Raw genomic sequence first — 139,558 nt, 5'->3', positions numbered from 1 at the left:
AGCTTTTCTAGTTCCCGCAGCCGAGTCGTCCCTGAGGCTCAGTCTGGTTTTTTTTTTTTTTTTTGTCCTGATGTTGGTTTTGGGGTGATCGCCAGCACGCTCAGGAGTGTTGCAGCAGAGTAGGGCCCGTTTCCAGGATAGAGTTGTGTAGCGAGGTGGGGAAGGGAGGCCCTGGCCTCCCTTCCTTGATTTGGGGGGATTCCTGATCCCACAGTGGCTCACTTTCAAAGTTTAAGATGAAGTGATAAGCCCTTCTCCCGTTAAGGGGAACTCAGAAGCCCAGGTGGTCAGGAGGAGGTGATTTTGCTCTGATCTTCCCTCCCCTGTGTGTGGCCTGACCTAGTAGGGATTAGAGTCTTCCTAACAGATTGGTGGGGAGGGGCAGCCGCCCCGGGGGTGGAGGCCGAGGGTCCGCTCAGTGCACGCATCTCACACAGCTCTCTGTGTCTTCCGCTTTGCAGAAAACCGCCTGATCCCTACCGAACTTCGCCGGGAGGCGCTGGCCCTGCAGGGCTCCCTGGAGTTTGATGATGCCGGTGGTGAAGGTGAGCCCACTGCACAGCCCTCCCTGCTCCCTTACCCTGAGCCACATCCTGCTCCCAACTGGAGCCCTCTGGCCTCTGCCCACACCCGTGTGTGGGACATGCTGGGCTGTTCCTAAACAGTCCACTACAGTCACCCTGGAACTGTCCCCAGTGCCGGCACCTCAGGGACTCTGCCCTGTACTCCCGATCCCTAAGCTGGCCACTGTCAGAGCCGTGTGACTGGCACGACTGAACCACAGATGCCGCAAGGGACCCACGTCCTCGGTTACAGGTGCACCTGCCAGGTGCTGCCTCCTTGGCAGAGCCGGCCGTGCCCCTTGCGGCTTTACACCCCAGGACAGTGTCGTGTCCTTGTTCCTCGTGCTCCCAACAGGGGTGACCAGCCACGTGGATGACGAGTACCGGTGGGCCGGAGTTGAGGACCCCAAAATCATGATCACCACCTCCCGAGACCCCAGTTCCCGCCTTAAGATGTTTGCAAAGGTACCCACAGCCCTGGGTGGGCAGTGAACGGGCATCGCCAGGGACAAGTGAGCACCACCCTCTGGGTCCTGACAGGATGCTGTGGTCCGCACCCCACACAGGAGCTGAAGTTGGTGTTCCCGGGCGCCCAGCGCATGAACCGAGGCCGCCACGAGGTGGGGGCGCTGGTGCGAGCCTGCAAAGCCAACGGAGTCACCGACCTGCTGGTAGTTCATGAGCATCGAGGCACACCCGGTGAGGAAGGCGGCTGATGGGCTGGCGGGCGGGCAGGCTGGTGGGTGGAGGGTGGGCCGAGGGCAGGCAGGCAGGCCAAGGGCAGGCTGGGGCTCTGACTGCCCTCTCCTGCGTCCGTCTGCCCCCCACCAGTGGGGCTCATCGTCAGCCACCTGCCCTTCGGCCCCACGGCCTACTTCACGCTGTGTAATGTGGTCATGCGGCACGACATCCCGGACCTGGGCACAATGTCGGAGGCCAAGCCCCACCTCATCACGCACGGCTTCACCTCCCGCCTGGGCAAGCGCGTGAGTCTGGGGTGTCTCCCAGAGGCCAGCAGGTGAGGGGTGTGGGATTGAGGAGCCGGGCCGGACCTTTGACACCGCCCTTCCCTGTGCCCCCCAGGTGTCTGACATACTGCGCTATCTGTTCCCCGTGCCCAAAGATGACAGTCGCCGTGTCATCACCTTCGCTAACCAGGAGGACTACATTTCCTTCCGGTGGGTCGGGCTCGGGGCTGGCATCCAGAGTTTTGTGTCCCAGCACTGCCATGGCTGACCTGCAACCCCTCCGCCCCCGCCGCCATCCTCTCTCCGCAGGCACCATGTGTACAAGAAGACGGATCACCGCAACATAGAGCTGACCGAGGTCGGGCCCCGCTTTGAGCTGAAGCGTGAGTTGGGGGCTTCGTGCTATGTGCCTGGTGAGGGGAGTGGAGGGGGAGGGGCTTCGCCAGGCTGGTGGTGACGCCCTTGTCCCCCTGCCTCCTGCAGTGTACATGATTCGCCTGGGCACACTGGAGCAGGAGGCCACAGCCGATGTGGAGTGGCGCTGGCACCCCTACACCAACACCGCCCGCAAGAGGGTCTTCCTCAGTGCTGAGTGAACCTACTGCAGGACAGGGTGCCAGCCGGAAGTCCACAAGGCCCCTGAGAAGGGCAGGCGTGCCAGGGTGTCCGGCAGCCTCCAGGTGGTTGGGCCTCGGGCCAGCCCTGTCCTGGTGGTGGTGGTGACTAAACCGCTGGCAGTGTCTGGGGGGTGTTAGCCTCAGCTTGGTGTTCAGGGGACCCTGCACTCTGGGCCCTGCATGTGGGTTCCCTGTATGGGCCCTGGCATGTATGGCACTTGAGGGGATTCCAGAAACAGGAGGTACCCTGCAGCGAGGGCTCTTGGTTCTGGGTGCCTGCACCTTACCCCAGTTTCACTCCACCAAAAGGCTGCCAGCTTGCTGCCCTGGCCAGCACCTCCCCATCCTGCCCCCATCCCCTGTATCCCCCCTCTGTCCCCTTCTCTGAGTGACCAAAGCCGGTGTCTGTGGCCTCCCATCGTGCCCCTCGCTGAGTGTCCCGTCCCCAGGCTCATCCAGGCCGTCCCAAGTGACGGGGTGAACGTGTGCATGTACCCCACTTCCTTCATCCATTCGCCCCTTGGTGGACTCTGTGGCTCTCTGTGTCCGGCTCCTGGAAGTGTGACCAGGAGTTTGGATCACAGGTGCTTCCAGAAAGTGCCTGTTGCGTTTCCCCGGCTGCACGCCCAGGATTGCTGGATCACATGGTGCTGCAGTTTTTAACCTTAGGAGGAACCGAGTCCTGTTTTCCAAGAAGACTGCCCATTTCCATTCCTGCCAGCTGGGCACCAAAGTTCCCCTTTTCCCACACGCCTGGCCGTATTTATCGTTTCTGTGCTCAACACCCCAGTGGACAGGAGGGGCCCCCGAAGGCCTTGGTTTCTGATGATGAAGCTTCTTCCATACAGTTTGTCCATTTATCTGCTGTCTTTTGAAAAATGCTTATTCAGATCCTTTGTCCATTTTTTTAAAAAAAGAAATAAATGCTTTACTCTTGTATTTTTCCTTTTTTTTTTTTTTTTCCCAAGATTAAAAGGCAGAGAGGAACAGAGACATCATTGATCTAATGGTTTCCTGCACAAATGGCCTCAACAGCCAGGACTGGGCCAGCCTGAAGCCAGGAGCCTGGAACTTCATCTGGGTCTCCCACACGGGTGTGCAGGGGCCCAAGCACTTGTGGCCATCTTGTGCCGCTTTCCCAGGTGGACTAGCAGGGAGCTGGAACAAAAGTGGAGCAGCAGGGACTTGGACTGGCTCCCATATGGGAAGCCAGCATGGCAGGCGGTTTTTACCTGCTGAGACATGATGTCAACCCCCTCGACCTTTGAGTGTGCCTGGTTTATAAACTTCACTTTATCCTTGGTAAGTATGCCAAGGACATAGAGCACGTAAGAGGTTTGGTACTACCCATGGCTCCGGGCATGCAACACAGGTCTGGAACTGTAACCACCAAACAGGTGGGGTGATGGGGATGGGAGGCATGACTGTGTACTGTGGGGAAGTCTAGCCAGCTGAGATCTGAAGTTCAGATGCCTGTGCCCCACATCCGTGTACCTGGTCTCAACAGTTCCCAGTATCCTGCCAGCACAGACCAGGGAAGGTCGCCATCATTCATGATTCAAGTGATGGGGAAGGCCTGGATGGTGACGGCCCTAGCCCAGCCCCAGCCCCAGCCACTGTGGACATTTGTTAAACAAACAGGTAGCTGGGAGAGCTGCTCCTTGACTGGTTGTCAGTGATGCCCCTGGGAGGTGAGGCTCACCTGCTGAGGCCAGAGCAGGAAGGAAGAGGATGTTAGTGCCCGGGCCAGCTGCTCACCGCCTGCAGACAGCGTGGTTCATACATGGACACAGGGGCTTGCGCAGTTTGCTCACTGCCAACCTTCCCCGTGCGTGCTGCTTTTTGATGGCTAACTTGAGGACATTCCCAATGGCTGCGTCAGTCAGAAAGTCCTTGCTGACCACATCACCTTATAAAGGGTTACCCTGTCCTCATCCCATGATGGTGATGTGCTGGAAGGTCACGGACCAGCAAGTTCGTTCCCAGCAGCCCTTCTCTGCTCACAAGCTCTGGAGGGAGGCGGCAGTGGATCTGGAATGCGCTGGGCAATGGCCTGGGTGGCAGCCTGCAGCCGTGTCCCTCTGTGATGGAGGGACAAGAGTGCTCTCGGACCATTCAGCAAAGCAGAGCACTCAGGAGCTGATCACTTCCAAATACGACCGGGGTTCATGACCTCTGGGGTCAGTACCAAGAACCTAGGTTGGGAGATAAACCTACACAGCAGCACACTATCCAAAATACAACAGCTGAAAAATCCCAAATACACTTTATCAAGCGAATGTGGGTGCAACGAGTGTGAAGTAGTTTTGTGGTTGTTTAAAGATTACTGATTGATTTGAAAGGCAGAGTTAGAGCGAAAGGGAAAGACAGAGCCTCCCTCTGCTCGTTCACTCCCCGAATGGCCACCACAGCCTGGGCAGGACTGATCAAAAGCCAGGAACGTCTGGGTCCCCCACGGGCATGCAGGGGCCGAAGTACTTGGACCATCCTCCCCTGTTGTCCCAGGCACATCAGCAGGCAGCTGGATCAGAAATGGAGCAGCTGGGACGTGTACCAGTGATGCAGCTTTTTCACCTGCTATGCCACAGCACTGGCCGAAATAAGGACATTTTAAGAAAATATAACAGGAGTTACTACAATGAACACGGTCTCTTTCATATGGAAATCTCTTACTGTTCTATATTTACTCTTTCAAAAATGTGTTTTATTTGAAAGGTAGACTGAGCTCCTGGTCACTCTGGGATGCCTGCCAACAGCAAGGGCTGGGCCAGGGCAAACTCAGGAGCCCCGAGCTCTACTTACGTCTCCCACGTGGGTGGCAATTAGCAGGAAGCTGGATAGGAAGCTGAGCTAGGACATCTGATGAACAGTACATAAGATGGATGTATTTCATTTGAGTTACAAGAAGGGTGAGCGCTTCCACACTGGTTTGTTTCCCAGGCATCTAGGCAACAGAACGAAGGCAGTGTCTTTGACTCCCTCCTTTGATGTAGCTGAAACCACAGGACATAAAGCTGTGGACAGTTAGGTGGCAGGTGCTAGGGGCCCAGTGGACATAGCCTTGTTTGTTTTTTAAAGACTTATTTTTATTAGAAAGTCAGACATACAGAGAGAAGAGACAGGAAGATCTTCCATCTGCTGATTCACTCCTCAAGTGGCTGCAACGGCCGTGCTGCGCCAATCCAAAGCCAGGAGCCAGGAACTGCTTCTGGGTCTCCCACGCAGGCACAAGGTCCCAAGGTTTTTGGGCTGTCCTTGACTGCTTTCCCAGGCCACAGGCAGGGAACTGAATGGAAAGCAGGGCCACCAGGATTAGAACCAGCATCCATATGGGATCCTGGCACGTGCAAGGTGAGGATTCTAGCCACTACGCTACTGCACTGGACCCACACATCGCCTTATTGACAGACGGTTACTCATTTATTTTTTTCCCAATTTTTTATTATAGTTTTGATAATCATTACATAGTTAAAAAGGTTCAAGGGCTACAGGAAAGTGGGTAAGACTATTCTTTCTACATTGTTTCCGTCATGTATCTGGGGTAAAGGGGGATGTTAAGGGAGAACCCCCACCCAGCTTCCCACCCACCCCAGGTCTCTGATGTGGGGGCACGCTCCGAGGGTCCTGCTCAAGTGGTTTGATAGTTCAACAGTCATGAATTGCTGCCAATCTCACCACTCCAAGCATGATGAGGTCATTGAAGAATCCACTGATTGACATAGAGTCCATCTTAAAGTCTCCGTTTGCCCAGTTTTTTTCTGCCAAGTTACTCCTTTTAAAATAATCTTTTAATCAGAAGATAGTCACATCCCGCATACTACTTGAAACTCCCCATTGTGGTGATGACTTTGGGACGGCTCAGGCTGTCAGGCTGAGTGCTACCTGAGGATGAGCCTCCTCCCGGACTGCGTGGCCAGCTGGCGTCCTGTTTCTGTCATGCCTGCTGCCTGTGGATGTGCTTTTAGCTGTGGGGAACTTCAAACGGAGGAAAGCAAAGAGGACAGTCCATGAGCTGGTCTGTCAGCCAGCCCGACTTCCTTGCCAAGTCTCGACCACTTCCTATAGCCGTGTCCTCAATTTTACTTTCAAGCCAATGTCACACAGTGCGTCATTTCATCCTTAAGTGTTTCCTAAGAGATAAAGACTTAAATATGTCAGGATCACACCACGGATTACCAAGTTATTTCTCTGTATCATCAGATACCCTGTAAGTGTTGAGTTCTTGGTTTATGTCATACATCCAAATCGGATCCAGTCATTGCCACTGCTTGGCAAGGCTCCTAATTTTTTGTTTTTAAAGATTGTTATTTTTACTTGAGGTAAGTTACAAGAGAGGGAGAGACACAGAAATCTTCCACCTGCTGGTTCACTCCAAAAGGTCACAACACCAGAGCTGGGATCATCTGAAGCTGGGAGCTAGGAGCTAGGAGCTTCTTCTGGGTCTCTCACTTGAATGTAGGGTTCCCAGGACCTGGACCATCTTCCACTGCTCTCCCAGGCCACTAGCAGGGATTTGGATGGGAAGTGGAACAGCGGGGACTTGAACTGGCACCCATATGAAATGCTAGCCCAGGAGAGGGAGGATTAGCTTGCAATGCCACTGCATAGGTTCCAAGTATCCTAGTTTTTTTTTTTTTAAAGAATTTATTCATTTTGATAGAAAGGCAGATAGAGAGAAAGATCTTCAGTCTGCTGCAATGGCTTGATTTTTGAGCCGATCCAAAACCAGGAGTCAGGAGCCTCCTTCTAGGTCTCCCACGCAGGTGCAGGGTCCAAAGGCCTTGGGCCATCCTTAACTGCTTTTCCAGGCCACAAGCAGGGAGCTGGATGGGAAGTGGAGCTGCTGGGACATGAACTGATGCCCATATGGGATCCCGGCACATACAATGTGAGGATTTAGCCACTAGGCCATTGTGCCGGGCCCCTACTAAATTGTTAAAAGGAGAGGTCTTGCACAGCTCACCCTATTTCAAGTGTAGGATTCAGTGTGGGTTTTATCACACTCATGGGGGTGTGCAGCCTTCACCACAATCTAATTTTGGATCACTTTTTTCCACTCTTAAAGAAACTACCCATGGGCTGTTGCTCCCCAGCCCCTGGCCAGCGGCCAGCCGGCTTCTGGAGAGCATGCTATTGCCTGTTCTGGACACTGCCATAGTGTCTTTTTGGTGAGCTCTGTTCCCTTAGCAGAATGCTTGCAACGCCTACCCAGCTTGCAGTTCGTCTGATACATCTGTTGTTCGCATATACCACATTCTGTCCACTCAGTGGGTTGTTCCCTGCTTTGGGTTTGTTGCAAATAATGCCACTATGAGCCATTACATCTCCACTTTAAAAAGAATTATTTTATTTGGAAGAGTTACAGAGGGAGAGGAAGAGAGAAATCTTCCACCTTCTGGTTCACTCCCCAAGTGACCACAATAATGAGAACCGGGCCGGTTCAAACCTGTGGGAGCTTCTCCATTTTCTTGAGGAGCCAGGTTTATTGAAATTTGTCTTGATTGTCGCTGATGGTGTCAGTGTACGGTGAGATTTAACCTACCCCTGCTCCATCCCTTCTCTGAATTCACATTGACCCGCAGAGCCTGAACCAGGCCCTGGTTCATTTTCTTCCTTACTGATTTGACCTACTTGCTGGGAGTGTTGTGTGCAGTCACCAAAGAACCTCCAATGTCTGGCTGGCGTGCAGAACTTTCTAGCTGATGATGTCACATGCCAGTTAGCATTTCTGACAGAGCCTAGTAATCCTACAGCATGCATCATTTATGCTCACCCAAGCAGGTGCACACTGGATTCTTTCCGGCCCACCCCCCACTGCCCCACAAACACTCGTGTTCCCACTGAGTGCTCTGGGGCCCACACTCAGATCTGACACCAATAGCTCTGCATTCAGGGCCCACAGATAGCTTCCAGCGGTCAAGGTCAAGGTCCCTGGCTGGCCTCAGATGAAAATATGCAGCGAGTGTTGGTCTTTAAATAAAGCACCATGTGCAGATAGGAAGTGTATGCGGCTGGGCTAAAGGTGGGTGTGGAAACTGCAGGTCAAGGACATGGGCAGTGAGGCCGCCTTCATCCCCCAGTGCTGCCGACTAGGGCTGTCAGAACATCTATCTGATAGAGTTTACCTCTTCCAAGGGCAGGTGCCAAGCAAGGCAGTTGCATGGGCTGTGCCCTGAAAAGGTGGCCCAGCTCAGGCAGTGGTCTGAGCATGTTAAGAGCATCAAGGGTTGGGTAGAAGGTCTATTCCCAGGGATCCCCAGGACCTTCATAAAGTAGAATCTGGGGGCAGCTGCCCAGGCCATTCTCCACAAAGAAGCTGCCAGCCTTGGAGCTGGCATGGGGCTGAGAGGAGAGTGTGGTGTCGTTCTTGAACTGGCTTCCTCCTTCAGGGAGGGGTCCTTGCTTCAGAACCCCAATGCCTGAGAAACCCCAGGGAGAGCAGAGGATGCTGTGGCAAGAACTTTCCCCCCAAAGTCTATACCTGCCAATGGGACTGGGGGACAGCTCTCCTACCCCCAGCCTGAAGGTTAACGGAGTGAACCAGTGCGGGAATTTTATTTTTCAAATTTCTTCCACCACTTCTTATCCTGGCAAAGAGGAAGCAGACCTAGAACTGTCCCCCTAGTGCCACTAGCTTCATGGGCCAAGGCAGGGTCATGCCCTTTTCCCTTGGCAGTAGCCAGTAGCTCAGACCGACCTTCTGGCAACATTGCATTGCTCAGTTCTGACAAGTGGGCCGCAAGGTGGCACGCTTCCTGAACGGCCGGGCAGGTGGCTTACTGGCAGGTGGGCTTCAGGATACTTAGCATGGGGTCTTTGCTGGCTGTGCCAGCCATGTGGGCTTCTCACCGCTGCTGGCAGGGAACCTAAGAGCAGGAACTGAGCATGTAGTGCTCTGAGACGAGATAGAAGGGTGGGTGGATGAAGGAGATCTGGCGGGGACGCTATCTGGGGCTTTCCATGTCCCCAAACAGCCCTCGCCATGAGCTCTCAGAGTGCAGATATTTGCTGACATTTGGACCAGGTGGCAGGAAAGCAGGTGGGTTCAATGATCAGAGTGAGGATGGACCCATGGCCAGAAACACAGACTCCCACCCTGCCATGAACAGCAGACCACAGCTGGACCACCTCACTCTCAGGGCACAGGGCAGCATCTAACCAGTTCCGTACACCAGGGGTAGTCAGGTAGAAAGATCTTCAGGCACAACCTCCCCCCTCCTCCCCAAGCATCCAGACACATCTGTGGCACATCAGACAGACACACTTCTGCATGGACAGACAGCACCTGAGGCAGACTCCCAGCGGGACGGACACAGATTATGTAGCGTGGAGTTGGAGACACATGGAGGTGCCCCCCTCCTTGCCCTTTTGCTGTTCAACTGGAGGGTGGGTCCCAAACAGGCAGGAGACAGAATTCCTCCCCCAGGCCAGCACAATGGTTCAACTGAGTAATCTTCCATCTTCAATCACCAGCATATGGGTGCTGTTTTGTGTCCTCTCTGCTCCATTTCCCATCCAGCTCTCTGCTTATGGTCTGGGAAAGCAGTGGAGGATGGCCCAAGTTTTTGGGACCCTGAACTTTGTAGCAAACCCAGAGGAAGCTCCTGGCTCCTGACTTTGGATCAGCTCAGCTCTGGCCATTGCGGAGGCCATTTGCAGAGTGAATCGGCAGATGGAAGATATTTCTCTCTGTTTTTCTTTCTCTCTGTAAATCTGCCTTTCCAGTGAAAATAAAGAAATTCAGAGAGAGAGAGAGAGAGACTGATTTTGTCCTGGTGGACCAAGCATCCCATCCGTTCAGAAAGACTGTCTACTGGACAGACTTGTCCACCCTAGCCTATAGGAAGGACCCTAAGCTACAAACCTAGACTCCACTGACCTCCAATGGGACAGAAGATCCTCGTATGGCAGAGTGGAGCCATCTCAGTCGCAGGGTCAGCTCCCCCAGCCCCCAAACTGTACTACCACAACAAGGCCCAGATGCCCCCAAACCAAAGCCTGCCCTGTGTGGCCCTCAGAGTGTGCGCAGGGGTCTTCCACCAGAGAATTACCTTGACTCCCGTTACCCCTCACCAACTGAGCACACACCTGCGACGATCTGCCCACCCCCACCCAGGGATCCCGGGGCCTCTCCCCGTCCGCGGGTCCCCTGGTCTGCTGCAGTTCTCTCAGAACCGCACCTGGTGGAATTTGGGGCGGAGGGGGGGGGCGAATCCCAGACTCTACGGAATTGCATCAAAAAATTCAAAATTTTTAAAAAAGGCACCTGGTGGGAGGAGTCATAGGGCTTAGGACAGAAGCGTCTGGGGGATTGTGCGGATCCACCTGCGGGCGGGGCGGCTGGAGAAAAAGAAAGCGCTCTCATGGGACTCACTTCTCCTTCCCAGCTCGGAAACACGCCGGGCTCCAGCTGATCCCGGGTCCTGGCGCCGGTACGCGCGACAGTCCCCAGGCACCGGTGACCGTGGGGGTGGCCACTCGCCCCTCCACCCCCGGCCAAGCCGCCGCGCGCTGCCATTGGCTGGCGAGGACCGGGGCGGAGCCGCCTCAGCGGGGCCCCTCCTCCCGCGGCGTCTACACCGCTGGTGAGCGCCCAGCGCAGCCACTGGACGGCACCTCGCGGGCGAACAGCGCGATGAGCCACAGCCTGGACGCGGCCCGGAGCTTCCTGGAGCGGCTGGAGGCGCAGGGCGGCTGGGAGGGGGAGGTCCTCTCCAGCGAGTTCAGCGTGAGTTGAGCGAGTGTGGACGGCCGCGCAGTGCCAGCCCATCGGCTCCTCTCCCTCTCAGTCTCTCTCCTCCTCCCTCTCTCCCTCCCCCCCCCCAACTGTTACCTCAGTCTCTTTCACCATCTACCCAAAGGGCCCCAGCGGGCAAAGTCCAAGGCCGGGTTGGCAGGGACTCACCCGCCCTCGGGTGTGTCCAGTAGTCCTCTTCCCTCTGCGAGGCGGGACGGGCCGCACACCCGGCGCAGGGAGGCAGCCGGCGCGCCTCTCCCGGGGCCCGGGAGGTCGGTGGGGTAAGGGTGAGCCCGGGGTGGGAGCCGGGCGAGAGTAGCAGGAGCAGCAGGGAAGGTGAGCGTGTGCCTTTCTCCTTGGTGACAAGGGGACCCCATGCCTCAGAAAGCCCGAGAAGACGCGGGGTGGGCGCAAGCGCTGAGCACCTCGCGGATGCTGAATCCCTAAGGCGTGCGCATCTCTGTGCGCCAAGAATTCCAACTCGCATTTCGGGGGCCCAGCCCCTGCTACGTCGTCCCCCGGACCAGGGCAAGGCCTCAAGCCGTAGACACGTGCACACTCAGTGTTTGTGGACAGGGCAGTATTAGAGATGCGTATTTGGGTCCAAGTCTTGGAAAATAGTTTTATTTTCACGTGACGATTTATACTATGGCTAGAAACTCCATCAGACAACACGCACAGCCCAACAAAGGTGGGATGGAGAAACTCATCCGAAGTTCCAACGTCAATACAAAATGCGTTAAGAGATGCGAGGGTGTTTCATAAAGTTTCAGGGAGTTCTAGGAAAAATAGCACTAAAAGATAAGGTCGTTCTGGCGTAAAAAAAATGTGCACAGTAGTTTTTTAACAAGCGTTTTTGATCAACATTTTCAAGATCTCTGAGATGATCAATACATATATATTGGCAACACGCATTGTAGTACATAAGGAATATAGGACATGCAGACTAAACGTGAAGTGTAATTTATACGGAATGGAAAGGCAGGTAGCCAACCTATGCCACCCACCTGGGGTATGATATTGCCATTAACGGCCCTCCTGCTGCACCTGCGGGAGCCTCCGGAAGGGTCCCTCCGCCCCGCCTCTGCTCTCCCCGGCTTCTTATAAACTGAAAGGCCCACTGCGTCCCTACGGCGCGACCCCAAGGGCTTCAGCGATCGGAGGGGGCGGGGGACCACAGCAAGCTTTGAGGACGGAGGCTCGCACAGGAGGGTAACTGAGGAGGTGTGATGTAATGACAAATTCCTGGTAACGTCCTGCGCTCTTTACCCGTACGGGAAAACATACCCGCGGTGTCTTGCTGCACATCGTAGTAGTTTGGAAGCGTTGCACGCCAGCGCGCACGAGCACAGGTTTATCCTGGGTCAGGCGCTCCTGTAGCTGTCACCCTCAGTGTAAACTTAAAGCCGTCGAGCCGAGCCGAGCGTGCAGGAGAGGGGGAGCTGCGAAGCTTGAGCTCCACCCGACCGCGCCTCCCCGGCCAAGTCCCCACGGCGCGTCAGGCCTGCTCGCAGGCAACTCGGGAGCGCGACCTCCAGTCGGCTGCTTCAGCGTTCTCGCCCGCTCCAAAAGGCGCCTTTTCTGACCTGGCTGCTCTGTTTTCACCCGCTAGAGCATCCTGGCCCGCTCAGCTGCCTGGAAGAGCAAGGGAGTGTGCTCTGCCAAAGCCGGCAGCCTGCGGGAGAACGTGAAGAAGAACCGCTACAAGGACGTGCTACCCTGTGAGTGGGGGCTTCGGCGGGGAGCAAGGGGCGCGCGCTCCGCCTCGCTGCCCAAGCAGGTGTCAGAGCTCCGCAGCCGCGCAGTTGTTGCCCGCCTGGAGCAGGAGGGGAGCCAGGCAAGTGCACGGACACCCCTCTCACCCGCACATCCCACATTTCTCATCTCGCCCACGGGCAGATGACCACACGCGAGTGATCCTCTCTCTGCTCCACGAGGAAGGACACGGCGACTACATCAACGGCAACTTCATCCGGGTCAGGCCTGGGGCCGGGGAGGGGGCATCTCGGGGAGGTGAGGGGGGTGAGGTAGCCTGCTGTGAGCCTGCAATGACCACGCCTCTCCCTGGTAGGGCGGGGACGGAGGCCCGGCCTACATCGCCACCCAAGGGCCGTTGCCTCACACCTTGCTGGACTTCTGGCGCTTGGTGTGGGAGTTCCGGGTCAAGGTCAGCCCTCTGAGGTGGGAGGGGTCGGCTGCCCCAGGGCTCTCAGGGCCGCGTCCTGGACCCTGTTCACAGCACCTCTGTGTGCCCTCCTCCTCGGTTTAGGTGATTCTGATGGCGTGTCGCGAGACGGAAAATGGGCGGGTAGGTATCCCGTGGGCCCCTGGGGCTCACCGTCTCCTGCAGTTGGGTCGGTTCACACCGCAGATCAGGCGTGGGGGCTCACCCTGACTCTCTGCCACATCTCTCCTTCCTTCCTGCGCTGGGGGACTCTGGCCCCTGCTCCTGGGCAGATGTGCCAAGTGCGACCTTGGGTGTGCCTGTCCCCTCTGCCCCATCCCTGCCTGCCCCTGCCTGGTTCCACAGGTACTTGTTTAGGTGTTAGGCGCTCAGTGAGAGCACCCTGGATGCTGTCACGGCACTATCTTTGTCTTGCATTCTCTGACACACTAGGGAACTCCCAGTATGGAATGCACCTGCCAGCAAGGCTATTGTTTTTGCTCTGCCTTGTGGAGACGCCATCACCCACTTCATGCCCACAATCTAGTGGCTTAACACATGGGTCCAGATTCTGCATTCGTCACCATTATGAGTTGGAGAATTTATACACACACTGCCCTCCTTCCCCCTAAAGAAATCCTGTGTTTTGAACAGTTTTTTTTCCCCATTTCCCACCGGTCTCTGTAGCCCCAGGCTGCCCCAGATATATACAGGTTCGCTGTGGGCTTGCCTATTCTGGACATTGCCATGTGTATGACTGTGCCCAGCACATAATTGAGGCTCCTGGATCAACATTTCGCTCTGTTTTATTGGCAAGTTATATTCCATTGAATGGACCTATCTGTTTGTAGACCTGGAGTCATTTCCATTTTTAAAAAGATTTGTTTATTTTAATTTGAACGTTACAGTGAGGCAGAGGCAGAAACAGAGATCTTCCATCTGTTGGTCCACTCTCCAAATGACTACAATGACTGCAGCTGGGCAAAGCCAAAAGCCAGGGGCTTCTTCATGGTCTCCTATATGGGTGGCAGGGGTCCAAGCACTTGGACCACCCTCTGTTGCTTTCTCAGGCTGTTAGCAGGGAGCTGGATCAGAACTGAAGCAGCTGGGACTTGAACGTGCCTGTCCGGCATGCGAGTGCTGCAGGGGGGAGCTTAACTTCTAATGTCACTGTGTAGGCCCGCCCATGATGGCTTGTTTGGCCATTGTGACTAACACTGTCACAGACGTTCACGTGTGTCTCTGTGTGGAGCTCCGTCTTCACTGCTCTCCACCTAGCAGTGGAATTACCGGGTCACAGGAGAACTCTATTTTAGCATTTTGAGGAACTGGCACACTGCACGCATCTCTCTGCCTCCACACTCAGCCACAGGAGGACCTGGATTTCTTCACAGGCTCACTGACACTCATTTCCGTCCTTTGGACTATCATAGAGGCTGAGAACCGGTGTTGTGTGCCTTTTCGTGGTTGTGATGAAATACGCACTGCATGTAGTTCCTCATTGCAGCCCCTTTCGGTGGCATGAAGGACAGACACAGTGGCATTTCTAGCACTCATGTCGTTATCTCGAACAGAAAATTTGTGCTGGGACCAACGCGATGGCTCAATTGGCTAATACTCCACCTGCAAGTGCCAGCATTCCACATCAGTGCTGATTTTGAGTCCCAGCTGCTCTGCTTCCCACCCAGCTCTCTGCTTGTGACTTGGGAAAGCAGTACAGGATGGTCCAAAGCCTTGGGACCCTGCACCCACCTGGGGCAGACCTGCAGGAAGCTCCTGGCTGCTGGCTTTTGATCGGCTCAGTCCTGGCCATTGCACTGTGATCATTTTCCTTTATGCTTCTGACCTGGCGTCCAAGAGATTGCTACCTAATTAAAGCTCATAAAGATTTACTCCTATGTTTTCTTCCAATTTTTAAAAAGTATTCATTTATTTATTTTGAAAGAGTTATAAAGGGGGAGAGAGATCTTCCAGCAGCTACAACAGCTAAGGCTGGGCCAGGCCAAAGCCACGGAGCTTTTCTCAGGTCTCCCACGTGGGTTGTAGGAGCCCAAGCTCTTGGGCCGTCTTCTGCTTTCCCAGGCACATTAGCAGGGAGCTGAAAGGAAGCGTAGCAGCTGGGACTCAAACCAGTGCCCAGATGGGATGCCGGGCATTATACACAATGGCTTTATGTGCTATGCCACAGCTGCAACCCTGGTGTTTGTTTTTTCTTTGCTTGTTTGTTTTGTAGACCCCAGTGTTTTGTGGTTTAATCTCTTGCATGGATGTCTCAGATTCATGTTAATTTTTGTGTGGATTATGATCTAGAAGGTCCAGATTCCTTCATTTGCATGTGGATATACCAGTGTTCTAGTATTATTTGTGGAAAGAGCAAGGCTTCCTGCATGAAATGAACTTGACCCTCCCAATGGAAACTAGCTGATTGTCAGGGTCAGCATTTATTTCTGAAGACTGTTTTATTCCATTGATCAATATGCCTAGCTTCCTGCCAGTTAAACCCAAGTTTGGATTTTAGCACTTTGACAGTGAGTTTAGAAATCAGGTACTGTGGAGTCCTCCAGATGAGCCTTTTATTTAATTTTTTAAATGTATGGCTCTAGAGCTTGGCACAATGCCTCAATTAGCTAATCCTCCCACTTCAGGTGTAGGGATCCCATATGGGCGCTGGTTCATATCCCAGCTCCTCCACTTCCCATCCAGCTCCTTTGTGGCCTGGGAAAGCAGTCAAGGATGGCCCAAAGCCTTGAGATCTGCACTCCTGGCTCCTGGTTTTGATTTGGTTCAGCTCTGGCCATTGTGACCATTTGGGGAGTGAACCAGCAAATGGAAGATTCTTCTGTCTGTCTCTTCTCTCTGTAAATCACCTCTCAAATAAAACTCAATAAATCTTGAGAAAAACAAGTTGCAGCTCCTGGTGGATCCCTCGCTGTGTGAAGAGGGTTGACGGAGCAGGCATGGCTGCCTTTGTTTTCCGGTACATTTGGCTCTTGCTGGGTCTGGGAGCTTGCCTTGCTGGCTGGAGGGGCTCACTATGCACACAGCTGGTGTGTTTGCCTCGTTTACTCCACTCTGTTGCTTTTGCCAGCTTTATTCCATGCTACCAGTCATGACGGTAGGCATGACTACATGTTAAATGCTGTGCGTCCCGGTGGAACCTGCCGTGGTCTTTTATGGCCACGACATCCTTGAGTTTAGAGATCAGTCTGTGTCATCCACAGTCCTGCTGGGATCTTGCAGGGACTGCATTGGGCGGGGGGCGCGGGCGCAAGTCACTTTGGAGGGCATTGCCATCCTAACCACATTGTCTCCCAGCCTCTCGACACGGGTGTCTTCTCCTAGCTCTAGGTCCTTGTTCATGGCTGTCAGCAGGCTTTAGTAGCGTCCAGATGACCAGCTTTGCTCCTTTAAACACTTATTCCTAAGAATTTAGTCATGTGCCTCGATGGTATTGTAAATAGCCTTGTTTCTTGCTTGGCTCACTGTAAGCCAAATAGAATTGTAGAAATACAGTTGCTCGCTCTGTATTGTCTTGTATCCTGTAACCTTCCTGAAGTTGTTTATTAGCTTTAGTAAATGGGAGTATGCATGCACGCGCGTGTGTGTGTGTGTGTGTGTGCACGCGTGTGTGTGTGGACTCTTTGGAGTTTTCTACATAGAAGATCATGTCAGCTGTAACTCAACAGTTCTATTTCTTCCTTTCCAACCTGGGTGCCCCTTCTTCCTCACATTCTTCCTCTTCTCTCTCCTCTCTCTCTCTCCCCTTCCTTGTCTCTCTTCCTCTATCCATCATCTATCTATCTGGGCTCCTTTTTCCTACTTGCACTGGCTAGAATTTTTGGGACACATAGAAATGCGAACACTCTTGCCTTTTTTCTGATTTTCAGGGCAAAACATTCATTTTTAACCATGAAGTGTGTTGCTATTTGTGGACTTTCAATGGATATTTTCTATCATGTTGAGCAGTTTTCTTTCCAGTCCTGCTTCCTTCCATGTTCCTATTATGAAGGGATGTTGGATGTGTCCAAAAAAAAAAAAATGTCTGTTTCTACTAGATAGTTACATTGTGTTGTTTTTTTAATTTACTTTTAAATTTTAATCAGAAAGTCAGATATACAGAGAGGAGGAGAGACAGAAAGGAAGATCTTCCATCTGCTGATTCACTCCACAAATGGCTGCAATAGCCAGAGCTGAGCCGATACGAAGCCAGAAGCCCGGAGCCTGTTCCAGGTCTCCCACGTGGGTGCAGGAACCCAAGGCTTCGGGCCGTCCTCGACTATTTTCCCAGACTACAAGCAGGGAGCTGGATGGGAAGTGGGGCCACCAGGATTAGAACCAGCACCCATGGAATCCCTGCACGTACAAGGTGAGGACTTAAGCCGTTAGGTTACTGCACTGGGCCCTTGTTTTGTATTTTGTTAACAAGGTGTATAACATTAATTTCTCAAATGTTAAGCTAGTCTTGCGTTCTGAGGATGAATCCCTCTTGGTCATGGTGCACAATATGTGGCTGGTGTTTCGCTGAGAGCGCTGGTTAGTTGTTTTCTTCGATGTCTTTGTCTGATTGGTTCAAATTGGCTGCAGGGTATATACTGGGGAATCTTTGTCCTGTTCCTTTTGTAACAGTTTGGGAGAGAGGGTGTCAATTCATCCGGAATTGTTTGGTCAGATTTACTGGATTATCTTCTCCAAATGCTAAAAATGAGAGCCATAGCTTTCCCATTTTTCTTCATTCTTTAGTATTTTGTGCAAATCCAAATCGGCTTGCATTGGTCTAAAAAAGCCTTTTTTTCCCCCTTTTTAAATTTCAGCGTTTTTAGGAGGTCTCAGGGTTGATTTTTGCCACACAGAGATTCTGAAAAAAATTTGCTGTCCTTCTCTTTGTTCCTTAGTGTCTCTTTTACCAGTCTGTGTGATGTGTTCAAGCTTTTTGTCTTTCTTACTGGTTTTCAGCTGCCCCAGGGTGACTTCATGTGTGTTCTCTCTGCATTTCTTGGCTTCCTCGGAGCTGGGTGTCTTAGCTCCACCAAGTGTGGGCAAGTTCTCAGCTCCTATTTCTTCAAATGTAGTTTCTGTTCTCCGTCCCCTTGACCTTCTCAACCCCAGACACACACATTAGATCCCCTGGTCTAATTCTCTGATTCTGTTTTCTTTTCTTTTCTTTTCTTTTCTTTTCTTCTCTTTTCTTTTCTTTCTCTTTCTTTCTTTCTTTCTTTCTTTCTTTCTTTCTTTCTTTCTTTCTAGTTTTCTAATAGTTTCTCTTTTATCATTTATTTCAGAAAAAAAGTTTATTTCTTTTTCATTTGAAAGGCAGCTGTGCAGAGAGAAGGAGAGAGATCTTGCATCTGCTGATTCACTCACCAAATGGTCGCAGTAGTTGGCATCCAGCCGATCCGAAGCCAGGAGCTTCCTCTGGGTTTCCCACACAGATGTAGAGGCTCAAGGACTTAAGCCATCCTTTACAGCTTTCCCATACCATGAACAGAGATCTGGATCGAAAGTGGAGCAGCCAGGACTCAAACCAGCACCCATATGGGATATCAGCACTGCAGGTGGAGGATTAGCTTGCTGTGCCACCAAGCCAGCCCCTCTCTTTTTTTCATATCGAGTATTTCTCGCAGCTCTGCTTTCACATCCACAGAACTTTCCCTCTGGAGTCTAACACTCTGGAAAACAGGGGATTTTTCCATGTTGTGTGTTTTGTTTCTTCCCGGTGGAAGTTCACTCTTTATCATATGAAGGCTGGACTTTTTTCATCTCGGAATGTATTTACCATGAGCTATTTTCAGTCTCTGGTTTCTTTCTTCATCTGTGTCATTTTGGGGACTGATGGGCTGTCATTTCCTACCTCCTTTTTTTTTTTTAATGTCTAGCAATTTTTTCGTTGGTGCTTGCTAGCGTGAGTGTAGCGCAGGTGAAGGGCTAGGATCTCCTGCCTCCCTTTCAGGGTTGTTGGCCTCTTCCTGGAAGGCAGTTCAGTTGCACACAGAGGCTGACTGGTGACTCTGAAGTCCCCTCCAGGGCGGGTCCAGGGAAGCCTCACCTCTAGCATCAGGTTAGCACCACTGGCAACGAGCAGGCCCTCTGGGTACCCCCAACTCACCCCCAGCCAGGCCTTTCTGCTGTGGCGAGAGAGAACATACTCTACTTCTGCCCCACCTCTGAACACAAGGGGATGTTCACCCGGTGGATCCCTGGTTCTCATGTTCCTCTGGAAGGTTAGTCTTACCTGGCTTCATGGGATTACATGCCAGCCTTTAAAATTTTCAGAAAACCAAGACTGTGTTTTGGCACCGTACGCTAAGCCCACCAATTAGCATCCCATGTCAGAGCCCCAGTTGGAGTCTCAGCTGCTCCACTTCCCATCCAGCTTCCTATGAATGCATCTGGGAAAGCAATGGAGGCTGGTCCATCTGCGTGGGCTCCTGCCGCCTGCATAAGAGACCAGGATGCAGTTCCTGGCACCAAGTGTCAGTCATTGCAGCCATCTGAGGAGTGAGCCAGGAGATGGAAGAACTTTCTCTTTCCCCCTGTCTGTATCATTCTGCCTTTCAATAAATACAACACATCTTTTTAAAAAATTCATGGCAGGTGCTAACATTGTGGAATAGCACATAAATCCACTGCCTGAGACACCAGCATCTTGTATGGGCACTGGTGTGACACTGGCTGCTCTACTTCCCATCCAGCTTCCTGCTGATGTCCTGGCAATACAGTGGAGGGTGCCCCAACATCTGGCCCCTGCCAGCCACATGGGAGACCTGGAGAAGCTCTTGGCTCCTGGCTTGTTGTGGTCTCTGGGGAATAACCAGGGAATAGAACATTGCACTCTCTCTCTCTTTCTACAAATCTTTCAAATAAAAGACAAGTTCACTATTCATTAAAAAAAATCATAGAAAATAACAGTAAAATACAAATTTAAGTACAAAAAAAATCCATGCCTTGTTTTTCATAATGTGTATTTTCCATGAACTTGGTAAAGGTGCCTGATGCTTATTCAGCCAGACTCAAGAAATAGACACCCCTATGCAGATTTTTGGAGGGCTGTTAGGTAATGGTGGGTTTTGTGTTTCTTCTTTTTTGCATAATTCTGCTCTTTCCGAGACTGTATCCTGCCAGTCATGGTGGCCTTGGCTTCCCTGAGCCATGACCTCTGGCCTGCCCGCTCAGCGAAGTCACTAGATTGCTCATATCCCACAGCCTTGTGCCTGTCTGCCAGCCGTGAGCTGGGCAGTTTGTCCAGGCACTGGCTGTCCTCCATGCTGACCTCCAGTGTCATGGTCAGTGATTTGGCTGGGTTCCCATGGTCAGCAGCTTCCTCCAAACCCCGCTTTGTGCCAAGTCTGCATGGGTGTGCGACCTGAGCAGTTTGGCCAGCCCCACCATGGCTGCAGCTGCCTGCCTGTGGTTCCTGCAGCAGCCTGGGCTGACCCAGGAGGGCATGGACTGTGGAGCTGCAGCTCTGAAGGTGACCCCACATCCTCATGCCACCCATTCCCCTCGGCCTTTTCAGAAGAAGTGTGAGCGCTACTGGGCCCAAGAGCAGCAGCCACTGCAAATTGGGTTTTTCTGCATCACCCTGGTGAGCTGGGGCCAGGATGGGGCTGGGGGGCTGCAGCCTGGGATGCTGGATGCTGGGGAGCATCCACTCGAGTAGGTCATCCAGGGGTGAGGGTTGGTGGCTCTTGTCCCCACACCGTGGGAGACACACAGGGCTCCCAGAGATTGACACAGCAAGTACTCACATCTCCAGATATGCATGGCCCCTGCGTTTTGACTGCGCCCATGGTCACAATTCCTTCTCGCATGTACACATGCCTGCTTGGGTTCTGGAAATCCTTCACTCTTAGCATGTTGCAAGAACCCAGGAAAATGCACTTTTTCTTTAGAACCAGAGAAATCCTTTTTTTTTTTTTTTTTTTTTTTTTTTAACCATAAGAAAGGGCATGTTTGGGTTTGTGTCTTAGCCATGGGTCCTCTCTGTGCCAACAGCAAGAGATTTTTCCACGCACGAACTGGGGCGGGGGCGGGGCGGGTGTTTGGGCTAAAGGAAGTTTTGCTGGGCTTTCTGAAGACGTGCCTTTGGGCACCTACGATGTGTGTTCTCCTCTGTCTTTTCACTTGCCCCACGTTCTCAGACCAGAGAGGCACAGCTGAACACAGACGTCACACACAGATCCCTCCAGGTCACATTCCAGAAGGTACTGTTGGCGGGGGGCGGAGAGGGAACGCACGTTCTGTAAAACAGGCATTCACAACAGCACCTTCTCTCTCTCTCTCTCTCTCTTTTTTTTTTTTTTTAATGAGGCAGAGCATCAGAAAGGGACACACACACACACACACAGAATGAGTCTATCGTGCACTGGGCCGTAACAGCTGGGTTGGTCCGGGCTAAAGCCAGGAGCCTAGAACTTCACTGTGGTCTCTCATGTGGACAGCAGGGGCCCAAGCACTCATCTACTGCTTTCCCAAGTGCATTATCAGGGCGTGGGATGGGAAGTAGAGCAGCCGGGACACCAACCGGTACTCCGGCATGGGATATAGGCATCGCCAAGTGGCAGCTTCGCCCACTGGACGTCAAGGTCACTGCTAGTCCCACTTCTCAATTACTATGGGTGGATGATTATCTGTGGGAGATGCTTAAAACTGGGCCTGACATTTAGAAGCTGCTGGAGATTCAGACACTCTCTCTGCTTTCTGTTTCAGGAATCGCGCTGTGTGCACCAGTTGCAGTACTCCTCCTGGCCAGACCGCGGCGTCCCCAGCAGCTCTGACACTGTGCTCACCATGGTGGAGGAAGCCCGGCGCCTTCATGGGACCAGCCCTGGACCACTCTGTGTCCACTGCAGGTTCAGGGACTGGGCTTCAGGGGGTGGAGTGCCAACCTGCCCCTCTGCCCGAGAGTTTTGAGAATTTAGAACTTCTTGCATGGGCTGGAGTTGTTAGCACTGGTCAAATTTGGACTGCCGGAAGCACAAACCGGATGACTCCAGATAAACCAGTGACTATAAAGTTTTCCTTTGAAATTGTAATTGGAGGGTTCTGAGAATCGAGAGGTCTTCTGCAGACCCAAATGCACCGTATTTAAAAAGGTTTATTTAGTTATTTGAAAAGCGAGTTAAACAGAATCTTTCAGCCACTGCTTCCTTCCCCAGACTGCTGCAAGCCAGCACTCTTCCAGGTCTTCCCCATGGGTGCAGGGATCCAAGTACATGCGCCATTTTCCACTGCTTTCCCAGATGCATTAGCAGCGAGTTGGACTGGAAGTGAAGCAGCAGGGATTCCCACTGGCATTCACATGGGATTCCAGTGTGGCAGGTGGTGGGTGGCTTCACCTACTAAGGCCATAACGCGGGTCCCCCAATGTACCATGGCAGCGGGGAGACACCCCTCTCCCCCCACACCAATCTAGCTCTGCTTCTCACTCTGCAGCGCGGGCTGCGGACGAACAGGGGTCCTGTGTGCCTTGGATTACGTGAGGCAGCTGCTGCTGACCGAGGTACCCCTTGGGACTGGGAAGTGCGTGGTGCTCACACGTCCGGCACTCACGGGGCCTGCACTCACGGGGCTCGTCTCTCCGGCTCCAGACCCTCCCAGGGGACTTCAGCCTCTTCCATTTGGTGTTGGAGTTGCGGAGGCAGCGGCAGTCGGTGGTGCAGACAGAGGTGCGCCCTGGGGACACGGGGCCGCCCCCCACCCCCGCATCCCTCCTTGATGGGCGCTCACTCCGACAGGAGCAGTACCGGTTCCTACACCGCACGGTGGCCCAGATGTTCCGCTCAGCGCTGCAGACAGCCAGCACCGTGTATCAGAACGTCAAGGAGGTAGCACGCCGTCTGCCCACTCGCGTCCATGCTCTAGCCCCTCGCCTGGAGCACATCCAGCGGCCCCACAACCCTCCCTGCCTATCTTCCCCAGAACCTTGCACCCGTCTGTGCCACTGAGGCCCTGTCCTCCTTGAGAGAGTCTCCAGCATGGCTTCTAGACGCGTCCCACCAAGCAGGCAGGGTCCTCAGGTACTGACCGTGCCCCTCCCTCCACCCCCAAGCTCTGAAGCCGTGCCAGCCCTCTCCTTCCTCGTCCAGCATGTGCTCGGAGTCTGGATACACCCCCCAAAAATGCCACTGCCACAGCCTCTAGTCCTAAACCCGGACCCCACGTTCCGAGGTGAGCTCTTTCCTTGCTCTCAAACATGACTTTCAGCAAGTATTTCTCAGGCCTTAGCCTGGTTGGCGCAGGTAGTAGGGGACACTGAGTCGGTTGGCGCAGGTAGTAGGGGACACTGAGTCTCCTTCGACGCAAGGGATGTCGCCCTTCACTCCGGGGCTAGCCTCTTTACTTGCCACTTCCTCTCTCTCTCTCTAACTCCATGCCCAAGTTCACAGGCACGACCACCCTCTATTCCGGAGACCTGCGCCTTCGTACACCTGTCATGCTGTCCCTGCCTCGCCCCTCCACTTAACTGGCTGGGCGCGCAGAGGCGCGGGGGTGGGGGGCCCTGTGCAGGCCCCACCCGGTGCCCTCTGAACCCCAGAGCCTTCTCCCTTCTTTCCTGCGTGGGCCGTCGGGGAGGGCAGGAAGCCTGCGGTTTGGGCGAGGGCGGCTCACATTTTCCGTTTCACTTCCTCCGCGCGCTCCTCGTCCGCAGGAGCACCTCCGAGCCCGGGGCGCCGACCCTCACCATGGCCGACACATACGCGGTGGTGCAGAAGCGCGGGACCTCCTCGACTGCGGGCGCAGGTGCGGGTTCGGGCGCGCGGACAGGTGGCCCGGACGCGGAGAGGCTCTACAGCCACGTGACGCCGCGCGCCCTGCGGCCGGGAGCGCAAGCGGAGGACAACGCGCGGGGGGTGCTGCCTGCGCGCGGTGAGTCGAGGCCGGCCCTGGGCGCTGGGGCGTCCGGCCGCCCGGGCTGGGGCTAGGGCGGGCCGCCACCCACCTGCTACTTCTCCGGAACTCGCAGCTTGCTGGACAACTGCCCTCTTCCCTCCTCCCCCAGGCTGCTCTTGGCGTTCTTTAGTTACACCCCCTGTCTATGGGGCACACCCCCAAAACGTCTTCAGACTGAACCAGCTGGGTTCCTGGCTGTGATGTCAGCTTGTTTGTGCGGTGAGGGCCAGGGCGGATATACGGGGCTTGGCCACTCCCACCCCCGCCTGCTGTCCTCCCACCCCCAGTCGGCCACCTCGGAGGGCCTCTGGGCTTCCCCTGAGGTCCCAGGGCCGCCTGCCCAGGCTGAGGTCCCCAGTACCCTGGGGCACCAGCTGAGCTGAGCTAAGCTTTGGGCTGGTCTTCTGCCCACAGCTGCTGCTGACCAAAGCCCTGCAGGACCCGACGCGTATGAAGAGGTGGCTGATCCGGCTCAGACCGGTGGAATGGGTAAGAAGCCGGAGCCTGTATTCCTGTGGCCCCCAGTGAACCCTAGGAGTTTGGAATACAGAGCTGGGGGCCTGTTCGAGCAGGTGGATGTGGTGGCAGAGGCTTGGGGACAACCGCTTGCAAACTGGCCACCTTCCCACACCCCATCTCCTCCGTGTGACCCACTTTTCCTCCCCCAGGCTTCAATCTGCGTGTTGGAAGGCCAAAAGGGCCGCGGGACCCTCCTGCCGAGTGGACCCGAGTGTGAGCGCTGCCCCCGCTCCGTTTGGCTCTGCCTGCTGCTGCTTGCGGGAGTTGAACTCCGCTCTTCCATGCTACGGATTGGAAATGGGGATGCTGGGCTTGGATTACAATAAAAGCCTGGAAGCCTGGGGACTTTAGGGGCTTAGCCCCATTGATGCCGGTGTGCCAAGCTGAAGGCCTGGGCAGGTGCGGCTGCTTCTAGCTGATGCCAGAAAGAACCTGGGGGAGGGCATTGTGCTATTGGGTTGGGCCATCTCCTGCTCAAACCAGCATCTCATATGGGTGCTGGTTGGAGTCCTGGCTGCTGTACTTCTGATCCAGCACCCTGCTAATGTGCCTGGGAAAGCAGCGAAGGATGGCTCAAGTGCTTGGGCCCCTGCACCCACGTGGGAGACCCAAAAGAAGCTCCTGACTCCCAGCTTTGGTCTAGCCCAGCTGTGGCTGTTTCGGCCATTTAGAGAGTGAACAAGAGAATGGAAGATCTCTCCTTCCCATCCTTGCCCTGTAACTCTGCCTTTTAAATAAATAATATTTTTTATAAAAGAAAAGACTACAAGATGGGCATGGTCCCTGGGTTGTGAAGGAAAGCATGCACAGATAGGCCTGCTGAGGCTGTTCCTGCCCCACAGATCAAACTGGTCCATGTTTGGTGTCTGAGCATCCCAGACGACCAAGTGATCCCAGGGGGAAAAAGATAGACCCTCATGCACCTTCCCCAGCCACTCCAATCTTAAAATAGCCTCATCCAGGCAGACTGTCCCAGACAGCTAAAAAGACCTCTCAGATAAACACAGTCAGACCACCAGAGGACCAGTCCGTGGCTGGGCAGGTGGACACTCAGCCAGCAGCCTGATCCACAGAACTGAACAGAGCCACTGAAGGCAGCCCATTGCCAGTTGCACCAACCAGACAGACTGCTTGCTGGACACGCAGATAGATGGACAGACACATGACATCTCAGCTATAGCAGGCCCCCCAACCCTTCACATGGGCAGGCTGACAGGCTTTCTAACCCTAACCGGCCTCCTGACTAGGTTGGCACTGCCAGACAGACACAACCCTGCCTGCCCACACAGCTGGCCTTCCAGACACCCGGCTAGCTGGACAGAAGGGTTCCAGGGGAAGTGGACAGGCCTGGGTAGGCAACATTGAATATGTGACAGCCATATTGAGGCCCATGCTGTTGGGTAGACCAGCTGGCCAGACAGGTAGCCAGCATCTCCTGTAGGCATCTGAAGTTGGAGACATTTTATTCCTACCAGTTCCTCGCTGAGCAAATGCTACAGATGAATTGTGCATATGCCACTTAGCTGAGTTGGGCTCCAGAAACGCCATCAGTGTCGGTTAACTGGGGATTGGAAATAAAGATCCGATGTCTAGTACTGAACAGTGCTGGGGGAGGGAATCTCAGGAATCGGGAGCTGGGGCTAAGCCTGCCTCCCCCAGGACATGCTGTGTGGTTTCCCTATAATATCCTGGGTTACAGAGAGGAAAGAACAGGATGAGATCCCTCCCCAGATAGTCAGCCCTCAAGAAGAGAACATTGGCATTGTTGATGGTGTGCTGCTTTGAGGTCACACACGTGTTTCTCTGTGGCAGGACTCAGGTGAGGACTCCCTGTGAGCCAGCAGCCATTGGGTCGGTGGCAGAGTTGTGTCGAGCGCCACCTACTGGCAGACGCTTCTCTGCCCTGCCCAAACCCACTTTGCAGGTGTTTTTCTAGCCCCTGCAAAGTGGGTTTTCTGTGTTAACAGCTGCATGGAGATGTAAATTGTGGGATGGGAGGGACTGGGGAAAGGGGAAGAGAACTTCAAAAGGCGGGTGGAGGGGCTGGCCTTGGTGTCCCGTGCCTGGGGTGGTAGAGGAAGCTGGCCCAAGCATTTGGCTGCTGCCACCCACGCGGAAGACTGGGATGAAGCTCCTGGCTCCGGCCTAGCCAGGCCCCTGGCTGTTGTGGCTGTACTGGAAGTGAACCAGCTGATATGCATTCTCTATTTCTCCCTCTTTCTGTAACTCTGCCTTCGAAATTAATTAATTAATTAATTAATTAATTTCTGAAAAAAAATGCTAAAAGAAGAACATGGAAAATGAAATAAGGAGCTGGCAAAATGGCTCAATTGCAAGCACTGACATCCCATATGGATACTGGTTTGTGTCCTGGCTGCTCCACTTCCTATCCAGCTCTCTGCTTGTGGCCTGGGAAAGTGGTGGAGGATGGCCCAAAACCTGGGGACCCTACACTTGTGTGGGAGACCTGGAAGAGGCTCCTGGCTTTGGATCAGCTCAGCTCCGGCCGTTGCTGCCACTTGGGGAGTGAGCCCCCAAACAGAGGACCTTTCTCCCTGTATTGCTTTTCTTTGTATATCTGCCTTTCCAATAAAAACAAGTAATTTGAAAAAGCGAAAAGAAGTAATTTTATTTTGGTGCAAAAATGTCATAATAGTGCATGGGAGAGATCTAGAAAGTTCAAGGAAAATATGTGCTATGAAAAACCTGTGGGTGGATCTCAGGCTTTTCGCACCTAATTATAATGTCTTTGTTTCATTTTGAAGTACCCTCATTTGTTTTCACTTACGTATCTATTTGCTTACGATTGATCCTCAAAAGAAGGCCACAAGAGAAAAAACAGTGGTCTGTGGGCATGCAGGAGCAGGGTCCCTGTATCTGGCATGTCCCAGAATACTCCTGTCCAGCAAGGCCACTTTGACGTGTCGGGTCAAGGTGAGATCCAGCCCCTTGGGATGAGTGCCTGAACACAAACACGTTGCCCAGGCCCCATGGGCCCTGGGTGTCTGTGCCCGCGTCTTTGTGAGATGTCTGCTGACTTGTCAGGTGTAGCTGTGGCCTCTCTCCCTTCCGCCTGTTTCCTGCAGCATTGCCCCCTCGCAGGGTTACTTCCTGACTGCTCTGGAACAATGTGTTGTCGCTCAAGAAAGGCCCTTCTCCATCCAGGCAGCGTCAGCTCTAGTAACAGGATGGTTTCCAAACTGAGGTGGCAAATGCAACAACCCAGATGCCCATTCATTCCGCAGATATTGTGACGCACCCTGGGGACTGGGTGAGGGAGTAGGGAAAAAAGCAAACAAACGTGGAAGTCTACCCTTTTTAACTCAATGCCCGCAATAGCTGGAGCCAAAGTCCAGCAGGCTGGAACTCATCACGGGTCTTCCATGCAGATTGACAAGGCTGTGCCGCCGTGCTTGGGCCGTCATCTGCTGCCTCCCGGGGTACACAGTGACCAGGAAGCAGAGCTGCAGCTCCAACCCAGAGGCTCTGGTATGGGATAAGGATCTGATGTCAGCCCTGACACCACATGCTTTTTAATGACCAGGTAGGGGGTAGGCTCACGGCCAAAGGTATTCTCATTCTTTTCTCTGAGATAACACTCATATCCTTCGTCTTTTTTTTCCCCATTGGGGTTCGCAACCTCTTTGCAGAGGTCTATTTTGCATGTTGAGAACAAAGTCCACTGCCATTTTTATGAGGTCTCAAGGCTAGTGGGAGTGGGCCGTCAGGAGGGGCAAACGTTTGTGTGCTTTCCCACTTGGAAGTATAACTTCTTCAAAAATAACGAAGGCAGGAGCGACATGCTCAACAGCATTCCCACACGAAAAGGAGCAAGTAACACCGTCAGCCAAGAACTACTGCAAGACCAGAGTGCGGAAAATGCCTTCGCTCTAATGCAGAGGAAGGACAACGCATGCAAACTAGCTTCGTGATCACAACTGCGGTGAAACAGCCAACAGCCTCGTGCCAATGACCTCTTCCTGTTAGAGCATGTGGAAAAAAAATCGCAAGCAGCAGTGTGGTCCTGTGAGATCTTCCCATTCACAAACATGAAGTTAAACGCATCAGGGGGCTGGCTGAGGGGTTCAGCTGCCTGCATCTCGTACTGGAGCATCTCGGGGGGCCAGCCCAGATCTGGCTCCTGAGTCCAGCTTCCTGCTAATGTGTACTCTCGGAAGCAGTGGCTGTTGGCTCTTTACCACCCAAGTAGGAGATCTGGCCCAGGTTCTCAGCTCCTGCCCAGTCTTAACCCCTGTGGGAATCTAGGGAGGGAGTCGACGGTGGGGAGATCTCTTTGCCTTTGTCTCTCTGCCTCCTGATAAATACGTTTTTTTTTTTTTAATATTTATTTGTTTTTACTTGAAAGGCAAATTTACAGAGAGAAGGAGAGACATAGAAAGATCTTTCCTCTGCTGATTCACTCCCAAAATGGCTGCAGCAGCTGGAGCTGAGCTGATCTGAAGCCAGGAGCCAGGAGCTTCTGCCCGGTCTCCCACATGGGTGCAGGGTCCTAAAGACTTGAGCCTTCCTTGGCTGCTTTCCCAGACCCGTAAGCAAGAAGCAGGATGGGAAGTGGAGCAGCCCACAAACTGGAGCCCATAGGAGATGCTGACAGTGTAAGCAGAGGATTGGAGTGCTGAGCCACAGACCAGGAGATAAAGTGAAGAGAGGCAGAAGCAAGCCAGGCAGGGGTTCCTGCAACTTCAGGGAAGAGGTGCTCACTGCTTGCAGCCCCCAGCACCTAGAAAAGCTGCAAAGGGCCCTCTGCAACCCCACCAGCCACACCCCAGCCTCAGCCTCCAACAGAACGCTGTTTTTCATAGTATTTTCCCTTGGATTGACTTTACATAGGATTGTTTTTAAATGTGTTATTTTTATTTGAAAGGCAGAGTTACACACACACAGAGATCTGCCATCTGCTGGCTCACAAATAGCCACAATGCCTAGAGCTGAGCCAATCCGAAGTCAGGAGCCAGGAGCTTCTTCTGGGTCTCCTATGTGGGTGCAGGGTCCCAAGGCATTGGGCATTCCTCTACCGCTTTCCAAGGCCACAAGCAGGGAGCCAGATGGGAAGTGGAGCAACAGGCAGGGCATGAACTGGTGCCCTTATGGGATGCTGGCCCTTTTGGGTGGAGGATTAGGCAGTTGTGCCATCATGCTGGCCCTGAAGTGATTAACATTCAAAACCTTTTCATTTGAGAATTCCCTGTCACATGTTCACTCCCGGGGTACACAGGCCATGGTCTGGGGAACACAGCAGAGGACCAGAGGATCTATCAACAGGTGCTTCATGTGCTGTTCCGTTTCAACAAACTAAGTTTAGAAAGACTCAAGCCAGGGGAGCTTCCTGGACACAGTCTGCTTGTGTCTTTACCCTGGGCCCCACACATGGAAGCTCTGCCAAACAGAAGCTCAGCCTGTAGCACCATTTGCAGAAGTGAGAGAGATGGTTTCTTTGCCTGGAAAGTCTTTTACCCAACATTTACTAAATGAATAAGAGAAACATCCGTGGGCATTCACTTCCCCTTGGAGCTCTTAGAAGTGACTGGAACACAACATGTGGTTCTGGCTCTAGCTGTGCCAGACTTTCAGGGCATGCCTGCTTTCTACTTGTAACAGCTAATGAGTTGGGGAGCTGGGCAGGTACTTTTACCTAAGAGACTAAGACCCCTGTGTCCTTTATCGGATTGCCCTAGTTCTGGGCCTGCCTGCAGCTTTCTGTTACTGGTTACTGGGGGGTGGTGGGCAGTGCGGATGGCTGAAGTGGTTGGGTCGCTGCCTCCCAGGTGGGAGACCCACTCGGCCGTCGTTTTTAGCTTCTAATTTAGGCCTTGGCCCAGCCCCAGCTGTTCCCAGAGGATGGAAACTGTTTCTCGCTTTCTGCTTCTCACTGGTTTAAAAGATAAGAAGCAGTTACTGCTGGAAGCAGAAATCCCAGCCACCGCTTCATCTTCCCATCTCACCATCATGAAAGGGTTCTGATCTAATCCAATCCAGTTACCACATCGACTTTTACTCATCATCATTCTTTTCTTTTTTTTTTCATTAGCGTGTACTGTTTCATATCAAGTTGTCCTCTCCCCACCCAGTAATACTGAAAATAGCGTGTAGGGGGTCTGGAACGATAGCCTAGTGGCAAAATTCTTGCCTTGCGTATGCCAGGATCCCATATGACCACCGGTTCTAGTCCCAGCTGCTCCACTTCCATTTAGCTTCCTGCTTGTGGCCTGGGAAAGCAGTAGAAGATGGCCCAAAGCCTTAGGACCCTGCACCCACGTGGAAGTTCCTGGCTCCTGGCTTTGGATCAGCTCAGCTCCAGCCATTGCGGCCACTTGGGGAGTGAATCAGCAGACAGAAGATCTTTCTGTCTGCTGCTTCTCTCTGTAAATATGCCTTTCTGATAAAAAAAAAATAGATCTTAAAAAAACATAGGATGCAGGAATGTGACACTATAGGTTGCTGATTGGAGACTTGCATTTCATATCAGAGTTCCTGGTTCAAGACCTAGCTACATCACTTTTAATCCAACTTCCCACTAGGGCACACCCTGGGAGGCAGCAGATAGTGGCTCAAGAATGTGGGTTGACAAGCACAGTAACCAGGGTTGGGGGCGGGCCTGGTGGGGGTTACTGGGAGTCACTCTGGCTAAGCTGCAGTTCCTGCTGGTGTACATGAGGGCCAGATGTGTAGTGGGCTGAGCTGGACTGTGTTGAAGCATCCATTGGCTTGTGTAAGAGATGGGGCTAGAGACAGAAGTGACCCAGCAATTGTAACTACCAGTGTATGCATAGGCTGATGTGAGTGACAGACTGAGCCAGACCCCATACAGGCAAGCACACACAAAAGTCAGGTCTGGGATCACCTCGGGTAAAGTTTCTTTGGGAATTCCCCCAATTGAACTGCTGAACTCGGAACTCCAACCGTGGAGAGAATTGCAGGATCTGTGGACTGAGCATGGAGTGTATGTGTCAGAGCTGGGTCTCCTCAGTGGCTAAGATGAAGCAGTGTGTGGCATGCCTAGATGCACATGGAGGATATGACAGCCCATTGGGGCCTGCAGAGGACATCTGGTACCATATTAGAGGAAGGAAGACAAAATACATTGGTCAACCAGCTCTCTGGGCAAATAGAGATCTAAGGTGAATTATGTCAGCCAATGGGCCTTGCAAAGATTTTCTCATCATTGGATTGGCAAGACTGACAGCATTTCAGAGCTATCAACACCACTTGAGCAGAACCTTTGGAGCATGTTCTACACCGGGGACCCTGGGATGTTATCGGGTGGCCATTCCCCAACCCTGGGTACTGAGATGGTTAGGAGGCTGGGTGTGGCTTCTCCCCTTATCTCCTCCCTTCCTCCAGATACAGGAAGATGAAAAAGAAAAATATGGAACCAATGGTCTTATCCGCTTGCCCCTAATCCTCAACCCTTCCCACCCTGATCAATTATATAAAAAAAAAAAATAATAATAATAATAAAAAAGAGGAATGTGGGTTTGAGCACTGGCATCCCATATGAGCACTGGTTCATGTCCCAGTTGCTCTGCCTCCCATCCAGCTCCCTGCTTGTGGCCTGGGAAAGCAGTAGAGGACAGCCCAAAGCCTTCGGACCCTGCACCCACATGGAAGCTCCTGGCTCCAGCTGTTGTTGGCAAGCACAGGAACCAGGGTTGGGGGCGGGCTCAGCTTCGGCTGTTGTGGCCACTTGGGGAGTGAAGATCTTTCTGTCTCTGCTTCTCTCTGTAAATCTGCCTTTCCAATAAAAATAAATCTTAAAAATAAATGTTTGTTGGATGTGTGGCCAACTGTCATGGAGTTCCATGGAAGGATAGTTTCCCACCTGCTTTGGTGGCTTGTGCCCATGGTAAGATACCCTCGCTGCCTCCCCTCCCCCAAACAGCTTGTGTTGGGCCTGAGGACAATTTCTTCCTGTCTGCTATGACTTGTGCGTCTTAGCCTCATCCTGAGTGTCCAGTGTGGCAGTCTGGAAGACAGCATCCACATGTGAGAGATAGCCTAGCATCTTGAAGTCTTGCACCTGCTCTGTCAGTCAGGTGGCTGACTGGTGGTGATGGGGATGTGTAGGACCCCAAACTTCATTTTGCCTCCTCCCTGGTCCATCAGTCAGCGTGTCTAGGTGTCTTAGGACCCAGAAGGATACAGAGGGCAATGGGGCTGAGAAAGACGCATGGCCCTGTTCCAGCAGGAAGATCTCCATGTGGGTGCACATGCGCTTCAGTAGCACAATTGAGGAGAAGGGAGGAGTTGGGGGGACAACAGGAGATCAAGAGCCTTGCATGAGGGGTTGGTGCTATGGCTAGGTTGCCACTTGAGACACTGGCATCCCCCATGGGGGTACCAGCTTGAGTCCCTACTGCTGTGCTACTGTACCAGCTCCCTGCTTTTGTGCCTGGCAGTGGAGAGTGGCCTAAGCATTTAGATCTCTGCCATCCCTATAGGAGACCCCCTTGGAGTTCCAGTCTCCTGTCTTGGGTCTGCTCCTGACCTCACGTAGTTACTCAGGGAGTGAGCCAGCAGATGGAAGATCTTGCCTGCTTACTCTCTCGCTTTCTGTCCCTCTGCCTTTCAAATAAAAAAAACCAAAATACTTTCTTTATCTAGGAGAAGGCAGGCATGACCTTCTTTCCTCCTTTAGAAACAATTTTTAAACATTTATTAGAGAAGGAAATGGAGGGAGCTCCCACATGCCAGTTCACTCCCTGACTGCCCACAACAGTGGGAGCTGGAGCCAGGCCGGATCCAGGACCAAAACCAGTCCAGGCCTTCCTCATGGGTGGTAGGGACGGAAGCCCTTGCACCATCATCTGCTGCCTCCCAGGGTAAGCAATAGCAGGAAGCTGGGACTGGGAGTGATGCTGGGACTTAAGCCAGGCACTTGTCCAAGATGCTACCTTTCCAAGCAACATCTTAGCTACTCACTTCCCAGACCTGCCCCCCCTTTTTATTTAATTTAATTTTTGATATGATCTTTACACAGTTGATCAGCGTGGGAAGGGTTGAGGATCAGGGGATAATGGATGAGACCATTGTTTACACGTTTTCTTTTTCTTCTTCCTGTATATGGGGGAAGAGGTGGATAGAAAAGAAGAAACCACACCCAGCCTCCCAACTGCTGCATTACACGGTGATGGGGAACTGCCACCCGATGTCACCCCGGGATCCCTGCTGTGGAGCGTTTTTCTGCTTAAGTGGTTTTGATAGTTCTGAGATGCTGCTGATTTAACTGCTCCAAGGATGAGGAAATTTTTCCAAGGTCGATTGGCTATCATGTCCACCTCCTAGTCTCCACTGGGCCAAGCTTCACTGGGGTAGTTGATCAGTTTGTTCTGCCCTCCATCCTCAGCAAACCAATGGGTGCTGCAGCCTAGCCTGGCCCTGCCCAACACACGCTCAGCCCTCGTGTACCACGGAGGGACCTGCAGCCTGGTCAGAGCAACCTACAGTAACCCCACTGGACCGGCCCCCCAGCTCTGGTTCCTGCGCCCGCCAGCATGTGCAGTGGACTGGTCCAGTTTGCCCCACATCCCGTTGAGATCTCGTATACTTCATTGGGCATTGAAGCCTGACTCAATCCAACTGACTCCACTCTGTAGCACACACTCGTACCAGCAGGTACCACTGCCTCTCCAGTCAGGCCCGCCCCCAGTCCTAGTTCTCTTGCTCACCAGTGGGAGTTACAGCTCATCAGAGAGGAGCCCTCAACTTCCCCACTGGACCCATTCCCTACCCCAGATATTGCACTCCTCAGGTAGTTCTGCAGTCTAACTCAACAGGACTTGAATCCAATCCCAGCACTTACCAGCTGGTGTTGTGACAAAGCCTTTATTCTGACTCATGCCTGTACCAGTGGATACAATCAGCTACCCCAGCGTGGCTCTCCCCTTAACCTAATTCACATGTAGGCCAACAGATGTTGAAACCCTGTCCAGCCTGGTCTGCCCCAGTCCCAGCTCTCACTCTCGCCAGCATGAGCAGTGGCCCAGTAGTGGAGTCCCCATTACTTACCTACCAGGCTCACTGCCCCTGCCCGCTGCCCCAGTCTCATGTGTGCTGGTGGGTGCTGCAACCCTGTTGGCCTGTCTCATCTCGGCATTTGCTGGCAGATGCTGTAGCCTGGCTTGGCCTGGTCTGCCCTGTTCTAGCTCTCACTGGCTGGAGCTGCTGCCCAACCCAGCACGGTCAGTCTCAGTCCTGGCCGTGACTGACTGGTGATGTGGCTAGACCCAGCCTGTCCTGCATCCCATCCTCATTCTCAGATATGCCAGTGGTTTTTGTGAGCTGGTCCAGCCTGACCTGCCCCCATACCTGAGCCATATGTATACTGGCAGGTACAGTAACCTGTTCTGCTCTGGGCTATTTCTTGCTTTGGTTCTTGTATTCACCCCAGGGACTACATCCCAACAAAGGAGTTCCCCAAGCTCCTCTATTAGATCTCTCAGTGGCAGATCTCTCACACATTGGTGGGTCCTTGGCCTGGGCTGACTTAGTCTACCTCCTGTCCTGGCAGGAACAGTAGCTTTACCCAGCTGGCTCATATCCAATCCAGTTCTTACTGTTGGGTGTCAGAGCCCTGTTACACCTGGTCTACTCCCTGACACAGCTTTCATGTGGCCCAGTGGGAACAGAAACCTAGTCTAGCTTGTTTTATACCCACTTTGGCTCTCACGAGCACCAGTGGATGCTGGAGTGTAACCCAATTGGATGCCCCCCAGACTCTGTCCACACCTATGCCAAGGGATACTGCAGCCATGTCCAGCCCAGCCCAGCCCACCGTCCCATTCTGGCTCTCACGTTCACCAGTGGGAACCACAAACTAGCTGGGGCATCCCTTTAGCTCTCCAAGCAGGTCTGTTCTCAGCCCCAGATCTTGTGCATGCCATGATTGTTCTGACCCAGCTCTGCATAGCCCATCCTGTCTTGACCTTTGCCATCAAATGCTGCAGCCTGACCTAGCCCAGCCTGTCCCTAGTCCCAGCTCTTGCTGGTAAGTGCTGCAGCCTTGTCCTGCCCACTCTGCTCCCATCTCTGGCTCACGTAAACCAGCAGGTGTGATAGCCTAGCCTGGCAAGCCATGCCATGGCCTGCACACCAGTGGCGAGCCCTGCCACCTGGGAGCCCATCCCTAGAGCTAGGTAGCCCCTCCAACTACGAGCACCAGGCAGGCCATTGGCCTCAAGCCTTCAGACCCAAGCTCTGCCCCTGGGACAAACAGACCCACCTGGCTCTGAGCACAGGGTGGGCTGACAGACTCCAGCCTCCAGACCCGAGCCCTGCCCAGGGACAAAGTGACCCACTTGGCCCACTGGTCGACGGGCCACCTGGCCTGAGCTTTTGCTACTTGGGAGCCCACCTGGCAGGTCTGCTCCCTTCTTTCCTTCTCAGGACATTTGAACAGATGCCCCAGGGAAAAGCTGTAGCCCCATGGCGGATGTCATGTTAGGTTCTGGGCTGCTACCATAACAAACAGCATCAGACTGATAGCTTTGGTGATCAGCAGTCCGTGATGCTCTCCCTAGCCTGGTCAAGGTCAGCTGTGTTTGCTTGGAGGCTCCAGGACAGAATCTGCTCCCTGCCTCTCAGGACTGCTGCATGTCTTGGCTGAGGGCTGGTTCTTCCTTCTTCCTCCTCCCTGTGTGGGATATCCCAATCCCTCAATCCCAGCCGGCTTCTGGCATCACCTCTCCACTGGCTGTGATTTTCTGCACCCTTCGTACACAGTTGAGGACCCTTGCGGTTCCATGGGCACCATCTGAATTATTAGCTACCTTTAAAAATGACTGATCTGTGGCAAAATAGGTTAAGGCTCTGCCTTTGGTGCCAGTATCCTATAGGGGATCCTGCTTGAGTCCCAGCTAAGGTGCCTGGGAAAGCAGTGGAGGATGGTTCAAAGCCTTGGGACCCTGTACCTATGTGGGAGACCTGGAAGAGGCTCCTGGCATGGGATTAGCCCAGCTTAGGCCATTGTGGCCATTTGGGGAGTGAACCAGCAGATGGAAGATCTCTCTCGCTGTCTCTCTTTCTCTCTCTCTCTCTGTAAATCTGCCTTTCTGATAAAAAGCAAAGCAAAACAAAGCAAAACAAAAAAACAGCTGCTTGGCAGCCTGAGTTCCACCTACTACTGTCTTAGATTCCCTTTAGCTCTGTTTCCCTAGCACCCTTACAGGTTCCAAGGAGTGGATGGGGACACGTCTGAAGAACTGTTATCTTGCCAACCACATGCCCAGAGAAAGGATGGGGCTTCCTGGAAAGCAGCTTTATTTTCAAATGCACGCATGCTGCGTTTGGCATCCTGAGACACACTATAGTCTTTCCTCTCAAAGAGAGAAACTCCATGTGGCTGCCTTCAGAACTAACTGCTGGGAGGACACAGCTTTCCTTCCTTCCTCCCTCCCTCCCTCCCTCCCTCCCTCCCTCCCTCCCTCCCTTCCTTCCTTCCTTCCTTCCTTCCTTCCTTCCTTCCTTCCTTCCTTCCTTCTTTCTCCCCCTCCCAAGATTTACTTATATATTTCAAAGGCACAATGAGGGACACACACACACACACACAGAGAGACAGACAGACAGACAGACAGACTTTCCATCTTCTGATTCACTCCCCAAATGGCCACATCAGTCGGCAGCTTCATCTGGGTCTCCCAGGTGGGTGCAGGGGTCCAAGAACTTAGGGGCTATCTTCTGCTGCTTTCTCAGGTACTATAACAGCGATCTGGGTTGAAAGTGGAGCGGCCAGGACTCAAACCGGCACTCCACTATAGGATGTTGGCACAGCAAACTACAGCTTAACCTACTGTACCACAATGCTGACCCCACTCCTCAGGGGTTCAGCAAGCGTTTGGCAAGATCCCTCCTGAAAGTCCTGTGTGTGAAAGAAGTAGGGGGACATGGGTGAGTGATCTGATTCTTTAGTAGGTTTCAAACTAGAAGCCAGTGACCAGCCTGACATCAACACAGATGCCAGGTCATCATTGCACACTGGGCTCCTCCTGTGTGCAATAGTCAAGTGAGGACTTTCTCAAGCACTTACCTAGCTTCTGTGAATGCCACAGCAGGCCAAAGATGCCATGGTAACCAAGACCTCGACGCCTGCAAGGTGGCAAGACTGGCCCAGGACGGCAGCTCCACTCGCAACACTGGCATTCACCTGCAGCCAAGGCCCAGTCCACTTCCATGGACAAGCGACTGTTCCAAGCAGGAGGGCACTTGGCTGTGTCAATCACTTCCTTGGCCAACTTCAGCTTTCAATCCCAGATGAGCTGACACAGACCCTGGAGGGCCTCCTCAGCTGTGCTGGGCTTTGTCTCTAAACTTAGATTTTGGTGTTCTCATTCTCCAGCCCCAGTCAGTATGGGATGACAGGACTCCAGCCCAGGTGACATGCCAAACACATTCAGAAACTCGCTGTCACTTCATCTGTGTGAAGACACATTTTCTACCTGGTGCTGTGCTGGGCACCTAGACTATGGGGAGGAATGCTCAGTCCCCGTCTCCCCAGAACTCCCTGCGTCACTGGGGTCTCTGGGCTTCCTGCTGCTGGAACCCCCCACCTCCTGCCAGCACCCTCTCCCTAACCCCTTGCTTCCTCATCCTGGCCTCCCTTGCTGGCAAAAATGAGATCTCATCAAGGCAACAAACTCAACAGTCCCAGCCCAGCGTGGCTGTCCACTTCTTGCCTTTTGGAGTGGTCAGGTGCTCCAGCTCTGCTCTGTCCTCCCAGGTCAGTGGCTCCTGGAGAAGAGCCGGAAGGACAAGGAGGTACTGGGTTATTTCAAGGGATGCTCAAAAAATTGCTGGAGAAATGGGAAGTTACAGATGCGAAACCATTTAAAGTCCACACGTGGTTTTTTTTTTCACTTCAAAGATTTATGTATTTTTATTGGAAAGGCAGATGAGATTACCGAAAGGAGAGACAGAAGGATCCTCCATCTGCGGGCTCACTCCTCAAATGGCTACAACAGCCAGAGCTATAACTGATCTGAAGCCAGGAGCCTGCTTTCCCAGGCCACAGGTAGGGAGCTGGATGGGACATGGAGCAGTTAGGGACCCCAGTGCTTGTAAGGCAAGGATTCAGCCACTGAGCTATTGTACTGGGCCCATGTTTTTCTTTCATAATGAAGACCTGGTATGGGCATGTAGGCTAAACTTCTATCTGCAGTGCCGGCTCAGTTCCAGCTGTTGCAGCTATTTGGACAGTGAACCAGCGAATGGAAAATCTCCCTCCTCTCTGTCTCTCCCCTCTCTGTATAACTCTTTTCAATAAACTCATTTTAAATGAACTTTTAAAGATTCATTTTTATTGGAAAGGCAGATTTACAGAGAAGAGAGACAAAGATCGTCCATCCACTGGTTCACTCTCCAAGTGGCTGCACCAGTCGGAGCTGAGCCGATCTGAAGCCAGGAGCCAGGATATTCTCCTAGGTCTTCCATGTGGGTATTGGGTCCCAGGGCTTTGGGCCGTCCTCAACCGCTTTCCAAGGCCACAAGCAGGGAGCTGGATGGGAAGTGGAGCAGCCAGGACGCGGAACGACACCAGTGTGGAATCTCGGCGCATGTGAGGTGAAGATTTAGCCACTGAGCCATTGTTCCAGGCCCCAATAAACCCCCTTTTTTTAAAGTGCCAAATGCACATAAATTTGAATCCTGTTTCCCAAGAACTTATTGAAATTTCTTCATAGATAGGAGAGTAGTGACGAGCACGACCAGCTGGCCGGCTTCTGGGGGACCAGGGAGGGATGGGGGGGAGGGGACTGGATTGTCTGTCGGGTCAGAGGCAGCTCCAGTTTTAGCCCAGGTTCTGACCTCCTCCAGGTTCCCCTCATTCATTTCTGGAAGCTCTCCCTCCTCTCTAAACTGTTCCTCCTGTGTCAACTCTGCCCAGTTCCTGTTCTCAGTCATGCAGGGGGATTTGGGAAGGTCTATGGTAGATGGAATTAAGAGGTGAGCCTAGGGTCCCGGTGCAGTAGCCTAGTGGCTGAAGGCCTCATCTTGTGCATGGCATGCCGGGATCCCATATTGATGCTGGTTCTGATCCCAGCAGCCCCGCTTCCCATCCCACATCCTGCTTGTGGCCTGGGAGACCTGGAAGAGGCTTCAGGCACCTGGCTTCAGATCAGTGCAGTTTCAGCTGTTGTGGCTGCTTGGGGAGTGAATCAAAGGATGGAAGCGCTTCCTCTCTGTCTCTCCTCTTCTCAGTATATCTGACTTTCCAATAAAAATAAAATAATCCTTAAAATAAAAGGTGAGCTTGGATGCAAAAGCAAAACAAAACATAAAACCAACCAACAGCCAAATGCAGTAGCCTAGTGGCTAAAGCCCTCTCCTCAGATGCTCTGGAATCCCATATGGGCACCAGTTCTAATCCTGACTGCTCCACTTCCCATCCAGCTCCCTGTTTGTGGCCTGGGAAGGCAATCGACGATGGCCCAAAGCCCTGGGACCCTGCACCCTCATGGGAGCCCAGAAGAAGCTCCTGCCTTCGGGTTGGCTCAGCTCTGGCCATTGAGGCCGCTTGGGGAGTGAACCAGCTGACAGAAAATCTTTCTGTATCTCCTCTCTGTAACTCTGCCTTTCTAATAAAAATAAATAAATCTTTAAAAAAATACCCAACCAAGTAAAAGCACACCTATGAAACTCATGCATATATGTGTTATGAAAAACCTATGCATGGATTTCAAATTTGTTTTTACACCAAAATAAGCTTATCTTTCAATCCCACTTTCTGTGAATATTTTTTATCTTTAAACTTTTTTTTTTTTTTTTAGATTTTTTTTATTATTATTGGAAAGCTGGATATACAGAGAGGAGGAGAGACAGAGAGGAAGATCTTCCATCCGATGTTTCACTCCCCAAGTGAGCCGCAACGGGCCGGTGCGTGCCAATCCGATGCCAGAAGCCAGGAACCTCTTCCAGGTCTCCCACACGGGTGCAGGGTCCCAAAGCCTTGGGCCGTCCTCGACTGCCTTCCCAGGCCACAAGCAGGGAGCTGGATGGGAAGTGGAGCTACTGGGATTAGAACTGGCGCCCATATGGGATCCCGGGGCTTTCAAGGCGAGGACTTTAGCCGCTAGGCCACGCCACCGGGCCCTAAACTGTTTTTTTATTAAGATAGAATCCCCTGACTTTTAAAATCACTGGGCAGCCAAATGTACACACAATCTACAATAAGCTCTTTGGAACAACGCCTCCCTTTCGCTGGAAGGCATTTGCATATTTTCATGATTTTTTTTTTGTCTTTTCTCTTCCCAGCAACCTGGATTCTTCGTCCCTGGAGCGAGCGACTATCTCCCGCAGGGTCACCAGGAGGAGCGCCCCCACGAGGCGCACCAGGGAGCAGGACGCACACCCGCCTCCCCCCACCCCCAGTCCACCTTCCCACAGGTGCAGCCACTGGTCCTCACAGTGGGCGCCCCCCCCCACCTTCTCTTGCTGTGGCTTTTGCCTTTCTCCATCCCATCTTCCTGATTTGAAAGTTGCATCTCAAGCATAGTCACCATCTTCTTCGGACGTGCCATTGCTGGGCGAGAAAGACAACACCCCGTGGGTGATCCAGCATGGATGCGGAGTGGCACTGCGTGTGTTTTTCTGAGATCTGCCATGGAAAAACAACAAGTGGGTTCACTCTGTCATCTCATGTGGATGCTGGTTTGAGTCTCTGCTGTTCCACTTTCGATCCAGCACCCTGCTGGTGGCCTAGAACAGCGGAGGATGGCTCAAGTGCTAGGGCCTCTGGACCCAAGTGGGAAGACCCAAAGAAGCTCCTGGCTTCTGACTGGCCCAGTTTTACCCACAAGGTCATTTGAGGAATGAACCAGAGGATGGCAGATCTCTCTCTCTCTCTTTCCTCTCTTGCTCTGTAACCTTGCCTTTCAATTAAAAGAAACAAAACAAAAACAAATTTAATCAGCTCCTTTCAACCTCGTAGGTGGGTAGCAACAGAGTGCCCAAGCACTTGGGCCATCCTTCACTCTTCTTCCAGGCACATTAGCAGGGAGCTAGACTGGATGTGGAGCAGCCGGGACTTGAATCATGCTTGTGGTAACTGTCCGTAGGTCCCCCTACTCACACACATACTATTACTGGTAGAAAAACACTGAATTATCCTCCTCCTCCTCTTTCTTTGTGAAGATCTATTTCTTTGAAACAGAGTTGCAGAGAGAGAGGGAGAGAAAGGGATCTTCCATTATTGGTTCACTCCCCAACTGGCTGTAATGGCCGGGGTTGAGCCAGACCAAAGCCAGCATCCTGGGACTCCATTCAGGTCTCCTACTGGGTGCAGGGGCCCAAGCACTTGGGCCATTTTCTGCTGCCTTCCCAGGTGCATTAGCAGGGAGCTGGATTAGAAGTAGAGCACCTGGGGTTTGAAGTGGAACCCCAGTGGGATGCCTGTACAGCAGGTGGCTTCTTAACCTGGTCTGCCAGAGTGCCAGTCCCTGAAATTCACCTACAGACAAGAAACAGCTTCATGATTAATTGTAGGGCAATGGAAGAGCTTCCTCTTCCGTTGGGGGGCAGGTTATGTCAGGGATTAAATCAATGTCCTTGTCCAGAAAGGTTTTGGGGAGTTAATGGAGGGTGGGTAACTAAGGCATAACCAGGCAAAACAAAGTGACAAATCATGGCAGGTGCAAGGGAAAAGAGGGGAAAGGTCAGGCTTGGCAGCGTGGCCTAGTGGCTAAGGTCCTCGCCTTGATCCCATATGGCCACTGGTTCTAATCCCGGCAGCTCCACTTCCTCTCTATCTCTCCTCCTCTCAGTATATCTGACTTTGTAATAAAAATAAAATAAATCTTTAAAAAAAGAAAAGAAAAAAAAAAGAGGGGAAAGGTCCTTGGAGTGTGTGCCTTGACACATCGTCCCTTTACACGTTATGATGCCTGCTGAAGTGTCATGGGTGGTGTCACTTGTTGTGACCACAGACCTTCAGAGAACTCTTAAGTTTAGCTATGCCACTGCTAGGAGTCATGTCTGCTCAGGCTCCATGAGAAGATTGTCTATTTCAGGTTCCATCAGTTCAATCCAGTTTTATCAAGGACACTCGAAAGACAACTCAGCAAAGGTTTGTTTTTTTTTCTTTATCATTGGAGACAATTATTATGCTATTATGGGATTGAAGTTACTGTGCAACAGACAGGGACAGGACTGTTTTGGGCTGTGATGTTAGGCAGCTTGGGGAAGTTTGTTGTGAGGCAAGGGGGGAGGAGTCCTTTGCTGTCCATGGTTTTACTGTTACTGAAAATGTTGATACAAGGACCATGAGCAAAAGATGCTCCTTTTATAGGAAGTTCCAGGAAGATACAATCCAAAATTACTAACTTACCTCTGTAACAGTAATGGGGACGAGCTAGTGGTACCGAGGTGCAGCGGGTGAAGCCACTGCTTGGGACACCCTCCCATTTCAGGAGCACTTGAGATTGAGTCTTGCTTTTTGCTTCCCATCTGTTAGTTTTTCTATGCACCTGCAGCCAAGTGCCGTCTTCATGATAAGGTATCTGCAAGCCAAAATGCCAGACACAGCAAGGTGCTGAGGAGGTCCTTTATTCCAGCAGGGTAGGAATGGAAGTGGGGGTGGAGGGGGAGAGAACAAGAAGGGAGACATCTCCTGCCATGGTGGCAGGATGGGGAGGTGGGGAGGCTGCCAGGGCAGGGGGAGGGGCAAGATGGAGGAGGACTGGGGAGAGCCAGGTGAGTGAGGAAGGTGTGAGTGTGGGGAATTGGTTGGGAGGGGCTGCAGGTGGGCCCCAGGGATTGGTGATAGGAGATGATCACAGGTGACTGTCACAGATGATTGGTAAGCCGGCAGGGAGGAAGAGGAGGGTCACAAGAGACTTGGGGGTGGGGTTCTCAGGTAAAACCACGAAGCTACATCTCATTGGTAGACAACTGGAATGGCACGGATTTCGCGAGCTGTGGGAAATCGGGGAAGCAGATACAAAATGGCTGAGGCCTTCAGGGCTTATGTTTGTGTCACTTCTCACACCATCCAGCTGCTTGCTAATGTACCTGGGAGCAGAAGTTGGCCCCAGTACTTGAGTTCCTACATGTGGGGAGACACTGGGCTTCTGGCTCCAGCCTCACCCAGCCCTGGCTCTTCAAGGGATTTCAAGAGTGAGCTGGCAAATGGGAAGCCTCTCTCTCCTTTTCTGTCAATCTTTTTTTTTTTTTTAATATTTATTTATTTTTATTGGAGAGACACATTTACAAAGGGAGGAGATACAGAAAGATCTTCCATCTGCTGGTTCACGCCCCACACGGCCACAATGGCCAGAGCTGAGCAACCAGGAGTCTCTTCCGGGTCTCCAATGTAGGTGCAGGGTCCTAAGGCTTTGGGCTGCCCTGGACTGCTTTCCCAGACCACAAGCAGGGAGCAGGATGGGAAGCGGGGCCGTCGGGATTAGAACTGGTGTCCATGTGAAATCCTGGTGCATGCAAGGTGAGGACTTTAGCCACTAGGCTATCACACCGGGCCCTCTGTCAATCTTTCAAGTAAGGAAATACCTGTTAAGATAATATCAAATAAGACCTTGAGGGATTAGTCAACTCAAGCTGCCTTAACAAAATACATTGTAGCTTAAACCACAGAAATGTGTTTCCTCACAGTCCTGGAGTCTAAAATCCAAGGTCAAGGTGTTGAGGAATTTACTCTCCCCCATGGTCTCTCTCGCATTGGCTTGTAACACGGCTATATTCTCGCTGTGTCCTACAAAAGGTAGAAACTGTCTCATCAACAGATGATGGATCAACAACATGAACTCAATGCCTATGGGGAACTAGCATTCAGTCACAGACAGGAATCACATTGTGAAATACGTGACAACAAGAAAGAAGCTAAGCATGCTGTGCCCAGTGCAACAAACCAGATGCCAGTTCCACTCACAGGGCACATCCAGAAGAGGAGAGTTTGCAGGGACTGGAAGCTGTATAGCCAAAGCACCCGGAAGATGGAGGGAGCCGTTTCTCACTGTCCATGTGGACAAGCCTGGCTTCAACAGGTCATCTGCAGAGGATTCCTTCACACCCACTCTGTTGCAAAGTAGACTTTTTCTTTTTTTCCCCCTTCTTCGGGGCTGTTGGATGTACTGACAACACCAGGGAATGGTTTTCACTTCTGCAATTCCCGTGCACTTTAGAAGCACTGAGGAAGGGATTGGTGGGTCTCTAACGCCTTATCTGTTTGCAGCTGATAACAAGCCAGAGTCCTCTCCCTACCCCCAAGGGGAACTCACCTTCCACTGGCTTCCAGGCAGTCCCTGCAAGCAGCAAGCGGGGAGACTTGTAGCAGGCAAACGGCAGCAGCTCATCTGCAGTGAGACCCAACAAACTCTGTGTCAATGAGCTAAACCTGGACCGCCGAGCCCCTGGTGGAGAGCAAGTGACAGGGTGTGAAAAATAGGTTATTGGTGGTGTTATCATCCTGTCCCTCCTCTGGCTGACTTCAGATCTTAAACAAACAGGCAGAGATAGAGCATGGGGGTGGGGAAGAAGAGCGGAGGGGGCTGGCTCTTGCCTCCTGTCTTGCAAGCAAGATACTGCTTTTCCCTTCTCCCAGAGTTTCCATTTAGAAGGTGCACGTTTTTCAGCAGCTTCATATGTAGGATAAATAAAACAATATCTAGGATTGGCTTTTAAAGCCTCCAAGAGAAAGGAGTGGGAGGTGAACATAACTGAAGTTAGATTGACAAAGGCTGATTGGTTCCTTTTGAGCTCAAGAGTCTTGACACTGTTCTCCCAGCTTTCAAGCAGGTAAGGAAATGTCCATTTGCATATAATTTTAAAACACCAACAATGGGAGAAAAGGGTTGGACATTAGATATTACTTTAAAAAACTTTAGTATTACCAGAAGCTTTGGTCTTAGTGTCCTGGAATGTATCCAGTTGTTCTTTTTAAACAGGGTTGAGGTCTCTTTATTTATTTATTTTTATTTAAAAGGAAAAGTCACAGAGAGAAGGAGAAACAAAGATCTTCCATCCACTGTTTCACTCCTCAAGTGGCTACAATTGCCAGTGCTTAGCCAACCCAAAGCCAGGAGTCAGGAGCTTCTTCTGGGTCTTCCACATGGGTGGGCCATCCTCAACTGCTTTCCCAGGCCACAAGCAAGGAGCTGGATGGGAAGTGGAGCAGCCGAGATACAAATTGGTGCCCAGGGGATCCCAGAGCATGCAAGGGGAGGACTTAAGCCACTAGGTTACCGTGCTGGGCCCCATACCTTAAGTTTAAAGCACATTTCTCATGACTCCTCCTAAAAATATTTGATGAAGCTCTGAGATGTGACCCTTCTGTGTGTCTTAGTCTGCTGGTCCCAATCCTGGCCTGACAGCTCATACCAGACCCACCATCAGATCCCTTCCTTGGCACGGAGCTGGATAGGAATGGAGCAGCCAGGACATGAGCCACCTAACCATAGCAGTGTCACAGGCTGCAGCTTCGCCTGCCACTGTGTACTCACTGAAACTCCTGAATAAATCTCACATTAAAAGGTTAAAGAAATGAAATCGGGGTCTGGTGTGATAGCCTAGTGGCTCAAGTCCTCGCCTTGCATTCACGGAGATCCCATATGGGTGCCGGCTCCACTTCCCATCCAGCTCCCTGTTTGCGGCCTGGGAAGGCAGTGAAGGACGACCTGATGCCTTGGAACCCTGCACCCGTGTGAGTGAACTGAAGAATCTCCTGGCTCCTGGCTTCAGAATGGCTCAGCTTGGATCGTTTGAGACCATTTGGGGAGTGAACCAACGGACAGAAGATCTTCCTTTCTGTCTCTCCTCCTCTCTGTATTGCTACCTTTCTAATAAAAATAAATAAATTAAAAAAAAAACATGAAATCGGTACCAAAGAGAAAATGCTGTATACCTAGAAGTGAAGTTTTCCGCTAAAATCACAGAATGCCATTTGCAGCATTGAGTGTTGAAGCGTGCCCTCCAGTGCAGCCCTCCAGTGCAGGGAGCAGAGCCGGGTCTCACTGCACGCGTCATGAGAGAAAGTGAGACCTTGGGGAGCGCCAGACGAAAACTCCGATCCCTCCGCTCCTGGATTCAGCACCTGCTGCCCAGACAGCTACACGCACAGGTGCGGTTCTGGCTGCGCTTCTCGCTTCTCCCCGTAGGAATTGTGGCACTCACATTTTCCTCTTAGCCTCAGATTCCCACTCTATGAATGTCTACCCCAGGGGAGGCTGCATTAGACAGACACAGAGCCAGGTCCCGTCTGTGGCGGCAAGGTTGCATCTCCCGCTAACGCCTACTCCTGCTGGGGACCCCAGGCTGCTGCTTGTGTCGCACGCTATACCCGCCTAGCCCTGGGAGTAGGCAACAGCGCGACCTCCATTCGCCTATGAATGTTTTGTTCAATGTAGGGTTTTGTTTCTTTTCAGTGAGAGAATGGCTTGCATTCTTGGTCACTAGTCAGAGCAGGGTTGGGCCACTCCTGCTGCTGTCAACTCCAGGAACAGACCCAGGATGTGGGGAGGAGACGAAAGGGCGGGGGAGGGAGGGACTCAGCCCGAGTCTCCACCTCCCAGCTGGCTCTCACTAACGGACAGTCTTCTCCCTGGATCCTGCCTGTCACAGCAGGAGCTTTGCACAGCAGAACCCAGCAGATGGAGGCAGACCGCAGGCCACGCGCGTGCAGTGTGTCCCCGACGCTGTGTCCCGAATGAGGGGATTCCACGGTCTGCAGTGAGCACACCTGGAGATACCGAGACCGTGCAGACTCCTTGCAAGCGGATCGTCAAGTGGCTGGGAATAGACTCCGTGAACCGCCAGGTGTGCCGTGGGAATGACTGGGCGACTGCGGGTCAGGTAAGGCGGGATGTCTTCCAGGTATGAGCCCCGGGGAACGGAGGGTTAAAACCGTAAAGAGCAAAGAAGGCGCATCCGCTTCCTTTCAAGAACCAAGTGTGGAATCTAAGCTGCCACCACATTAATCAAAATACACATAAAGTGATAATAAAGCATCCATTTTAATTGCTGTTGTGTGGAATCATGCCTTTGTATACTTAGGGTGGCATATTTCTACATTCATAAATTTCTGCTTATCCTACTTAGTTTGCTAAGTTGTATCTAATTGTAAGTCAGAATTGAGAGAGATTTTCTGTTCCTTTGGTCAGCAGAAGTGGAGCAGCCAGAACTCAAACCCTCACTCACAGGTATGTGCAAGTCGCCAGGAGGCGGTTTAAGCCAGCGCGCTACAAAGCCAGTCCCATACTAGTTCTATTTTCCTTTGATTACTCCAGGCTTCTCTTGGTGATCGGTTTGACATCCCAGCTCATTCTCCCGGGCAAAAGTAAGGAACCTTTGATTCCCACTCTCGGGTTTGCCTGCCTGCCAGCTTTCTCCAATCGTTACCAGTTTCGTGTGTTCTATTTCTTGGAAAGGCTACCAAAGAGAGAGGCACAAAGTGGCGGTCAACAGCAGCGCGGCCCCGGCGCCAGAGCTTGCCTGGCGCAATTGGACGGGCGGAGCAGCAGGCGAACCGAGTACGCGCGTGTGGGGTTGGAAGCTGGAGGACCCCGGCCCATACTCTCGGGCGTTGGCGGAGCGTAAGTCTCTGAGAGGGCCCCAAGACTTCTGGGGATGCCCCACCCCTCGCCCCGGCCTCGAAGTGTAGGACGTGGGGAAAAAAACAAGAGAGGGGGAGATTATATCGAGCAACAGACGTTGGACCCCATGAGAGGGTGTGTCACCTCTGGATCAAGGCGCACCGCGGCGTAATAAACACTTCACGGCGAGGTGTTTACTCTGGCTCCTCAGGAACGCTGGCTTCTCACAAAACGGCTCCTTTCTATAGCGGCTCCAGCCGCGGAGACGTCCAGGTGTTCCCAACAAATGTCCCGGCGCAGATAACGCGCGACGCCGGCTCCTCCGGGCTGCGGCTCCAGGCAGTCGCCGGGAACGCACGTTTAGGCGCCGTTTCTCCTGTGGGTGGTCCCTCCTGGGAGTCCTGTTTTTCATCACTGTCAGGGGAGTCCTCTGGCTGGCCTTTAGCATGTGAAAGAAAGGAAGGATTACCCCAAGGGCAGTACTGACCCGCTTGCACCCCTGGGTGTTTGCTTTTCGCTCCTCCACGAACCAGCCGGGCCTTGCCTGAGCAAACACGCTCTGCAGGCGGCTGATTGGAGTCTGTCCTCCTCCGCCCCACACTCCCTCTGGAATCCCCGAGGGAGGGCGCGGGGTGCTGGGCGTGCGGCTGCCGCCTTTGACCCTTCCCTTGGGTTCGCCCGCAGGTGCGCCCCCGCGGCTGCGCTGCTGTCAGAACGGCGGCACTTGCGTGCTGGGCAGCTTCTGCGTCTGTCCGGCGCACTTCACCGGCCGTCACTGCGAGCATGACCAGAGACACAGGTGGGCTCTGGGAGGCGCGGGACTGGGGGCGCAAGAGTCGGGGTGGGGAGCGTGGGCAGCGCTGGGGTAAGCGCAAGATCCAGAGGTGGATAGACGCAGTGAGGATCCTCCCCAGCACTGACTTGGGTCTCCTCCGGCAGTGATTGCGGTTCCCTGGAGCACGGCGCTTGGACCCTCCGCGGCTGCCGCCTCTGCAGGTGCTTGTTCGGGTCCCTGCACTGTCTCCGCCGCCAGACGCTGGGCCGCTGTGGTAAGAGACGGTTCTTTCTCTGTGCGGGGCGTGGGGGGGGGATGTGAAGGGGGTAGGGTGGGGGGAGATTCCTACTGGAGCCGGCTCGCTTCATTAATAGCTCCTTAGTCACGCTCCTGTGAATTCCGAGGTTCCCCTAGGCTGAATCCCAAAAGTGAATTGCTTGTGTTCCCTGGGCTTTTTTCTCTTCCCAGATCTGAAGGACTTTCTCTCTGCACACGTCACTGGCCTGAGGGCATCTTTCCTGCTGAGCTTGCTGCTGCTGCTGCTGCTTTGCTACTTTGTGCAATGACACCCTTGAGGGGACACAAACTCCCTCCTGGTGAGGCTAGGATCAGCCCTTAGCCACGCAGAAGCTCCCTCTGCTCGTTTGCAAACAGTACTTCTGACACCTTGGACGAATGCTTTCAGTGCGTAGTAAACAGGCACACCAAAGCCCCTTTCATTCCTCCCTGGGAATTGAGATCTGTGGGTGGAGACATGCATATTGCTGCCCCCTCTTCCTGGGTCTGCTCTCAAGATTTTCCAGCAGATTCTAGTGGGTCTGGCCAGCCTTGAGGGGATGTGGCCACGTGCCACATGTCAGCCCCTCTCTGCACAACCTGGTCTCCCAGCCCTTGGAAGAAAGCCTCTGAAGGTTGCAATGTCCCATCTCATTTGTCTAGTTGCTGGTCTCCGAAGCCTTGGGGGTAGGAGGACAGGGCCCCAGGTGTGAAAGAGAAAGAGCAGCTGGAAGAACTGGGACCTGGAGGGTGAGCAGGGGAGGGACCACAACTGGAACAGATGTTCTGGAATCTTCCTCCTTTGCCCCGCGGTCAGCACCTTCCTGGTGCTTATGGCATCACTCCCAAAGCAGGAGTGTCTAGGAGTTTGGGGCTTTGGCTCAGTAAGTGAAGCCTCTACTTGCAATGCTGCCCATCCTGTATCAGAGCACTGGTTCAAGTCCCTTTGCTTTTTTTTTTTTTTTTAATTGGAAAATCATATATACAGAAAGGAGGAGAGACAGAGGAAGATCTTCTGTTGGTTCACTCCGCAAGTGGCCTCAAACGGTTAGAGATGAGCCCATCTGAAGACAGGAGCCAGGAACTTCTTCCAGGTCTCCCATGTGGGTGCAGGATCCCAAGGCTTTGGGCCATCCTCGACTGCTTTTCTAGGCCACAAGCAGGAAGCTGAATGGGAAGTGGGGCCACATGAACTGGCGCCAATATAGGATCTTAGCACGTGCAAGGAGAGGACTTGAGCCATTAGGCTGCTGCGCTGGGCCCAAGTTCCTTTGCTTCTAAGACAGCTTCCTGCTAATGTGCCAGAGAAAGCAGTGGAGGATGGCACAAAAGTTTGGGCCCCTGCCACCTGTATGGGAGAGTCAGATGGAATTTCTGGCTCCTGGCTGCATCCTGGCCCAGGCTTGACTGTTGCAGCCATTTGGGGAGTGAGTCCGCAGATGGAAAATCTGTCTCTCTTGGCTCTACCTCTTGGCTCTCTGTCACTGTGTCTTTCAGGTCAGTAAAGATTCTCAGACTTTTGGACTCCTTCTGCACATAGGATTCATTCATCCCTCTGGGAGCCCTCACACTGCATCCCACTGCTGGTTCACTGCCCAAATGACCTAAACAGCTAGGGTTGGGCCAAGCTGAAGCCAGGAGCCTGGAACTCCATCAAGGTTTTCCACGTGGACGGCAGGGGTCCACATACTTAAACTATATTTCACTACCTTCCCAGTCACATTAGCAGGGAACTGAATCAGAAGCAGAGTCAGTTGGGACTGCAGTATGGGATCTGACATTACAAGTGGTGATTTAACCTACTGTGCCGGGATGCTGGCCCCTCTCTTCTCTCACCCTCTACCCCTTAAAAAAGAAGATTTGAAAAACAGAATTACAAAGAGGGAGAAAGAGCTTCCATTCATGGGTTGCTTTCCAAAATTGCCACAATGATCTGGGTTGGGCCAGGTCAATACCAGGAACCATGAACATCATTTGGATCTCCCATGTGGTTGCTGGGACCCAAGCACTTGGGCCATCCTATGCTGCTTTCCCAGCTCCACTGAAAGTGGAGTGCTCATACGGGATGCTGGTGCTGCAGGCAACAGGCTAACCTGTTGAGCCACAGTGCTGGGCCCCTCAGTGGATCCGTTAAACCCATTAACTACAGACATCCATCTTGGTTGTACCATATCTTGGCTGCTATGACTAGTGCTTCCCAAAACAGAGTGCTGATTGCTCATCAACGTGCCAATTTCATTTCCTTCACACCTACCAAGAAGTTGTTAGATCATAGGAGAATGGTACTTTTTGAGAAGCTCCTATCCTGCTCCTTGTTCGTGTTAACAGCCATTGTCCTCATGGTTTGTGCCTTGGATCCCATTCCCTAACTGCATAATGAGACTGAGCTCCCCTGTCCCCACTCCCAACCCCACGCCTGTGTATCTGTTGCCTGTTTGTATACCTTGTGTTGAGAAATTTCTCTGCACTTCATTTGCTCTTTTTTCCCCCTTGCATTGGGATATTTGTGGTGTGCTTTTATGAGTTTTTGCTGTTGTGTTGAATTGCCTAGGCTTGGGACATCCCCAGCACCCAAAAATAAACATTTTATCCTTGCATCTCTGAGTCCCTGGCAGATGTAGGGTGGGTTGGGGTGGAAAAGGGGGCTGTCTCAGTGGGGGTGATATTTCTGCCTCTGGGAGCAGTCCAGGGGAGCCCATCTGTAGAACAACCAGAAGACACAGAAAGAATGACAGGTGCAAGGGATCACAATGATATGTTCTCCCCTCCTTCTGCACACTGGGCTGTTCCCTGCAGCATTCTTACCAGGTAGCTGTGAATTGACTCCTATTTCACAGAGAAGGAAATAAAGCAAAGAAGAGGGTGAGGCTAATCACAGCCTGCTCACCTGAGGCTGAGCCCTACACTGTGCCAGTACATCTCGTCCCTTCCAACTTCGTCACCACCATCTGTGTCACACACCAAGCTGGATGTCCCAGTGCCTGGGAGCCTGACCTTTAGTGTTTTGCTTTGATCTCGGGTCTTTCTCTAGGTTTTTAGGAGAACTTGGTCTGCCAGGGCCCTGCTCCCAAGAAGAATGCAAGCTGCTGCTCTCCACCACAGGGACCCACGTGCAGCTCAGAGTGTGTGGCCACTTTAGAGTGCTCCACAAGAATCTCAGACTAGAATGATGGGTCTCCTCTGTACTCTGTCTCTCTCTCTCTCTCTCTTGCGCGCACACACACACACACGGTCACATTGACTGGGTCCACCTTCCATGCTTGGGGAGGGGAGTCCACCATGGCCAGCACCCTCCTGCCTGGCCCCAATTGCTCAGCCCCAGCTGCTCCCAGAATAGCCAGGTCACAGCCTCACAGCCTCACAGTCCTGGTTCCTCTTGCCCTTTTCCTTCTCTGCAGGCTGACCAGAACTTGGTCCCATGTGTGGGATGCTCATTGTCCACCTGCTGGGAGCCAGTCAGGCAGGTGTGGGCACCCTTCTGGAGAGGCCAGTGACTGCCCAACATAGGCTGTAGGGGCTTGCGTGTCTCAGGCATGCACACCCTGGGGCTGCAGCCCAGCCCTGAGATGCAGAAGTCCAAGGACACATGAGTCCATGCATGCAGGTATCCATCCATGAGTTGCATTCCACGCTGTGGCTCTTCTCAGACTGCCCAGCCTGCCACCCCTGTGGAGGACCATATTGTGACATCATCACCCATGGCAGGTGCAGAACCAGGGACCTGAGATACGGTAGCCTGTGCACCTGCAGGGAAACACGGGATGCAAGGTGGCATACTGCCACCTGGGCACTATAGCATGGCCAGCTCCAGTCCAGCTCAGCTTGGGACATGGTGCAGAGCCAAGGCAGAGAGCAGCACATGCCAGGGACTTGGGGGCTGTGACACGGAAGTGAGAAGCTTCTTGAGTGAGTTTATTTCTACTGACCTCTTATGGACAGGAAGACCCCGAGATGGAGCCAGATGTGCAGGCACAGGGATCAGGGCAGAGGCTTCTGGAGAGGTGGGGCCAGCCTGTCACTGGCTCTGGAGGAGAATCAGCAGCAGCAGAATGGGAGATGACAGCAGCACCAGGAAGATCCTGGGCCTGTGCACTGCACCCGCATCATCCTCATCAGGAATAGGGATATTAGTCATGACAGGGGGTTTTGTCCTCCTAGGAGGGCGAGTGCGTTTGGTGGTTGAGGTGCTGAGGGTTGTAGTTGGCTTGGGGGTGGGTGGGGCCCATTGCTGCTTTTCTTCTATCCACCTGGCATAGTGGTGGACCTTTGTGAAGACACTGGGTTTGAGGGGAGCGTGGCATTGCCCGCCCCAGCTAGCTATGCCAAACGCAAACCACTGATTTCGTATGACGCAGGACAATGGGCTGCCAATGTCTCCCTGGGGAGAGAGAGATGGTGAACAGTATTAATAAGGGTGGGAGTGAGGTGAGGGTGGGGAGGGCTCTTCTCCTGCTTTGCATGTGTGACAGAACAACCAGGCAATCAGGCATCTCCTTTGTCTATGTGAGCGAATGTCAGCAACACCGGGAGAAATGCCCAGGGATCACATGTGCAGGGACCACAGAAAGATACAGAGAGGATCCAACCCCACAGCCTAGTTCCACAGACTGCTGCAACCTGTGAGAAAACACAGGGCAGCTGTTCTCCACATCCCCACCCAAGAGAAAGGAGGCAAAGCCTGGGTCCCATGCCATGGGTGAGTGATCAGCTGGGAGGTGCAGCCCATGGTTTAGTCCTCAGCCCAGCGTTGTCCCAACCTGTGCCTTTGCTGCTGACATCATAAGGTCTCTAGTGCCTCCTCAACCTCCTGACTGAGCTTCTTTATATTCTGTCCTGGGCTGGTGGATGTCTTGAGGTGTGGGTCTCCAGATGTGGCTGGGCAGGAGGTGGGAGGTGTTCACCGCTACTACCATGGAAGACCCCATCTCATGATGATAATGGGCACAAGAAAGCCCAGCACAACAGCCCTGCTCTGAGTACGGTTTGTACCAGCAGGCAGTGAACTTGCAGTGGACCAAAAAAAAAAAAAAAAAAAGTGGAATGATGGTGTGAGTGCAAATTGGCACTGCCAAGGTGAAGGACTGCCTGGATGAGTGGAACTGCACAGCCAGCGTCATCATGACGGCAGTGGGAATGACTGTACACTAGCACCCCCATCCACACCCACATGGGATGCTTGGGGTTGTGCTACTGCAGTGAGCTCAGATGACAATGCTCCAGCGCCAACAGCCCTGTGTGTTTGCATGATGGACTATGATGCAGCCATGGAAAGGCACAGCAGGAGGCACACCGTGGGACTGGTACAGAAGCCAGGCAGATCCTGCATCTTGTGTGTTGACATTCAGTGTAGACACTCAGAGGTCTGGGCAGGGCTCTTTGGGGGGAGGTGACTGAGAGGAACTGGATTTTTGCGGGGCCCATTGGTTGCTTGCTTCATTAGGGTGTTGAAGCTTTTTGTAGAAGGCTTGGAAGCTCTGCCATACCTTAAGAGTCCTGTGTAAAGACACAAGATGCTAATGGCATGGAGCAGAATGCTGTAAGAGAGTGGGTAATAGCATCCTTGGGCTGGGCTGGGTAGGAGGAAGTTGGGGCTTGAACTATGTCCAGAGGTAACAAGCACACAAGACATAGGGTGGCTGATCCCTACCAGCCTCACTTACTGCACAAATGGACTTTGCAGTAGTATTATGTTGGGCACATATATTATCTGGCCGATAACTCAAATTCCTGTTTGCTGGCTGGCCTCGGGGGAAAGCTTCCTGGCATTGTCGGTCACTTAATAACAGTGTGTGGCCCATTTGCAGCCGGAAGGGTGCAGGTAGAAAATCTGCAAGAGGAGACATATGTGAGAGAGGTTGGACTCACCCTTCCCCTTCTGGCAACTGTTTGCCATTAAGAAACTTCCACATCAGCACACAGGGCTGTAGAAGGCCTCTCTGAGGATTGCTGGGCCCAGGAGAGGCAATGGGGGTACCAAGGTGCAGGGCATGCCATGCCATGGGAAGAATGGGGATGCAGACCAGGTTGCCCGCCTGGGCATGGGAGTTGAGGAGATGAGGAAGAGGCGGTACAAGCATTACAGGCCCAGAGCAGGCAGGCAGGGTGTGGGGTTGGATTTCATCCTATGCACAGCAGGAAACAACCACAGGGCTTCTCTGAGCTCCCAGTAACCACTGTGCTGGCTGAGTGTGCTCAGAACTGGCACAAGAAGCAATGGATGCTGGCCGACCTGGGCTAGCTGTAGTACCAGCAGAGCTGACAGGGACCATGTGGGATTACCAGATGACAGCTATGACTGGCCCTGTGCAGGAATGAGTGGCCTCTGGACACGTGGACTGTGATTCCAAAAGCCACCCACAGGTTCTTCCTGGGTCCACTTGGGGCAGCACAGGGTGACAAGATGGTTCCCTCCTGTGCCACTAGTGCTTGCTGTGTGTGGGCTCACACTCATTAGACTCCAGCAATGGACACACAAGGGCTACTGAAGATCAGGTCTTTGGCTGCTGTCAGCTGCTCCTTGCCCTAACGGCTTCTCCAGCTCTGACCTGACTTGGAGCTGTGACTCTACACTCGGCGCTGCCTTGGGGAATCCTCCTGGCCCTTGTGCTGGCTCTTGTGCTTAGTGAGGAAGTGTCCCTCTCAGCTGTGCCAGTGACTGGGCAGTGTGACTGACACTGGGGCTTGGGAGCAGGGATGCTAATGCTGGCCTAAGCATCAAAGAAATTCTGCTTCACAATTGGTCATGGAGATCTGCCAGCTCGTGAGCTTCCTGATCATGCCAACATCACCTGCTACTCTTGTTTAATCACAATGGTATTATACCACCTCTCTTCTCCCCATACAGACCACCCTCCCATATTCCCTGTAGTGCTGATCACTCACCAGTTTCACTGATCTTCCCCCATCCAGTCATAAAGCAGACAGAGTTTAAGTCAATTTGAAGTGTCCTGTTTGGCAAGCAGATAGGCTTGATGTGATAAGAGAAAACTACATGATCTGCAAGGTGCATCATGCTGATGTCACATGCTTTGGGAAATTCCCGGTTGTAAGCTTCATGGACAAATAACCCGTCGACTCTTATCCTCATGCCGAATTCGTTGGGTGAGCCCAGTTCAGTGTACCCTAGCCAGATGGTATAGTCCGATACGTTTCGTGACCTGTTTGTGGGGTGATCCTCTCAGTCCTGGGTTATCCTCCAAAATATTCATTGTTCCCTTTCCCTCCCTCCCACCAGGGCTTGACCTGCAAGCCAGAGTATTGGTTTCCTTCTGGTCAGGACAATTCTTCTACGTGGCCTCTCCCCGTAAGCTCCGATGAGAGCCATGAGCATTTTTATTGCCATAAACATTAGAGGGAGTAGTTGTGGGCCTGTATTACCATTCTGGAAAGATGGAGATTCAGCTCATCTCCAGCTCTGAGCTGACCTCCCAGCCCCATGGAGGTCACATGCCTCTGCTACCTCTTCCTGGGATCTCACTCACCCTCTGCCCCCAAACTCGCCCCCACTGTGCACACGCACTCCTCTGGCCTTCTGGGGAAATGTATGGACACCAGGTTTCCTTGTCTCTGGAACCCAAGGATTCAGCTAGAGAGCCCACTGGGGTTATGGTGGGCAGTAGTCCACACCATGGCACCTGCCAGCAGTACCATATCTCAGAGCAAGCTTCCAAGGACAAGGAGAAGACAGCAGCCACCCCTGCTTTCCTACCACCTTGCCCAGCAGCTACTTGTGCTAAGGGCAAAGACGCACCTTTGTACACAGCTTCCAGCAGAGACCACCCAGCGGTGGTTGATGAGGAAAGCTCCACAGACGTGCTCATTCTTGTAAACCAAACTGGCTTGCCACGGCCACTGTCCTGGTAATGCTCCTAAGCCACCCACCATCTTCCCAATATTGAAACTGTTCTTCCCGCATACTGTGGGGACAACATTAGCAATGAGCTCCCTCCGGACCCGGTCTCTGTTCCCAAGCTGAAATGACAGAGCTCACGTGCAGGGGGGAGCACACCAGCTCCACCCTACAGAGGTCCACCACCAGGTGGCCAGGGCCAGCCTCCCTGTGCCCTGAGAGCATGACAGGAGCTGAGGGCTGACAGCAGGGACACCACTGTGGCCCCATCCATCAGCTATATGCAGGAACCATGCAGGTGAAGAGGAGGTGAGGGTCCCTGTCAATAGCAGAGAGAGAAAGCTCAGCCTTTGGCTTGAGTTTCCAGATCCAATGGGAAGGGATCTGTGGTTGAGGGAGGGGAGAGGAGGTTTGGGGCACAGGGGATCTGGGTGAAATCTGGGTCCCCACAGCTGGTCTCCATCCACTCACCTGAGGGCTATTGGAGACACATATGGTCCTGCTGAGGTTCTCCTGCTTAATCCCCGGGGGAGGAGGAGAGGTGGAAGCGGGAGAGTTGGGGATCCAGGGCCGACACTCCTCCCATGGTCTCCATGGGTCCCTGCCCACTTACCCGCAGACAAGTTCTGGGCACTTAGCGGTGGGAGGCACAGCCAGAGCAGGAGGGCAGCCAGTGCGCAGGCCCCTTGCCGGCCCAGCCCTGAGCGCCCCCTCCTGCTGCCTCCCATCCTGCCCGCTGGCTTCTCCTCGCCCAATGAAACGCCCAGTGTGCTCGCGGTCAACAGCGCGTCATGGAGAAACTGCCTCTGTGAGGTCGGTGATTATTCTGGACGCCCTAGAAAGAGTGAGAGAAATCCCCCAGCCATGGTGAGGTCAATGTGCTAGACCACCCTGCTCGGCAGGCAGAAATCAGGGCTGGGAGCCCCCAGGCTGATGGCAGCGGAATGACCTTAGGGGCTTCTGGCTTAGAGGGCCCCAGAGTAGTGTTTGACTTGGAATTAGATGATGTTGGGGCAGTTATGGCGTGTGCCCAGGGATGTACAGCCGCAGTCAGCTGATAGAGATGTCATCTCCTCCCATCGTTTCCATTTCCTTCTTAGACCCACAACCTCATTGGCAACTGCCAGCTCACGAGCTTCCACAGCGTCATGTAAGAACCCCATGTAGCCCTCCCAGACCTCGCGGCATCCCACACTCAGCCAGGGACAGCCGTCAACAGCGCGGTTCCCAGATTCTCTTTCTGTTGTAGTGCTGCCTCACCACCCTAACCCCACACGTTGGGAGTCCATCTTCCCCACAGTACAGTCTTGTGCTCTTGGTGCCTTGAATCTGCGTGGATGAGCCTCCTGGCCGGATCCCTCTTTCCTGAGCTCCAGTCTTCCCTGCAGTTCAGTTAAAGACATTCTCACAGAAGGGATGGAGAGAAAACACTACTACCTCTTAGCTATCCTTTTGTCGCTCCCCCCTCCCCCCAAACATTTAGTTACTTTCGTTGGGAAGGCAGATCAGATATACAGAGAAGGCGAGATGGAGGAAGATATTTCATGCAGGAATGGAATGATAGTATAGTGGCTGGAGTCTTGCGTTACATGTGAAGGGATACCATAGGGGCGCCGGTTTGTGTCCGTGCCACACTGCTTCTCATCCAGCTTTCTGCTTGTGGCCTGGGAAAGCAACGCAGAATGGCCTAAAACCTTGGAACCCTGCACTTTTGTCAGTGATCGGAAGTTAACTCCTGGCTGCTGGCTTAAGATTGGCTCAGCTCCAGCCGTTCTGGCCATTTGAGGAGTGCATCAGTGGGCAAAAGATCTTCTTCTCTGCCTTCCTTCCTCTCTGTATATCTGATTGTCCAATAGTAAATAAATAAATACATCTAAAAAATTTTTTTAGCCACTGGTTCACTCTCCAAATGACTGCAATGGCCAAAGCTGAGCATATCCAAAGCCAGGAGCCTGGAGCATCATACTGGTCTCTCATGAAAGTGCAGGGTCCCAAGGCTTTGGGCCGTCCTCTACTGCTTTGCCTGGCCCCAGGCGGGGAGGTTAGTGGGAAGTGGAGCAGCTGAGTGACGACCTGACATTCACATGGGATTCTTGTGCTTGCAAGGTGAGGATTTAGCCATTGGGCTTTCATCTGGGCCCCATTTTTGTTTCTTAAAATATATTTTAAAACTATTTGAAAAGCGAAGCAAGAGAATTAACAAAAAAAAAAAAAAAAAAGAGAGAGAGAGAGAGAGAGAGAGAATGAGAGTCAAACAAAGCTGGGAGTCAGCTTCCAAAACACCAATCTTTACACAACAAGCCCTAACTAGCTATAGCACCCATAGGAATAGGATTAGCAAACCACAAGGTGGTAGCGCTTCTCAACACTGATGGTCAGAATAAAAAAAGGCCAGAAGGAAACGAGCAAGCAAGAAAACTTTAGGGGGAATTGAAATAGGTCATCTTCAAAAACGCAAGGAGGGCATCAAAATTTAACATAGAATTTTACTTAAAAAGAAACAGAACATTGCAGTTTGAGGGGAAAAAATGGTTCATCCAACAATTACATGAAAAACTCCATGAGCTCAGGAATTTCTCTTGCAGGTATTCACAGCAGAGCCTTGGAAATATTGTTCACAATAGCCAGGAGGTGCATGCCAGTCAGATATGTAAAATGCACAAATGGGTACCAAACAGGTGGTGCAATAACATGTATTCAGTGACTTAAAAAAATCTATTTCCTTGAAATGCAGAGTTACAGAGAGGCAGAGGCAAAAGGAGAGAAAGAGAGAGAGAGAGAGAGAGAATTCTTCCAATTGCTGGTCTTATCCTGCAATGAGCATAACAGCTGAGGCTAGGCCAGGTAGAATCCAGGAGTCCAGGGATTCTTTTTTTTTTTTTTATTAAATTTATTCATTAATTACATTGTGTTGTAATTACATAGAATCTGGGATTCTCCCCCCCACCCTCCCCCCATGGTGGGTTCCTCCACCCCGCTGCATAACCATAGTTCAAGTTCAGTTGAAATTCCCTCCCTGCAAGAATTTGCCAAGCATAGAGTCCAACATCCCATAGTCCAGACAAGTCCAGGAGTCCAGGGATTCTTCCGGGTCTTCCACATGAGTGCAGGGACCAAAGTGTCTCCTGCTGCTCTCTGAGGCACATTAGCAACATGAACTGTGGAGCAGCCTGAATTCTATCCTACATCATATGGGATGCTGGTTCTGCAGGTAGCAGTAACGACCCATAAATTCTCTCTTGAAAAGAGTGAAACTCTGGGACATGACAGAGCATGACTGGACATTTGTCAAATACTGTTTGTCTCCATGTGTGTGAGACCCACAGCTAATGAGGCTTGAGGAGGCCAGGGACGGACAGAAGTTGGGCAGTTCCCTTGGTGCTCCCAATGTGGGAGAAGGAGAATGTTGTGGAAGTGGGTGGTGGAAGCTGGGATTCAGGGACCCTGCCATCCATCTTCTGAGCTCCATGAGGACAATATGCCAATGACAGGGAGGTGATGAGCATGGTGATGCTGGTGATGCTGGTGCTGATGGTAAGGATGATGTTGACTGTGGTGATGAGGATAGTGAAGATGACCGTGTTGTTCATTTTGAAATGGTGATGATGATGACTACAATGGTGAATAAGGAGCACAGAGTTTTTGTAAAATGCTGCTGCTACTAGGGCTAGGTGAAGTAGCCTAGTGGCTAAAGTCCTCACCTTGCATGCCCCAGGATCCCATATAGTTATCAGTTCTAATCCTGGTGGCCCTGCTTCCCATCCAGCTCCCTGCTTGTGGTCTGGGAAAGCAGTGGAGGACAATCCAAGGCCTTGGGACCCTAAACCTATGTGGGAGACCTGGAGAGTCTTCTGACTCCTGTATTTGATTTGGTGCAGCTCTGGCTTTTGTAGCCACTTGGGGAGTGAAACATCAGATGGAAGATCTTCCTCTCTGTCTCTCCTCCACTCTGTGTATGACTTTCCAATTAAAAAACTCCTGCTGCTGCTGGTGGAGGATGGTGGCCATGATGATGTGGAGATGGTGAGAATGTTGCTGTTGGTGTCATGGATGACTATGACAGGGATGGTGATGAAGGGGATGACAGTGTGGGTAACCATGACCCTGGGATTGTGATGGCAGTGAAGCAGAGAAGGAAGATGCTGACAAGAGGAGGAGGAGGAGGGTTTTGGTGATGACACTGGAGCTGGTGATGGTGAGGAATAGAGGAGGACGGTGATGAAGGAGAATGTGATGATAATGAAGAAGATGACATGGCACATTGGTGAATAAGATAGTGAAGGTGAGGAGGAGAATGGCAGGACAATGGTGATGATGGTGATGATGAAGTCTATGATGATAGCCAACAAGAGTATGATATGGGGATGACCATGCTCTTGAGTAAGATAATGAGGAGGAAGATGTGGACAGAGAGGAAGATGATGAGTGAGGTGGAAGCAGCACAGCACTGGGAGTGAGACCAGCCTTGCTTTAGTCACTTACTTACCAATCGACCTTGGAGAAATCAATGGCCCCATGGGCACCTGTCCCTGCTTTGTCAGCAAGGCTCCTGAGGCTGCACTGATGGGCTTTGAGGTACCTGGTACCCAGTGGTTACTATGTTCAGTCCTGTGCTTCCCCTACTTTCCCCAACTGTTGAGGGGTAGTGAGCACCAACCCATTACTCTTGGCCATAACCGTGCACCCTGGGACAGACAGGGCTAATGAGGGCAAGACTGAAGCCAGCAGCATCAGTGAGGTGGGACTAGGGGTGACATTGAGCCTCTAGCCTCGGCTCTGGGAGGGCCAGGGCACTCCGCCATCTGATCAACTCTCTCCACTGGGCCTTGGATAGTGATGTCTGTGAGGACATCCACAGAGGTGTTAGGAGGTCGGGCAGGGAGTGCAGCCCAGGCAGAGGGGGCTAGGCAGGTGTGCTCTGCATCCCAGAGTCTTTCAGCACCCCAGTGTACCCCATCATCTTCATCACAGAGCAGGCTGGGTGTGCTGGCTACTGAGGTGCACTGCAGTGTCTCTCACCAATGTTTCCACAGTCCTCAGAGAAGGGCCAGGTCCTGAGCTGGGTGGGTGAGGGGCTCTCCAGAGGACCAGGAGGGGTGGTACACATGTGTGGATGGGAAGGTCCAATCTGGGACCAGCTCCTTGCTTCTCCCGGGCTGTGAGTATGGTGGATTTCATCCCAGCCTCTGGGCCCCAGACCTGGGCTTTGGGAAGAGCCAGTGTGTGGGAGAACAGGTAGGAAAGAAGCTCCTTTTGGGGGAAGCAGCATCAGGACTGATGCTTTGTCATCCCAAGCCCTGGACAGGCCAGACGAGTCAAGTCACTGGACTGCCACTACATAGCTAAGGACGAGGGGCAGAGTCAGATTTCCCCTGGAGTCCATGAGTCAGGCTGCAGGTTCAGATCCAACTATGCAGGTTCAGATGCGACTGCAGTGGCCCAAGTGGTGCCAAAGGATTTTGAAATCCAACACAAGACCTCTCACCCCTTGTCTCTCTTGCACCCTTTTCTCAGGAAGACTCCCCTGGCAATCTTTGGGGTGGAAGCAGCCCCAAGGCAGTCCATCTGCCGATGGACCTGCAGGCTCAGAGCAAGTGGCAGGTGTGAGGGCTCATGGGGATTGACATTTCCCTGGGCAGTATCTCACTAGGTCAGTGTGAATGGGCTGGTATTTCACAGAGGAGGCAAGTGGAGCACAGTGAGGTGGGCGGGGCTTGTCATAGCTTGCTTGCCTGAGCTTCTTCATCTGAGCCCTAGCTCGATGCTGTACCAGCACCCCAGGACTCCCCACTGTCTACATCACAGACCCAGCTGGGTGTCCCAGCTGCTTGGGTGCTTGACCTTGAGTCTCTCGCTTTTGGTCTCTGATCTTTTCCTCAGCTCCTGAAAGGTCTTTGCCAACAGGATGGATTCCCCCCAGCCCAAAGCGACCCATCTGAATCACCGAGACTGAGACTGGTTCCTGGGTACCACAGGCTGGCCAGCCGCAGTCCAGAACAGCAGTAGGACACTGTGCATGCCCAGGGCTGTCGCAGCTGCCTGGGAGTTGGTGACTTCAGGATGCCCATCTCAGGGCTACCCTGGCACTGCTTTCTCTCTGGTATCCTGGGATACGGCTGGGGCTTGGCTGGCCCTGCTGGGGTCCGGATAACAATGACACAGATAGCTCTGACACAGGAGTGAGAAGTTTCTTGACTTGGTTTACTTCTGCTGACCTCTGATGAACAGGAAGACCCTGAGATGGAAGTACGTGTGGAAGCGCAGGGCCCTGAGCAGAGGCTCCTGGAGAGGCAGCCAGGCCCGTCACAGGCTCTGGAGGACAAGCTGCAGATGCACAGTGGCAGACAAGAGGAGTAGCAGGAAGAAGCTGGGCTGGCACACAGTGCCCACTTCGGGAATAGGGTTATTGGTCATGGCAGGGGGCTTCTCCTGAGGAGGAGCTGAGGAGGGGTTGGGGGCAGGGTTGACCCGCTGCTTTTCCTTGATCCAGTTGGCAAAGTAGGTGATCCTGACGAAGACGCTGTAGCCAATGGGACTACGGCAATCCCAGTTCCAGCTGCTCAACCCAACCACATGCCAGGCACCATTCAAGAAGCAGGACAAGGGTCCCCCAGAGTCTTCCTGAGGAGAGAGAGTGCTGAGTTAGTGAGGGTGGCAGCACGGAGGGATGGGAGGGCACTCCTGTCTTTCAAGCTCATTGGTCAAGGCAATTGGGTCTCCTTTGATATGTGAGTGAATGTCAGGACCACTGGAGGCAATGCTCAGAGACCTCATGGGCAGGGACCACATAATCAGAGACCACAAGGAAGAGAACAGAGAGGAACCGGCCCCATATCCCTGTCCAACAGACTGCTGGAACCTGCAAGAATACACAGGGGAGACCCGAGGAGCAGTGAGGGGACCCAGCTCCTGCCCTGTGCCCAACAGTGGCCAAGCTGCTCACTTCCTTGGTATGCTCACTTCCTGCTTGGGCCTGTGTTTCACACGCATGAAATGCAAAGGTTACACAGAATGGGGGCAGGCATTCATAATATGCATGTGTGACCACGGGTCTGTATCCGCAATCTATCAAGAGCTCTGAAGACCCAACATGGAAGAGACACTGCCACATGGTTGACCTCTGACTTCCACCCTAGAATGTGTGGACAGCTTATGGAAAAGGCAATCAAGATGTGTGCTTCTCCTCACTAGGCCATGGAGACAAGTGAATGAAAACTGCAGATATCTGACTTTAGGTGTGTGTTGGGGTGACACCCAGAGGGTGCTGACCCTGCCTGCGTCACTTACTCGGCAGATGCCCTTTTCAACCTTGGTGTCTCCGGCACATATCATGTCCTCCTGCACAGTCACAGCCTGGTCTGGCGGTATGGCTGGGTGAGGAATGTAAAACTTCTCACATCTGTCTTGGTCTATGAGGCTGACCTTGGCTTCCTGCAGGTGGAATGGCGCTGGTAGGAAAACTGCAGGAGGAGACACAGGTGTGAGGGTGGTTGGAGCCACCCCTCCCCCTCTGGCACCTGCTTGCCAGTGAGAGGAGCGCAAGCAGCACACAGGGCTGGAGAAGGCCTCTCTGAGGATGTGCTTAGCTCAGGGGCACAATGATGAGGGTGTCAGGATGAAGGGCGGGCCGAGACAGGGCTGGGGACAGAGGTCAGGTTGGCTGCAAACACGTGGGAGTGGGGAGGGCGAGGAAAAGAGGTTCAGGCATTACAGGCTCAGAGCACTCAGGGTGTGGGGTGTGGGATTTGATTCTAAGTACTGCAGGAAACAACCACAGGGCTTTCCTGAGCTCCCAGTGACCCCTCAGCCTGCTGAGTGTGCTCATACCTAGCAAGGGAAGTGATGGATGCTGGGTGGCCTGGATTGGCTGTAGCGGTGGCAGCGCTGACAGGTGCTAGGTGGGCTTAGTAGGATGACAGCGGTGACTGGTCAGGTTTAGCAACATGTCATCGCTGGACACTTGGTCTTGGCTGGCACCTCCGAGGCAAGTTCCCTTCTGTGCAAAGTTTTCTGTGTGTGGGCTTACACTCATTAGACCCCAGGTTAGATTCTGGTCCAAAATCTCGATCAGGGTAAGACGTGGACAGAGAAGGGCTACGGAAGATCAGGTCTTTGCCTGTTCTCAGTTGCTCCCTGCCCTAATGGCTTCTCAAGCTCTGACCTGACTTGGAGCTGTGACTCTACACTCAGAGCTGCCTTGGAGAATCCTCCTGGCCCTTGTGCTGGCTCTTGTGCTTAGTGAGGGAGAGTCCCTCTCAGCTGTGCCAGTGACTGGGCAGTGTGACTGACACTGGGGGTTAGGAGCAGGGATGCTAATGCTGGCCTAAGCATCAAAGAAACACTACTTCACAAATGGTCACCAACATCTTCTGTCATTGCATTAGCCACTTGATCTTAACAGCATTGCCTATCACAAGTGTATTTCTATAGCTCATCAGCATTTCACATTGTGTAACAGTTCTCTTTCCATGCAGACTACACTCCCTCTTTTTCTGTCTGCCCCTTACAACTCACCATCCTCAGTGAGCCTCCCCCAGCCACTTATCCAGCACGAGCTATTCATGGGCACCACTGCTGAGTTGTCTGGGAGGCAGGCTGACAGGATGTGAGAGTTGAAATCCACAGGGACATTCAGTTGTGGCAGGGTGATGTTACTTCCAAAGCGGTACTTCCTGTTGTAATCTTCATGGACAATGACCTTGTGGACTGTCATCTGCCGGCTGAAGTTGGTGGGCTTGCTGAGCTGGTTGTACCCCAGCAGGATGCGGTAGTCTGATGGGCTTCTGGACCTGTTTGTGGGGTGATCCTCTCAGTACTGTGCTGCCCACCACTCCCTTGCTGTCCACATGTCCACATGTGCTCTGCCTCCAAGCAAGGTGTCCATCTCCTAGCTCCCTCAGATTTCATATGTGTTTTTGGAAGGAATATTCCACAGTGTTGCCTCTTCCAGCAAGTCCCAGCTCATAGCTACATGAATTTTTGTTGGCCAGAAGTAATTTTGAGTGGTGTCAAACTGCACCCTTCATCCTGGAGAAATAGAGATCAGCTCTGCGCAGTGCCTGAAGCTCCAATAAGCCACTCTTGCCCTGCTTCCCATCCTGAGATCTTACTGTGATATTAATGTGAATTAATTTAAAAGAAAACACAGAAATCAATACAATCATAGTTGGGATTTCAAAATCCCACTTTCCTCATTAGCCTGTATGAGAAGCTTCAGAGTGAACAGTGACCATAGAAGATTTCAGTAGAAAAATAAAACATTTGCGGAAGTGAAGGAAGAAGACAACACCATGCATGAAACCTGTGGGACAAAGCAAAAAGCAGGGTTAAGAGGGAAGTTGAGAGCAACTAGTGCCTACACCAAGAAGTTGCAGGAACTTAAAATAAATTAGCTATTTTATCTATCAGGAGCATCTGAAAAACAGCAAACCAAAGCCAAAACTGGTAGAGAAGAGGAACAATTACACATGAAATCAATAAAACAAAACTGAAACAAAAATACAAAAGATCGGTGAAATGAAGATCCGGTTATCTGAAAAATACAAAAACTGATACATGATTGGCCCAATGAACCAAGAAAGGTTAGACAAAACCCAAACCATTAATACCAGAGATGAAAGAGAACACCTCCAAAGTAAATTTTTAAAAATCATTAGAAATTACTAAAAACAGTTATATGTCAGAACAAGGAAAAATCTAGAACATATGTTTAAACTTTCGGACATCTACAATCTACAAACATGAAGTCATGAGACATAGTAAACTGAAACAGAGTAGTAACTGAGATGCAGGATTGATTTAAGTGAGAAACAACCTTCCAATAGATAAATCCCAGGACTGGAATGCTTCACTGCTGAACTCCACAAAACTTCAAAAAGAACTAATTCCAATTCTTCTCAAACTATTCAAGAACATCCAGAAGAGACCGCACCTGCCCAAACTCTTTCTATGAGGCCCAGATCAGAATAATCCCCAAATCACAAAAAGATACTATAAACAAAGGAAACTACAGACCAGTCACCAGGATTGAATCAAGATGAAAAAGTGCTCAGCAAAGTGCTAGCTACTAAATTCCAACAACAATCAGAAAGATCATTCACTCAGACCAAGTGGGACTTGCCCCTATTTTGTGGGGATGATTCCACATATGCACATCAAAAAATGTGACATATCATGTTAATAAATTGAAGAGCAAAAGCCACATGATTCTCTTAATAGATGTAGAGAAAGTCTTTGATAAACTACAAAATCCTTTCATGCTATTGAGCTAATTGGGTGAAGAGGGGGATATTCCTTAGCACAATCAAAGTGCAATATACAACACAGGTGGTAAATGTCAGGTTCATTTCCATTAAGATCTGGAATCGAATAAGGATGCCTGATTTCACCACTGCTATCAATATCATCCTCAAAGTTATACCAGAATCATCAGGCAAGAAAAAAGTACTCCAAGTGTTACACATTGGAGAGGAGGAATCCAAATGACCCCTGTTTGCTAATGACATGATCTCACATACAGGGAACCAAAAGACTTCACTAAGAAACTATTGGAACACCTAGGAGAGTCTGGTAAAGCTGCAGGATATAAAATCAACACACAACATTCAGTATTCTTTTAATACCCACACATGCCAGAGCCAAGAAAGAATTTGTAAGACCAGTCCCATTCACAATAGCAACAAAATATTTTAAGTCTTGAGCTAAATTTAACTAAAGATATGAAAGATCTCTAAACAAAAATGAGAAAACATTAAAGAAAGTAATAGAAAAAGATACTTAAAAGTGGAAACTTTGGTTATGTTTGTGGCTTGGAAGAACTAGAATCATTAAAATGTCTGGACTACTGAAAATAATTGCAGGAGTCAATGTGATCCCAGCCAAAATACCAACAACACTCTTCTCAGAACTAGAAGAAAAATGATGCTACATTTTTTATGGTAGCATGAGAAGCCCCAAATAGCTCAGGCAATCTTTTTTTTTTAAAGATTTATTTATTTTTATCACTGTGTCAGATATTCAGAGAAGAGGAGAGATACAGAGGAAGATCTTCCGTTCGATGATTCACTCCCCAAGTGACCGCATTTGCCAGAGCTGCGCTCGCTCATTCATAGCCAGGAGCCAGGAACTTCTTCTAGGTCTCCTACACGGGTGCAGGGTCCCAAGGCTTTAGGCTGTCCTCAACTGCTTTCCCAGGCCACAAGCAGGGAGCTGGATGGAAAGAGGGGCTGCTGAAATTAGAACCAGGGCCCATATGGGGTCCCGGTCAAAAAGGCGAGGACTTTTAGCCATTAGGCCACCGCAATAGGCCTAGCTCAAGCACTTTTTTTTTCTTTTCTTTTTTTATTGATTACATTGCATTAGGTGACACAGGTTTGTAGGTACTGGGATTCCCCCCCACCCCTCCCCCTGCCCCACCCCCCTCCATGGTGGATTCCTCCACCTTGCTGCATTACCACAGTTCAAATTCAGTTGAGCTTCTTTCACTGCAAGCATCTACCAAGCATAAAGTCCAGCGTCTTATTGTCCAGTTAAGTTTTACGGTTTCTTGGGGAGACCATCTCTGGTCTGAAGGTAGAGCTGGCAGAGTATCATCCCGATCAATTAAAAGCCCTCACATTACATCAGTAACAATTTATAATGTTATGGAATTAGTTGACATGGAATTGTAGCTCAAGCACTCTTAAGCAACAAATACAAAGATGGAGGCATCACCATATCAGACTTCAAGGTGTACTATTGGGCAGTTATAATCAAAACAGCCTGGTTTTGGCACAAAACCAGACATGAAGATCAATGGGACAGATTAAAAATCCCAGAAAGGAACTCACAAGTCTATAGCCAACTAATTTGTGACAAGATAGTTGATGTCATTCCAGGGAGAAAGGAGAGTGTCTTGACCAAATGGTACTGGGAATATTTGACCTCTGTGTGCAGAAGTGTGAAACGAGACCCTAACTTTAAGCCTCCTATAAAATCAACTCAAAATGTATCAAGGATCTAAATCTACAACCTGATACCATCATTTAACAGAGGAAAATATAGCAAGATACAGGTATAAAGACTTGTTGGAATAAGCACATGGGATGACATCAGACTTAGAAGGTTCTACACTGCAAAGGGAACTCCAACAAAGTGCAGAGACAACCAGCAGAATAGGTGGGAATATTTGCAAACAATGCAACTGTTGGAGGATTTCTGTGTAGTAGGCATAAAACATTCAAGAGACTCAACAGCAGGGCAGAATAAGGCAAGGACATGTTTAAGCAGACAGAGAATCATTAGCTAGAGCAAAGCAGAGAGGGCACATCCCAGCAAATAGCACATTACAGGCTAATGTCAGAGGGGTACCTGGAGACTAACGGATATGGAAAAACAGTGGACACAACCATATAATGTTTCAATGACCAGATGCTCCAGCGGCATTCAGCATGTGGCAATCCTGAGATTTACTGCTGGCCAAATCTCCACCAGTAGCCATTTGGGGAATTCACTGTGAGCTCAGCAGGTGAACCCAGGCAAAGATTTGCCCATCCCGCTGATCTGTTTGATTTGAGCAGGAACAGAGAGAGAACAGCAGATCTCAAATAAGTGGTGTGGTAACAGGCTGGATTTCATAGCCCAGATCAGCAGCAGTGCTGCATTGAGCAACTTTTTGTGTAGGGATGCAAAGGCTACAAGGATGGGACTGCAAATGCACTAAGCTGGGAGCAAACTCATGTCTGGTTCAGTGCACTGCACCAATGTGGCATCCTACCGGTTCCACCAAAAAAAAAAAAAAAAAAAAAAATCCGGGTTGCACCAAGATTTAACTACCAGCACATCCAGAACTACATTAATAGCACATCAGGCATAATTTTGCACTGTGTGTCAAAGGCAATGAGACTGCAGGGACAACATGCGCTTGTGCTGAGACCAAACCCATTTTCATTTCACTGTATTGCACTGGTCCCATGGGAATTAATGCCAACAATGGCATCCTATTGGTCAAATAGGTCCAGGTGCCCCTCAGATCTAGTGGCCAGCAGGTTCCAACAAGATATGCACAACCAACAACCTAGCTATTTAGGACACCTGGTATCTCCCTAATCCTGAGAATTGCATGAACCGTAAGTGGGAGAAAAGTTGTATAGACAATAGTACAGCCTCAGCACAGGATGAAAGGAGTTTGAGAGTGGTAAGCGAGGATCTGGGCCTACAGAGACTGTGTTGGAAGTCTAACACAAAAATCCAGACCTGAAGTTCACTGGAGGTAGTTGCACAAGTGACTGCAAAAAAAAAAAAAAGACAACTGGGTAGCAACTGCAATAATTAAAATCAAACTGTAAACCTGTGGGTGACACAGCTTAGAAATTTGCCATAAGAAAAAGAATCTGCTAACACCTTTAACATCAATGGCTAGCTAAAAAAAAAAAAAAAAAAAAAAAAAAAAAAAAAACCAAGAAAACAAAAAACAAAACAAAAAAAACCCAAAACACAAAACAAATAAACAAACAAAAAACTCAAAACACAAAAACTTAGCAAAGAAACAATAGAATTCACCTGAACTCTAAGCAAATGGACTTAGTTGATATCTACCAAACCTTTTATGCTACAGGTAGAGAATACACTTTTTTTTTTATCAGTGCATGAAACATTCTCCAGAATTTACCATGTTATAGGCCACAAAACAAGCCTTAGAAAATTTTTAAAAAGTGAAATTATACCACGCATCTTCTCAGACCATCATGGAATGAAGCTAGAGACTAAGAAGCCAAAACACCCAGGAAACACTTGGAGATTGAATAATATGCTACTAAATGAGCAATGGATTAGACTGGAAATTAAAGGGGAAATTTAAAAAATTGCTTGAACAAATGAAGGCATCAACACAACATATCAAAACTTATGGGACACAATCAAGTCAGTATTAAGAGAAAAGCTCATCTCAATCAATGCTTAGGTTAAGAAACTAGAAAAGTATCAAGTAAATGAGCTAACCTTATAGTTGAAGGAACTAGAAAAATAACAGCAAAACAATCCCAAGACAGTAGGAAAAAAGAAATCAAAATAAGGGAGGAAATAAATCAAATAGAGACCAAGAGAATGGTACATAAGATCAGTGAATCAAAGAGCTGGTTTCTTATTTTTTTAAGATTTACTTATTTTTATTGGAAAGTTAGATATTCAAAAAAGAGTGGAGACAGAGAGGAAGATCTTCGGTCTGATGATTCACTCCCCATGCGGCTGCAACTGCCTGTGCTGTATTGGTCCAAAGCCAGGAGCCTGGAGCATCTTCCAGGTCTCCCATGCAGGTGCAGGTCCCAAAGCTTTGGGTCATCTTCATCTGCTTTCTCAGGCCACAAGCAGGGAGCTGGATGGGAAATGGGGCCTCTGGGATTAGAACTGGCATCCCATATGGGATCCCGGGCATGCAAGGCGTGAACTTGAGTCACTAGGCTACTGCACAGGGTCCAAAGAGCTGGTTCTTTAAGAAAATCAACAAAATAGATTCCCCACTAGCCCATCTAATAAATACCTCAGATACCTCAGACATACAGAGAATTATTAACAACTATTGCAAGCAACTATATGCGAACAAATCAGAAGACCTAGAAGAGATGGCTAGATTTTTGGACACATACAATCCACAAAAACTGAATGAAGAAGCAAGTAACAATCTAAATAGACCTACACTATGGAATGAGATTGAATCAGTAATTAAAGCCCCCCCAACCAAGAAAAGTCCTGGACCAGAAGGCTTCACTGCTGAATGCTACCATAGAGAAAATAATACCAACTTTGGCATCACATTGGTCAAAATTGGTCTGAGTGCCCATCAGATCTAACAGCCAACAGATCCGACAAGAAGCACCACCAACAACCTAGCCATATAGGTTTTCTTTTCTTTCTTTTTTTTTTTTCTTTTTTTAAAGATTTTATTATTATTGGAAAGCCGGATATACAGAGAGGAGGAGAGACAGAGAGGAAGATCTTCCGTCCGAAGTTTCACTCCCCAAGTGAGCCGCAACGGGCCGGTACGCGCCAATCCGATGCCGGGACCAGGAACCTTTTCCGGGTCTCCCATGCGGGTGCAGGGTCCCAAAGCTTTGGGCCGTCCTCAACTGCTTTCCCAGGCCAGAAGCAGGGAGCTGGATGGGAAGTGGAGCTGCCAGGATTAGAACTGGCGCCCATATGGGATCCCGGGGCTTTCAAGGCGAGGACTTTGGCTGCTAGGCCACGCCGCCGGGCCCTAGGTTTTCTAATCCTGGGAATGGCTCAAACTAGCAGTGGGAGAAAGGTTGTACAGACAACGGTGCAACCTAAGCACGGTATCACAGGAGGTGGAGACTGGTGAGTCAGGAGCTGGAGCTAAGGAGACCATGGTGGACGTCTAACATAAGAGCTGAGCCCGGCACGATAGCATAGTGGTTAAAGTCCTCGCTTTGCATGCACTGGGGTCCCCTATGTGCGCCGGTTCATATCCCAGCAGCCCCGTTTCCCATCCAGCTCCCTGCTTGTGGCCTGGGAAAGCAGTCGCGGACAGCCCAAAGCCTTGGGACGCTGTACCCTATGGGAGACCCGGAGAAGCTCCTGGCTCCTGGCTTCGGATTGGCTCAGCTCCAGCAGTTGCAGCCGCTCGGGGAGTCAATCATCGGACGGAAGATCTTCCTCTCTGTATATCTGCCTTTCCAATAAAAATAAATAAATCTTAAAAAAAAAAAAAAAAAAAAAAACAACCCAGAGCTGGAACTCGCTGGAAGGAGTAGCACAACTGACTGCAAACAAACAGCCATGTGCCAACCATAGTAAGTAAAAGTGAATTGTAATATATTGGAAGGGTCTCCCTAAGAAGCCGTTGAACTAGGCTGGACAGTAAGATGCTGGACTCTATGTTTGGTATATGCTTGCAGTGAGGGAATCTCAACTGAACTTAACCTGTGGTCATGTAACAGAGTGGAGCAATCCACCATGGGGGGAGGGTTTGGGGAGTGGTGGGGGAAATCCCAGTACCTATGAAACTAATACAATGTAATTAATGAATAAAAAAAAAAAGAAAGAAAAAAAAGTGAATTGTAGACTTGTGGGTGCCACAGCTTCTCCCCAAGGAGAAGAATCTGATAACTAGAGGTACAATGATCAAGAGCAAAAGAAGAGACAAAGGCACAATAATATTCTGAAAACTCCACTGCAAAGGAGCAAAACCTTTGCCAACCTCAGAGATAACTGATGAAGACATCTAGAAAATGGGGGATACAGAATTCAAAACACTTGTTATAAAGTTTCTTATCAACAATGAGAAGCACAGAATATAGGAGTTGAAGAAATTTAAGGAACATGTACACGGGAAATGAATTAAATAAAAGCTGATATATTAGAAATTAAGAATACAGTGGAGCAAATTAAAAGTTTAGTGGAGCATCTCCAAAATAGAATAAATGAAGCAGAAGAAAGAATCTCAGAATTGGAAGATATCTCCTGTTACCAGGAGGAAAAAAATAAGCTGGAAGCAGAGCTGTGTCAAGCTAAAAAAAGTATTCAGGAATTGAAAGACACTATTAAAAGGCCGAATGTAAGAGTTATGGGAGTCCCAGAGGGTACAGAAAGGGAAGTTGGGATTAAGGATGTATTCAATGAAATAATAAAGGAAATCTATCTTAATCTAGAGAAAGAATTGGGAAACAATATCCAGGAGGGGCACAGGTCACCCAACAGGGTTGACAAAAAGCGATTTTCACCACAACACATGATAATCAAGCTCTCTTCAATTGAACATAAGGAAAAGATCCTTAAATGTGCACGTGAAAAAAAACAACAACTGACAAATAAAGGGATGCCACTTAAATTCACAGGAGACCTCTCACAGGAAACTCCACAGGCCAGAAGAGAATGGAGTGACATACTCCAGATCCTAAAAGAAAAAAAAATTTCGGTCCAGGATAATGTATCCAGCAAAGTTTTCCTTTGTCTTTGAAAATGAAATAAAATTCTTACACAGCCAAGAAAAGCCCAAATATGCTTCTTCCAAACCTGCCCTACATATGATACTAAAAGATACTCTCTTGATGGAGAAAAGGAATAGCACCTACTAAAACTAAAGGCAAATGTAAAGAACATCCCAGTAAAATAACGACAGAACACTAAATCAATTACAAACCATTGCTAAAATGACAGGACCAAATTACCATCCATTCATATTCACCCTGAATGTAAATGACTCAAACTCATCAATCAAACGTCATATAGATTAGTAGACTGGATTAAAAAACAAAACACATCTATTTGTTGCCTGGAGAAGACATATCTCATCAACAAAGATAAGTGGAAACTGTATCTCATGGATTTTGATGTTTCTTATTTAATTTCGTCTCTTCAAAAACACTTTTTTCGTCTTTCTTCACTGACTCATACAGTATCATCATTTTCTTCAAGAGGTTCCTGATTGTCTTTTTCATTTCTTCAGTGACACATTAGTCATTCAGTAGCATGTTATTTAACTTCATGGTGTTTTTTTTTTTTTCTTTTCTGTTGTTGAGTTTGGTTAGTGGCTTTTTATTTAAGGGTATGTACAGTACCTGTGCAATATTCAGTAGTACGTATTTAACTTCATGGTGTTGCAAATTTCTATTTTCTTCCTGTTGTTGATTTTGTATTGTGATTTTTCACTGAAGGGGATATATAGTAACTGTGTAATGGAGACTATCATATCCAGATGTGATGCTGCAGTGCAGTATGCATCTCTACTTCCAGATCAAAGATAGACCCCCAATGAAACTGTTCACTATGTCTTGACAATACTATGCTGGAGTCTTTGTCATTGTCCATGCCTGCAACGATGGACATAACTGTTTATGAAGAACTATACTATAGTAATAATATAGGGGAACTCGAGGAGGTGGGAGGAGGAGAGTAGGGGAGACGATAAGGGACTGCGCAAGGCCTATAAGCTGTATCTTAAAATGATAATAATAACAAAAATAATAATAAGTTAGAAAAAGAATATCATAGGTAGGAACATCTCTGGGCACATTGACAACCAAGGACACACTGAGAGTTAAAGACAATGGCCTGTATCCTGGTGGGACAGATGGCTACGTGACCGGTTCAGTGTTTGCATGGGTCCTTAGCTCCCTGTGTCCCCAGAGTGGGTATCTGCCAACTTCCAATACATGAGAAAACAATATCAAGCATGTGTGACTTTTAGACATCAAGCTGGTGCCATAAATTTACTCAGCACCCACCCATGCCTGGCACCATGGAATGCAAACTATGGGGGACAGAGAGACATAAGATGTTTGGTGGAGCTTCTCATCCAACAAGGAAAGCACCGAACACTGATAGCATGACCCGGAGGATGCCAGGAGTCCTAGCACTGCCTAGACTTACGCTGGAAAGGCGCTGGGGAACTGTATCCAGGCACTGGAGCCCAAGTGAGGGACATGTGAACTGGACAGTGGCTTGGGTCCCAGAGACCAAATGACCTCATGTCTATACTTCCCTCCATTTGCCCACAAGAACTTGAGGAGTGCCTGTGCCCAATGGAAAGCACCTTGGTAGCAGAGGATGAGATTCAGGGAAGAGGGAGCAGGGCCATGGTGGCCTCTATGGGATTTCAGTCTGCTCACAGCTGGGAATGAGCTGAGTCTCTGTCATTCCAGGATGAAGGATACAGTTGAACACCTACACTGCCCCTTCAAAGTTTCTTTCTGGCAACAAGAATGCCTGTGGCTGTTGTCTGGGACTTACAGGGAGAGGCAGCACAGAGAAAATATCCCTCCCAGGACACATGGCCAGCCTGGGGAAGGAGAAAACTGACAGATATTCTGTCCTTCAGGCCAAGGCCGGGTGGGAGGGCAGGCTGACAATGAAGGTATGGGGTGGCATGCAGGACTGAGAGGATCACCCCACGGACAGGTCCAGAAGCCCATCAGACTACCGCATCCTGGTAGGATACAATCAGCTCAACAAGCCCACCAACTTCAGCCGGCAGATGACAGTCCACAAGGTCATCGTCCATGAAGATTACAACAGGAAGTACGGCTTCAGGAGTGACATCACCCTGCTACAACTGGATGTCCCTGTGGATTTCAACTCTCATGTCCAGCCGGCCTGCCTTCCAGACAACTCAACAGTGTTGCCCATGAATAGCTTGTCCTGGATAAGTGGCTGGGGGATGCTCACTGAGGATGGTGAGTTGTTAGAGGTAGACAGCAAGGCAAAGAGAGAGGGTGGTCTGCATGGAGAGAGGAGAAATGTTACAAAGGTAGTATTTTGAGAAGGTGGAAAAATTCACATGTGATTAAACAAGAGTAGCAGGTGATGTTGGCACAATCAGGAAGCTCACGAGCTGGCAGGAGATCTCCATGATCAATTGTGAAGCAGAATTTCTTTGATGCTTAGGCCAGCATTAGCATCCCTGCTCCTAACCCCCAGTGTCAGTCACACTGCCCAGTCACTGGCACAGCTGAGAGGAACACTCCCTCACTAAGCACAAGAGCCAGCACAAGGGCCAGGAGGATTCTCCAAGGCAGCTCTGAGTGTAGAGTCACAGCTCCAAGTTGGGTCAGGGCTGGAGAAGCCATTAGGGCAAGGAGCAGCTGAGAACAGGCAAAGACCTGGTCTTCAGTAGCCCTTGTGTGTCCATTGCTGGAGTCTAATGAGTGTGAGCCCACACACAGCAAGCACTAGTGGCACAGGAGGGAACCATCTTGTCACCCTGTGCTGCCCCAAGTGGACCCAGGAAGAACCTGTGGGTGGCTTTTGGAATCACAGTCCACGTGTCCAGAGGCCACCCATTCCTGCACAGGGCCAGTCATAGCTGTCATCTGGTAATCCCACATGGTCCCTGTCAGCTCTGCTGGTACTACAGCTAGCCCAGGTCGGCCAGCATCCATTGCTTCTTGTGCCAGTTCTGAGCACACTCAGCCAGCATAGGGGTTACTGGGAGCTCAGAGAATCCATGTGATTGCTTCCTGCTGTGCATAGGATGAAATCCAACCCCACACCCTGCCTGCCTGCCTGCTCTGGGCCTGTAATGCTTGTACCGCCTCTTCCTCATCTCCTCAACTCCCATGCCCAGGCGGGCAACCTGGTCTGCGTCCCATTCCTCCCATGGCATGGCATGCCCTGCACCTTGGCACCCTCATTGTCTCTTGGGCTCAGCAATCCTCAAAGAGGCCTTCTACAGCCCTGTGTGCTGACGTGGGTGCCCCTCAGTGAGAAGCACATGCTAGAGGGGAGGGGCGGCTCTAGCTGCTCACACCTGTGTCTCCTCCTGCAGTTTTTCTGCCTGCGCCCTTCCCGCTGCAGGAGGCCCAGGTCAGCCTCATAGAAAGTGATCCCAAATTTCCTTTTTGTCCCCTACCTCCTCCAGCCCCATTCTGCTATGGCTTGCACACCGTGGAGACAGTCTTTGGCTCTCTGTGGTTGGCTGTTTCACTTAGCATACCACCTTTAATATTGAGCCATGCACTGCCATATTATAGAATCTCAGTCCTTTCAAGGGAGAATGTATGGGCCAATGTGTTGGCATAGTGAGTTAAGCCACAGACTGCAGCATTGGCATCCCATAGGTGCAATGGTTCATGTCCTGCCTATCCCAGTACTGATCATATTCTCCGCTGATGGACCTGGGAAAGCCTCAGAAGATGGCTCAAATGCCTGACTCCTGTCCCCATGGGGGAGATCCAGAGACACTCTAGCCTGATGGCGTAGCTCTGAAGTCTCAACCAGCCCTGGCTGTTGTATCCATCTGGGGATTGAACCAGTTCATGCAAGAGCGCGCTCTCTCTCTCTCTCTCTGTGTGTTTCTGTAACTCTGCATTACAATTAAACTGACAGATTTTAAATAAAAGAACGCATGCCATTTTACCACTTGTTGGTTACCCATTTGTACATCCTACATACCTGAGTGGCAAATTCTACCTGGTTCTTATAAACAATTCACTGTGAACATGCATATGTGAACTCCTTCCCAGATCCTACATCCCATGCTCTGCTCTCTAAACTCAGAAGAGAAATTCTTGGATCCCCTGGCCTTTTTTGTATTTGCTTTTTTTGGGGGAAACACCATTTCTTCAGAATCTGTGCTCACTTTAAAATAAATCCTATTAAATTTTTGAATGTTATCCTTACATTTCAGAAATGTATCCACTTGAATTCCCAGAAGATGTTTTCCTTTCTTTCCCTCATTCCTTTCTTACTTTTGTTCCTAACCGTCACAGTGCTGACAAGGGGTGTCCTTTTGTGGTTTGGCCATCACTTTCCTGGTGATGGATTTTGAAGCTAGCACATGGCCTGTCCCTTAAGGGTTTGTGTCTTAGAAGCTCTCTGTTTCACTGTGTGTGCTTGTCTTCCCCATTCTCTTTTTCTGCCTTCAAATACATTTCAAAAAGGATTTTTCAAATGTATTTGAAAGGCAAAGTTTGGGATTGAGAGAGAAACAGAGATAAGAGAGAGATCTTCTACCTGCTGATTCATGGACCAAATAGCCACAATGGCTGGAACTGAGCCAGTCAGAAGGCAGGAGACAGGAGCCTGACACTTCTTCCATTACTCCCACTTGGATTCAGGGGCTTTCCCACTATTTTCCCAGGGCATGTTAGCAAAGAGTTGGATTGCAAGTGGAACATCTGAAACTTAAACCAGCGTCCAAATGGGATACTGCCACTGAAGGGGAATTGTTAATGTGCTCTGCCCCTATGCCAACCATACAGATACATTTTAGAAAGACACTTTTTAAACTATAAATAAAAATGTTTATGAAGCCAGATATACTTTTTTCTCACCTACATCATTTGAGTGAGAATCTCTGTGACTAAACTGCAGAAAGAACTGGGCCCAGGAGCAATGGATTCCAGCCAGGAGTCTCATCAACACCAGATTCAGGGCACCAATAGCACAACACTGCATCATGGAGAACATGAACTCTCTACATGTGGGGTTGGGGTGGTGAGGCAGCACTACAACAGGAGAGTCTAGAAACCAGGCTGTGGAGCACACATTGTGGATATGGGTCGAATATGAGCCATTGGAGATTGGATTGTAGCCGTTGTGGGGGATTCTAGGCGCACTGCAGTTTAGCTAGCAAGGAGCTAGTCCACTAGAGACGTCTGGGGCAAATGGTGATGAGAGCCAACCACTCCTCATGTGTGTCCTGGGATCCCTGTGAACCCAGAGTAGGAATTTAAAAAACCTGTAAAATAAGAAGCTAACTTTGGGCTTCGCTGGCTTTTTGATACCAACACCATTCCATGCATTTATTCAGCATTCACCCATGCTTGCCCTCTGGAATCCCAACCATGCTGGACTGGGAGACACAGATGCTCCTTGAGGCTTCTAAGTCCAATTAGGAAAGCAATGCCCAAGAACCAAGATGGCGGAATAGGGTAAGGACACGTTTAAACGGATGGAAAGACATTTAATCAGGACGAAGCAGAGAGGACATATTCCAGGAAATAGGAAAGGACAGAACGACAGCAGAGGGGTACCTGGAGACTGACATACACAGGAAAGCAGCGGACACAATGGTGTGGTGTTGCAGAGACTGATACTCCAGCACAGCAATCTGAACTCCACCAGCAGCCAGAACTCCACCAGCAACCAGGTGGGAAGGGACTTTCACTGGGAGCTTGGGAGGTGAACCCAGACAAAGAACTGTCCGTTCTGCTGGTCCGTTTGATTTGACCAGGAGCAGAGACAGAGCAGCAGATCCCAGACGGGCAGTGCGAGAACAGGGTGGATTTCACAGCCCGGTCAGCCTCCTAGTGCTGAATTGGGCACCATTTTGTGAAAGGAGGCAAAAGCAAGGGAAAGGACAGAGCATACACAGAGCTGGGAGTGAACTCATTTCTGACTCAGTGAACAGCAGCAACGTGGCATTCTATGGGTTCCACCCAAGACAGGTCTGGGTAGCCCTAAGACCTGACGGCCAGCAGATCAAGAACTCTAGTAGTGGTACATCAGGCGCCATTTTGCGCACTGTGGCAATAGCTTTAGGACTGCAGGGGACAACAGTGAACTGCGCATGTGCTGAGCTCGAGAGAAATCAATGAGGTCCGTGAATTGCACTGGTCCCGCAGGAAAATAATACTGACTGTGGCATCGTTCAGGTCAAAATAGGTCTGTGTGGCACCCAGACCTAATGTCCAACAGGTTCCGACAAGATCAGTGCCACCAACAACCTAACTATATAGGACGCCTGGTATCTCTCTAATCCTGGGACCTGCTCCAAACAGAAGGGGGAGAAAGGTTGCAGAGACAGTGGTGCAGCCTCAGCACAGTATCACAGGGGGTGGAGAGTGGTGAGCCAGGAGCTAGGGCTGTGGAGACCACGGTGGAAATCTAACATAAGAACCCAGACCTGGAACTCACTGGAGGTTGTGGCACAAGTGGCTGCAAGCAAAGAGTTGTGTACCAACTGCAAGAAGTAAAATTGCATCGTAGACCTGTGGGTGACACAGCTTAGAAAGCTGCCCCAAGGAGAAGACTCTGTTAACCAGAAGTACTATGACCAAGAGCAAAAGAAGAGACAAAGGCACAATGAATATTACTGAAGACTCCCCTGCAAAGGAGCAAAACCCTATGCCAATCTCAGAGTTAACTGAGGAAGACATCGAGAAAATGGGGGACACAGAATCCATAAGACTCATTTTAAAGATTCTGATCAACAATGAGAAGCTCATGCAAGAGTTCAATGAATTGAAGGAAGCAATAAAGCAAATCAAGGCTGGTATATCAGAAATTAAGAACACAGTAGAGCAAATTAAGAGTACAGTGGAGAGTCTCCAAAATAGAATGAAGCAAGCAGAAGAAAGAATCTCAGAATTGGAAGGTGTTTCATGTTATCAGAGGGATGTAAACAAAAAGCTGGAAGTAGAGCTGGATCAGACCAATAAAAGTATTCAAGAATTGAAAGACACTATCAAGAGGCCAAATATAAGAGTTATGGGAGTCCCAGAAGGTGCAGAAAGAGAAGCTGGGATTAAGGGTGTATTCAATGAAATAATAAAAGAAAATTTCCCTCATCTGGAGAAAGAATTGGGAAACAAGATCCAGGAGGGGTACAGAACTCCCAACAGGCTTGATCAAAAGCGATCTTCACCACGACACATGATCTTCAAGCTCTCTTCAATTGAACATAAGGAAAAGGTCCTTAAATGTGCACGTGAAAAAAAATCAACTGACATATAAAAGAATGCCAATTAAACTCACAGGAGATCTCTCACAGGAAACTCTATAGGCCAGAAGAGAATCGAGCGACATATTCCAGATTCCAAAAGAACAAAAATTGTTGGCTTAGGATAACCTACCCAGCAAAGCTTTCTTTCGTCCTTGAAAATGAAATAAAATTCTTCCACAGTAAAGAAAAGTTAAAAGAATTTGCCTCTTTCAAACCTACCCTACAAATGATACTTCAAGATGTTCTCTTGACAGAGAAGAGGAATAGCACCTACCAAAACCAAGGGCAAACGGGAAGAACATCCCAGTAAAATGACAACAGAAGCCTAAACCAATGAACAACCCATTCCTAAAATGACAGGACCAAAGTAACACCCATGTATATTAAACTCTGAATGTAAATGGCTTAAGCTCAATGAAACGTCATAGATTAGTATACTGGATTAAAAAACAAAACCCATCTATTTATTGTCTAGAACAGACACACTTCAACAACAAAAATCAGCAGAAACTGTATCGCATGGGTTTTGTATTGTGTTAGTTTCATCTCTTCAAAACACTTTCTTCTGATTAAATCATTCAATGACTTGTAGATTATATAGTAGCATCATTTTCTTCAAGAAGGTTCTTGATTTTCATTTCTTCAGCTACACATGAGTCATTTAGTAGCATGTTATTTAACTTTTGGTGTTGTGAATTTCTATTTTTCTCCCGGATGTTGATTTTGTTTTGTGGCTTTTCATTTAAGGGGATATATAGTAGCTGTGTCATGGAGACTGTCATATCTAGTAACATGTCATTCAACTTCATGGCATTGTAAATTTCTATTTTTCTTTCTATTGTTGATTTTGCATTATGACTTTTCATTTGAGGGGATGTACAGTAGCTGTGAAACAGAGACTAACATCCAGATGTGAGGATACAATGTAGTACGCATTTCTACTTCCAGACAAAGATGGACTTACAATGAAACTGTTCACTATACCTTGACAATAGGATTCTGGACTCTCTGCCATTATCCATGCCCACAATGATGAACATATGACTGTGTATGAAGAACTATATGTTGGTAATGATTTAGAGGAACTTGATGGGGGGGAGGGTATTGAGGAGGCTATAAGGGAAATGCCAGGAGCCTATGGAATTATATCATAAAATGATAATAATAATAAAATGTCAAAAAAAAGGAAAGCAATGCCCAAGTCCCACTATCTCACTAAATGATGAGGTCATGACCTGGGACCACCAGGAGTCTGAACACGTCCTAGGCTTATTCAGAAAAGGCACTGGCAACTGGATCTAGGCAGGTGAAATCTGAGTGTGGGATGCATGAGCTGCATAGTGGTTTGGGTCCCACAGACAAGGAAACCTCATGTGCATACACCTCTCCATTTGCCCCACAAGAGCCTTAAGAGTGTCTGTGACCAGGTGGGGGTGGGCTGGGAGCAGAGGGTGAGTGAGATCCCTGGAAAAGGGGACAGGGGCACGATGACCTCCATGGGGCTTTAAATCTGCTCAGAGCCAGGAATGAGCTGAGTTTCCGTCCCTCCCAGTCCTATACCTGCCACCCCTCTACAACCCTGTACAAGTTTATTTCTGACACCAAGAAATAATGACAGCCTTTGGCTGTCATCTGGCATTTAGTGGAAAAGACGGCATGGAGGAAATACATTCTCTAAGGACACATGTCCAATCCGAGAAGGGAAGAAACTGACACCCTTGCTTGGGGGCTGAGCACTGGATGTATAAAGGGCAGACCAGGGAGGGTGTGGGCTGGGTGATCCTAGAACTCAGAAGAGCACCCCATCTACAGGTCCGAAGCCCAGCTAGAGTACAACCAGTTCAGAATCCAGCAATTTCATCCAGCTAATGGGAGTCCATAAGGTACAAGAAGTACCACGAGGCAAGGCCTTATTTCACTCTGTACCTCATCCCATCTCTTAGAAACACTCCCCTGTGGGCCTCAGGGTTGGGAACAGCGCAAGGCAGCCCATTTGCAAGGGAGCTGGAAGGCACAAAATGAGTGGCAGGTGTAAGGGCTCATGCTGATGCGTATTCCCCTGCTGCTGTGTACTGGGCTAAGTCTGTTCTCTGCAGCATTCTTACCAGGTAGCTGTGAACTGATTCCTATTTCACCGAGAAGGCAAGAGGAGCATGATAGGAGGGTGGGGCTTATCACAGCCTGCTCACCTGAGGCCAAGCCACCCTCCTCTGATACGTGAGCACCCCAAACTACCCAGTATCTATATCACACACCAAGCGGATGTCCCAGTGCCTGGGTGCCTGACCATTAGCCTATTTGATCTCGATCCTCCCCTTAGTTTTTAGGAGAACTTGGTCTGCGAGGGCCCTGCTCCCAAGTGGGATGGAAACTGCTTCTCTCCATCACAGAGACCCACATGCAGCTCAGAGTGTGTGGCCACTTTAGAGTGCTCCACAAGAATCTCAGTGTGCAATTATAGGTCTCTCTCTCTCTTGCACACACGCACACACGCACACACGCACACAGTCACCTTGACTGGGTCCACCTTACATGCTTGGGGAGGGGAGTCCACCACGGCCAGCACCCTCCTGCCTGGCCCCAATTGCTCAGCCCCAGCTGCTCCCAGAATAGCCAGGTCACAGCCTCACAGCCTCACAGTCCTGGTTCCTCTTGCCCTTTTCCTTCTCTGCAGGCTGACCAGAACTTGGTCCCATGTGTGGGATGCTCATTGTCCACCTGCTGGGAGCCAGTCAGGCAGGTGTGGGCACCCTTCTGGAGAGGCCAGTGACTGCCCAACATAGGCTGTAGGGGCTTGCGTGTCTCAGGCATGCACACCCTGGGGCTGCAGCCCAGCCCTGAGATGCAGAAGTCCAAGGACACATGAGTCCATGCATGCAGGTATCCATCCATGAGTTGCATTCCACGCTGTGGCTCTTCTCAGACTGCCCAGCCTGCCACCCCTGTGGAGGACCATATTGTGACATCATCACCCATGGCAGGTGCAGAACCAGGGACCTGAGATACGGTAGCCTGTGCACCTGCAGGGAAACACGGGATGCAAGGTGGCATACTGCCACCTGGGCACTATAGCATGGCCAGCTCCAGTCCAGCTCAGCTTGGGACATGGTGCAGAGCCAAGGCAGAGAGCAGCACATGCCAGGGACTTGGGGGCTGTGACACGGAAGTGAGAAGCTTCTTGAGTGAGTTTACTTCTACTGACCTCTTATGGGCAGGAAGACCCCTAGTTGGAGCCAGATGTGCAGGCACAGGGATCAGGGCAGAGGCTTCTGGAGAGGTGGGGCCAGCCTGTCACTGGCTCTGGAGGAGAATCAGCAGCAGCAGAGTGGCAGATGACAGCAGCACCAGGAAGACCCTGGGCTTGTGCACTGCACCCGCATCAGGAATAGGTTTATTGGTCATTGCAGGGGGCCTCGTCTTCTTAGATGGGCCTTTGGTGGGCTTGGGTGTTGGGGGGGGTTTGACCCAGTTCTGCTTCTCCTTGATCCACCTGGCATGGTAGGTGGTACTGGCAAAGACGGTGGGACTGACTGGACTTTGGCAGTCCCCGCTCCAACTGGTCACGCCCACTGCATACCAGGCACCATTCAAGTAGCAGGACAATGGGCCCCCAGCGTCTCCCTAGGGAGGGGCAGAGAGAGAGAGAGAGAAATGGTACACAAGGTTAATGAAGGTGGAGCGGGGGCATGAGAGGAGGATGGGGAAGGGCAGGAGGGGCTCTTCTGCTTTGTATGTGTGAGTGAACACACAAGTCACTCAGGTGTCCCCTTTGTTTATGTGAGCGAATGTCAGGAACGGTGGAGGCAATGCTCAGAGAGCACATGTGTAGGAACTAAAGCAGAATACAGAGAGGACCCAACCCCACAGCCTTGTTCCACTGATTGCTGGAACATATAAGAACACACCGGGGAGCCCTGAGGAGCAACACAGCTTCCTTCCACCTCCCTACTACTCCACACACATGAGGAAGAAGGCAAAGCCTGGGTCCCATGCCATGGGTGATCAGCTGGGAGGTGCAGCCCATGGTTTAGTCCTCAGCCCAGCGTTGTCCCAACCTGTGCCTTTGCTGCTGACATCATAAGGTCTCTAGTGCCTCCTCAACCTCCTGACTGAGCTTCTTTATATTCTGTCCTGGGCTGGTGGATGTCTTGAGGTGTGGGTCTCCAGATGTGGCTGGGCAGGAGGTGGGAGGTGTTCACCGCTACTACCATGGAAGACCCCATCTCATGATGATAATGGGCACAAGAAAGCCCAGCACAACAGCCCTGCTCTGAGTACGGTTTGTACCAGCAGGCAGTGAACTTGCAGTGGACCAAAAAAAAAAAAAAATGGAATGATTGTGTGAGTGCAAATTGGCACTGCCAAGGTGAAGGACTGCCTGGATGAGTGGAACTGCACAGCCAGCGTCATCATGACGGCAGTGGGAATGACTGTACACTAGCACCCCCATCCACACCCACATGGGATGCTTGGGGTTGTGCTACTGCAGTGAGCTCAGATGACAATGCTCCAGCGCCAACAGCCCTGTGTGTTTGCATGATGGACTATGATGCAGCCATGGAAAGGCACAGCAGGAGGCACACCGTGGGACTGGTACAGAAGCCAGGCAGATCCTGCATCTTGTGTGTTGACATTCAGTGTAGACACTCAGAGGTCTGGGCAGGGCTCTTTGGGGGGAGGTGACTGAGAGGAACTGGATTTTTGCGGGGCCCATTGGTTGCTTGCTTCATTAGGGTGTTGAAGCTTTTTGTAGAAGGCTTGGAAGCTCTGCCATACCTTAAGAGTCCTGTGTAAAGACACAAGATGCTAATGGCATGGAGCAGAATGCTGTAATGCAGTTGGTGAAAGTAGCCTCACTCTGGGCTGAGGAAGAGGAGTTTGGGGATGTCACTACTTCTGGAGGACACATATAAGGAATAGAGGGTGGTCGAACCTGTCCATATCACTTACTGCGCACATGGACTTCTCAACAGAAGGGTCGTGGGCACATATATTATCTTCCCGAAAACTCAACATCTGGTCTGCTGGCATGCCTATAGGGGGCATGTATTGATTCCTGCAATAATCCCTTTCTGTGAGGCTGACCTTGGCCTCCTGCAGCGGGAAGGGCGAGGGTAGAAAATCTGTAAGAGGAGACACAGGTGTGACAGCAGCTGGAGCCATCCTTCCCTTTTGGCAACTGCTTGCCAGAAAGAAGCACCCACGTCAGCACACAGGGCTGTAGAAGGCCTCTTTGAGGATTGCTGAGCCCAGGAGAGACAATGGGGGTACCAGAGTGCAGGGCATGCTTTGCCATGGGAGGAATGGGGATGCAGACCAGGTTGCCCGCCTGGGCATGGGAGTTGAGGAGATGAGGAAGAGGAGGTACAAGCATTACAGGCCCAGAGCAGGCAGGCAGGGTGTGGGGTTGGATTTCATCCTATGCACAGCAGGAAGCAATCACATGGATTCTCTGAGCTCCCAGTAACCCCTATGCTGGCTGAGTGTGCTCAGAACTGGCACAAGAAGCAATGGATGCTGGCCGACCTGGGCTAGCTGTAGTACCAGCAGAGCTGACAGGGACCATGTGGGATTACCAGATGACAGCTGTGACTGGCCCTGTGCAGGAATGAGTGGCCTCTGGACACATGGACTGTGATTCCAGAAGCCATCCACAGGTTCTTCCTGGGTCCACTTGGGGCAGCACAGGGTGACAAGATGGTTCCCTCCTGTGCCACTAGTGCTTGCTGTGTGTGGGCTCACACTCATTAGACTCCAGCAATGGACACACAAGGGCTACTGAAGACCAGGTCTTTGCCTGTTCTCAGCTGCTCCTTGCCCTAACGGCTTCTCCAGCTCTGACCCAACTTGGAGCTGTGACTCTACACTCGGCGCTGCCTTGGGGAATCCTCCTGGCCCTTGTGCTGGCTCTTGTGCTTAGTGAGGGAGTGTTCCTCTCAGCTGTGCCAGTGACTGGGCAGTGTGACTGACACTGGGGCTTGGGAGCAGGGATGCTAATGCTGGCCTAAGCATCAAAGAAATTCTGCTTCACAATTGATCACCAAGATCTTCTGCCATCTCATGAGCTTCCTGATCATGCCAACATCACCTGCTACTTTGTTTAATCACATGTGTATTTCAGCACCTTATCAGTATCCTTTCTAGTGTGATAATCCTCTCTTCACACAGAGCACCTTCCCTCTTTCCCTTGCCACCCCTAACAACTTACCAGTCTGAGTGAGCTTCCCCCAGCCATATATCCAGCAGACGCTGTTCATGGGCACTACTGTTGAGTTTTCTGGGAGGCAGATGGGCCGGACATGAGAGTTGAATTCCACAGGGTCTTCCAGGTGTAACAGACTGACGTCACTTGCTAAGGGGTGTGCCTTGTTGTATTCATCTGGGGTGAAGAACGCGTCGATTTTCACCTGCTTGCTGAAGTTGGTGGGATTGCCCAGTTCAGTGTACCCTAGCCAGATGCGGTAGTCTGATGTGATTTCTGACCTGTTTGTGGGGTGATCCTCTCAGTCCTGGATTATCCTCCATAACTTCATTGTTCCCCCTCCCTCCCATCAGGGCTTGGCCTGTAAGCCTGAGTAACGGTTTCCTCCAAACTCAGATTTAACATGTGTCCTGGGAGGCATAATTTGTCTAATCTGCCTCTCCCTATAGTGTCCGATGAGAGCCACAAGCATTCTTGTTGACAGAAAGAAACATATGAGGGGCTCGCAGACTCTGAAACCCCATGGAGGGCATGTGCCTCTGTCCCCTCTTCCTGGGATCTCACTCACCCTCTGCCCCCAAACTCGCCCCCACTGTGCACACGCACTCCTCTGGCCTTCTGGGGGAAATGTATGGACACCAGGTTTCCTTGTCTCTGGAACCCAAGGATTCACCTAGAGAGCCCACTGGGGTTATGGTGGGCAGTAGTCCACACCATGGCACCTGCCAGCAGTACCATATCTCAGAGCAAGCTTCCAAGGACAAGGCGAAAACAGCAGCCACCCCTGCTTTCCTACCACCTTGCCCAGCAGCTACTTGTGCTAAGGGCAAAGACGCACCTTTGTACACAGCTTCCAGCAGAGAGCACCCAGCTGTTGGAGATGAGGGAGGCTCCACAGATGTGCTTTCTCCTAACAACCACACTGGCCAGCCATGGCCACCGTTCTGCTGCTGCTGCCTGGCCACCAAAGATCTTCCCTGTGACTGTGCTCCTCCCGCATGCTGTGGGGGCAACATTAGCAATGAGCTCCCTCCGGACCCGGTCTCTGTTCCCAAGCTGAAATGACAGAGCTCACGTGCAGGGGGGAGCACACCAGCTCCACCCTACAAAGGTCCACCACCAGGTGGCCAGGGCCAGCCTCCCTGTGCCCTGAGAGCATGGCAGGAGCTGAGGGCTGACAGCAGGGACACCACTGTGGCCCCATCCATCAGCTACATGCAGGAACCATGCAGGTGAAGAGGAGGTGAGGGTCCCTGTCAGTAGCAGAGAGAGAAAGTTCAGCCTTTGGCTTGAGTTTCCAGATCCAATGGGAAGGGATCTGTGGTTGAGGGAGGGGAGAGGAGGTTTGGGGCACAGGGGATCTGGGTGAAATCTAGGTCCCCACAGCTGGTCTCCGTCCACCCACCTCTGAGGGCACTTAGAGACACACATGGTCCTGCTGAGGTTCTCCTGGTTAATGTCCCGGGGGAGGAGAGGTGGAAGCGGGAGGGTTGGGAATCCAGGGCCGACACTCCTCCCATGGTCTCCATGGGTCCCTGCCCACTCACATGCAGCCTGGTTTTGAACGCTAGGATTGGATGGCGTGGTCTGGGCACTTAGCGGTGGGAGGCACAGCCAGAGCAGGAGGGCAGCCAGTGCGCAGGCCCCTTGCCGGCCCAGCCCTGAGCGCCCCCTCCTGCTGCCTCCCATCCTGCCCGCTGGCTTCTCCTCGCCCAATGAAACGCCCAGTGTGCTCGCGGTCAACAGCGCGTCATGGAGAAACTGCCTCTGTGAGGTCGGTGATTATTCTGGACGCCCTAGAAAGACTGAGAGAAATCCCCCAGCCATGGTGAGGTCAATGTGCTAGACCACCCTGCTCGGCAGGCAGAAATCAGGGCTGGGAGCCCCCAGGCTGATGGCAGCGGAATGACCTTAGGGGCTTCTGGCTTAGAGGGCCCCAGAGTAGTGTTTGACTTGGAATTAGATGATGTTGGGGCAGTTATGACGTGTGCCCAGGGATGTACAGCCGCAGTCAGCTGATAGAGATGTCATCTCCTCCCATCGTTTCCATTTCCTTCTTAGACCCACAACCTCATTGGCAACTGCCAGCTCACGAGCTTCCACAGCGTCATGTAAGAACCCCATGTAGCCCTCCCAGACCTCGCGGCATCCCACACTCAGCCAGGGACAGCCGTCAACAGCGCGGTTCCCAGATTCTCTTTCTGTTGTAGTGCTGCCTCACCACCCTAACCCCACACGTTGGGAGTCCATCTTCCCCACAGTACAGTCTTGTGCTCTTGGTGCCTTGAATCTGCGTGGATGAGCCTCCTGGCCGGATCCCTCTTTCCTGAGCTCCAGTCTTCCCTGCAGTTCAGTTAAAGACATTCTCACAGAAGGGATGGAGAGAAAACACTACTACCTCTTAGCTATCCTTTTGTCGCTCCCCCCTCCCCCCAACATTTAGTTACTTTCGTTGGGAAGGCAGATCAGATATACAGAGGAAGCGAGATGGAGGAAGATATTTCATGCGGGAATGGAATGATAGTATAGTGGCTGGAGTCTTGCGTTACATGTGAAGGGATACCATAGGGGCGCCGGTTTGTGTCCGTGCCACACTGCTTCTCATCCAGCTTCCTGTTTGTGGTCTCGGGAAGCAATAGATAATGGCCCAAGGCCTTGGAACCCTGCACTGACTTGGGGTACCTGGGGATACCTGGAAGAAGCTTCTGCGTTCTGGCTTCAGATGGGCTCAGCTCTGGCTGTTGTTTCCACTTGAGGAGTGAATCAGTGGATGAGAGGTCTTCTCTGCCTTTCCTCTTTTATGTGTATCTGTCTAACAAATAAATAAATAAATAAATAAATAAATAAGGCTTTAAAAAGGATCTTTTATCCACTGGTTCACTCTCCAAATGGCTGCAGTGTCCAAAGTTGAACATATCCCAAGCCAGGAGCCAGGAGCTTCTTCCTGGTCTCTCATGAAGGTGCAGGTTGCCACCGCAATGGCCGTCCTTGACTGCTTTCCCAGGACACAGGCAGGGAGCTGGATGGGAAGTGGAGCTGCTGAGTGACGGCCTGATATTAATATGGGTCCCTGTGCTTGCAAGGTGAGGATTTAGCCATTGAGTCATCGTGCAGGGCCCTAGTTGTGGTTCTTTTTTGTTGTTGAGCAAGATTTATTTACTATTCTTTTTAATTTATTTTGAATTTTATAGTACAATTCTATAAGTTCTGTGATTTCCCCCCACCCAAATTCCCACCCCTGACTGATCTTCCCCTTCTTGTTACAATAGTGTAGTCCTTCATAAGGAGTCATGATTCTATCATTGTGTTATTTAAGTGTGCCCTGACAATCCTGGTACAAACAATGTCAGACATTCCAGCATCCCATTGTTTAGATATATCCGACACTTCCACTGGGAGTCCATCTTTGATTTGGAAGTAGGCATGCATATTGCACTGTATCCTCACATCTGGGTATGGTAGTCTCTACTATGCTATCACTAAACAATTCCTTAAATGAGAAGGAATGAAATAAGGTCAACAATGGGTATGAAGTTAAAACAACAACAGCAACAATAACATATTATAGTACCATGGAATTGAAAGAGCGTGTCACAGAATAACCAACTCATGGGTGAAGCAAAGAAAACACAAAAGCCTCTTGGGATAATGGTGCCTTGTGATCCATGAGCCAGCAATGATTTCAACAGGAGAAAAGAAACCATTTGGAAGAAATGAAAATGAAATAAAAAAACATTAAAATACATGGGATGCAGGAAAAACAGTATGGAAAGGGTTATTGAACTTCAAATTTGCATGATGGCTTCCTTATATTAGACAGAATATATAGTATGTGTCCTTTTGGGATTGACTTATTACACTGAGCATAATGGTTTGGATGTTCTAGTTGCAAATGGTATAATTTCATTCTTTTTAATGGCTGAGTAATATTCCAGGTAGTAAATGTATCACAGTTACTTTTTTAAAAAATATTAACTATTTTTATTTTCAATGATTTTTAAAATTTCAATGATTTTCACATCGTTGATTAGGGTCAAAGAATACAGGAAGGTGGGTGAGATCATATTTTCCACATTATTTTTTTCCCTTCCTTTATCTGGGGGAAGGGGAGAGACATGGAGAAAAACCCCATATAGCCTCTCAAATGTCTCTGGACCCTGGGTTGGAGGGCAGCCACCCAACACCACCCCAGAGTCCCCGACGTGGGACATGCTCTGAGGGTCCTATTCAAGAGGTTTTAATAGTTCAGTTGTTTTGAATTACTGCTGATCTTGCCACTCCAGGCACGATGAAATCTCTCCAGAATCCACTAATTGACATGGTCCACCTTAGAGTCAGTTTGCCCAGATATTCACTGCCAACGCTTGGCTGGGGTAGTTGATGTATTTCTTCTGTCTGCTGTAATGATACCAGGTTTCCTCTGCAGACTCCAATGTACTGCCATATCCTCCATGTGCACCTGGATATGCTGTCCACTGTTCCATCTAAACCACTGAGGAGACTTGGCTCTGACACATGCACTCCGCAGTCAGACCATGGAACCTGCAATTCTCTCCAGGGTTGGGATTCTGAGTTCAGCAACTCAGCTGTGGTGATCTCCCAAGGGGCATCAGCTCCCTCCACTGGGCCTTGGATAGTGATGTCTGTGAGGACATCCACAGAGGTGTTAGGAGGTCGGGCAGGGAGTGCAGCCCAGGCAGAGGGGGCTAGGCAGGTGTGCTCTGCATCCCAGAGTCTTTCAGCACCCCAGTGTACCCCATCATCTTCATCACAGAGCAGGCTGGGTGTGCTGGCTACTGAGGTGCACTGCAGTGTCTCTTACCAATGTTTCCACAGTCCTCAGAGAAGGGCCAGGTCCTGAACTGGGTGAGGGGCTCTCCAGAGGACCAGGAGGGGTGTTATACCTGTGTGGATGGGAAGGTCCAATCTGGGACCAGCTCCTTGCTTCTCCCAGGCTGTGAGTGTGGTGGATTTCATCCCAGCCTCTGGGTCCCAGACCTGGGCTTTGGGAAGAGCCAGTGTGTGGGAGAACAGGTAGGAAAGAGGCTCCTTCTCTGCGGACAGCAGCATCAGGACTGACACGTGGGAGACCTGGAAGAGGCTTCAGGCCTTTGCCTTAGGTTCGGTGCATCTCCGGCCATTTGCAGCTGCTTGGGGAGTGAGTCAACAGATGGAAGATCTTCTTCTCTGTCTCTCCTCCTTTTGGTATATCATACTTTCCAATAAAAAAGAAAAAAGACTTTTCCTACAAGCAAATCCCAAGACTTCACTGCTGAACTCCACAAAACTTCAAAAAGAACTAATTCCAATTCTTCTCAAACTATTCAAGAACATCCAGAAGAGATTGCATCCACCCAAACTCCTTCTATGAGGCCCAGATCAGAATAATCCCCAAATCACAAAAAGATACTATAGACAAAGGAAACTACATACCAGTCACCAGGATTGAATCAAGATGAAAAAGTGCTCAGCAAAGTGCTAGCTACTAAATTCCAACAACAATCAGAAAGATCATTCACTCAGACCAAGTGGGACTTGCCCCTATTTTGTGGGGATGATTCCAACATGCCGTTGTATTTGCAGGTAAGTGAGAGGACTGAGACCTGGTGATTTGGAGGGGAGAGACTGAACATTTATGGGTCAGACTGATTCAACAGTGCTGGGGTCAGTGCAGTAGGTGTGGAGACATGAAGGTGTGAAGAGAACAGCTCCCCTGTTTGGCAGGGCCCAGGGGAGCTTCCAGCTGTTTGGCAGGGCCTGGCGGATTTCTGAGCACCTTGATGCTGTTTCACCCCCTGTTTGCATGGACACTCAAGTACCCCACTAAGAATTCTGTAATCTATTGAGGCATTGTTTTTTGCCCCTGTCAGATGGTTTTTGCAACTGATGTGAGCTTGAGAGTTAATGTTGCTGATAATGTCTTGGTGAGTGTGCCCTTGACAATTTACACACAGGAGTACAATTAAGCCCATGCCATTTCTGGACACCTGATTGTGTGCTGACCATTGCCTTAGAATCTGGCCCAGACATGTAGCACACCCTCTGGGAAAGGCCTGATATATATCCTAAATATTAATGCAAGTGATGGGAGTGAGAGCTGAAACTGCTATGGCAATAAATATAGATATTGTTATCTTTTTTGCTTAGATTTATCTTATTTTTATTTCATAGCCTTCTTTATTAATATTATTATTATCATTTTATGATACAGTTCCATAGGCTCTGGGATTTCCCACACCCGCTCCAATTCCCTCCCCCCCCCAAAGTTCCCCTATATTATTACTATACTATAGTTCTTTATAAACTGTCATATGTCCATCATTAAGGGCATGGTCAATGGCAGAGTCCAGCTTCCTATTGTCAAGTTTCACTGAGAGTCCATTTTTGGTCTGGAAGTAGATGCGTACCACATTGTATCCTCACATCTGGATATGACAAACTTCCATTACACAGTTACTATACGTCCCCTTAAATGAAAAATTACAATACAAAATCAGCAACAGGAAGAAAAATAGAAATTTACAATGCCATAAGTTAAGTAACATGCTACTAGATATGACAGTCTTCATTACAATTACTATACATCCCCTTAAATGAAAAGCCACAAAACAAAAACAGGAAGAAATTAACAATGCCATGAAGTTAAATAACATGCTAAATAAGGTGTCACTGAAGAAAATCGAGAACCTTCTTGAAGAAAAGGATGCTACTGTATGATCTATTTCAAGAGATTAAACTTCAAAAATATATCAAAATCCATGATACAGCTTCCACTAATCTTTGTTGGTGAGACATCTCTTGTAGGCAATAGATGGGTTTTGGTTTTTTAAAAAAAAATCCAGGTCACATTATGGGTCGCTCCAACTAGGCTGCAGCTCCCACTGGTTTATGTGAGGGCCGAGTGTGTGCTGGACAGAATCAGGCTGGACCGCAACACCCATCGAGTGGAAGATGGGGCTGGAAACAGAACCAACCCAGCAATTGCAACCACCAGCTGATTGGGGCAATGGACTGTGCCAGGCCCCGCACTTGCAAGTACACACAAGAACCTGGTCTGGGTTCACCTCAATTGACCTGCCGGACTCAGATCCCCAATCATGAAAAGACAGAGGACAAAACAAATCAATAAATTATCCCAGCCATATGTTGTAAACGTAGACTCCAAGATAGACTATGTCAACCAGTGGATTCTGCAGCAATTCAGAAACGTTGAACCAACAAAAGCACTTGAGCAAGACCCTTGGAGCATGCCCCATATAGGGGACCTGGAATCGGTAGGAGACTGGATGGGGCTTCTTCCTTTACCTCCCCCTTTACCTCCCCCTTTACCCCAAATAGAGAAAAAAATGTGGAAATGATAGTCTTACCCACTTTCCTGTAGCCCTTGAACCCCTGTGCCCCAATTAACTGTGTAAAGATTGTCAAAAATAAAATTTAAAAAATGGAAAAAAAAATCCAGTTCACTAATCTATAACATTTGATTGATGAGTTTAACCTATTTACATTCAGGGTTAATATGAATGGGTAGTAATTTGGTCCTGTCATTTTAGGAATGGGTTGTTCATTGGTTTAGGCTTCTGTTGTCATTTTACTGGGATGTTCTTCACATTTGCCTTTGGTTTTAGTGGGTGCTATTCCTTTTCTCTGTCAAAAGAACATCTTGAAGTATCATTTGTAGGGCAGGTTTGGAAGAGGCATATTCTTTTAGCTTTTCTTTACTGTGGAAGAATTTTATTTCATTTTCAAAGACAAAGGAAAGTTTTGCTGGGTACATTATCCTAGGCCAACAATTTTTTTCTTTTAGAATCTGGACTATGTCACTCCATTCTCTTCTGGCTTGTAGAGTTTCCTGTGAGGGATCTCCTGTGAGTTTAATTGGCATTCTTTTATATGTCAGTTGATTTTTTTTACGTGCACATTTAAGGACCTTTTCCTTATGTTCAATTGAAGAGAGCTTGAAGATCATGTGTCGTGGTGAAGATCGCTTTTGATCAAGCCTGTTGGGAGTTCTGTGCCCCTCCTGGATATTGTTTCCCAATTCTTTCTCCAGATGAGGGAAATTTTTCCTTATTATTTCATTGAATACACCCTTAATCCCAGCTTCTCTTTCTGCACCTTCTGGGACTCCCATAACTCTTATATTTGGCCTCTTAATAGTGTCTTTCAATTCTTGAATACTTTTATTGGTCTGATCCAGTTCTACTTCCAGCTTCTTGGTTGCTTCCCTCTGATGACAGGAAATATCTTCTAATTTTGAGATTCTTTCTTCTGCCTCCTTCATTCTATTTTGGAGGCTCCCCACTGTACTTTTAGTTTGCTCCACTGTATTCTTCATTTCTGATATATCAGCTTTCATTTGCTTCATTGCTGTTATTTGCTGTGTAACATATTCCTTGAATTCCTTGAATGCCTGCTTCATATGGTTCTCATTATTGATAAGAAGCCTTATAACAAGTATTTTAAATTCTTTATCTCCAATTTTCTCGATGTCTTCCTCAGTAAACTCTGAGATTGGCAAAAGGTTTTGCTGCTTTGCAGGGGACTCTTCAGTAACATTCATTGTGCCACTGTTTCTTTTGCCCTTGGTCATTGTGCTTCTGGTTATCAGATTCTTCTTTTGGGGGTAGGTTTCTAAGCTGTGTTACCCACAGATCTACATTTCAATTTTACTTCTTGCAGTTGGTACCTGGTACTTTCTTTGCAGTCACTTGTGCCACTCCCTTGGTACTGATCTTGCCAGAACCTGTTGGCCGTTAGGTCTGAGGAACACAGGGATCTGTTTCGACCTTGCTGCTGGTAGAGTTCCGGCTTCCGGTGGAGTTTGGATCGTGGCTCGCTGAATGCCGCTGAGGTATCAGTCACTGCAACACCACATGGTTGTGTCTGCTGCTTTCCTATCAGTTAGTGAATGTGTTCAAAGATACAGGATCATAAGGATGTGGTTATGATCATCCTAGGACGCTGCTCAAAGTTAGCCAGGAGCTTCCATGAGCCGAAAACACCAGTCACAACGAAGTATTTTAAGAGGTTTTTTCCAACCACGCAGGAATGGGATGGAGGTAGTGGGAGATCAGCGGGTAAAAAAGGGAAGGATGAGGTAGCGGGGAGGCCGGAAAGAGATAGATATTGTTATCTTAAAGGCTAGCCTATCTTTGCAATTTTTTTGGAGCATAGAAAATGCAACTGTTTTAGCTGCTTTTATAATTTTTAGCTATAGCAATTAAGGATGCTTTTATTAGGGAAATACGCTTTTAATTATTATTTCATTGTTTATGGGGTTGTAGAGCCTATAGTTGTAGGGAGATTTAATATTTGAAACTTTTGTCTTGGATTTTACGTTTTTTTCCCTTGTAACCTATTTTCCTATTAAATAATGGGTAAATTGTAGAAATAGAAATGTGGTAGGAATGTACTACTGATAAGCAGGTAATCGCATGTGCCTTAGCCTTGGAGTCCTGGCTGTCACTCCATGTCTACTACCGAAGAATGAATAACGGTTTGCTTTGAAGAATAAGAATGCAGTATTTTGCAGAATTATCTTTAGGGGCACCTGCTTAGCCCTGAAGTACAGATAAAATGACCAAATGTCTGTACATGCCCTCTTAGTCTTGAAGTAAAAATAGAACAATTAGTTGTTTGTGTAGAGGCTTGTAATGTGTCTGAGTAAATAAAAAGGACAGCTTCTTCTTGAGCTGCACCAACAGTACATGAAGTGACAGTGTGCATGTCTTTCTTTATCGCCGATTCCACACACCCTTCCCGAGCTCCGAACTCGGCTGGAGCTTGACTCCAGCACAACAGTCCACGTTGGAGTTTTGAGCTCGATTGTTAACATGGAATATTGCAGACCACCACACAGCAGCCCTCACAAAAACTAGGGCTGTGGCCTTGTCTAGCAGGGCTAGATCCCAGTACCTGACAGTGAGAATCAGAACAGGCATTGTTTCACATTTGGCTGTGCCATGACACTAACCGGCATGCAAGAGAACCAGGTCTGGGAGTAGAATTTGTGGGGGATATGTGGGCCTAATCTCGTCAAAATGCAAGTTCTGCTGGTTAGCTTTAGCATTGGGGTGGTGATGGACTGAGCTAGGCATGACAATGGAATCTGCCTACACTCATTAATACTAGGGCTGGGAACAGGCAGGGCAAGTCCAACCTGCAGCACCAACATGCACACCCTACAACAGGATGTGGTGTGGTTTGGGTTGCAACATCAACCAGCTCATACAAATGCCAGGACAGAGGGGGCAGGTTATGCTGGACAAGGGCCTAGCACCTGCTGGCATATATGAGATCTGGGTCCAGAGTGAGCTGAGTGGGGGAGCTTGGGAAACTCACAGCTCCTGCTGGTGAGGATGTGGTCCAGGCCTGGGAACTGGGCAAGCTAGGCAAGGTAGCTCTAACTGTTGGCAAATGTGTGAGTGGGTTTGGGTAGGAGTGGGTAGGTGAGTAGACTGGGCAGGGTTGAGCAAACCTTAGCTCATCAGCAAGTGCAGAAACCAGGCTGGAGAGCAGTTCATGTCATGCTAGGCTGTTGCACCTGTTGATTTGCATGAGCCAGGGATGGGAGCAGACTGAACAGGACCAGGTTCCAGCATCTGCCAATGAGAGTTGTGACTGGGTGCCAGCTGTGTCAGGCCAGGCTACCACATCCAAATACAAAGGCCAAGACAGATGAGAGACTATGCCAAGCCAAGTCAGAGCAACCACTGGCACACACAAGATCTGTGGCTGGGAACAGGCCTGGTTGGGAAGCTAAGGGAACACCCTGGCTGAGATGTGGTTCCCACTAGTGAGTTCAAGGACCGGAGTGGGGGTTGCTATCTGGTCTGGACATGCCTGCAATGTCCCTTGGCACAAGTATAGACTGAGTCTGGGGTGCGCCAGACTGGGCTAGATTCCAATACCCACTGGTGCTTGTGAGAAACAAGATAGGTGTAGTACTGGTTAGGCTAGGTCTCTGTCCAAGCTGAGCCTCATGTGAGCTGTGTCTGGGTGTGGATCAGGGTTGGCTGGGTTGTAGCATCCAACAGTAAGAACCAGAATGGGTTGAAGGCCAGTCAGGAAAGGCCACTGTTCCTACTAGGACAGGAAGTGAACTGAGTAGGGCTGGCTCATGGACCCACTGATGAGTGTGAGATCTGGCATTAGGAGAGGTTCTGATGGAGGAGCTTGAGGAACTCCACTGTTGGGACACAGTCCCTGCAGGTCGGCACAAGAACCAAGATATGGAACAGCCTGGACCAAACCAGGGAATGGTACCCACTCTCTTACATTTGGCACAGGTCGGGGTGAACCAAGCTGGGCAAGTCCATATCACCCTCTGGCATATCCAAGAACCAGAATAGAGTGTTGGTTTTAGGCTGGGTTGGGTCGTAACACATACCAGTTCATTGAGGGCAGGGGTCTGACTGGGCTGGGTTAGGCTGTAGCCCCTACCAGCATGAGCTGGAACTGGGGGTGGGCTGGGTCTGGCCAGGCTACAGCACCCACTTGCAAATGCTGAGGTGAGGCGGACCATGCCCGAGTGGGCAGCAGTGCTGAATCAGCACATGTGAGACCCAGCGGGGGAGGGGCGAACCCAGTAGGGGGCTGCATGGGACTACCCTGGTTGACCACCACTCCCACTTTAGAACATGAGAGTTGAAATGGGGGCAGACTGGACCAGACAAGGCTATAACTCCTGTTGGTCTCATGTGAGCTGGATCAGGGCAAAGACAGGCTGGATTCACTGGTGCATGCATAATCCAGAGTGAATGTGGGATTGTTGGGCTTTGCTGCACAGGGAGATGCTGGCACAGGGAGCAATTCTGTCAAGTTAAACTGCAGAACCACCTGGAGAGTGCAAGATCTGGGAGTGGCAGTGGGCTCATTGGGGAAACAGTGGGTACCTCCTTCTTGGGTTGCTACTCCCACTGGTGAGCCTGAGAACCAGGACTAGGGGCAGGCATGACTAGAGAGAAAGCAGCACCAGCCAGCACTGATGTGGGCTGGATGTGGGGCTGCTTTGGATGAACTAGAGTTCAATGTCCATTGACATGTACAAGAGTTAAATGGGATATGGTACAGTTTGATTCAGTTGGCTTTAAATACTGGCAAGCATGGGAACCAGGTCAGGGGGCAGGCCTAGTGAAGGTTATTTTGGGTCACTCTGGCTAGGCTAAAGCTCCCATTGGTTTACGAGAAGGCTGAGTGTGTGGTGGGTAGGATCGGCTGGGCTCCAACCCCCACTAATTTGCACAGAAGACAGGGATGGAGACAGAACTGACCCAGCAGTTGCCACCACCAGCATGTGCGTAAGCTGATTTGGATGATGGACTGTGTCAGACGTTGTATTGACAAGCACAGACAGGAGTCAGGTCTGGGATCACCTCAGATGGGACTTCTTGTAGGATCCTCATGCTGAACTGCTGGAATCAGAACTGCAAGATGGAGAGAACTGCAGGTTCCATGGTCTGACTGCGGAGTGCATGTGTCAGAGCCAAGTCTCCTCAGTGGTTTAGATGGAACAGTGGACAGCATATCCAGGTGCACATGGAGGATATGGCAGTACATTGGAGTCTGCAGAGGAAACCTGGTATCATTACAGCAGACAGAAGAAATACATCAACTACCCCAGCCAAGCGTTGGCAGTGAATATCTGGGCAAACTGACTCTAAGGTGGACCATGTCAATTAGTGGATTCTGGAGAGATTTCATCGTGCCTGGAGTGGCAAGATCAGCAGTAATTCAAAACAACTGAACTATTAAAACCTCTTGAATAGGACCCTCAGAGAATGCCCCACACTGGGTGCTCTGGCGTGGTTGGCAGACTGGGTGCAGCTTCTTTCTTTTTTTCTCAACCTTTCCTTGAGATACAGAAAGGAAAAAGGAGAATGTGGAAAACAATGGTCTCACCTACTTTCCTCTAGCCCTTAACTCTTCACACCCTTATCTACTTTGTAAATTAAACAAAACAAAAAAAAAATGCAACAAGAAAACAAACAATCCAGTTAAGAACTTGACTGTTAAGTTAGGCACTGCCCAGTGATGTCTCAGTGTCTAAATCCTCAACTTGCATTAACCAGAATACCACATTTATACCAGTTTGTGTTATGGCTGATCCACTTCCGATTCAGTTCCCTGCTTGTGTCCTCCAAAAACTGCAAAGATAAACTACTGCCTTGGGAACCTACATCCATGTGGGGGACCAGAAGGTGGCTCCTATCTCTTGGCTTCAGATCAGCTCAGACCCAGCCATTGTGGTCACTTGGAAAGTGAATCAGGGGGCTGAAGAACTTTCTCTCTGTTACACCATCTCTCTGTAAATCTGCCTTTCTAATAAACATAAATAAACTTCAAACAAAAGAAATAGGCAAAGGACATGAACAAGCTTTTTACAAAGGATGCAATATAAATGGCCAACAGACATGTGAAAAATATTTAGGATAAATAGTCATCAGGGAAATTCAGTTACCTCATTGAAGCTTCACCTTACCCAGTTAACATGTCTATCACACAGAAATCAGAAAACAATAAATGCTGGTGAGGATACAGGCAAATGGGTACCCTGATCCTTTGTTGATGGGATTGTAAACTGATGCAACAATTGTAGAAGACAGTGGGGACTCCTCAGAAATCTGAAAACAGATCTACCATTTGACATATGACCCAGCCATCCCACTCCTGGAAATATATCTGTATGAGACAGAATTAGCCTACGAGAGAGTTATCTGTACCACTATGCTTATTGCAGCTCCATTCACAATAGCTAAGCTATGGAGTCAAACCCCATGCCCATCAACTGATGACTGGAACACTACTCGGCCATACAAAGAAGGAAATCTTGTCTTTTGCAACAAGATGGATGTGTCTGGGAGCCATTACCCTTAGCAATATAAGCCAGTCTCAAAAAGACCAATATCATATGCTTCTCTGACACGTGGCAGCTAATACAGAACCACAAAATATAAGAATGAAGCAGCCCCTTGGAGATATGATTGTTGCCTGTAGCCCTGTTTGTACCCCAGTGGAAATGTGGTCTTGTGTTCTTTTCACCTGTAGCATAGAGTGCTTGCTGTAAATTAAGCCTATGAATGGAGAGTGGGTTGACTAACATTATGACTGTGTAAGTATTGTTGAAGAGACAGAAGATAGGAAGTGGAGGGGCACATTGTGGAGAGCAGGGGAGTGTGAATCATCTTCTTGGAGCTGGACCTCCTATGAAATGTATAAAATCCATTGTCTTAATATTAATAAAAAATTCTAACTCTGGAAAACATTTCCATTTATCTGTTGAAATGTGACGTGCATGCCTGTGACACAGCCACTACATCCAGGAAGGCATACCCATGTTGGGGGTAAAGGTTGGAGGTGGTGTGTCCTCAGAGTGAGAGATGAAGGGCAAGATGTGACACAGACATGGGCATCAGGTGATGTACAGACATGGCATTCAGCTAGAGGGGCTCACTGGGGCCAAGGTGGGCACCAGCCCATACTAGGACATCTGCAAAAGCACCATATCCCAGAGCAAGCCTCCAAGGACAAGGCTGAGACACCAGCCACTATTGGTTTCCTATCACCTTGCCCAGCAGCTACTGGTCCCAAGATGTACCTTTGCAAGCAGTGAGCTGCAGAGAGTACCCAGGTGCTGGAGATGAGGGTGGCTCCGCAGGTGTGCCCACCTCTGTAAACCAGGCTGGCTTGCCACGGCCACCGTTCTGGTCCTGCTGCCTGGCCACCAAAGATCTTCTCTGTGGCTTTGCTCCTCCCGCATACTGTGGGGGAACAACAGGAACAATGAGGTGCCCACATCCCAGACACCAGACCTGATTGTCCCCAAAAGTCTGCATCACGGTGCGTAGGAGCTCCCTCGGGCCCTGATCTCGGTTCCCAGGTGAAAGTGACACAGCCCATGTGACAAAAAACCACCTGGGTAGCTGGGGGGCCAGAAGCACTCCAGCCTCAACTGTACGCATCCACAGTGTGGGTGCTCTGTGTCTCGCTGTGTCCTGAGTGCATGGCAGGAGCTGAAGGTTGACAACAGGCACACCATTGTGGCTTCCTTTCACGCGAGTATGCAGAACCCATGCAGATAAAGAGGAAGAGAGTGACCCTAGTGAGCCAGCAGAGAGAAATCTCAGCCTTTGGCCTGGGGTTTCAGATCCAAGTAGGAAGGGCACTAAGGATTGGGGAGTGGAGGTTTGGGTTAAATGCTGTCAGGGTGAATCCAGGTGCCCCCAGCTGGCCTGCAGCCACTGACCTCTGACGCTTCCTAGAGACACACGTGGCTCTGCTGAGGTCCTCTTGGCTAATGTCGGGTCGGGTAGAGTACAGAGGGAGCGTGACATGAGAGCGTCTGGGCCCGCCCCTCCACCCAAGCCTGCCCAGGCCCTGTCCACTCACCCTTCGCCAGGTTCTGGTTGTTCTGATTGGACGGCTGTGCGCTCAGCGGTGGGAGGCACAGCCAGAACAGGAGGACGGCCAGCGCGCAGGCCCCTTGCCGGCCTAGCCCTGAGTGCCCCCTCCCGTTCCTTCCCATCCTGCCCTATGGCTTCTGCTGCCCAAGCGAGCGTCCAGTGTGCTCGCGGTCAACAGCACGGTGCTTGGAAACCGCCTCTGCCCAGTGGGTGGGTTGTTCTAAGGCCCCAGGCGGAGCAGGAGGAGGTCTTCAGCAATGGAAAGGCAAGTGTGTCATGTGGCAATCAGGACCTCAAGTGCCCCTGGCTCCAAGGACCTTAGGTTGAGTTTTTGAGTGCGGCATTAGGGGAGATAATTGGAGCATTTGTGCCATCACCTAGGGATGTATTACTGTGATCAGCTATGGCGTCTCCTCCAAAAGTTTCCATTTGTTTGCTAAGACATGATTGTCTCATGGGTAATGATGGCTGCCGCGGGTGCAGGAGAGGGCTGGGCTTATTTCAGACCCGACGCATCACCCGACCTCAGCCTGGACCTGGAAAGGGCCTCAGGAGCCAGACATGTCACTGGCCTATCAAAACTGCTGCCCACCAATGACAGACTTAGATCGACATTCCTGACTTTCTTTGGGCTTAAATAGAGTCTGTGCCAGCTCCCATGTTGGGAAGGGTATAAAAATCCATCTCAAGTTTCCTAGCTTGCATTTTTCCCTATAGCCTTCTCTCCTTCCTTTCTGACCTCAATAAAAGCCTCTGTGCATCTTTGTTTTGCAACCAGCTCATGCTTTCTTTTCACAGGTGGCCTGCAATCAAACAGGCAACTGCCAGCTTATAACTTTCTGCAGGGTCTTGTCCACTTCATGGCCCCTCCCAGGCCTTGCAGCATCCCACACTCACCCAGGAACCACAGTCCTCCATGCAGGACCCTCCCACACTCCTTGGAGACTGGGCATTGTCTGGCTCACCAGCAGTGGGTCCAATCCTGCTCATCCCAGCCACCATCCAGCCTCCAACTGCTCAGGTACTTCCCACATCCAAAATGTGTGCTCCACGGCTAGAATCCCAGACTCCATTCCTATTGTAGTGCTGCCTCACCACCCCAACCCCACATGTAGGGAGTTCATCTTCTACATGTTGCAGTCTTGTGTTCTTGGTGCCCTGAATCTAGTGTGGATGAGACTCCTGGCTGGGATTCCTAGTTCCTGAGTCTAGTTCTTCTCTGCAGATCAGTTACCAACATTCTCAAGGAAAGGAGTGGAGAGTTACTGTTTCTTACCAGCCTTTACATCTGTGTCTTAAAAACAAGTTTTTAGAAAAGATTTATTTAAGGCAAATACACAGAAGGGGATACAGTGAGAAAAATCTTCTGCCCGTTGGCCAACTTCCCAAGTGGCCACAATGGCTGGAGCTAACCTGAATCCAGGAGCCAGGAGCTTCTTCCAGGTCTGCCATGAGGGTGCAGCGTCCCAAGGCTTTTGTCCAGCAGTCTCCAAGACCATTGCCGGTGAGCTAACAGTGCTCCTCTGCAGCAGAAACGCTGGAGACAAATTGGTGGTGAGGGATGTCTGTGTATTTGAAAAAGTTACAGACTTATAGTAGTAACAAGGGGGCAGGAAGAAGGGCAGTATGGACAGTAACCTACCCATCAACCACACTGTGACTGTCTAATAGGTAAGTGTTATCTCTTAGAGCCCTCCAATGAAATTAAAGATCTTGAAACACAGGAAGCTATGTCTCAGGGCAAACTCGTTACCTGCTTAAAAGCAGAATGAATGTATTTGACTTCCTAGAGTTGTTTACCAAGGAAGTCCTAGCACAGTTCGTTAAAGAGGCAGAGAAGAATGGCTGGGGTGCAGCCTATTGCTCTTGCTGCAACTTAGTGAACAGGCCAGGTTAGGGTCTCAGTTAGCCGAGACTCCTGTCAGGAGTTCCACGTCCTGCCACCCCTGCCACCGGGGACTCTGTGTGCTTTGTGCCTATGGTTTCCCACATGGGATAGACAGGCAGAAATCCAGGGGTGATATCCCCACATTTGGGCCATCCTTCACTGCCCTCCCAGGCCACAAACAGGGAGCTGGATAGGAAGAGGAACAGTTGGGACAGGAACCCACAACCACATGGGATCCCAAGTGTGCAGCGTGAGGATTTAACCACTAGGCCAACATGCTGGCCTTTAAAAAACCTATTTTTAAAATTTATTTGATGGGCTGGTGCAGTGTTTTTTTTCAGGTTAAGCTACCACATACAGTGCCAGCATCCCATATGGACACTGTTGGAATCTCAGCTTCTTCACTTCTTGTCCAGTACAGGTGGGAAAGCAATGGGGAAGCCCTTACACCCATATGGGAGACCCAGACGAAGTTCCTAACTCCTGGCTTCTGAATGGCTCAGTTGTATCCTTTCTGTCATCTGGGGAGTGAACCAGTAGATGGAAGATCTCTTTCATCTGCCCTTCTGTAACACTGGTTTTCAAGTAAAATCTTAAAATATTTGCAGGGAAGAGCAAGAGAATGAGGAAAAGATACACACACACACACACACACACACACACACACACACACAGACTTCCAACGCAACTTCTTAAGAGATAAGCTACATTTAGTATCCATCAATACGAAAGTGATCACCGAAACAGAAAGAGGTATAACTTCTCAGCACTGTGAAGATTAGAATCAAAAGGAAGGAAAGAAAGAAAGAAAAGTACCTTTTTAAGGGTGAGTGTGGGGGATTGAAATGGGAATCTTCAAAAAAGATAAAGAGAACATTAAAAACTTTAACAGTTAATGTAAGAATGAAACAGAATATTGCAATTTCTGAAAAGAAAAAGTGGGGGTTCCTGCACAGTAACATACAAAACTTCCACGAGATCAGGAATTTCTCTTCCGCATGTAGACACAGAGCATTGGAAGAAGGATCAGGAAAGGAGTTTACACATGCATGTTCACAGTGAAATTTTCTTAATGGCCAGCAGGTGGAAGTCACTCATGTGTGTAGGATGCACAAATGGATAGCCAATAGGTGGTAACAATGGTGTATATTCTGTGTCCTTTTAAAAAGATGTATTTGTTTATTTGTTTATGTCTTTGAGATGCAAAGTTATAGAGAGGCAGAGGCAGAGAAAGAGAAAGAGAGAGAAAGAGAGTGCTGGGGTCCGTGCAGCCCACTGCGCGGATGACACAAAACTGTGAAAAGAACATCTACTTGTTGGCAAGGCCACAAGGAACTTCCAGCTGTATGGCAAGACCTGATGGATGTCTCTACAACCACCTCAACGCAGTTTCACCCCCTTTTGCATGGACACTCAACGACCCCGCAAAGAATTCTAAAATCTATTGAGGCATTGTTGTTTGTCCCTATTAGATGGATTTTGCAACCAATGTGAGCTTGGGAGTTAACGTTGCTGATAATATCTTGGTCCTTTAAATACACACAGAAGTACAGTTAAGCCCATGCCATTTCTGGACACCTTATCGTGTGCTTAACCATTGCCCCGGAATCTGGCCCAGACATGTCACATGCCTTCTGGGAAATGGCTTGATAAGTATCGTACAAACTAATGGAAGTGATGAGAGTATGAGCTGAAATTACAATGGCAATAATTATAATTACTGTGACCATAAAGGTTAGCTTGCCCTTGCAACTCTTTGGTGCATAGAAAATGTATCTGTTTTAGCCGCTTTTATAATTTTTTTTGGCTAAAGGAATTATAGGGTGCTTTTATAATATCATAGAGATATGCTTTTAATAATTGTTTGTTCATGGGGTTGTAGAACCTGCTGTTGTAGGGGATTTAAGGTTTGAAGCTTTGTGTTTTGGATCTTTATGTTTTTTCCCTTTTGATGTATTTCTCCCATTAGGTGATAGATAAGTTGTAAAAACAGAAATGTAGTATGAATGTATTCTACTGATAAGTAGATAACTGCATGTGCCTTGGCTTTGGAGTTCTGCCTGTTGCCTAATGGCTACTACTGAAGAATGAATAATGGCTTGCTTTGAAGAAACTGATTATAGTAACTCGCAGAATTATCTTGATGAGCACCAGGTTGACCATGAAGTAAAAAATAATTAATTGAACATCTGTGCATGCCAGCTTAGTCCTGAAGTTAACGATAGCAAAATCAAACATTTGTGCAGAGGCTTGTGATATGTCTGAGTAAATAAAAAGTACAGCTTCTTGAGCTGTTACAAGAGGGTACCAGGTGACAGTGTGTGTGTGTCTCTTCTTTTCACCGACTCTACACACCCTTCTCAAGCTCTAAACTTGGCTGCAGCTGGACTTTGGAGAAAGAGAGAGAGAGAGAGAGAGAGAGAGAGAGAGAGAGCGAGATCAGTCTTTGATGAACTGGTTCACTCCCCAAATGACCACAACTCCTGGGGCTGGTCCAGGCCTATGCCATTATCCTGGAGCATCTCTGGGTCTTCTATGTGTGTTCAGGGGTCCAGACACATGGGACGTCGCTGAAGCTTTCCCAGATACCTCAGCAGGGAGTTGGATAGGAAGTGGAGCCGCTGGGACATGAACAACAGCCAATCTGAAATGTCAGCATTGCAGTCAGTGGCTTAACTCACTGTGCCAACATACTGGCCATATATTGTCTTCTAAAGGAATGAAAGTCTGTGACATGGCAGAGCATGGCTCAGCATTAAAGGTGGTAAGCTAAGTGAAACAGCCAGCCTCCAACAGACAAAATTCTGTCTCCAAGGTGTGCGAGCCACAGCAGAATGGGAGTGGAGGAGGCAGGGGGCAGAAAGGAGGTCAGGCAGTTCATATAGCCTGAGCATCAAATGTCAGTGTGGGAGAAGATCATTCCAGAGCTGGGTGGTGGTGGTGTACAGCACTCTATACAGCTGTACAGCAATGGAAGGTATAGATGCTGATGCCCATAATAGAACATTGAGTATGGCTAAAATGACAACTTGACAGTATACACCTTTTACCTCAATTTACTTGAAAGTTTGAAAGAGTAATTTTCACATTTTCTGTGTGGTCCTCGGTGTAGAACAAGAACTCCGTAGGGATGCTGGATTGAGTGGATAGAGCAGGATGGGTTGGAAGTCTGAGGAGCCAGGGAGATATTTGGGTGCCATTGGGTAGGGAGTGGGCTGGGACACACTAGCCAGGTGTGACTAATAACCAAGGCAGCCTCACCTGAAGACAATGCAGGACAACTGGCCTTGGAGAATGGCACAGGGAGAATGGGACTTTGGGTCAGCTGTGTGCAGGGACTCTTCTGTCCATCACTTGAGCTCCAGGAGGACAACATGCTGATGATAGGGATGTGATGAGGGTGATGGCGATGGGGGTGATGCTGGTGATGAAGAGGGTCATGATGATGACAGTAAGGATGATGATGACTGTGGTAATGAGGATGGCGATGCTGACCATGTTGGTTATTTTGAAATGGCTGATGATGGTGACACGGAAGGTGACAGTGATGATTCCAATGATGACTAAGGACTATGAAGTTTGTGTGAAATGCTGCTGCTGGTGGAGAGTGATGATGGTGTGTAGGAGATGGTGAGAATGCTGGTGGTGGTGGTGTGGAAGACTATGTTGGGAGTGATGATGAAGATGTTGACAGGGAGGGTAATGTGACATGGTGATTGTGATGATAGTGAAGCAGAGGAGAACGATGCTGACAGGAGGATGGGATTTTGATGATGATGTTGGAGCTAGTGATGGTGATGAGGAAGTTGACAGAGAGGATGATGATGATGGTGAAGAAGAATGTGATGCATCAAACAAGGTGATAAGTGAGTGAGCATTCATCATCACCATCATCATCTTCATGGTTAGCTCTTCCTCCCCACCGTCAATCTTATTCAGCAACATGATTATCCCCATGTCATTTTCTCATTTGCTATAATCAAATTCTTCAACATCTCCTTACATTTTTAAAGATTGCCCATTTCAATGCCTCAAGAAAGTACTTTCTTTTTGTTTTTCTACCTATTTTTCTCTAACCATCACAGAGCAGAGAAGTGGTATCTCTTTGTGGTACTATGACCATTCTCCTACTGATGAATTTGATAGCTAGTAATAGTGGTTTCCTAAGAAGCTCTCTCTCTGTTTCACTGGCTGTTAAAGAGTTAGGGTTAGGGAAAAAGAGAGAAAGAGAGACAGAGAGAGACAGAGAGAGACCTTCCATCTGCTGGTTCAAAGCTGAAATGAATGCAAGAGACAATCAGAAGTTTTGGGCAAGGATTTCTTCTGCATCTTTCACATGGTATTTGGGCTTTAACACTGCTTTCCCAGCCATGTAAGAAGGAGCTGCACTGGAAGTGGAGCAGCTGAGATTCCAACAGAAGTCCATACGTATGTTCGCAGTTTAGGTGCTGGCTTCACCTGTTATGCAACTTGATAGTCGATCAAATTTCTTAGAAAGAAAAATATCTTAAAGAAATACAAATGAAGACTGCTAAGAAGCAGTAACACTTTCTCTGTGTTCCCTTCTGTGAGAATGTTGGTGAGTGAATTGCACAGAAGAGTTAGACTCGGGAATGAGGAATCCCAGCCAGGAGTCTCATCCACACTAGATTCAGGGCACCAAGAACACAAGACTGCAACATGTAGAAGATGAACTCCCTACATGTGGGGTTGGGGTGGTGAGGCAGCACTACAATAGAAATGGAGTCTGGGATTCTAGCCGTGGAGCACACATTTTGGATGTGGGAAGTACCTGAGCAGTTGGAGGCTGGATGGTGGCTGGGATGAGCAGGATTGGACCCACTTCTGGTGAGCCAGACAATGCCCAGTGTGGGAGGGGCCTGTATGAAGGATAATTCCTTGCTGAGTGTGGAATACTGGACAGACTGGGAGAGTTATAGGTGTCTGACAAGACCCTGCTCAAGCTTGGGATCAGGCAAATGCCCATGAGGCTGTATGGGTCTTGGAAATAAACGGAAAGAAATGACTGGAAGATATGACATCAGCATCAGCTGACTGCGGCTGTACATCCCTAGATACCTGTCATAATTTGCACAATACCGCTAATTTCCCTTCAAATACCAACCTGGGCTCCTTGAAACAAGAAGCCCCTGAAGTCAGTCTGCTGCCTTCGGCCTGGGGATACCCAGCCCTAACTGTCTTCCGGGGAGTGGAGTGCCCTAGCACACTTGCCTCACCATGGCTGGGAATTTTTGTTGTTTCTACTAGTGTTCGGGAATAACCACCAACCCAGCAGAGGCGGTTTCTCCGTGATGCAGTACTGACCGCGCGCGCTGAGCGTTTCATTGGGCGAGGAGAAGCCATAGGGCAGGATGGGAGGCAGCAGGAGGGGGCGCTCAAGGCTGGGCCGGCAAGGGGCCTGCGCACTGGCTGCCCTCCTGCTCTGGCTGTGCCTCCCACCGCTGAGTGCCCAACCCAAGCCGTCCAACAAGAACAATCAGAACTTGGCTGCGGGTAAGTGGGCAGGGGCCCATGAAGGCCAGGGGAGGAGTGTCGGCCCTGGACCCCTGCCCCTCCCACTTCCACCTCTCCTCCTCCTCCTGACTTTAGACATTAACCAGGAGAACCTCAGCAGAACCATGTGTGTCTCTAAGTGCCCTCAGAGGTGGGTGGCTGGACACCAGCTGTGGGGACCCAGATTCTCCCAGATCCCCTGTGCCCCAAACCTCCTCTCCCCTCCCTCAACCACAGATCCCTTCCCATTGGATCTGGAAACTCAAGCCAAAGGCTGAACTTTCTCTCTCTGCTACTGACAGGGACCCTCACCTCCTCTTCACCTGCATGGTTCCTGCATATAGCTAATGGATGGGGCCACAGTGGTGTCCCTGCTGTCAGCCCTCAGCTCCTGCCATGCTCTCAGGGCACAGGGAGGCTGGCCCTGGCCACCTGGTGGTGGACCTCTGTAGGGTGGAGCTGGTGTGCTCCCCCCTGCACGTGAGCTCTGTCATTTCAGCTTGGGAACAGAGACCGGGTCCGGAGGGAGCTCATTGCTAATGTTGTCCCCACAGTATGCGGGAGGAGCAAAGTCACAGGGAAGATCTTTGGTGGCCAGGCAGCAGGACCAGAACGGTGGCCATGGCAGGTCAGCCTGCTTTACAGCATGCAGCACATCTGTGGAGCCACCCTCATCTCCAGCAACTGGGTGATTTCTGCTGCTCACTGCTTCCAAAGGTACATCTCTGCCCCTGGGCACCAGTAGCTGCTGGGCAAGGTGATAGGAAAGGAGGGGTGGCTGGTGTCTCAGTCTTGTCCTTGGAGGCTTGCTGTGGGATACGGTGTTTTTGGCAGGTGCCCACCTTGGCCCCAGTGGTCCCTCTCGCTGAATGCCATCCATGCACATCATCTTATGCCTGTGTCTGTGTCACATTTTGCCCCCCATCTCTCACTCCGAGGGCACGCCACCCTAATCTTCCTCTCTCATTAGTAAACTTACCTACTTGTAATGACAGACATGCCCACCAGATTGAAATAGCTAAATGGAAAAATTCTCCAACTCTGGAATTTTTTATTAATACATAGAGAACAGATTTTATGTTTGGTACACCCAGTTCCTGAATACAATTATGGTTCTCTTACTCCCTTGCTCCCCCGACACTCTTCCCTCTCTTCCTTGTCTTGCCTTTCTTCCATGTCTTCCACAGTATTTGCACCATCACAATAATCCACTCTGTATCTGTGGGCTTAATTGGCCACTACTCACAATATCAGCAACTGCAAAAGTCAGAAGACAGGCCAGACATGATAGTTCATCTGGATAAATCCTCCACTTCCAAGTACCAGTATCCCATACAGGCACCGGTTCGTGTCCTGGCTGCTCCACTTCCCATCCAGCTCCCTGCTTGTGACCTGGGAAAGCAGTCAAGAATGGCCCAAAGCCTTGGGACTCTGCACCCACATGGGAGACCCAGAAGAAACAAATGGCTACCAGCTCCAAAGCAGCACAGCCTCTGCCATTGTGGCCACTTGGCAAGTGAAGCAGTGGATTGAAGACCTTTCTCTCTGTCTCTCCTTCTCATTTGTCAATTCCAATATGAATAAATAAATATTTAAAAAGTAAGATCACAAAATCACACATCCACTGGAGTGTGTTAACCACAGGAGTATTTTACCCACAGGCTAAAAATGACAATCACGCATTCTCTAGTATGCCACATGTCAGAGGAAGCTTATAATCTTTTTGTTTTTGTGACTGGCTTATTTCAATAAGCATGATTCCCAAGTACGTTCATTTTGCTGAAAGAGAGGTGCTAAAATACCCCATTATTACTGTATTAGAATCTGTGTCTTCCTTTAGATCCACTACAATTGTTTTAAAAAGCAAGTTTCCACTGCATCAAGGTGGAGGAATCCACCAGAGGGGAGGGGCGTGCGGAGGGGTGGGGGGGATTCCCAGAGCCTATGAAACTGTCACATAATGCGAAATAATTAATAATAATAAAAAAAAGCAAGTTCCCTGGCCTTGGAACCACATACACTCACTGTAGTCACATCACATGATGTAACATTGGTTTCTTTTAGTAGTTTCTGTGTTGAAGTCTACTTTGAGTGGTTATAATGTGATTTTATCTGCTCAGTTTTGCTTTCTGTTGGCATGAAATGCCTTTTTCCATCGTAACACATTCACTGTGTGTCGTTGCTACTGTGATGTGTTTCTGTAGGCAGAAAATAGATGCGTCTTGTTTTCTATCCTTTTAGCCAGTCTGTATTTATTCATTGAAGAATTTACATTTACACCTACTCTTATTATTGATATGTAACGTCCTAAGTCTACTATTCTTCCTTAAATATTCCTGTTGTTGGTTTGGGTTTCCTTTGTACTTTGACTAGGAGGTTTTCTGCCTCCACCTGCTTGCATACTGATGATCATTCTCTGTGTCTCTGTGTCAGCACTCCTAAGGCTGGACAAGTGCTGAGAAATTCGATTTCTGTTTATTTTGGAAGGCATTTGTTTCATCATCGTGGATGGTAAACCCGTGTTGCTAGGTACAATACTCTGGATTGACGGCATCTTTCCCTTAGGACTTGAACTGTCCATTCTCTGCTAGCCTGTAGGGTTTCTGATGAGAAATTCTAACTGGGGATCCACTGAAGATAATATGGTGTTTCTTATGTAGGTACCTTCAATGTGTTTTTCCTTTATGTCTTACTTTATCTTTTATCTTTGTGTTTTACCTTTGAAAGTGGTGAAGATTGTGTCTGATGTTTATCAGTAGTTTTACGTGCTTTCTGCCCTTGGACGTCCCTTCCTTTCTCCACTTGTGGGACATTTCTATTACTGTTTCTCTGAAGACACCTTCTAATCCACTCACTTTCTGCATTTTCAGGAATATTGTTTGTACTTCGTAAATAATCTCAAACACTACCTTTAGTTTTTCTAATTTTCCTTGTTTATTTTTTTCCTGCCAGTGATAATTCCAAAGATTTTTCGTCTCTCTCACAGATTCATCCTGTTGCATCACCGAATCAGTGCTGAGGCGTTTTAGTATATGTCCTTTTCGGCATATCGAATTCTTCATTACTAATGTTTCAGGTTGGTTTCTCTGCAGCGTCATGATCTCTTGGCAACATTTTTCATCTACATCATGAATGGATTTCATTATCTCATTGATCGGTTTCTCTGTGTGTTTGATTAATCTTTTGGACATTTTAGAATGCCTTTTTAGGCATTTCATGGATCTCTTTTTATTCTAATCTTGAAGTGTTTTTGGATTTCTTTGGGGAAGCTGTGTGGTCTTTCTTTTCCTTATTTCTTATATTTCTGCATTTATTTTTAGGCATTTGTAGATGTACTTGGCAGTTTTCTCCTCTAGGGCTTTTTTTTTCTTTTTTTTTTTTATTAATTACATTGCATTATGTGGTACATTTTTATATGCACTGGGATTCCCCTGCCCCTCCTCAAACCCTCCCCCTCCCCCGGTGGATTGCTCCACCTTATTGCATTTCCATAGTTCAAATTCAGTTGAGATTCTTTCATTGGAGGTATTTACCAAGCATACAGTCCAGCATCTTATTGTTCTGGTAAGTTCAATAGTTTCTTGGTGAGACCATCTCTGGTCTGAAGGTAGAGCCAGCAGAGTATCATCCCAATCAATTAAAAGCCCCAACGTAATATTTACAACCAATTACAACATCATGGCATTAATTGACATGGTATTGATTAACCAATATGTTAATAGGAAAATGCAGGTTCTCAACCACAACCTATGACTTCTTCATAGACATTTCAATTTTGGTTTATATTCTACCATGTTCTATACACCTTAAAATGGCTAAAGATTACCATTCAGCTGTCTTATGTCTATTCTAGTTTTAGTATTTAGCAGTTTATAGCATTGAAGCATGGTTTCTCTCTGAACCTGGCTGGTTTTTTTTTTTGTTTTTTTTGTTTTTTTTGGTAGTCTAACTCTATAACAAGACAGTTTCAACAGTTTAGGTGAGCGTGTTTAGGAGGGGTGTGCAGAGAAATCTTCAATACCCCAGTGAGGAGTGACTAATCTTTGTGTCCCACCCAGTGAGTTACAGGTGCATCCCTGCTGATGTTTCCTGTCTGTTTCTAAGCTTTCCTTGTTATTCTCTGTCTGTCTATTCAGTTTGTTTGTTTGTTTGTTTGTTCTGAGGGGTTTCTGGAGTGCTCCTGATGGTCATTACGAGAGAGGGTGGGGACCCAAAGTTGGAAGCAGGCAAGGACCAGAGAAAGCTCCTCTCCCTAGTCCCGAAGGAAGTTCCTCTAGGGCTTTTATTTGTGAAATGTGCCTCTGTGGCTTAGTTAAATGTCTTCTCCTTCAATGGGTGTTCAAACATGTGTGCTGAGGATTGGGTGATGGGGCAGGGAGCTGTAGCCAAGCTTAAGGCTAGGATGACAGTCCAGGATGATGCCCTTGTTGGGGGTGGAAGATGTCTGATGTGGGCCGGGGGAGGGTATGGCCACATCTGGTTATCCACCCCTTCTGACAACTGCCACATCAGAGATTACCTGGTTCTCTGCTCAGCTGAGCAGCTGAGGATCTTTCTGATACTTTCTTAGAATTGCTTATGTAGGAGAACTTCTGGGCACTGTGACACCCTCAGGACACACTGAGAGTTAAAGACAATGGCCTGTATCCTGGTGGGACAGATGGCTGAGAGACCGGTTCAGTGTTTGCATGGGTCCTTAGCTCCCTGTGTCCCCAGAGTGGGTATCTGCCAACTTCCAATACAGGAGAAAACAATATCAAGCATGTGTGACTTTTAGACATCAAGCTGGTGCCATAAATTTACTCAGCACCCACCCATGCCTGGCACCATGGAATGCAAACTATGGGGGACAGAGAGACATAAGATGCTTGGTGGAGCTTCTCATCCAACAAGGAAAGCACCGAACACTGATAGCATGACCCGGGGGATGCCAGGAGTCCTAGCACTGCCTAGACTTACGCTGGAAAGGCGCTGGGGAACTGTATCCAGGCACTGGAGCCCAAGTGAGGGACATGTGAACTGGACAGTGGCTTGGGTCCCAGAGACCAAATGACCTCATGTCTATACCTCCCTCCATTTTCCCACAAGAACTTGAGGAGTGCCTGTGCCCAGTGGAAAGCACCTTGGTAGCAGAGGATGAGATTCAGGGAAGAGGGAGCAGGGCCACGGTGGCCTCTATGGGATTTCAGTCTGCTCACAGCTGGGAATGAGCTGAGTCTCTGTCATTCCAGGATGAAGGATGCAGTTGAACACCTACACTGCCCCTTCAAAGTTTCTTTCTGGCAACAAGAATGCCTGTGGCTGTTGTCTGGGACTTACAGGGAGAGGCAGCATAGAGAAAATATCCCTCCCAGGACACATGGCCAGCCTGGGGAAGGAGAAAACTGACAGATATTCTGTCCTTCAGGCCAAGGCCGGGTGGGAGGGCAGGCTGACAATGAAGGTATGGGGTGGCATGCAGGACTGAGAGGATCACCCCACGGACAGGTCCAGAAGCCCATCAGACTACCGCATCCTGGTAGGATACAATCAGCTCAACAAGCCCACCAACTTCAGCCGGCAGATGACAGTCCACAAGGTCATCGTCCATGAAGATTACAACAGGAAGTACCGCTTCGGGAGTGACCTCACCCTGCTACAACTGGCTGCCCCTGTGGATTTCAACTCACATGTCCGGCCGGCCTGCCTTCCAGACAACTCAACAGTGTTGCCCATGAATAGCTCGTGCTGGATAAGTGGCTGGGGGATGCTCACTGAGGATGGTGAGTTGTTAGAGGTAGACAGCAAGGCAAAGAGAGAGGGTGGTCTGCATGGAGAGAGGAGAAATATCACACTAGAACATATAGCGGTAAGGTGGTGTAATATCATTGTGATTAAGCAAGAGTAGCAGGTGATTCTGGAGTGATCAGAGGCTCATAAGATGGCAGGAGATCTTGGTGACCAATTGTGAAGCAGAATTTCTTTGATGCTTAGGCCAGCATTAGCATCCCTGCTCCTAAGCCCCAGTGTCAGTCACACTGCCCAGTCACTGGCACAGCTGAGAGGGACACTCCCTCACTAAGCACAAGAGCCAGCACAAGGGCCAGGAGGATTCCCCAAGGCAGCGCCGAGTGTAGAGTCACAGCTCCAAGTTGGGTCAGAGCTGGAGAAGCCATTAGGGCAGGGAGCAGCTGAGAACAGGCAAAGACCTGGTCTTCAGTAGCCCTTGTGTGTCCATTGCTGGATTTTAATGAGTGTGAGCCCACACACAGCAAGCACTAGTGGCACAGGAGGGAACCATCTTGTCACCCTGTGCTGCCCCAAGTGGACCCAGGAAGAACCTGTGGATGGCTTCTGGAATCACAGTCCATGTGTCCAGAGGCCACTCATTCCTGGACAGGGCCAGTCACAGCTGTCATCTGGTAATCCCACATGGTCCCTGTCAGCTCTGCTGGTACTACAGCTAGCCCAGGTCGGCCAGCATCCATTGCTTCTTGTGCCAGTTCTGAGCACACTCAGCCAGCATAGGGGTTACTGGGAGCTCAGAGAATCCATGTGATTGCTTCCTGCTGTGCATAGGATGAAATCCAACCCCACACCCTGCCTGCCTGCTCTGGGCCTGTAATGCTTGTACCTCCTCTTCCTCATCTCCTCAACTCTCAAGCCCAGGCAGGCAACCTGGTCTGCATCCCCATTCCTCCCATGGCATGGCATGCCCTGCACCTTGGCACCCTCATTGTCTCTCCTGGGCTCAGCAATCCTCAGAGATGCAGTCTCCAGCCCTGTGTGCTGACGTGGGTGCCCCTCAGTGAGAAGCACATGCTAGAGGGGAGGGGCGGCTCTAGCTGCTCACACCTGTGTCTCCTCCTGCAGTTTTTCTGCCTGCACCCTTCCAGCTGCAGGAGGCCAAGGTCAGCCTCATAGATAGTGACAGCTGCAGCAGGTTTTTCATACCCCCTGTCGGCACGCCACCAGAACAGGTTGTGACTTTACAGGAAGACATGATATGTGCTGGAGACACCTGGGTGGAGAAGTCCATCTGTCGAGTAAGTGACACAGTTCCGCATCAGCTACCCTCCGTCCCGCGTGTGTGTGTGTGTGTGTGTGTGTGTGTGTGTGTGTGCGTGCGTGCTCTGGACACTGCCTGAACCCCAACCTCCTCTTCCTCAGACCAGCCCTGGCCTCTTCTCACCAACTTCCATGCAGCGTTTTGGTCCAGGCCATTAACATCTTGTGTCACCTAGTGTACTGTGATTCCCACTGACATCATGGTGACACTGGCTCTACAGTTCCATTTTCAGGCAGTCCTTCATCTTGATTTTGCAAATTGGCACTCATACCATCAGTCCATACTTTTTTTTTTGAGGGGGTTGAAGGGTAGGGATTGGAATATCACGCGTGCTGGCACAAGCCACACTGAGAGCATGGCTGGGATTTCTTGCAGCTAACTATCATATTGAAATGGGATCTTTCATGGTGGTAACGGACCCCTATCACTTTCTGCCCAGACATATATGAGGACCCGTGCCTCAACACATCTACCAGCCCAAGAAAGTTTCTAAAGAAGGTCAACCAAGGAGTTGAGGAACACTGGAGACCTTATGTCAGCAGCAAAGGCACAAGCTGGGGACAGTGCTGGGCTGTGGACTCGGTACAAAACCACAGGCTGTGCTCCCAGCTGACCAGCCCACTTGTCATGGCATGGAACTCAAGGCTGTGCCTTCTTCCTCGGGAGTTAAGAGTTGTCGGGATGTGGAGGGCAGCTGTCCTACTCCATAGGAACCCCCTGTGTATTTTTGTGGGTTCCAGCAGTCTGTGGAACAAGGCTCTGGTGCCGGATCCTCTCTGTAGCCTCCCGTGGTCCCTGCACATGTGATCTCTGACGTTGCTCCCAGTGTTCCTGACACTGGCTCACATAGAGAAAGCAGATGCCTGTTTGCCTTGTGTTCACTTTTGCATGCGAAGCAGGAAAACAGCCCCTCCTGCCCTATCCACATCCTTAATAACCTTGTGCTCCCTCTTGTCTGTTCCCCCAGGGAGACTCTGGGGGCCCCTTGGTCTGCTTCCTGAAAGGCGCCTGGCACCTGGTGGGAGTGACCAGTTGGAGCTGGGACTGCCGCAGTCCCATCGGTCCCAGTGTCTTCGCCAGTACCACCTACTATGCCAACTGGATCAAGGAGAAGCAGCGGGTAAACCCCGCCCCAAATCCCTCTAAAGCCCCCCCTGAGGAGAAGCCTCCTGTTATAACCAACATACCTATTGTTGATGCGGGTGCAGTGCACAGGCCCAGGGTCTTCCTGGTGCTGCTGTCATCTCCCATTCTGCTGCTGCTGATTCTCCTCCAGAGCCAGTGACAGGCTGGCCCCACCTCTCCAGAAGCCTCTGCCCTGATCCCTGTGCCTGCACATCTGGCTCCAACTAGGGGTCTTCCTGCCCATAAGAGGTCAGTAGAAGTAAACTCACTCAAGAAGCTTCTCACTTCCGTGTCACAGCCCCCAAGTCCCTGGCATGTGCTGCTCTCTGCCTTGGCTCTGCACCATGTCCCAAGCTGAGCTGGACTGGAGCTGGCCATGCTATAGTGCCCAGGTGGCAGTATGCCACCTTGCATCCCGTGTTTCCCTGCAGGTGCACAGGCTACCTACCGTATCTCAGGTCCCTGGTTCTGCACCTGCCATGGGTGATGATGTCACAATATGGTCCTCCACAGGGGTGGCAGGCTGGGCAGTCTGAGAAGAGCCACAGCGTGGAATGCAACTCATGGATGGATACCTGCATGCATGGACTCATGTGTCCTTGGACTTCTGCATCTCAGGGCTGGGCTGCAGCCCCAGGGTGTGCATGCCTGAGACACGCAAGCCCCTACAGCCTATGTTGGGCAGTCACTGGCCTCTCCAGAAGGGTGCCCACACTGGCTCCCAGCAGGTGGACAATGAGCATCCCACACATGGGACCAAGTTCTGGTCAGCCTGCAGAGAAGGAAAAGGGCAAGAGGAACCAGGACTGTGAGGCTGTGAGGCTGTGAGGCTGTGACCTGGCCATTCTGGGAGCAGCTGGGGCTGAGCAATTGGGGCCAGGCAGGAGGGTGCTGGCCGTGGTGGTCTCCCCCTCCCCAAGCATGTAAGGTGGACCCAGTCAAGGTGACCATGTGTATATGTGTGTGTGTGTGTGTGTGTGTGTGTGTGTGTGTGCGCAAGAGAGAGAGACCCATAATTGCACACTGAGATTCATGTGGAGCACTCTGAAGTGGCCACACATTCTGAACTGACTCAAGTAGGTCTCTGTGGGGGAGCGAGGTGCTTCCATTCTTCTTGGGAGCAGGGTCCTGGCAGACCAAATCTACCAGGAACAAAGAGGAAGAGCACAATGACAGAGTAAAAGGTCAGGCTCCCAGGAACTAGGACATCCAGCTTGGTGTGTGGTACAATGGCGGGGAGGACTGGGGTACTGGCACATTCTTGGGGGTGGGGTATGGGTGGGGCTCAGCCTCAGGTGAGCAGGCTGTGATAAGCCCTACCCTCCTATCATGCTCCTCTTTCCTTCTTGGTGAAACAGGAATCAATTCACAGCTACCTGGTATGAATACTGCAGGGAACACTTTGTCCAGTACACAGCAGGAGGCGAACACACAATTTACACCTTTACATCTGCCACTCATTCTGTGCCTTCCAGCTCTTCTGCCAATGGGCTGCCTGGTGCTGTTCCAAGCCTGAGCCCCACAGAGGAGTGTTTCTAAGAAGATGTGAGAGGAAGCACAGGCTTAAGAAAGGCCTTGGCTCATGGCACTTCTTATACCATATGAACTCTCATTAGCCAGTAGAAATTGCATGATTCCTGAACTCGTTGTACTCTAGCTGGGTTTTGGGACCTGTGGATGGGCTACTCTTCTGAGTTCTGGGATTGCCCTGCCTGCACCCTCCCTGGTCTGCCCTTTATACATCCAATGCTCAGCCCCCAAGTCAGGGTGTCAGTCTCCTCCCTCCTCAAATTGGACATGTGTGCTAAGGAAAGTATTTCCTCCATGTCTTCTTTCCCACAAAGCACCAGATGAGCACCACAGGCATTCTTGGTGTCAGAAAGAAACATTAGTGTTTGGAGGGGTGGCAGGTGTAGGACTGGGAGAAGCTGAGACTCAACTTGTCCCTAACTCTGAGCAGACTTGAAGCCCCCTCTTCCTGGGATCTCATTCACCTTCTACTCCCAGGCTTGTACCCGCCTGGGCACAGACACTCTACAGGCTCTTTGTGGAGCAAATGAAGAGTGTATGGACATGAGATTTTCTTGTCTCTGGGATTCAAGCCACTATCTAGCTCATGTGTCCCTCACTTGGGCTGCATATACCTGGAAGGAATTAGCCCAGTGCTTTTCCAGCTTAAGGCTAGGATGTACTGGAACTCCTGGCATCTCCCATGTCATACCCACATAGTTCAATGAGATAGTGGGGCTTGGACATTGCTTTCCAAACTGGATTTACAAGTCTCAAGGAGCATAGTGTGTCTCCATGTCCCACATGATTGGCAGCCCAATGGTCAGGCATAGGCGAGTGCTGAATAAATGCATAGAACTGTGTTGGTGTCAAAAAGCCAGCCCTGCCCAAAGCTGGTTTCTAGTATTGGAGTTTGACGATCTCCCTACTCTGCGTTCACAGGGAGCACAGGACACCTGTGAGGAGTGGGCTGCTCTTGTCATCTTCAACTTTCAGTCTGACCTAAAGGGTCCATGGCAGCTAGAGGTGTTTCTCATACATCGGGGCAGCCGTGGTAGGTGCCTGTGAATGTACAGATGCAATCAGCTGTGGAATATCTTTGAATCCTTTCCATTTGTTTTCCAGACCCATAACCTTAGAGTAACTACCAGCTTGCTAGTTTTAGCAGATTCATATTTTACTCCTGTGTGGCCCTCTCAGGCTGCGAAGTAACCCATACTCACCCAGAGATTGCCCTGGTCTGTGCAGGTCCTCTGCTCTTTAGGGCACAAGGCAATCGCTGGCCCACCTGCAGTGGGCCTAGACCCTGCCCACTCCAGCCACCATCCATTCTCCAATGGCTCAGGTCCTCCCCACATCCACAATGTGTGCTCCACAGCCTGGTTTCTAGACACTCCTCCTATGGTAGTGCTGCCTCACCACCCCAACCCCACATCTTGTGAGCTCATGTTCTTCATGATCCAGTGTTGTGCTCTTGGTGCCCTGAATCTGGTGTTGATGAGACTCCTGGTTAGGATCCATTGCTCCTGGGCCCAGTTCTTTCTGCAGTTTAGTCACAGAGATTCTCATTCAAAGGATATGGGTGAGAAAAAAGTATATCTGGCTTCATAAACGTTTTTATTTATACTTTAAAAAGCGTCTTTCTAAAATGTATCTGTGTGGTTGACATAGGGGCAGAGCATATTAACAATTCCCCTGAGTGGCAGCATCCCATTTGGACGCTGGTTTAAGTTTCAAATGCTCCACTTGCAATCCAACTCTTTGCTAACATGCCCTGGGAAAATAGTGGGAAAGCCCCTGAATCCAAATGGGAGTAATGGAAGAAGTGTCAGGCTCCTGTCTCCTGCCTTCTGACTGGCTCAGTTCCAGCCATTGTGGCTATTTGGTCCATGAATCAGCAGGTAGAAGATCTCTCTCTTATCTCTGTTTCTCTCTCAATCCCAAACTTTGCCTTTCAAATACATTTGAAAAATCCTTTTTGAAATGTATTTGAAGGCAGAAAAAGAGAATGGGGAAGACAAGCACACACAGTGAAACAGAGAGCTTCTAAGACACAAACCCTTAAGGGACAGGCCATGTGCTAGCTTCAAAATCCATCACCAGGAAAGTGATGCCCAAACCACAAAAGGACACCCCTTGTCAGCACTGTGACGGTTAGGAACAAAAGTAAGAAAGGAATGAGGGAAAGAAAGGAAAATATCTTCTGGGAATTCAAGTGGATACATTTCTGAAATGTAAGGATAACATTCAAAAATTTAATAGGATTTATTTTAAAATGAGCACAGATTCTGAAGAAATGGTGTTTCCCCCCAAAAAAAGCAAATACAAAAAAGGCCAGGGGATCCAAGAATTTCTCTTCTGAGTTTAGAGAGCAGAGCATGGGATGTAGGATCTGGGAAGGAGTTCACATATGCATGTTCACAGTGAATTGTTTATAAGAACCAGGTAGAATTTGCCACTCAGGTATGTAGGATGTACAAATGGATACCCAACAGGTAGTAAAATAAATCTGTTTTTTTAAGTATCTATTTGTCTATTTGTTTGAAATACAGAGTTACATAGAGGCAGAAGCAAAGACAGAGAGAGAGAGAGAGAGAGAGAGAGAGAGAGCGCGCGCTCTTGCATGAACTGGTTCAATCCCCAGATGGATACAATGGCCAGGGCTGGTTGAGACTTCAGGGCTACAATATCAGACCGGAGTGTCTCTGGGCCTCCCCCGTGGGGACAGGAGTCCAGGTGCTTGAGCCACCTTCTGAGGCTTTCCCAGGTCAATCAGCAAGGAGTACAATCAATACTGGGATAGGCAGGACATGAACCATTGCACCTATGGGATGCCAACACTGCGGTCCATAGCTTAATTCACTATGCCAGCACATTGACCCTTATATTCTTTCTTGAAAGGAGTGAAATTCTGTGACATGGCAGTGCATGGCTCAATATTAAAGGTGGTATGCTAAGTGAAACAGCCAACCACAGAAAGACAAAGATCTGTCTCCATGGTGTGCAAGCCATAGCAGAATGGGGGTGGAGGAGGCAGGGGACAGAGAGAGAGGGAGAATAGGGGACTTCATGTGGCCTGAGCATCAGGTGTCAGTGTGGGAGGAGGAGAACTTTCCAGAGCTGAGTGGTGGTGGTGGTGATGACTGCACAGCAGCAGTAGAAGGTACTGATGCTGATGCCCATAAAAGAACACTGAGTATGGCTACAATGGCAACTTGACAGTATACACCTTTTACCTCAATTTACTTGAAAGTTTGAAAGAGTAATTTTCACATTTTCTGTGTGGTCCTTGGTGTAGAACAAGAACTCCGTAGGGATGCTGGATTGAGTGGACACAGCAGGATGAATTGGAAGTCTGAGGAGCCAGGGAGATATTTGGGTGCCATTGGGTAGGGAGTGGGCTGGGACACACTAGCCAGGTGTGACTGATGACCAAGGCAGCCTCACCCAAAGACAACACAGAACAACTGGCCCTGGGAAATGACATGGGGAGAATGGGAATTTGGGGCAGCTGTGTACAGGGACTCTTCTGTCCACCACCTGAGCTCCAGGAGGACAACATGCTGATGATGATAGATATGGGTTTCTGTAGAAAAAGCAAGAAAAGCCTTCTGCTCAGGTGTCCACAGGCTGTTACGCCTCTGATGTGGCAGGTATCAGAGGGGCTGGGTGCCAGGTATAATCAAACCCTTATCTCTGATAACAATAGAAGAGCTCTACCACACTGAACAACACAACACACCTAATAGAAACCACAGCAACAAGCCTCAATAACAGACTTGCTGATGCTAGAAGACAAATCCTGGGGAAAGTCACAACAGAAAAAAAGATGGAAAAATTAGAGAAAATAAAATAGTGTTTGAGATTGTTTATGGAATGCTAACAAAGTTCCTGGAGGTGTAGAAAAAGAGAAGGAATCAGAAGGTCTATTCAGCAAAGCAATACTAGAAGACTTCCCAAATATGGAGAAACACAGGGACAGGCACAGAAAGCACATAAGAATGCTGATGCATATGATCAGAAACAATCCGCAGCATTTTACATAGTGAAACAATATGGATTCTAAATATATGTGTGAGAAATGCCGGGTTAACTGCAGTGGATCCTAAACTAGAATAACAACGGTTTTCATATCAGAAACTCTTTAAGATAGGAGAGACTGTTCACACAGTCCAAGTCCTAAATGAAAGAAACTGCCAATCCAGAATCCTGTACCCAGCAAAGCTCCCATTTGCTATAGAGGAAGGCAAAGTGAACACCTTCTAAGATACACAGTACTTGAAAGAATTTCTTGCTGTTTGTCCAGCCTTAGAAATGATGCCAAGGGTGTGCTACACAGACACAGAAAATGATGGTCACCATTATGCAAGCAGGTGGAGGCAGAAAACTTCCTAGTGAAAGTACAGAGGAAACCAAGACAAACAATAGGCATATTTAAGGAAGGATGGCAGGACTGAAGCGTTACTTCTCAATAATAAAACTGATTGTCGATGGCCTGAATTATTCCATTTTTAGTAGGAGACAGACTGGCTGAATGGATCCAAAGCAAGACCTTTCTATGTGCTGCCTGTATGTAAGATATCTCACCAAGAAAGATAACACACAGACTGAAAGTGAAAGAATGGAAAAGATATTTCATGCTAATGAAAGTGTAAATGAGCAGGTAGAGCCACATTGGTATCAGAGAAGATAGACTTCAGCATGGAAAGGGTGAACGAGACACAAACAGGCATTGCATAATGAGCAAGGCGTCAATTCAACAAGAAGGTCTGCCTGTAGGAAATGCATGTGCACCCAGTGCCAGAATACCTGGCTACTTAAAATATTGACCACTGCATCTAAAAGGAGACACAGACTCCAATACAACAAGAATGGTGGATTTCAACACCCCACTGTCATCAGTGGACAAACCAACAGGGCAGAAACTCAATAAAGGAAACAATAGACCTAAACTACCCTCTGGACCAAACTGACCTAATTGATATGGACAAAATAGGTCATCCTTCAGCTGCAGAATATGTATTCTTTTCATGCATGCGTGGTACTTACTCTAACATAGGCCATACACTCGGTAATTAAATAAGTTTCAGCAAGCTCAAAATTGAGATCATATCATGTGTCTTTTCTGAGTGTAATGGAATAAAGCTGGACATAAACAATTTAAGGAACTCTGGAAAACATGAAAACACATGAGTACCACACAATATGCTCCTCGAACAGTAAGCCATAAGAGGAATCAAAAGAGAAATTTGAAAATTCCTGGAAGCAAATGGAGATGCAAGCACAATGTTTGAAAACTTAAGGGAGGGCCCGGAAGCATGGGCTAGCGGCGAAAGTCCTCTCCTTGAACGCGCCGGGATCCCATATGGGCGCCGGTTCTAATCCCGGCAGCTCCACTTCCCATCCAGCTCCCTGCTTGTCACCTCGGGAGGCAGTCGAGGACGGCCCAATGCTTTGGGATCCTGCACCCATGTGGGAGACCTGGAGGAAATTCCAGGCTTCTGGTTCCCGGCTTCGGATTGGCACAGCACCGAGCATTGAGGCTCACTTGGGGAGTGAATCATCGGACGGAAGATCTTCCTCTCTGTCTCTCCTCCTCTCTGTGTATCTGATTTTGCAATAAAAATAAATAAATCTTAAAAAAAAAAAAGAAAACTTAGGGGATACAGGAAAAGCAGTGTAAAGAAGGAAATTGGTACCAACCAATGGCTGCATCAAGAAGTTAGAACAGCATCAACTAAATGGTCTAGCCATGTTTTAGAAGGATCAAGGAAAAACAATAAACCAACCCCAAACTAGTGAAGAGAAATTAGAGTAGAAATAAACTAAACTGAAAGAAAAATAGAGAAGATCATTGAGATGAAGATCTGTGGTTTTTGGAGAACACTCAAGTAACTAAGAAAAAATGGAAAGCACCCAAATTATTAACACCAGAGAAGGAAAAGAAGATGTAGCTACGGATTGCACAGAAATCAAAAGAATCATCAGGAATTACTATAACAAATTTGAAAACCAGGGAAAATGGGTTCATTCTAGACACAGACAACCTACCAAAGCTGATTCCTGATGGTGAAGAAGTCTGAATAGACTGAAAACCAAGATGGAGATTGAATCAGTGACAAAGAGCCTCCCAACAAGAAAAGCCCACGACCAGATGGCGGTACTGTTGAACTCTACCAAACTCTGCAAAAAGAACTACTTCCAATTCTCAAACTATTCAAAACATCCAAAAGAGAGGGAATCCTTCCAAAACTCCTTGAATGGGGCCAATAGCACCTTAATCCCCAAATCAAAGATACAACAAAGAGAACTATAGACCAACACCCACGATGGACATAGATGTAAAAATTCTCAAAAAAATACCAGCTAATCAATTCCAACAAGTCAGAAAGATCATTCACCCACACCAAGTGAAATTTATCCCTAGTGTGCAAGGATGATTCTAAACATGCAAATCAAAAAAGTGACATGACTGACATATCACATTAACAAATTGAACAATCAAATGATATAATTACCTCAAAGCGGCAGACAGAAGATTCTATAAAATACAATATCTCTTCATGATGAGAATAAAAAAACTTAAGAAATTATGTGTAGTAGGAGTATTCCTCCACACAATCAAGGCAATATAGGACATGCCCACAGTGAACATCATGTTGAATGCGAAAAAGTGTGAAGCTTTTACGTTAAGATCTACAACCAGACTTATGCATGCTTACTTTCTCAATTGTTGTTATCATCCTCAAAGTTTATCCAGAATTATTAGGCAAGAAAAGGAAGTCAAAGGGATACAAATTGGAAAGGGTCCAAATTGGTGGTGGATGACATGGTCCTTGCCGAACTGCAATAATGTCCTAGGATAATTCTTTTCATGATAGAGTTTGGGAGAGTTGTAGGTTGAAGAGCGACATACAAACATCACTGGCCTTTCTATACACAAACAATCCCATGGCTGAGAAGGAAGTTGTAAGATCAGTTGCTTCACAAGAGCTCCAAAATATTCTTAAGCCTCGGAATGAATTTAACCAAGGATATGAAAGATCTCTACAACAAAAGCTACAAAAATATTAAAGAAAGACACATAAGAGGACACAAAAAGTGAAAAATAGAACATGTTCTTGTCCTGGCACACAATGGTGGGAGGCACAGCTAGTATCATCAAATGTCCTGACTATAGGCAACAACCGACAAATTTAACGTTATCCCAATCAAAATACCAAAACATTCTCTGTTATCTAGACAAAGTGATGCTAAAATTGATATAGAAACATAAGAAACCCTAAATAGCTAGAACAATCTTAGACAACAAAACAAACACGGAGGCACCAACATGTCAGACTTCAAGATGTACTACAAGACATAGTACTCAAGGTTGAAGCACAAGAAAAGACAGGAAAACCAACAGAATAAAAATCCCAGAAATGAACCCACACATCTACAGCCAATTCGTGCAGAGACGCACCTTTGGAAGCAGTGAGCAGCAGAGATCACCCAGTTGCTGGCAATGAGGGTGGCTCCACACATGTGCCGGCCGTTGTAAACCAGACTGGCCTGCCAAGGCCACCGCTCTGGCCCTGCCGCCTGACCACCAAAGATCTTCCCTGTGACTTTGCTTCTCCCGCATGCTGTGGGGGCAACATCAGCAGTTAGGTGCCAAGTCCCAGACAGCAGACCTGACTGTCCCCAAATGTCTGCATCATGGAGCTCAGGAGTTCCCGGGGGCCCTGGTCTCAGTTCTCAGGCTGAAGTGACACAGGCCCTCCTGGTGATGAGAGAAGAGAGGGAGTGTGGGAATGGGGTATTTCACCAGCCCCACTCTTCATAGGTCCACCAAAGAGTTATTAATTGAAGTCTTCTGCCACCAGTCTCTGAGGACTGCAGAGGCACACATGACCCTGCTGAGTTCTCCTGGCTAACATTCTGGTCAGTGGGCGGATAAAGTCCTCATCTGCCCTCTCTGCCTAGCACTGCACAGGCCCCGCCCACTCACCCTCAGCCAGGTTCTGGTTGCTCCCGTTGGACAGCTGGAGCTGGCACAAAGTGGTGGGAGGCACAGCCAGACCCAGGGGAACTGCCAGTGCGCAGGCCCTTTGCAGGCCTAGCCCTGAGCGCCCAATCAAGGTGATACCCATTTTGGCTGATAGTTTCTGCTCACCCAAGGAGTGTTCATTGTGCTCAGAGTCAATAGTGCATCATGGAGAAACTGCCTCTGCTGAATCAGTAGTTATTCCAAACACCCTAGGAAGAGCGAGAAAATTCTTAGCCATGGTGGGGCTAGTGTGCTAGGGCACCCTGTTCCATGGGCAGCAGTCAGGCCTAGGAGCCCCCAAGTTGATGGCAGCCGAATGACCTCAGTGGCCTCTGGCTTAGAGGACCCCAGGTTAGTGTTTGATGGAACATTAGAGGGATTGTGCAAATTATGGCGAGTGTCCAAGGATGTACAGCCAGAGTCACTTGATGCTCATATCATCTCCTCCAAACATTTGCTTGTGTTTTCTAGAGCATATAGCCTCATACATAGCACCCAGATCCTCTAAGCTTGAGCAGGGTCATATCAGACCCCTGTGGCTCACCTCGTCTGCTCAGTATTCCACACTCAGTATGGACCACACGGCTCCTTATAGTTCCGTCCCACTCTTTAAAGGGGAAGCGAAAGCACTGTATGGCTCATCAGCAGTGGGTCCAATTTTGCTCATCCCAGCCACCATCCAGCCTCCAACTGCTCAGGTACTTCCCACATCCAAAATGTGTGCTAGTTCCTGATTTTCCTCCTATTGTAGTGCTGCCTCACCACCCCAACCCCACATGTAGGGAGTTCATCTTCTACATGTTGCAGTCTTGTGCTCTTGGTGCCCTGAATCTAGTGTGGATGAGACTCCTGGCTGGGATTCCTCATTCCCGAGTCTAACTCTTCTGTGCAATTCACTCACCAACATTCTCACAGAAGGGAACACAGAGAAAGTGTTACTGCTTCTTAGCAGTCTTCATTTGTATTTCTTTAAGATATTTTTCTTTCAAAGTTGCATAACAGGTGAAGCCAGCATCTAAACTGCGAACATACGTATGGACTTCTGTTGGAATCTCAGCTGCTCCACTTCCAGTGCAGCTCCTTCTTACATGGCTGGGAAAGCAGTGTTAAAGCCCAAATACCATGTGAAAGATGCAGAAGAAATCCTTGCCCAAAACTTCTGATTGTCTCTTGCATTCATTTCAGCTTTGAACCAGCAGATGGAAGGTCTCTCTCTGTCTCTCTCTGTCTCTCTTTCTCTCTTTTTCCCTAACCCTAACTCTTTAACAGCCAGTGAAACAGAGAGAGAGCTTCTTAGGAAACCACTATTACTAGCTATCAAATTCATCAGTAGGAGAATGGTCATAGTACCACAAAGAGATACCACTTCTCTGCTCTGTGATGGTTAGAGAAAAATAGGTAGAAAAACAAAAAGAAAGTACTTTCTTGAGGCATTGAAATGGGCAATCTTTAAAAATGTAAGGAGATGTTGAAGAATTTGATTATAGCAAATGAGAAAATGACATGGGGATAATCATGTTGCTGAATAAGATTGACGGTGGGGAGGAAGAGCTAACCATGAAGATGATGATGGTGATGATGAATGCTCACTCACTTATCACCTTGTTTGATGCATCACATTCTTCTTCACCATCATCATCATCCTCTCTGTCAACTTCCTCATCACCATCACTAGCTCCAACATCATCATCAAAATCCCATCCTCCTGTCAGCATCGTTCTCCTCTGCTTCACTATCATCACAATCACCATGTCACATTACCCTCCCTGTCAACATCTTCATCATCACTCCCAACATAGTCTTCCACACCACCACCACCAGCATTCTCACCATCTCCTACACACCATCATCACTCTCCACCAGCAGCAGCATTTCACACAAACTTCATAGTCCTTAGTCATCATTGGAATCATCACTGTCACCTTCCGTGTCACCATCATCAGCCATTTCAAAATAACCAACATGGTCAGCATCGCCATCCTCATTACCACAGTCATCATCATCCTTACTGTCATCATCATGACCCTCTTCATCACCAGCATCACCCCCATCGCCATCACCCTCATCACATCCCTATCATCAGCATGTTGTCCTCCTGGAGCTCAAGTGATGGACAGAAGAGTCCCTGCACACAGCTGACCCAAAGTCCCATTCTCCCTGTGCCATTCTCCAAGGCCAGTTGTCCTGCATTGTCTTCAGGTGAGGCTGCCTTGGTTATTAGTCACACCTGGCTAGTGTGTCCCAGCCCACTCCCTACCCAATGGCACCCAAATATCTCCCTGGCTCCTCAGACTTCCAACCCATCCTGCTCTATCCACTCAATCCAGCATCCCTACGGAGTTCTTGTTCTACACCAAGGACCACACAGAAAATGTGAAAATTACTCTTTCGAACTTTCAAGTAAATTGAGGTAAAAGGTGTATACTGTCAAGTTGTCATTTTAGCCATACTCAATGTTCTATTATGGGCATCAGCATCTATACCTTCCATTGCTGTACAGCTGTATAGAGTGCTGTACACCACCACCACCCAGCTCTGGAATGATCTTCTCCCACACTGACATTGATGCTCAGGCTATATGAACTGCCTGACCTCCTTTCTGCCCCCTGCCTCCTCCACTCCCATTCTGCTGTGGCTCGCACACCTTGGAGACAGAATTTTGTCTGTTGGAGGCTGGCTGTTTCACTTAGCTTACCACCTTTAATGCTGAGCCATGCTCTGCCATGTCACAGACTTTCATTCCTTTAGAAGACAATATATGGCCAGTATGTTGGCACAGTGAGTTAAGCCACTGACTGCAATGCTGACATTTCAGATTGGCTGTTGTTCATGTCCCAGCGGCTCCACTTCCTATCCAACTCCCTGCTGAGGTATCTGGGAAAGCTTCAGCGACGTCCCATGTGTCTGGACCCCTGAACACACATAGAAGACCCAGAGATGCTCCAGGATAATGGCATAGGCCTGGACCAGCCCCAGGAGTTGTGGTCATTTGGGGAGTGAACCAGTTCATCAAAGACATCTCTCTCTATCTGCCTTTGCTTCTGCCTCTCTATAACTTTGCATCTCAAAGACACAAACAAATAAATACACATTTTTGAAGGAACACAGAATATACACCATTGTTATCACCTGTTGACTATCCATTTGTGCATCCTACACACACTAGTGACTTCCACCTGCCTGCTATTAAGAAAATTTCACTGTGAACATGCATGTGTAAACTCCTTTCCTGAATCTTCTTCCAATGCTCTGTGTCTACATGTGGAAGAGAAATTCCTGATCTCGTGGAAATTTTGCATGTAATTGCTACAGGAAGCATGATTTTTTTTCAGAAGCTGCAATATTCTTTTTCCTTTTAAAATTTGAAAATTTAACCCTGTTAAATTTTTGAAATTTCTGTTTACATTTTTGAGGATTCCCATTTCAATGCCCCCCCAACCCACATTATTTTTCTTTCTTTCCTTCCTGTTTATTCTAATCTTCATAGTGCTAAGAAGTGCTGTTTCCTTGAGGTTTGATGATGTCTTTCCTGTTGATGGATGCTATAAGTTACATAACTTCTCCTAAGAAGTTGTGTGAGCACCTTGCTCAAGGTCAGAGAATCCACACAGGGAGAAACCCTCTGCATGCAATGAATGTGGAAAGGCATTTAGTTGTTATGCCTTCCTGGTTGAACATATGAGAATTCACATCAGAGAAAAACCCTGTAAGTGTAATCAATTTGGAAAATCCTTCAGCAGACGCCTAGCTCTTACTCTGCATCAAAGAATTCACACAGGCGAGAAACCCTTCAAATGCTGTGAATCTTGGAGGACTTTTGGCCCTGCCTCACACCTTAGTCAACATAAAAAAAAATTCATATGGAGAAATGACCTATTAAATGTGGGAAGCCTTTTAGAACTGACTCAGAACTGACACTGCAGAGTTCATGCTGGAGAGAGACCAATCTGATTGCAGTAAATGTGGGAAAGCCTTCAGTGATGCTTTAGTTCTAATTCACCATAAGAGAAGTCGTGCAGGAGAGAAATCCTATGAATTCAATGAATGTGGGAAAGCCTTCAGCTGTGCCTCATGTCTTAATCTGCATCAGACTGGCTGACCGACATTGTATTACCCATCTTCCTGTATTGCTTGAATCTTTTTACCCTAATTATGTCAAGATCGTCAAAAATAATAAAAAAAAATCATTAACACAAAAAACTGCCTTTCCAATAAAAATAAAAAACCTTGACAAAAAAGAAAAAAAAAAACAAAAAATCTGCATCAGAAAGTTCATTCTGGAGAGAAACCCTATGAATGTAATGAATGTGGGAAAGCTTTCCATTGAATTTTGGCTCTTAAGCTACATCAGAGAATTCATGCTGGAGAAAAACCGTATAAATGTAATAAATTTGGGAAATTTTTAATTTGTGCTTCAGCTCTTAGACAGCATCAGAAAATTCATAATAGAGAAATTATCTGGTTATAATAAAGGAAGGAAGGAAAATACTTAGTATCCCTCCGTTTTTATGTAGTATCAGTGAATTACTTTTAGTTAGTAATTCTATGAATGTAGAACATATACAGAAGTCCAGTTTTCATGAGCATCCATTATGTGGAATAGACAGAGTTGGAGACATTTTTACCCCTATCTTTGCCATCCTCAATGCATACATATAATTATAATGAAACTTAATTAGGAAAAACAGTGGATTGGTCACCCAACGGCCAATTATTCCACTGACCAATTGATAAGGCCCTTATCTAGGCCCATAAATCCCCTTGGATATATTATGAGTAGTAGGATTTTTCCTTGGAATTGAGGATTTCAAGGGTTCAACAAGTCCATTACTCTTTTGCCACCCACTGAGGAAAGCCTTCCTAAAGACAAATCAAATTCATAGGAAAATGGACTTGAGAGACAGAAATGTGATCACACTGATCTCCTGGATCCAGACAGACTTGATACATAGTCCTTTTTGATTTTTATGATTCCGTAAATCTCCTTTTTATTTTTGCACTAATGAAATTAGCTTTTTCCTCTTAGAATTAAAGCACCAACTTATCCTATGTTTACTGTAACTGTGAGAAACCTCTAGTCTCTTACATGACATAGTTGGTTATACTAAAGATAAATCTTAGGATATAATAAATACATTCAGCTTTGATGAACTTGGTGAATTATTTCATTTTATTTCTTGAATTCACCCAGTAAAATTTTTAAAATATTTTTCTTTAAGGAGTTAAGCTTACTTGTACATGGATTATTACAGAGGAAATGGAAAGCTAAGAGAATAATGAATCCAGCGTTTAGTGAATGACTCTCCATGTTAAAGAAATAATTTTCTTTGTCAAATATTGATTAAATAGACTATATAGCAGTATGTAAGAAGACAAGATTCTAAATGAAATTTTTTATGGGTTGCCTAGAAACATGGATTAGAGATGCCAGAGAGAAACATTGATATTAGAAAGAATGAGCCCTTCCTCATAAATTATAAACAGTTGATGACTGAAATTTTTAGATACTAAATCATTACCATTACTCAGAGCAATGAGAAAGAGGAGGATGTGGAACAAAATATTTCTAAATATTTATAAATCTAAATGGGTGTTGTAAACAATGGTCTTGCCCACTCTCCCTAACCCTTGACTATTCCCACCCTGATGAACTTTATAAACATCATCAAAACTAAAATTTTTAAAAATCTTAAAAAAGAAGAAGTTGTATTGGAGGCTCCCACTGTGTGTGAGTGTATGTGTGTCCTTCTCTTTCTCATTCTCTTGCCCTTCTTTTCAAATGTTTTTAAAATTTTATTTATTTGAAAAGCCGTGTTACAGAAGGACAGATGAAAGACATCCTCCATCTGCTGGTTCACTCCCCAGCTGACATAAAGGGTGGAACTGAGCCAGTCAGAATCCAGGAGTTAGGAACTTCGTCTGGGTCTCCCATGTGGGTGTAGGGGCTTCCCCATTGCTTTCCCACTTGAGCTGCACTGGAAGTGGAGCAGCTGAGATTCCAGTGGTGTCCATATAGCATGCTGGCACTGTATGTGGTGCCTTGACCTGAAAAGCCATTGCACCAGCCCCTCAAATAAACTTTAAAAATAGGTTTTTAGGGCCCAGCGGCGTGGCCTAGTGGCTAAAGTCCTCACCTTGAATGCGCCGGGATCCCATATGGACGCCGGTTCTAATCCCGGCAGCTCTACTTCCCATCCAGCTTCCTGCTTGTGGCCTGGGAAAGCAGTCGAGGACGACCCAAATCCTTAGGACCCTGCACCCAAGTGGGAGACCTGGAAGAAGTTCCAGGTTCCCGGCTTCGGATCGGCGCAGCACCGACCGTTGCGGCTCACTTGGGGAGTGAATCATCGGACGGAACATCTTCCTCTCTGTATATCCAGCTTTCCAATAAAAATGAATAAATCTTTAAAAAGAAAAATAGGTTTTTAAGTGCCCTGTGATGGCCATGTGGCTAAATCCTTGCCTTGCATGCTTGGGATCCCATGTGGTTGTGGGTTCCTGTCCCAGCTGTTTCTCTTCCCATCCAGCTCCTTGTTTGTGACCTGGGAGGGCAGTGGAAGAAAGTTCAAGGCTTGGGACCCTGCACCTTCGGGGGAGACCCAGACGAGGTTCTTAGCTCCTGGCTTCGGGTCGGCTCAGTACCAGCCATTGTAGAGCCCCCCACTGGGGAGTGGGCCAACAGGTGAATGATCTCTGTCTCTGTCTCTGCTCTTTGTGTATCTGCCTTTTCAATGAAAATACAAATTAAAATAAAAAACTTCTTAAAATATAATTTTTAAACATATAAAAATAAAGACTGTTAAGAAGTAGTAACACTTTCTCTCCACTCTCGTCATTAAGAATGTCAGTAACTGATCCACAGGGAAGACCTGGACGCAAGAACAAAGATTCCTAGCCAGGAGTCTCATCCGCACCCGATTCAGGGCACCAAGACTGCACCTCGGAGAAGATGGACTCCCTACATGTGGGGTTGGGGTGGTGAGGCAGCAGTACAACAGGAGAGTCTGGGAAGCAGGCTGTCGGCTTGCACTTTGGATGTGGGCAGGACTTGGGTCATCGAAGGCTGGTGACCAGGCTGGGGTAGGTAAGATCTGGACCCACCGCTAGCGACCCAACTACTGTTCAGTTCAACGAACAGTGGGAAGGATCAGTATGGGGAGGACAGCAGTTCTCGGTTCAGTGTAGGATGCTACGAGCCTGCGACTGTCATGAAGGTGGGACATGACCTGCTGAAGCTTATGACCAGCCAGTTGAACATAAGACCAAATGAAACCAGGAAACTAGGAAACAAGTGGAAACGATTGAAGGAGATGGCATAGCTGATCACAGTAATACATCCCTAGTAAATGTCACGGCTGCCCAAAGATTTCCCCCATTCTGCACTGACCCAACCTAAGGTCCTTGGAGCCAGGGGCACTTGAGGTCCTGATTGCCACATGACACACTTGCCTTTCCATTGCTGAAGACCTCCTCCTGCTCCGCCTGGGGCCTTAGAACAACCCACCCACCGGGCAGAGGCGGTTTCCAAGCACCGTGCTGTTGACCGCGAGCACACTGGACGCTCGCTTGGGCAGCAGAAGCCATAGGGCAGGATGGGAAGGAACGGGAGGGGGCACTCAGGGCTAGGCCGGCAAGGGGCCTGCGCGCTGGCCGTCCTCCTGTTCTGGCTGTGCCTCCCACCGCTGAGCGCACAGCCGTCCAATCAGAACAACCAGAACCTGGCGAAGGGTGAGTGGACAGGGCCTGGGCAGGCTTGGGTGGAGGGGCGGGCCCAGACGCTCTCATGTCACGCTCCCTCTGTACTCTACCCGACCCGACATTAGCCAAGAGGACCTCAGCAGAGCCACGTGTGTCTCTAGGAAGCGTCAGAGGTCAGTGGCTGCAGGCCAGCTGGGGGCACCTGGATTCACCCTGACAGCATTTAACCCAAACCTCCACTCCCCAATCCTCAGTGCCCTTCCTACTTGGATCTGAAACCCCAGGCCAAAGGCTGAGATTTCTCTCTGCTGGCTCACTAGGGTCACTCTCCTCCTCTTTATCTGCATGGGTTCTGCATACTCGCGTGAAAGGAAGCCACAATGGTGTGCCTGTTGTCAGCCTTCAGCTCCTGCCATACACTCAGGACACAGCAACACACAGAGCACCCACACTGTGGATGCGTACAGTTGAGGCTGGAGTGCTTCTGGCCCCCCGGCTACCCAGGTGGTTTTTTGTCACATGGGCTGTGTCACTTTCACCTGGGAACCGAGATCAGGGCCCGAGGGAGCTCCTACGCACCGTGATGCAGACTTTTGGGGACAATCAGGTCTGGTGCCTGGGATGTGGGCACCTCATTGTTCCTGTTGTTCCCCCACAGTATGCGGGAGGAGCAAAGCCACAGAGAAGATCTTTGGTGGCCAGGCAGCAGGACCAGAACGGTGGCCGTGGCAAGCCAGCCTGGTTTACAGAGGTGGGCACACCTGCGGAGCCACCCTCATCTCCAGCACCTGGGTACTCTCTGCAGCTCACTGCTTGCAAAGGTACATCTTGGGACCAGTAGCTGCTGGGCAAGGTGATAGGAAACCAATAGTGGCTGGTGTCTCAGCCTTGTCCTTGGAGGCTTGCTCTGGGATATGGTGCTTTTGCAGATGTCCTAGTATGGGCTGGTGCCCACCTTGGCCCCAGTGAGCCCCTCTAGCTGAATGCCATGTCTGTACATCACCTGATGCCCATGTCTGTGTCACATCTTGCCCTTCATCTCTCACTCTGAGGACACACCACCTCCAACCTTTACCCCCAACATGGGTATGCCTTCCTGGATGTAGTGGCTGTGTCACAGGCATGCACGTCACATTTCAACAGATAAATGGAAATGTTTTCCAGAGTTAGAATTTTTTATTAATATTAAGACAATGGATTTTATACATTTCATAGGAGGTCCAGCTCCAAGAAGATGATTCACACTCCCCTGCTCTCCACAATGTGCCCCTCCACTTCCTATCTTCTGTCTCTTCAACAATACTTACACAGTCATAATGTTAGTCAACCCACTCTCCATTCATAGGCTTAATTTACAGCAAGCACTCTATGCTACAGGTGAAAAGAACACAAGACCACATTTCCACTGGGGTACAAACAGGGCTACAGGCAACAATCATATCTCCAAGGGGCTGCTTCATTCTTATATTTTGTGGTTCTGTATTAGCTGCCACGTGTCAGAGAAGCATATGATATTGGTCTTTTTGAGACTGGCTTATATTGCTAAGGGTAATGGCTCCCAGACACATCCATCTTGTTGCAAAAGACAAGATTTCCTTCTTTGTATGGCCGAGTAGTGTTCCAGTCATCAGTTGATGGGCATGGGGTTTGACTCCATAGCTTAGCTATTGTGAATGGAGCTGCAATAAGCATAGTGGTACAGATAACTCTCTCATAGGCTAATTCTGTCTCATACAGATATATTTCCAGGAGTGGGATGGCTGGGTCATATGTCATATGGTAGATCCCTTTCAAATTTCTGAGGAGTCCCCACTGTCTCTACAATTGTTGCATCAGTTTACAATCCCATCAACAAAGGATTAGGGCACCCATTTGCCTGTATCCTCACCAGCATTTATTGTTTTCTGATTTCTGTGTAATAAACATGGTAACTGGGTAAGGTGAAGCTTCAATGAGGTAACTGAATTTTCCTGATGACTATTTATCCTAAATATTTTTCACATGTTTGTCTGTTGGCCATTTATATTGCATCCTTTGAAAGAAGCTTGTTCGTGTCCTTTGCCTATTTCTTTTGTTTGAAGTTTATTTATGCTTATTAGAAAGGCAGATTCCAGAGAGATGGTGTAACAAATGCAAAGTTCTTCAGCCCTCTGATTCACTTCCCAAGTGGCCACAACGGCTGGGTCTGAGCTGACCTGAAGCCAGGAACCAGAATCCTGGTACCACATGTGGTAATGAGCCCCAAGGCTTTGGGCCATGCTCTGCTGCTTTTGGAGGCCACAAGAAGGGAGCAGAATGGGAAGTGGAGCAGCTAGAATGCGAACCAATGCCTATATGGTATGCTGGTGCATGCAGCGTGATGATTTAGCCACTATGCCGATGCTGGCCTGTACCTATTTCTGAACTGGATTGTTTTATTGTTGTTGGGTTTCTTGAATGTATTCTGCCTTCTGCATAAATTCATCCATCAGTTGCATTGTTTGCAAATATTCCCACCCATTCTGCTGGTTGTCTTTGCACTTTGTTGGAAGCTTCCTTTGCAGTGTAGAATCTTCTAAGTCTGATGTCAACCCATGTGCTTATTTTTGCTTTAATTGCCTGTGCTTCTGGGGTCTATTCCAAGAGTCTTTATACCTGCATCTTGCTACGTTTTCCTCTGTTAAATGATGGTATCATTTGAGTTGATTTTATAGGAGGTTTAAAGTAATAGTCCCATTGATCTTCATGTCTGTCTTTGTGCCAGAACCAGGCTGTTTTGATTATAACTGCCCAGTAGTACACCTTGAAGTCTGACACAGTAATACCTCCATCTTTGTATTTGTTGCTTATGATTGCCTGAGCTATTTGGGCTTCTCATGCTACCATAAAAAATGTAGCATCATTTTTTTCTTCTAGTTCTGAGAAGAGTGTTGTTGGTATTTTGGCTGGGATCACATTGACTCCTGCAATTATTTTCGGTAGTCCAGACATTTTGATGATTCTAGTTCTTCGAAGCCACAAACATAGCCGATGTTTCCATTTTTTAATCTTCTTCTATTTCCTTCCTTAATGTTTTCTCATTTTTTTTTGTTTAGAGATCTTTCATATCCTTAGTTAAATTTAGCTCAAGACCTAAAATATTTTGTTGCTATTGTGAATGGGACTGGTCTTACAAATTCTTTCTTGGCTCTGGCATGTGTGGGTATTAAAAGAATACTGAATGTTGTGTGTTGATTTTATATCCTGCAGCTTTACCAGACTCTCCTAGGTGTTCCAATAGTTTCTTAGTGAAGTCTTTTGGTTCCCTGTATGTGAGATCATGTCATTAGCAAACAGGGGTCATTTGGATTCCTCCTCTCCAATGTGTAACACTTTGAGCACTTCTTTCTTGCCTGATGATTTTGGTATAACTTTGAGGATGATATTGATAGCAGTGGTGAAATCAGGCATCCTTATTCGATCCAGATCTTAATGGAAATGAATCTGACATTTACACCTGTGTTGTATATTGCACTTTGATTGTGCTAAGGAATATCCCCTCTTCACCCAATTAGCTCAATAGCATGAAAGGATTTTGTAGTTTATCAAAGACTTTCTCTACATCTATTAAGAGAATCATGTGGCTTTTGCTCTTCAATTCATTAACATGATATGTCACATTTTTTGATGTGCATATGTGGAATCATCCCCACCAAATAGGGGCAAGTCCCACTTGGTCTGAGTGAATGATCTTTCTGATTGTTGTTGGAATTTAGTAGCTAGCACTTTGCTGAGCACTTTTTCATCTTGATTCAATCCTGGTGACTGGTCGGTAGTTTCCTTTGTTTGTCGTATCTTTTTGTGATTTGGGGATTATTCTGATCTGGGCCTCATAGAAGGAGTTTGGGCAGGTGCGGTCTCTTCTGGATGTTCTTGAATAGTTTGAGAAGAATTGGAATTAGTTCTTTTTGAAGTTTTGTGGAGTTCAGCAGTGAAGCATTCCAGTCCTGGGATTTATCTATTGGAAGGTTGTTTCTCACTTAAATCAATCCTGCATCTCAGTTACTACTCTATTTCAGTTTACTATGTCTCATGACTTCATGTTTGTAGATTGTAGATGTC

At 49.3% G+C, this 139,558-nt stretch overlaps 7 protein-coding genes and 1 long non-coding RNA gene across 15 annotated transcripts in view; 5 read left to right on the top strand and 3 right to left on the bottom strand.

The window, feature by feature from the left end:
• Positions 1-2,218, top strand: part of IMP4 (IMP U3 small nucleolar ribonucleoprotein 4) — a 3,230-nt gene extending 1,012 nt beyond the window's left edge. Inside the window, exons 3-9 of the mRNA XM_004589383.3 lie at positions 462-545; positions 919-1,028; positions 1,130-1,262; positions 1,395-1,549; positions 1,647-1,741; positions 1,841-1,914; positions 2,015-2,218. Of these exons, the coding sequence (XP_004589440.3) occupies positions 462-545; positions 919-1,028; positions 1,130-1,262; positions 1,395-1,549; positions 1,647-1,741; positions 1,841-1,914; positions 2,015-2,127 (764 nt within the window). The 3' untranslated portion in view covers positions 2,128-2,218. The remainder of the gene's footprint in view (positions 1-461; positions 546-918; positions 1,029-1,129; positions 1,263-1,394; positions 1,550-1,646; positions 1,742-1,840; positions 1,915-2,014) is intronic.
• An 8,422-nt stretch (positions 2,219-10,640) lies between these two features.
• Positions 10,641-24,826, top strand: PTPN18 (protein tyrosine phosphatase non-receptor type 18). Of its 4 annotated transcripts, none has more exons than XR_009245422.1 (15): positions 10,641-10,876; positions 12,498-12,606; positions 12,785-12,861; positions 12,957-13,052; positions 13,155-13,193; positions 20,563-20,631; positions 21,188-21,250; positions 21,756-21,898; positions 22,482-22,548; positions 22,637-22,873; positions 22,968-23,065; positions 23,698-23,915; positions 24,049-24,158; positions 24,354-24,428; positions 24,608-24,670. XR_009245422.1 is itself a non-coding variant. In XM_058664386.1 (15 exons), the coding sequence occupies exons 1-15, from the start codon at positions 10,784-10,786 to the stop codon at positions 24,673-24,675; spliced, it is 1,383 nt and encodes a 460-aa protein (XP_058520369.1). In that variant the 5' UTR covers positions 10,722-10,783; the 3' UTR covers positions 24,676-24,826. The 4 variants fall into 4 exon arrangements, 3 of the variants coding, with proteins under 3 accessions (XP_058520368.1, XP_058520367.1, XP_058520369.1); XM_058664386.1 differs by lacking the exon at positions 24,049-24,158 and having other exon boundaries at positions 10,722-10,876; positions 22,637-22,714; positions 22,784-22,873; positions 24,608-24,826; XM_058664385.1 differs by lacking the exon at positions 24,049-24,158 and having other exon boundaries at positions 10,714-10,876; positions 20,566-20,631; positions 24,608-24,826.
• A 23,426-nt stretch (positions 24,827-48,252) lies between these two features.
• LOC131480297 (cryptic protein-like) lies at positions 48,253-49,489 on the top strand (the record flags this gene model as incomplete). Its single annotated transcript, XM_058664185.1, has 4 exons — positions 48,253-48,382; positions 48,689-48,803; positions 48,944-49,053; positions 49,248-49,489. Coding segments are annotated over 4 exons (453 nt in total), but the record flags the coding sequence as incomplete, so codon positions are not given.
• Positions 49,490-63,207: 13,718 nt separating this feature from the next.
• Positions 63,208-65,617, bottom strand: LOC131480296 (inactive serine protease 39-like). Its single transcript, XM_058664184.1, has 3 exons — positions 65,419-65,617; positions 64,192-64,364; positions 63,208-63,525 (listed from the first exon to the last, which is right to left on the bottom strand). The coding sequence occupies exons 1-3, from the start codon at positions 65,615-65,617 to the stop codon at positions 63,208-63,210; spliced, it is 690 nt and encodes a 229-aa protein (XP_058520167.1).
• LOC105942069 (inactive serine protease 39) lies at positions 64,196-89,135 on the bottom strand. 3 transcript variants are annotated; one of them, XR_009245417.1, is made up of 6 exons: positions 88,811-89,135; positions 88,102-88,264; positions 87,270-87,544; positions 86,012-86,184; positions 84,264-84,682; positions 64,196-64,364 (listed from the first exon to the last, which is right to left on the bottom strand). XR_009245417.1 is itself a non-coding variant. In XM_058664381.1 (5 exons), the coding sequence occupies exons 1-5, from the start codon at positions 88,950-88,952 to the stop codon at positions 84,353-84,355; spliced, it is 1,083 nt and encodes a 360-aa protein (XP_058520364.1). In that variant the 5' UTR covers positions 88,953-89,135; the 3' UTR covers positions 84,229-84,352. The 3 variants fall into 3 exon arrangements, 1 of the variants encoding a protein (XP_058520364.1); XR_009245418.1 differs by lacking the exon at positions 64,196-64,364 and adding an exon at positions 83,655-84,081; XM_058664381.1 differs by lacking the exon at positions 64,196-64,364 and having other exon boundaries at positions 84,229-84,682.
• A 1,476-nt stretch (positions 89,136-90,611) lies between these two features.
• Positions 90,612-102,826, bottom strand: LOC131480353 (uncharacterized). 3 transcript variants are annotated; one of them, XR_009245420.1, is made up of 3 exons: positions 102,651-102,826; positions 101,860-102,022; positions 90,612-90,742 (listed from the first exon to the last, which is right to left on the bottom strand). It is a non-coding gene; the product is annotated as an uncharacterized LOC131480353 (long non-coding RNA). The 3 variants fall into 3 exon arrangements; XR_009245421.1 differs by lacking the exon at positions 90,612-90,742 and adding an exon at positions 99,449-99,840; XR_009245419.1 differs by lacking the exon at positions 90,612-90,742 and adding an exon at positions 101,278-101,751.
• A 7,057-nt stretch (positions 102,827-109,883) lies between these two features.
• LOC131480351 (inactive serine protease 39-like) lies at positions 109,884-118,523 on the top strand. The gene is made up of 5 exons (XM_058664382.1): positions 109,884-110,066; positions 110,621-110,783; positions 115,554-115,828; positions 116,919-117,091; positions 118,082-118,523. The coding sequence occupies exons 1-5, from the start codon at positions 109,925-109,927 to the stop codon at positions 118,397-118,399; spliced, it is 1,071 nt and encodes a 356-aa protein (XP_058520365.1). The 5' UTR covers positions 109,884-109,924; the 3' UTR covers positions 118,400-118,523.
• Positions 118,524-135,347: 16,824 nt separating this feature from the next.
• Positions 135,348-139,558, top strand: part of LOC131480352 (inactive serine protease 39-like) — a 7,958-nt gene continuing 3,747 nt past the window's right edge. Inside the window, exons 1-2 of the mRNA XM_058664383.1 lie at positions 135,348-135,508; positions 136,137-136,299. Coding sequence (XP_058520366.1) covers positions 135,373-135,508; positions 136,137-136,299 — 299 coding nt within the window. The 5' untranslated portion in view covers positions 135,348-135,372. The remainder of the gene's footprint in view (positions 135,509-136,136; positions 136,300-139,558) is intronic.

Source organism: Ochotona princeps, chromosome 5 (genome assembly GCF_030435755.1).
Source record: "Ochotona princeps isolate mOchPri1 chromosome 5, mOchPri1.hap1, whole genome shotgun sequence".
Taxonomy (NCBI): domain Eukaryota; kingdom Metazoa; phylum Chordata; class Mammalia; order Lagomorpha; family Ochotonidae; genus Ochotona; species Ochotona princeps.
This window is presented reverse-complemented; position numbering and strand designations above follow the sequence as displayed.

Excerpts from the sequence above, each read along its gene's own strand:
- PTPN18 (XM_058664384.1), top strand. The coding sequence starts at position 10,784 with ATGAGCCACAGCCTGGACGCGGCCCGGAGCTTCCTGGAGCGGCTGGAG. Across the intron at positions 12,607-12,784 it reads CTACAAGGACGTGCTACCCT|ATGACCACACGCGAGTGATC; the intron begins GTGAGTGGGGGC and ends GCCCACGGGCAG. Across the intron at positions 24,429-24,607 it reads GGCTCAGACCGGTGGAATGG|GCTTCAATCTGCGTGTTGGA; the intron begins GTAAGAAGCCGG and ends TTCCTCCCCCAG.
- LOC131480296 (XM_058664184.1), bottom strand. The coding sequence starts at position 65,617 with ATGACAGTCCACAAGGTCATTGTCCATGAAGATTACAACAGGAAGTAC. Across the intron at positions 64,365-65,418 it reads GGGGAGGCTCACTGAGGATG|TTTTCCTACCAGCGCCATTC; the intron begins GTGAGTTGTAAG and ends CTCCTCCTGCAG. Across the intron at positions 63,526-64,191 it reads TTGAAAAGGGCATCTGCCGA|GAAGACTCTGGGGGACCCTT; the intron begins GTAAGTGACGCA and ends CTCTCTCCTCAG.
- LOC105942069 (XM_058664381.1), bottom strand. The coding sequence starts at position 88,952 with ATGGGAGGCAGCAGGAGGGGGCGCTCAGGGCTGGGCCGGCAAGGGGCC. Across the intron at positions 86,185-87,269 it reads GGGGAAGCTCACTCAGACTG|ATTTTCTACCCTCGCCCTTC; the intron begins GTAAGTTGTTAG and ends CTCCTCTTACAG. Across the intron at positions 84,683-86,011 it reads TTGAGAAGTCCATGTGCGCA|GGAGACGCTGGGGGCCCATT; the intron begins GTAAGTGATATG and ends GCCCCTCCCTAG.
- LOC131480351 (XM_058664382.1), top strand. The coding sequence starts at position 109,925 with ATGGGAGGCAGCAGGAGGGGGCGCTCAAGGCTGGGCCGGCAAGGGGCC. Across the intron at positions 110,784-115,553 it reads GCTGCTCACTGCTTCCAAAG|GTCCAGAAGCCCATCAGACT; the intron begins GTACATCTCTGC and ends CCCCACGGACAG. Across the intron at positions 117,092-118,081 it reads TGGAGAAGTCCATCTGTCGA|GGAGACTCTGGGGGCCCCTT; the intron begins GTAAGTGACACA and ends CTGTTCCCCCAG.